The following is a 144,179-nucleotide window of genomic DNA, read 5'->3' as shown; positions in this document are numbered from 1 at the left end:
TCCTTTCTGCCTTCTTACAGGGTTCTCCACAGGCTGAACCTAACCTGAAGCCAGAGGGTGAGGGAGACTCCTAATGTATTCGTGAGAAGTCAAAAAAAAAAAAAAAAAAAAAAAAAAAAAAGGCCAATGAGAGTCAGGAAGAGTGGAAAGGGTTGCATTAGAAGATATTTTACACATTACTTTCCTTTTTTTATGTTACCATTATAAAGTGATATATCTAGAAGCAATCTTGCATGTCAATCTTTATCTACATCTCAGATTGTGTAAACTTTATAGCTTACTGTTTCCCTCATGAAAAGGAAAGTATCCCATTGTAAGAGTAAGACAATATACAACTATGTTATATAGTGTTAACTTCTGTTAATTGTTTGTAAGACAAATTATTGGGGTGATTACATGAAATAAGGAGGTCTAAATTAAACTTTCAATGACAGAAAACCAGCAATATATAAGAAACAGAACAAACATTCTTAATGTATTTAATGTATTTCAATCTGTGTATTTAGCATCTACTTATAATTTTTTAAACAATTTAACTCTAGTTTTTAATATAGAGACCATTACGACATTTCTTCTTATATTTTTTAAATTATATTTTATATCATCTTTATCATTAGGATAAGCAGGGGAGAAATGTTGAATATATTGATTTATGTATCTGATATATACACTCATGTGCCACATAATTATGTTTTGGTCAATGACAGACCATATATGTATGATGTTGGCCTCATAAGATTCTAATGGCCCCGAAAAATTTCTATCATCCAGTGATATTGTAAGCCACCCAACATTGTAGCAAAATGTATTCCTAGTACTTGTGGTGATGATGGTATAAACAAATTTGCTCTTCTTTCAGTGATACTAAAGTACACATGCAATTGTGTGCAGTACATAGTATTAGATAATGATAAACTCTGTTACTGGTTTATGTGTTTTATATACTACAATTTTTATCATTAGAATTACCCCTTCTACTTATGGAAAAAAAGTTAAATCTGTGCAATAGCCTCAAGCAAATCTTTCAGGAAGTATTACAGAAAGAACCATCATTACCATAGGAAATAACAACTCCATGAGTGTAACTACCTCTGAAGCCTTTTCAGTGGGACAAGATGTGGAGGTTCAGACAGTAACATTGATTATCCTGACCTCATGTTGACATAGTCTAATGTGTTTGTCTTTTTTTTTGTTTATTTTTACAAGAAAGGTTTACAACATAAACGAAAAAAAAAGAAATACCAAAGTGGTTCCCCAAGACACCAATTTAAAGTGTATATGTGCAGTGCAGGGTTACTGGACCAAGGCACAGTGTAAACAGCGAAATTTTATTTTTTGTTTTATTTTTCCTAAGATGTTCCTTACTCCCAGTTACATAAAAATGTGTATTACAAGCAAACAAAAATTAACAGGAATAGAAATAACTATAAAGTATATTCACATTAAAATCAGCTTTGCTTTATCTATTAAAGGATGTAACACAGTTGTGGCTTTCAGAACCTTGTAACTCCTGGTTCATTGGAAAGCACAGAAATTCTTCAGAGCCTCAAGAGTTGTGTTTAATGCATTATTTAAATAGTGTCCAACCACTAGTTAGATAGCTTAGCACTCAAATAGCCTTTGAAATCTCTGTAGACTCACCTCAATTGAAGAGTCCTGATAATTTACAGAAGTGTGTAGTGCACTAAGAGATCCCTGCTGTACGATGTCTGCCTGTGGAGTGTTTTATGTGTTGATCCACTGGAGTGTGTGTGTGTGTCTGTGTGTACGTGGGTGAGTATGGGTGGGTGTGATTGTGTGTGTGTGTATGTGTTTACATTGTGGTATGTGTCTGTTGGGGTGCCGCCATTAGGGATTTGGAAGAGTGAGGACCATAAACTTGTCAACATTCCTACATGCCTGCTTCATAACAAGTGTACTGAACATGGCCAAAATAACTAAACCAAGTAAACAAATTAGACATTAATTAAATTTAATGCTGGGCAGGAAAGAAGTATTCAAGGCCAGGTAAAATGAAGAAATATAACCAAATGAATGCAATTTTTAGATTGATTCGTAGAATGAGACATGAATATTTTTTAAAATTTGTAATTTCTAATGACTATCAGTATATAAAACTAAGAATTATATGGGTGTCAATTGATTAAAAACTGTACATAAGATTTGAGCTAGTGAAACATCCATATATGAACTTCTATTTCCACTTTTCTGTCTCAAGAATGACTTGTGAAAATGATGTTTTTTTTGAAATTTTACATTCTCATTTTGAAAGAGCTTCACAAAACTTACATGAGAATCTGGATGCTCATAAGAGGTCTGATTTTTTAATGGTATGTTTGTATTTTTGTTATGTACATCAATGTCAAGCATTCATTTCCTGAGCTGTTCTCTACAACACAATTTAACTTGTAATGGACACTCAATAAATGGTCGGTTGGATATTCAAATCAACACCTTAGTTCCATCAATTTTCATTTCATATAAAAATGCCTGATCTTCTATACTCACCAATGAAACAGAGAGCGATGAAGGAGGGAGAGCAGTTGAGACTGAGAGGATGACAAGCAGACCTCATTCTGCAGTGGATTTCCCACACTCTCCACTTCTGAATGCTTGGAAACACTTGCCATGCTTAGAAAATATTGGTATTTCCTAGGCAGCAAATGGGAGTTAAAGAAAGTCCATATTTCTATATTACAATAACTTACACTATAATACACAGACAACATACATTTCTAAGCTATTTCAATTCATAGAAAATGTAGATAAATTTAGGTGAGCAAGGTGTAGGAGAAGGGTTAGTAATCAAGCTGAGTGTGATTGTGAGATTAAATCTAATATTATGCAATTATTGTATAATTGTATCAGTTGATATATCTGTTGAAACAGAAGGTGGGAGAGTTTTGCATGCGCTTCCGAAATGTACTGGATGATGTTAGGAGAGAGGCGGGTCAACGTGGCTAGGCCAGAAGTGTTTACTAATTGAGGCTTAGGAAAGTTAAGTTCCTAACCAGAGACTGGGAGATAGAGGCGCTAAATTGTATAACATTTATATTTAATATATGTTTAATAATATATAGTAAAGTCTTAAAATGCCAGTTTTAAGTCTTTTCATTTTCTTCTTAAAAACAGAGGTTTTATTGCGTTTGGTCCACAGTTGGTATTTCACATTATCTCATAGCACAGGGCCCCTGCGGGGAGGGCTCTGTGCAGTACTTGGCGTGGCCTGGGGCCGGGGGAGATAGAGCAGTAGACCTGGTCAGGCCCAGAAGGGGAGAAGGAGGGCCGGGGCTCCTTAAGACCTACTGAGGGCCTGGGCGCGGTGGCTCACGCCTGTCATCCCAACACTTTGGGAGGACGAAACAGGCAGATAACATGAGGGCAAGAGTTCCAAACCAGCCTGGCCAACATGGTGAAATCCCGTCTCTACTAAAAATACAAAAAATTAGGCAGGCGTGGTGGCGGGCGCCTGTAGTCCCAGCTATTCTGGAGGCTGAAGCAGGAGAATCGCTTGAGCCCAGTAGGCCGAGGTGCAGTGAGGTGAGATTACTCCAGTGCGCTTCAGCCTGGGCGACAGAGTGAGACTACATCTCAAAAAAAACAAAAACAAACAAAAAACCCTACTGAGGGCCACGGAGGTGGGGGAGCTAGGATGGAGATGGGTCAGGCTTAACCCTGACAACTCAAAATTCCACTACCTTGTACGGGCCTCAGTTTCCTCACGGGGTCCCAGTGTAGGTCTGAGGTCTGTTGGTCTGAGGGTCCTAGGGAAATCCAGCCACTCAGGAGCCTGAGATATTTTAGCATCGTGGCTGGGCCCCCTCTCCCAGGGGACTCATTTCCTAGCACCCTCTCCACTGTCCCCGCCCCATTCCTCGGGAAAAAAAAATTTTTTTATTTTGTTAATACTTCCTGAAACTTTTGCGGGTACAGAAACCACTTACTGATAGGCTGAGAAAAGGGGAAGAGGAGAGGCAACCAGAAACCTTCAGGGACCAGTTCCCTCCATGTCCAGGTCTCTTCTCTCCAGCACAGCTCAGCCCACAGCCTGGAAGTGCCAGCGGGGACCTTCACCCTACACGCATCAGGATACGGCCTTGATCCCTTCCCCCACAGCCCGGTGGCTCAGTCCTGAGAAGGAACCAAAGCAAGGGGAGGTGGGGGAAAAATCCCTGCTGCCTGATCCCACGCTGCCACTCACAGACCCTCGGTTGACTGGCAGCACTGAACAGGTTAAAAAAAAAAAGATGAAAACACAGAAAAACCCAAACACCCAGAGGGGAGATCATGTGTGGAGAGAGCGTGCTGGGAGCCTCAGTAGCCGGTCTCCTCCTGGTAGTAAGGGAGATATTCAGGGGCCTCCCCTGGCCCCGGGCAGTCGCCGGAGCCCGAGGGAGCACCGTGGGCCACTGGGCCTCCCCAGTAGTACTTGGGGTCGTATATCTGCGGGCCCAGGCCAAAGGCCTGGCCGCTCTGATGAGCGCCCTGCGTGTATCCCATCTTCAGGGACGTGGAGGTGGAGGAGTTGTCACACTTGTCGATTCCCAGCTAGGTGTCATAGGTGTGCTCATTCCTCCTATCTAGCTGTAAGTTTGTATTTGTTAACCAACCTCTCCCTGTCCTCTCCTCCCTGTTGCTCTCCCCAGCCTGTAATAACCAGAATTCTACTCTCCACTTCCATGAGTTCAGTTCGTTTTTTTTTTAGCTCCCACATATGAGTGAGAACATGCAAGATTTATAATTCTGTGCCTAGGTTATTTCACTTAATATAGTGTTCCAGGCTGATCCATGTTGCAGCCAAGGACAGGATTTCATTATTTTTACGGCTAAATAGTACTCCACTGTGAATAGACACTACATTTTTAATCGATTATGTTTTTGGACATTTAGGTTGATTCTAATCTTGGCTACTGTGAATAGTGGCTGCTATAAACATGAGGGTGCAGGTATCTCCTAAATATGCTGATTTCCTTTCCTGTAGATAAATGCCCCACAGTGGGACTGCTGGAAAAAGAAAAAATTCTTTTTCGTTAAACCTGATCATGTCTGTCCTCATAAATGCATGTTACACCCATCTCTCGCCATCAATGCAACCCCACCCCGAGCAGTTGTTCACTCTTCTTTTCCCTCGTTCTCTGCACAGCGTGTGCCTCCATACCCCAGCCTCAGGCCTTTCTATACTACTTCCCATTTGAGGCACTGTGTTTTTATTCAACTTTGGTACTGTCCTTTGAGAATCTTCAACGTGATTTGGATATGACACTTTTTATCAGGATGTTACGTCAGAGTTGATAAATTCAAAGTAATATCGTTCTTTTTCCTGCCAAAGTCAGCTCCTCCTTTCCACTGCACTTTCCTGCTGATGCCACCACTCTTTCTCCTGTTGTGTAGGGAGAACACAGGTCACCTCCCTGGCATGAAATGTGCAGGTGCTCAATAAAGATTTTTTGAATACATGAATGAATGTTCTTAGAGGACACCCTTGTACCTGGACTGGTCATTACATAGGTGTAAGTTTTATTCTCTAAAAGGGGTGAGTGAGAGTTTATACTAAGGTTGTAAGCATCCCTCAGGGCAGACTCTGGATGTATATTACAGAACTGCTGAACTTGTGGAATGTGCATGTTTAATACTGAAAATATTTAATGCCACATGTGTAAGACTTTTGCCAACTGGAATCTGAACATCAACAACTTTGAAGGGCTTATTCTACCTTCTCAGCACAAAAATACTTTCTACGAATGCACATATTTATGTGCAAACGTATAGAAAATTGACTTTAAAGTGTACAACAAATTTATTTTAGCAATTGGGCCTGGGGGACCTAGAAGGAGAATGAGATTGGAGTGGTAGGGGTGGAACATTAGCTAATAATGCTTTATTTTATTAAAAGTAATTACTGAAAACCAATGCAATAAAATATTAACATGTTAATTGAAGGGGTTGGGAGTATAGTGCTTATATTCTTCTTTACATGTTTTAATATCTTTAAAATTCCTTTTTTTGCTTTTGGTAAGGAAGTCACAGTTTAATTGGCAGTATATCTCTAATGGTACATGAAATAATGTCTGATTTCTAAACATTGACATTCTACATTAGATGAAATATATTAACTATTAAGCTTTGATATTACACTATAAAATTAATTGAAGAAAGCCACCCCTCTTTGTTTCTTTTTTTTTTTTAGTTATTATGTGCCCCATATGATCTGCAGGAGTTTTTTTTCTAGGCTTTGATCATTTTAAATAAAATCAGAATTTGTTCAAGTTCAGTTAACACTCAACTGTGAACCCTATGGTACTGGGGTCTTTTTCAATGGGAGATCTCTAAGCATTATTCCAAACTATTCTATGCTAATTGATCTATTGATAACTTATAATTTATTATGAAATACATTAAATTTCTTAAAAAGAAAAAGGAAAGAAGTAAAGGGAAACATTTATTACAATTTAAATAAAGGAATTAGCAGTTGAAAACAAGAAAACCTATTCTGAGCATCCATACTTCTCAGCAACCAAAACAATCAATGAAATCAATGCATTGGGTTAAACAGTTCCCAATTGCCCACTATGTTACCAGGAGAAAAAAACCCTTTATCATAGGGTTAAACTTTGGGAAAGATTTTCCATAAGGATCTTAATATAAAGGTTCTTGAATGACATAATGTATAAGGTCTTTGATAGCAACACTACCCACAGTGCAAAGATGTTTTACTAGTCCTGTTTGTGTCTCAAATTGGCTCTCGGTAAGTAATCTGGACATATCGTGAAATTATAATTCTGTGTAGACAATTCGACTTACCAGGTTAGAGTGATGCAATCCAAATAGATGGCTTTCTTCTGATCTGGCTTAACAGAAATCTTGAAAAATCTGGAGGAGTAAATGTTTAATATACCCTCAATTCTCAACCATTCTTCTTCCCCTGAAAGACAACATCACAGGCAGGACATCCTCCCAAGGGTACACACAATATTATGTACAGTTCTCACGTGAGAAAGCACATCATAATCTTAGTGAGAATGATGTTCTCATAAGGTCAGTTATACTCAGTGTGCATAGTTGTCCAAGTGTGAGTATGAAACCAAGTCATTCGCAAGTACCACTAGTCTGATTATTAGTAATAATAATCCACTTGTGACATAGTTTTTCTTTGCTGAAATAAAATATTGTTTTGACACCATGGTTGAAATGTTGGTCTTAGGTCAATGCTCTCTATTATCTGTTGTTGTTGCCAAGCCTCTGAGAGGTGTTTTATGTGGGGCAAAAGGTCCCTTCCTGTGTCTTTGGTCAAAGCAAAGGAGGAGTACAGATGACTGAGATAGTGATCATGCTGCTGTGACCACCTATGCGGTAGACCTTGTTCCTGGGTTGGGAGATGTTTTATGATCAGGGTGCAGTAGAAAGAGCACACTAGTAGCAGTAAAGAGAGGTGACCCTGGCTGCAGTTCTGCCTCTAACTTCCTGAGTGACCTCAGGCTAGTCACACAGTGACTGCTCCCCACATTTCTTTTTGTAAGCTGCAAGGATTGAATCAGACAATAGCCTCTAAGTTTCTTCTGAACTCTCATACTCAGGGATGCCAACGATGTTGGTAATAAAATGGTATGAACGTGCCAAAAAAATAAAAATAAGGAAGAGAAATAGGTATGTAACTTTATTCTGGGAATCCTGTGGTATCTCACAACACCACGCTTCATGAACCCCAAAGAAAGCAAAAAATCCAGCTAGTGTTATAAATCCTGATCAGCTGAATTCTTTCACATGTTGCAGCCTGACTCAAGTTATTCATCGCAGAGGCTAGCAGCTCCCTGATACATCCTTCCTTGTCTCTGGACAGGGTAAAAATAAGAAATTGGCCATTGTGAGACACTCTGAGTTTTGTGGGATTGAGCAGAGCATATTTTATATTCTTCTCTTGGAACTGCCTCTTGTTGGTAGTAAATGGTTGCCAGCACTGTTGTTTCTCAATAGACAAGTCCTAGAAATAAAGATAATTCAATTTTCATTCACTCTTAGCTCTTCTGCTACCAGTGTTCTTCTTTGACACTGACAGGGCTGCACCTGTCTTCCTGGCCTGACATAGCACTTGTGTGGTTTGCCACTTGCCAGAAAATCCACGAGTCATTCTAAAGACCTTTTGCCCAGCAGATACCACTCCAGTGAGCACAAATTGTCTAGTGGTATTTTTTAGATGGTCTTCCTCCTTGGCTCATTTCTCTCCAAGAATGAAGATATCAAGGTGTTCATTTAACAGCAGCTCCTGAAAGACAATCCACCTTGGTTTAAATCTTTAACGGTTTTCATTATAATAGAAAATATAATAGCAAGAGTAGCATCCTCTGTTACATTGAAATTAAATTACAATTCTTTCACTGTTGGGGTGGCAAGTATAATTCCTATCACTTCTTTGGAAAGCAATACAACTTACTAAAGATCACCAAAATGTTTATACTTTTTGGAACCAAAAACCTCACTGAAAAAAATTTATTCCAAGAGTATGATTCAACAGAAAAAAAAAAACCAAGTAATATACATGTGCATGTTTCTCCCTGTGAAAACAACAGCACAGAATTCACTAGACAAGTTTTGAAACAGTTGGCTATGTGGTAACATGGAACAACATTCTCCTATAATGTTGAAGGATAAAAGCTTAGAGAATAGAATATATTCTATGACTGCAACTATGAAAGAAAACATAGATCTACATAGGGACAAAGGTGATAAACATGCGAAAACAGGTGTTAGATTCATGGATTATGTGTATTTTTCCTGCATTCAGATTTATCTTTATTATTGCTTTTTTATGTTCCCCTCTCCTCCCCCCAAAAAATCCTAAAGATCTTGAATGTGCCCCTATCAGTATTTAACATTTCTTCTGAAACTGAGTCTAGATACTCATTCTGCTCCAGTTTTTCAAACAAGATGAGTAGCAAAGTTATTCTTTCCATTTTTTTGTTTGTTTGTGTTTTTTGTTTGTTTGTTTTTTGTTTTTTTTACAGCCAGACACAGGTCTTGAATTATACAGCTGACTTCTTTGTTTGGGATACGTTACTTTCAATCATTTTCCTGATCCTCTGCATGATTTACAGAAGCCGAGTGGGAGGCTTTAGCATTTCCATGGTCCTCCTTCTCCACTATCATGAGATTCTTAGGTGAATTTTTTTTAGAGCCATTATTCTCCATTTATAAAGGCAGAATGCAGTGGCAGGAGCTGGGACTCTGGGAAACCAACAGCCAAGAATTCAAACTACAGCATACTATGAAACACTCAGATAAGATGTCCCCATCATATTCTATTATTGGGCAAAATAAAATGTAAACCATGTGCTCAAAACAGCAAATATTGTGGGTGACAGTGACACTGGTATTCGGAAAGATGAAGAAATGCAATTAAGAAACCTGGCAAAGAAGTAAACATGCCATGTAGCTTACAAAAGACCAGCCACATTGTGTGTATTTTAATATTGTTTAACAGTAACACCTAATAAAGGGAGCATCATGATTGTGTGAACTACATTTTCGGTCATAATGAATGCTACAAAATTAACCTCCCGAGTTTAAATAGGCTACAATGTCTTGGGAAATATGCAAGAAGAATTATTTGATAAAGGTGACAGTTTTTCACACCTGAAAATAATGTTTTTCTCCCAGCCTATCTTGATCAACAGCCAGCAGCAACACATTGCAGATATAATCTCAAGACCTTGTGGCATGTACTTCTCACTACATGCATAACTTACTATGGACAGAGGATCATGGAGATTTTGAATATAATTTCCCACATGACAGGAGATTAAATAGACCACATTGGAAGAAGCTAGGTCTCTGGAGAACCAAAAAGTAAACTTCAGCCAGTTCTGGAAGCAGACAAACAGCAAGAAATATACTTTCAGATGGGCTACTTTCTCAATAGTTCTTTCTTGCAAGAGCTCTAGGGAAAGTATGAGTTACTGGGTAAGAATGTAATAGAAAAGGGGCCAGCCTTGGAAAACTTTGCAATGGAAGAAAATCAGTGTCTCCTCATTTACATCTTTCTTTCTCCTCTTCCTTTGTAATGCCACCTTTCTTGGGATATTCCTTCCCCTAGAATACCCAGCCTGTCACCCCACGAGAACCTGCTCTTGAGACTGCATTTCTAATACCTATAATGAGATGTTATGTCAATGCCTTATCTCTCAGTGTGTGTATATACATATTAAGCTTTCTGTCTATGTTGTGCTTTCTCATGCAGGAATATCAGACATTAATGAACCAGTAAAGAAGATACTGAGGTGCAGAAGAGCTTTCCCAGTGTCCCAGGAGCCATTCTACACAGCATCCTACAGAATGACTGTGGATCTGCTGTGCTTAGTTTCTTTACTTGTGAAAACAGAGTAATAGTAGCACCTACCTCACAGGGTTGTTCTGAAGATTAGAGGGGTTCTTTCATGGGAAGCTCTAGAGCAGTGCTTGAGACATGGTAAGTGCTCAACATGTGTTCATTATTATTATCATTATCAATATTTGATGTAAAAGCCTTTCTGAAAGAAATCACACAAGAACATGATCAGTTAAAAGATACATATGAATGAAAGTATGTTTGACACTGTCACAACACAGAGTGGCATAATGGTTAGGAACATAGGCTTTGGAAGTCAACCATCTGTGCTCAAAGCCTAGTGTCACCACACAGCCATTGTGGGACACTGGGCCTCAGATTTCTAGCCTGAAAAATGGGGGAACAATGTCTGTCATATAAAGTTGCTGTAAAGATCAAACTAGATAAGAAATGTAAAATACTCAACAGTGCCTGACACAAAATAAACACCAATTAATGGTAGCAGGAAGAAAAGAGCACTCTTCACCAACATTTTACCTTCAGAAATTGGTTAAGAAGAAATGAGTGCTTAGGAACCTTCCTGTTAGAGCTGGGAACACAAATAACACCAAGATATGACCCAACTGAGAAATGAGACACGAGAGTCAGCAGGTCTCAGGACTTGAGAACATATCATAGATCTGGGGCCAAGGGGACCTCCCAATACCCCAGTCTTGAATTAGCCAGATGTGCCTTTCAGTCCTTGGCTGAGGTGGACTGAGGCCTCCTCCAAAGGGAGAAATAAATGCGCATCCTGAAGAGAGCTGACTCTGAAAGAGAGAGAAACCCACAGAGGCTGAGTTTCACCAGTACAGCTACTTTCAAGCACAGTCCTCAGTTAAGTCATTTCTCTTCCCAAGGGGAGGACTGAATGAGCTTATGGTGAGAGGCCGAAAGCTTTTCTCCTTTATTTTTCCCTCATGGGAGAGGATGGAAGTGCTATCCTTTCTGTGGGAACCTGCAGACTATGGACGTTTCCCCCAGCAGTTGGCATTGACTGATTTATCTGCATGTTTCTCTGTTCACATCCTCTATATGAAGAATCGAAGTGCGAATAGCCCCCCAAGTAATCTGATAGTACCAAAGCACTATTCTAGTTTTGTGTAATTTTTAAGTCTCTTCTTTAAATTTTTTTTTTTTTTTTTGCAGACTCCATCCCAGACACAGCATACCAGAGTCTCCAAAGGGCTAAGCTCAGCAATCTATTCTCAAGCTCCCAACAGGAGTCATATAGTCAGGCAGGCAATGATCATATATGGGGACCATTAGAAATAATCTAATGCATACCCTCTGAACTTCAAATTTTTAGTATTCTCATTTTCTGCTCAAGCTCAATTTCAACACAGTTCACAGTTTCTCATATCCACCATGGCATTCTGCCAAGGAACTACAACTCGTGTTCTCTAAACCCATCTGTTCTAAGAATGCTGGGCTGGTTATCAATTTCTAATGTACCTGCTTAAACTTTCCTCTCTCAATATGTCCCTGACTGAACTGCAGAAGACAGAACAACTGTACTAGCCATCTCTTTCTGCATATCCCATGTCCCCACAGAGGCCACTGTGTCTTCATAAAGCTAACTTCCACGATTTTCACAAGTGATATTTTTCCTTCATGATTTTCCATTTTCCACTTGAGCATTAAAATACCAGGGAGAAAAGGAAGATAATCGTTTAGCAGCTGGGAAAACAAGATATGTGCCCCAGCACAGTACATGCTAAGTATTCAGAATGTATAGTTATAGTAGATAACTATAAATTAGATAACTATTAAAATAGTTATATTAGATAAGTAATATTTTTCTCATCTTCAAGACTTAAAAAGTTAACTGTTTTAAGTGGTATTCAAAAAAGGAAGGTACTCACTCACATCAACGCAATTAAAACCACATTTCTATAGCTGGATGTAACAATCTTAATCCAAATCATTCACCAAAGTTGTTTAACTTTCTTAAAGTAAGGCTCTAGACATTTGCTTCTTTACAAGTATCTTGCAAAGCCATTATGAGGTAGAAGAAAAGTTTAAATGCGCCACATTTTCCTCCTCCATTTTAACTAAAATTACTACTCACAGGACGTGTATAGCTTCTGCATTTTGGTCCATCACATTTTCCGCCATCAAATGAGTGTACTCTTAAGGTTCTCACTTTATCATCAGCATAACATATTTTGCTTCCAGAATGCCCAGTAAAGCTGAAATTTTTCATTTAAAGTGATAAAAAAGTTCCCTAAATATCTACTTAACAATCTTAGATCTGAGTTTTAGCAACAGTTTAATGCATACACAATGAAAACACTATATTTCTCACTCTCTCTCACACGCACAGATTAAAACCCCAAAGTTTTCACTATATTTCCTCTTTCTTATACAGCTCAATTTTTAACATGCAGCTTCCTTATAATCTAAAAACAATTTTAAATATGATTATCATAAAAATATTTTAAAACAGAGATGCAATGTATAAAGGCAGATATAGATCATCCATGGTTACATTGGTTACATCACATTTCTTTAGAAACAGAACTGTTTCTACTCCTGTAGACAAACTTTTCTCTCACACATTTAAAGTGAGGTTAGTGCTGACATAAAATTATTGCTCTACTCACTGCCTGAGTGTTTGCACTGTGTTTGAGGTACATTTTCTTCATTTTCACAGCCCCACCACTCTTGAGAGTATGAGTCAACAGAAGTTTGCAGGCTAAAACCATTCAATAATATTTTCATCAATACTGGAATGATAGTAAGTAACATTACACAACATCAGAGGCCAAAAATTTTTCTTTGTTGAAGCCCAAGATTTTAACTTATTCTTCATTACCTGAAAATACTGCTCATTTAACCTCTTTAGGAAAAAAAATATTCTGTAGATGAATAATTCCTGCCTTAACGCTTCACCCAAGACAGTTCCTTCATATTTATCCTCCGATGCTTTGTTCTTTTAATCCATTTGATGTAGCAAGCAACAAGAATCACCTTTCCTTTGGTGATCTGACATAGCGATCTCTTATGTTTTTGCTAATTGTTTGATAAATATTTAGTAAATTTTTCCACGGTATGTATGCACTGTTTTTTGTAGTTCCAATTCTAAAGGTTTTATTAATGAATAAACATTGTCATCTTAAAAGAACAATTTCTCAGTGCTTCATAAACAGCTCTAAATGCTGGTTGCTTATCATCATGGTAAACACCTCTGTTCCCGTGAAAAATAAAGATTCCTTCTCCTGCTTCTTGGCAACTGCTTCCATATAGACAATGATCTGGACGACACTTCCATTGACACGGAAAGACAAAAAGGCTTTCTGGATTATGAAAAAACAGGATATCCAACAAATCTTGATCGCCCATGTAATGTTTAACTTGTATATTTTAAGCCATGTCATAAGTATATCTTCTCATTGTAGTCACACAGTTGTCATATTATTTTTGAAATACTTCCTTTTCATTCAAGTCATGTTGTCAACATAACTCCAGAGTTTGCTCCAGCTTTTCCACAGTATGGATGCCTAGCAAAGCGACTATATCATCCTATTTGACATTCCTTGTGTTCTGGGGCCATTGCAGAATTTGTGTGGAATTAAATTTCTTTAGTAAAGACCAAATATTATCAGCTGGTCTTTTAAAAAGGCTATCAGTGTGAGAGTCAACTTCTTTCAGGAATAACGGCAAGGACAATCTCTGCAAACCACATGGTTTAAAGAGTTTTTCCACTCTGCTGCATTCTCACTTGGAAAGGTTATGGAGTATATTGTATAATTAAATATTTGTAGAAATGACCCCTGTCAAGCCTTCCTTTAAAGCTATGATGAGTTGATCTTCAGCAAAAATCTGGAATTGAAGAGGTTTGATCCTGAAAATAATAGCTGACTTCAACATGGTCATAGTTTTTTCAAGTCTTTCACCTAGATGCATTTTCTCAACAGGCTGTATTTTCAGACTACACCTGTCCCACCTGCGGGGATGCGCAGCGGGACAAGCACTGCTCGCGCCTCTCACCGCACCGCATCCGCCTCCCGCCAGCCAGGAAGCCACTGCGGCCTGCAGCTTCCCGCCACCACCGCCCGCTCCTTCCTCCGGGGACATGGGGAGCTGGCTGAAGGCGTAAAGGAGCGAGCAGAAGCCTCAGGCCAGACACAGCGCCACCACGCGCGGTAGCGCCGCATGGCCCCAGCCGCGTTCCTCGGTCTCCGTCTCCGCCGCGCCCGCCTGGCGAACTGGAGCACAGGGACCATAGTTCTGGAAATTTATCCTTTTTCTCTCCATGGATTCAGCAGCAGTGTCTAAAAGAAAAAAAATTCATCAATCAATCATTTATATATGTTTTAATATAAAGATAAAACACTGCGAACCAGTGGAACTGGATAGAAAGTAATTCAGTTTTACAGAACACATCTGTTTTTCAGGCTCTTACTTTTCTTAAACATAAAAGAGCCATATATATTTCTATGGAATTCCCCTTTTACTTAAGAATTCATTATCAGCGAATTAGTGTAACGAGGGTGTTTTGTTAGAGGCTGTGGTTGCATTTAAAAATTAGAATAGGAACAACGACTTGTAAAAATTCAACACTTTATTTTATTTTTGAGACAGTCTCACTGTGTTGTCCAGGCTGGAGTGCAGTGGCTTGATCTCAGCTCACTGCAACCTCCCCCTCCAGGGTTCAAGCCATTCTCTTGCCTCAGCCTCCCGAGTAGCTGGGATTACAGATTTGTGCCACCATACCTGGCTAATTTTTGTATTTTTAGTAGACAAGGGGTTTCACCATGTTGGCCAGGCTGGTCTTGAACTGCCAACCTCAGGTGATCCTCCCCCCTCAGCCTCCCAAATTGCTGGGAGTACAGGCGTGATATAACATTTTAACATTTTAAACTACCACTTACTACATTCACTGTGTCTGTGATTTAATATATCTTTTTCAGTGGCCACAAAATTATAAAATGGATACAGAATAGTCTCTTCAAAAAATTAAGGAAGTTCTTTTTTTTTCTTTTTCTTTTCTTTACTTTTTTTTTTTTTTTTTTTTTTTTTTTTTTTTTTTTTGGTTTGAGACGGAGTCTTGCTCTGTCGCCCAGGCTAGAGTGCAGTGGCACAATCTTGGCTCACTGCAACCTCTGCCTCCCGGGTTTAAGGAATTCTCTGCTTCAGCCTCCCGAGTAGCTGGGATTACAGGCGCCCGCCACCACGCCCAGCTAATTTTTTTTGTATTTTTAGTAGAGACGAAGTTTCACCATCTTGGCCAGACTGGTCTTGAATTCCTGACCTCAGCCCGCCTCGGCCTCCCAAAGTGCTGGGATTACAGGCGTGAGCCACAGCGCCCGGCCGGAAGTTCTTTCTTCTTGAAGGGATTATAAATATAATTCATACTGGCATGACACTTTTACTAATATAGATTGACTTTTCGCTTCAAATAACCCATTCGTACATCGAAATTAATTTTGGTCAGTATGTGTGTGTGTGGATGTATGTGTATGTGGATGTGTGGATGTATGTGTGTGTGGATGTGTGGATGTAAATGGCAGTAAAGGGTAAAAGGGAAGGTGGAGAAAAGGGAGATGGTCTAACATTTTCCACACATTTTTAAATACACAAAATGTGTATTTAACACAATACACATACAATAAAATATGTAGTAAAACAATGGTGTGGTGAAAACAAAACATTGCGAACTAGAAAAAAGACTTAGCCGCTGGTCCTGTCGGATCCGCCCCGCGGCGGCGCCCTCCAGCCCTAAGCTCCACGCAGTTCAACAAGGGTCCCTCCTACAGGCTCTTGGCGGACGTCCAAAACAGGCTTCTGCCCAAATATGACTCCCAGAAGGAGGCAGAGCTCCGCAGCTGGATCAAGGGATTCACTGGCCTCTCCATCCGCCCCGACTTCCAGAAGGGCCTGAAGGACGGGATTATCTTATGCACACTCGTGAACAAACTGCAGCCGGGCTCAGTCCCCAAGATCAACGGCTTCCGTGTAGAACTGGCACTAGCTAGAAAACCTCTCCAACTTCCTCAAGGCCATGGTCAGCTACGGCATGATCCCGTGGACCTATTTGAGGCCAACGACCTGTTTGAGAGTGGGAACAATATGCAGGTGCGGGTGTCTCTTCTCGCCCTGGCAGGGAAGGCCAAGACTAAGGGGCTGCAGAGCGGGGTTGGACGTCCGTGACAAGTACTCAGAGAAGCAGAACTTCGACTGGCCCATGAAGGCCAGCCAGTGCGTCATCCAGCTGCAGATTACCAACAAATGTGCCAGCCAGTCAGGCATGACCGCATATGGCACGAGGAGGCATCTCTACGACCCCAAGAACCGCATCCTGCCCCCCATGGACAACTCGACCATCAGCCTCCAGATGGGTACAAACAAGTGCGCCAGCCAGGTGGGCATGACGGCTCCCGGGACCCAGCGGCACATCTATGACACCAAGTTGGGAATCGACAAGTGTGAGAACTCCTCCATGTCCCTGAAGATGGGCTACACGCAGGTTGCCAATCACAGCGGCCAGGTCTTTGGCCTAGGCCGGCAAATATACGAAACCAAGTACTAGCCGGGTGGCCCAGTGGCCCACGGGGCTCCCTCCGCCGGCAACAGCCCAGGGCCAGGGGAGGCCCCTTACTACCAGGAGGAGACCGGCTACTGAGGCTCCCAGCACGCTCTCTCCACGCATCGTCTCCCCGTCTGGGTGTTGGGTTTTTCTGTGTTCTCATCTTTTTTTTTTTTAACCTGTTCAGTGCTGCCAGTCAACCGAAGGTCTGTGAGTGGCAGCGTGGGATCAGGCAGCAGGGTTTTTTCCCCCACCTTCCCTTGCTTTGGTTCCTTCTCAGGACTGAGCCACCGGGCTGTGGGGGAAGGGATCAAGGCCGTATCCTGATGCGTGTAGGGTGAAGGTCCCCGCTGGCACTTCCAGGCTGTGGGCTGAGCTGTGTTGGGGAGAAGAGACCTGGGCATGGAGGGAACCAGTCCGCGAAGGTTTCTGGTTGCCTCTCCTCTTCCCCTTTTTGTCAGCCGATCAGTTTGTGGTTTCTGTACCTGCAAAAGTTTCAGGAAGTATTAACAAAAGAAAGAAAATTTTTTTCTTCTCCGAGGAATGAGGCGGAGACAGTGGAGAGGGTGCTGGGAAATGAGTCCCCTGGGAGAGGAGGCCCAGCCATGATGCTAAAATATCTCAGGCTCCTGAGTGGCTGGATTTCCCTAGGACCCTCAGACCAACAGACCTCAGACCCTCAAACCTATGCTGGGGCCCGGTGAGGAAACTGAGACCCGTACAAGTTAGTGGAATTCTGAGATGCCAGGATTAAGTCTGACCCCTCTCCATCCTAGCTCCCCCACCCCCGTGGCCCTCAGTAGGTTTTTTGTTTGTTTTTGTTTTTGTTTTTGTTTTTGAGATGCAGTCTCACTCTGTCGCCCATGCTGAAGCACAGTGGAGTAATCTCGCCGCACTGCACCTCGGCCTCCCAGCTTAAGCGATTCTCCTGCCTCAGCCTCCAGAGTAGCTGGGACTACAGGCGCCCACCACCACGCCTGCCTAATTTTTTGGATTTTTAGTAAAGACAGGATTTCACCATGTTGGCCAGGCTGGTCGGGAACTCTTTCCCTCATGTGATCCGCCTGTTTCGTCCTCCCAAAGTGTTGGGTTGACAGGCGTGAGCCACCGTGCCCAGGCCCTCAGTAGGTCTTAAGGAGCCCCGGCCCTCCTTCTCCCCTTCTGGGCCTGACCAGGTCTACTGCTCTATCTCCCCCGGCCCCAGGCCACGCCAAGTACTGCACAGAGCCCTCCACCCAGGGGCCCTGTGCTATGAGATAATGTGAAATACCGACTGTGGACCAAACGCAATAAAACCTCTGTTTTTAAGAAGAAAATGAAAAGACTTAAAATTGGCATTTTAAGACTTTATTATATATTATTAAATATATATTAAATATAAATGTTATACACTTTAGCGCCTCTATCTCCCAGTCTCTGATTAGGAGCTTAACTTTCCTAAGCCTCAATTAGTAAACACTTCTGGCCTAGCCACATTGACCCGCCTCTCTCCTAACATCATCCAGTACATTTCGGAAGCGCATGCAAAACTCTCCCACCTTCTGTTTCAACAGATATGTCAACTGATACAATTATACAATAATTGTATAAGATAATATTAGATTTAATCTCACAATCACACTCAGCTTGATTACTAACCCTTCTTTTACATCTTGCTCACCTAAATTTATCTACATTTTCTGTGAATTGAAATAGCTTAGAAATGTATGCCATCTGTGTATTATAGTGTAAGTTATTGTAATATAGAAATATGGACTTTCTTTAACTCCCATTTGCTGCCTAGGAAATACCAATATTTTTTGAGCATGGCAAGTGTTTCCAAGCATTCAGAAGTGGAGAGTGTAGGAAATCCACTGCAGAATGAGGTCTGCTTGTCATCCTCTCAGTCTCAACTGCTCTCCCTCCTTCATCTCTCTCTGTTTCATTGATGAGTATAGAAGATCAGGCATTTTTATATGAAGTGAAAATTGATGGAACTAAGGTGTTGATTTGAATATCCAACCGACCATTTACTGAGTGTCCATTACAAGTTAAATTGTGTTGTAGAGAACAGCTCAGGAAATGAATGCTTGACATTGATGTACATAACAAAAATACAAACATACCATTAAAAAATCAGACCTCTTATGAGCATCCAGATTCTCATGTAAGTTTTGTGAAGCTCTTTCAAAATGAGAATGTAAAATTTCAAAAAAAATCATTTTAACAAGTCATTCTTGAGACAGAAAAGTGGAATTAGAAGATCATATATGGTTGTTTCACTAGCTCAAATCTTAAGTACAGTTTTTAGTCCATTGACAGCCATATGATTCTTATTTTATATGCTGTTATTCATTAGAAACTACAAATTTTAAAAAATATTCATGTCTCATTCTATGAATCAATCTAAAAATTGCATTCATTTGGTTATATTTCTTCATTTTACCTGGCCTTGAATACTTCTTTCCTGCCCAGCATTAAATTTAATTAATGTCTAATTTGTTTACTTGGTTTAGTTACTTTTGGCCACGTTCAGTACACTTGTTATGAAGCAGGCATGTAGGAATGTTGACAAGTTTATGGTCCTCACTCTTCCAAATCCCAAATGGCGGCACCCCAACAGACACATACCACAATGTAAACACATACACACACACACAATCCACACCCACCCATACTCACCCACCTACACACAGACACACACACACTCCAGTGGATCAACACATAAAACACTCCAAAGGCAAAGACATTATCCATCAGGGACCTCTTAGTGCGCTACACACTTCTGTAAATTATCAGGACTCCTCAATTGAGGTGAGTCTACAGAGATTTCAAAGGCTATTTGAGTGCTAAGCTATCTAACTAGTGGTTGGACACTATTTAAATAATGCATTAAACACAACTCTTGAGGCTCTGAAGAATTTCTGTGCTTTCCAATGAACCAGGAGTTACAAGGTCCTGAAAAGCACAAGTGTGTTACATCCTTTAATAGATAAAGCAAAGCAGATTTTAATGTGAATATGCTTTATATTTACTTCTATTCGTGTTAATTTTTCTTTGCCTGTAATATACATTTTTATATAATGGGGAATAAGAAACATCTTAGGAAAAGGAAAACAAAAAAATAAAATTTCTCTGTTTACCCTGTGCCTTGGTCCAGTAACCCTGCACTGCACATATACACTTTAAATTGGTGTCTTGGGGAACCACTTCGGTATTTCATTTTAATAGCGCATCCTGGAGAATATATTTGAGTGGTTCACATATTACAAATGATTTAAATTTTGACCCATATAGAAATAAGTTTTCAAAAATACGTCTGAAGCCTGGATACTGTAAAAATGTTTATCATCATAGAATAATAAAAGGCTAGCCATTAGTTACTCAGAAATTGTTCAGTAAATCTAAGACAACTTAGACATAAATACTTATGAGTGAATATAGTTCATCATTAATGTTTGTAAAAATTAATGCTGTCTTTTATGGTTGAGAAAAACTAGTAATGTAAATTTGATAGAGATAAATGACATAAACTTTACATAAAGCAAGAGAATAATAGATGTGTAAAAATGTTTTATAGATAAGATTTTAAGATGAAATTGTGCTGAACAACATGAATCAAATATGTTTTGCATACTACATCTGCAGCTACAACATCACAGCCTTTTAAGTATTTCATTAACTTCAAAATGTAACTTATTGCTGAAACAATCTGATTTAATGAATTGGGATAACGGGTAATGATTGGTGTCAGCTGAAAGCAATGCTACACTTTTAAAGTTAGATTTCTTTGTGTATTAATACAAACACCAGAGAAGATGGTCAATAAAGTAATTACTGTACAATGCCTATCATAATACTTAAACCTGGAAGAAAATCAGTAAATGTTAAGTGAATAGAATTGGTGAATTGCTTCCATTTTATACAATTTTTTGTTCATTTTAGGGCTTACCAAAACTTGCAGCTCTGAATAAGGCCCAATTATTTACTCCTTCAAATAAAACAAGACTGCAAGAATAAGTGTGAATGCTTTGTTTTGTTTTGTTTTTCACTGAAATATTCCAGTCTGTAGCTGCTCCAAATCACACTGATCTTTCTAGAGTCTGATACAGGTCCTGGTCTCAAGGCCAGTGTTACCATAATCACCATCTTTTGTGCTTCAAGGTTGAGCCCTCCTAATTTACCTGCATGAAATTGGAAAAGTCCCGTTTCATACTTTAAGCAACCTAGATGACTCTTTCACTGAAAGTGGTATTCTTCTTGCTTTTTTTTTTTTTTTTGCAGCAAATGATGTCAACTTCTACCTACACCTGACATCTCAATTAATTTTTGACATTTTCTTCTTCACATTTCCATTTCAAATCACCAAGTATTGTCAGATTTTACCTTCTATTTCTTGAATGAATTTTTCTCTTTCTATCTTCATTGCCATCATGGATTCCAGCCCATCACTCTCTCACCTGGGCTATGGTGAGCACCTCTAAAGTGCTCTCCCTGATTCTCTCTCCAAAAATGGTTCTGTGCTATATCTGGAATGATTACTTGAAATGTAAATACAATTTGCATTGTAAATTGCTTTGCTTAAAAACTCCCAAAGACTTCACATTAGTACTAGGATAAATAGCAAGAGTCCAAAAATGGGTTCAAGCAGTACAAAATTTGTTTCCTTTCTCTTTCCCCCCTCTTGTGGCATGAACATTGTTGAACTAAATGATTCAGATGTATTTCTTCTTGTCTCCTGGACTTTGATCTTCTTACTCATATGCTTTTCCCACTACCATCCCAGATTTATATAATTAGCTCTTACTGGGTTTTTTTTGTTTGTTTTTTTTGAGATGGAGTCTTGCTCTGTTGCCCAGGCTGGAGTGCAGTGGTGCGATCTCGGCTCACTACAAGCTCCACCTCCCAGGTTCATGCCATTCTCCTGCCTTAGCCTCCAAAGTAGCTGGGACTACAGGCGCCTGCCACCTCACCTGGCTAATTTTTTTTTTTTTTGTATTTTTAGTAGAGACAGGGTTTCACGGTGTTAGCCAGGATGGTCTCGATCTCCTGACCTCGTGATTCACCTGCCTCAGCCTCCCAAAGTGCTGGGATTACAGGCGTGAGCCACCACACCCAGCCAGCTCTTACTCTTATTTTAGTTTGCTCTTCATCTTCCCCACCAAGGGAAACCTTACCTGATATCCCTAAATATGAAAGGCTTTCATAACAGTGCATAGCTTTTCTCTGTATTTATAATATTGTTTTTAGGTTTTTATATTTTTATTACTATTTATAATAGATACATCTGAGCATGCTCTTTGATAATAAGTCTAATAAAGTTTTGATGCATTTAGTAATTCAGTACAAAATTGTTTTCTATAAGCCATGATTCTAGAGATTGAGGGGAAAGTGCAGTGGTAATCTGTCCCAAATGGAAGGACAAATAGCCAAGCAATGTTGACCTACCCATTCACCTCTCAAAAACAGGGTTAAGATATTGATTCTCCTGTTTTCAGGATGAAGCAGGGACAGGGAGTTTCTTGTTATCCTCTCAACTCACTCTTTTTATGGAAAAAGTAATTAATCTGATAAATGACACAAAAGATTTTGATGTTCATTAACAAGGTGGTGATTCCAAGAAGTTGAAATAAAAAGACTTCAGAGCCCATCTCTCTTAATCACTATCTTTGGTCTCTTGAGGATGCTTGTGCACAAAATAGGGAGCACCCATGTAAGAGCTGCATAGGCAGGCTCAGTCCAGCGACTGGTTTCATAAATCCAACTTTTCCAAGCATGATGGAATGTCAGAATCCCATGAGCCAAAAGTTTTATGATGAGAGAGGAAGAATGATATTTTACTCCCCAATCTAATTTTAAAATTAAATTTTAATAAAGTTAACAAACCTGAATACACACACACACATGCATATACCCACGCATATGCACGCAGGCTTCTTGCATTCTTTTTTTTGTTTAATCATTCAGGAGAAATGGTTGGATTTTGTATTTTCTATCTACCAATACTTGCACAAACTCTGGCTGCAAAACTTTTGTTGGTCAAACATTAGCATTTGGGAAACCACATCCCTGCTGAGAGATAGAAGATCTTGATACAGCCTTAACTACATCATCAGTAGACATGGGACTGTTTTTAACCAGAAGGAGGCAAATGTCTTCCAGATGGTTGTGTAGCTGGTTTTAACAGTAGCCTGCAGTGGCTTTTTGACAGACATAAACCTTACTAGTTATTATTAGGTTTCAGAGCATTAGTATGAAATTTTAATTTGCTTATGTTAGGGATGAGAAGGTAGCACTATCCTAGATGCCCTAAATATTGCTCCTTGTCACTTTTTCCACACGGAATTCAGAGGTAATCTGGGGACTGTGTCTAAAATGCTCTTATATTCATGTGTTTGCCATGGGTTTCTGAAGCTTTCATTCTGAACATGGTCTCAAGTTGGCTCTTGAGGGCTAATTTCATTACACATGATCATAGGCATAAATTTAAATTTGTGGAGGATTGTTTTGTACACCCCACATGAAGGGGTGACCTTCCCCTCCACACCTGTGGGTGTTTCTCATTTGGTGGGATGAGAGACTGAGAAAAGAAAGAGACACAGAGACAAAGTATAGAGAAAGAAACATGGGCCCAGGGTACCGGCACTCAGCATATGGAGGATCCACGCTGGCACCAGTCTCTGAGTTCCCTCAGTATTTATTGATCATTATCTCTACCATCTCAGAGAGGGGGATGTGGCAGGGCAATAGGGTAATAGTGGGGAGAGGGTCAGCAGGAAAACATGTGAACAAATGTCTGTGTGCCATAAACAAGGTTAGAAGAGGTGCTGTGCTTTGAGGTGCATGTACATAAACATCTCGGTGCATTAAAGGGCAGTATTGCGGCCAGCATGTCTCACCTCCAGCCTTAAGGCAGTTTTCTCCTTATCTCAGTTGATGGAACATACAATCGGGTTTTACACTGAGACATTCCATTGCCCAGGGACAAGCAGGAGACAGATGCCTTCCTCTTATCTCAACTGCAAAGAGGCCTTCCTCTTTTACTAATCCTCCTCAGCACAGACCCTTTATGGGTGTCTGGCTGGGGGATGGTCAGGTCTTTCTCTTCCCACAAGGCCATATCTCAGACTATCACTTGGGGAGAAACCTTGAACAATACCTGGCTTTCCTAGGCAGAGGTCCCTGCAGCCTTCCGTAGTGTGTAGTGTATTTTGTCCCTGGGTACTTGAGATTAGAGAGTGGTGATGACTTTTAACAAGCAAACTGCCTTCAAGCACTTGTTTAACAAAGCACATCCTGCATAGCCCTAAATCCATTAAACCTTGAGTCAACACAGTGCATGTCTCTGCCAGCACAGGGTTGGGGGTAGGGTTACAGATTAACAGCATCTCAAGGCAGAAGAATTTTTCTTAGTACAGAACAATATGGAGTCTCTTATGTCTACTTCTTTCTACATAGACACAGTAACAGTCTGATCTCTCTTTCTTTTCCCCACACCACAGAATCTGGATTCACTACCAAGAGACTGTAGCATTTATCAAAAAGAAGATAAAGAGAAATAAGAGTTCTTGTTGTCTAGGGAATATATCATCTTCTTTAGGTAATGCTTATTAATGCTCCTCAAAATAGCTAGAGCATTCAAGCTTTGTAACGAGTTCACAATGAGAGAAGTAGCTTCTACTAGAAATTAAATGTTACTTCTTTCATTGAGTAACTATTGCTACAAGAATATGTTTGCTGAATAAATTAGCACATTTATTGACATAATTGATTTGCATACTGTGGCAGCACTTCATGGAGCAAACCTTAAGTCCCATGAAAAATTGAATAGAATTATTTGACGGCTAAGTATCATCGGAAAAGCCTGGCTCTAGTTCTCAGGAAGCAATCTGGTTGATTATGTGTTTTCAGTGTGTAGTCATAAAACAACTGTATATCACTAGTGTACATTAGACACTTTGTGCACTCTACATATATTTTCTCATTTGATCCTTCAATACATGCATAAGAGAAGAAATATACGTAGATTTAATTGCTCCACTAGGGTCAAAGACCAAAAACCTCATTACAATGCCAATGTTAGAAATTCTTCTTCCAATTAAAATAAAGCTACCAAAGACAATTGCTCCTGCCATAATGAGAAAATATTGGATGAACTTAAAAAAATTATTATTTTTTTGTTTAAAGCCATCAAAAAACTGTGTGCCTAAAGTTTCAATGAACTAAATTTCAGAGAAAAACAAGCCCTTCCTTGGTGATCACAGATTAACAACAGAGCCCATCTCTGGGACATTTGCTGGATCTGGGGCCTTGAGTAGGTAGAAGAACAAGCCTACAATGTGCAGAAACAGCTGGAACATTGGGAATAAGCAAAATAATCTACAGGGAATTGCAAGAGGGACTGAAAACTAGAAAGATCATGTGTTCTCCTCGCACTTACTTATTTTCACTTAAGAGACAGGTTCTCATTCTGTCACCCAGGCTATGGTGCAGTGGAATAACCATTGCTCACTGCAGCCTCAAACTCCTCCCTCAGGTGATCCTCCTGCTTCAACCTGTCCAGTACATGGAACTACAGGTGCACGACATCATGCTTGGCTAATTTTTAATTTTTTGTGTGTGGACACAAAAACCAACTAGGTTGCCCAGGCTGGTCTAGAACTCTTGGCCTCAAGTGTTCTTCCTGCCTTGACCCCCACCCACTCCAAACACTGGGATTACAGGTGTGAGTCACCACATCTGGCCTCCCCTGGCATTTAGATACTAAACTGTTGGAAAAATGAGTAAAAAATAAATATAAGTAGCATTTTGAGTATTTTCTTCCCGTACACCCATGGATTGTTTAGTGTATCTTACTACTTCACATAGGAGACCATTCCTGCATCAAACTATGTAAACTAAGTATTTAAATTTGATTTTTGCCCTACAATAGGCTCTATGCTAAAGCTCATTATATTTGATTTTGACAATCTGTTTTTATACCACAGTTGCAAAAAATTAATCACATTCTTTACTTCATGAGACTATCATTATTGTTTCCTACAAGTTTCTCTGGTTTTACTTGTTTCATTTTTAAATTCCTTATCCCTTGTCACAGACAGGCATGCTAATGTGTTTGATATAGGTTCTTTACTCTTAAAGAATTCTTACAAGATAAGAAGGTTGTTTTCTGAGTGTGTGTATGTGTATATACATGAGTGTATACATTTTGCTTAAAGAGTATTGTGCTATAAATCTAATTTTATTTCTAATTTTTTCACAGAGCATAACATCCTTCATACATTCCCACATTGCTGTAGGTTATTTTTGGTTGTTTATTCCCCTGTAGCTGCTGCATAGTTTTCAATAAAATGAATCAACCACATTTTCCCTATCCAGTCTTGTAGTAGAATTCACACTGATATCCTGCTACTGAAATATTCACTTCCTTATGGTATCCTTATGAAAACACTTTTTGGTCATGTGTCACAATTTGTCAGGGGCTGTGTTAGTCTCTTTGTATTGCTATGAAGACATACCCAATCCTGGGTTATTTATTTATTTATTTTTTAATAAAAGAGGTTTATCTTGGTTCAGGGTTCTGCAGACTGCACAGGAAGCAATGATATCTGCTCTGGGTGAGGCCTCAAGAAGCTTAAAATCATGGCAGAAGGTGAAGGGGAGCCAGTGTGTCACATGGTCAGACAGGGAGTAAGAGAGAGAAGGGGGCAGTCCCAGGCTATTTCTAACAATCAGTTCTCTCATGAACTCACTGAGAACAACTCACTCAAGTGGATTGTGCTAAACCAAGCTTGTCCAACCCACAGCTTGTGGGCTGAATGCAGGTCAGAACAGCTTTGAATGTGGCCCAAATTTGTCAACTTTGTTAAAACAAAAGAGAGTTTGTGTATGTGTGTGTGTGTGTGGGGGGGGTCTTTATTGATTTATTTATGTATTTATTTATTTTAGCTCATCAGCTATTTTTAGTGTATTTTATGTGTGGCTCAAGAAAATTCTTCTTCCAATGTGGTCCAGGGAAGCCAAAAGGTTGGACATTCCTGTGCTAAACTATTCATAAGGCATCCACCCCATGATCCAATACCTCTCACTGGGCCCCACCTCCAACATGGGGGATCACATTTCGGCATGAGATTTGGAGGGGACACACATCCAAACTATATCAGGTATATGTACCCATCATTGAGACAGGTTGTAGAGTATGCATACTTTCAAATGGGTCCTGTCATGTTATTTTCTGAAATGGTTAAAACCATTTAATTTCCCATCCATTGCCCATAAAGGTTGTTTTCCTCATATCCTCATCACTCAATGTTATCTAGGATTCTTATACTTTCTAAGCAAGTGGTGAAAATACAGATCTCATTTTATTTGTGTACATTTGCATTTGTCAGATTGTTAACAATGTATTGAATTTTTTGGCCCATTTTTCTATTGAGTTTACTATCTTCTTTGTTCATCTGAATATCAATCATATTCACTTTGCCCTAAGCAGTGTCAACATTTTCTATTACTCTGTCATATATCTGATAATTTCATATGCCAACATTTACTGAAATGAGTCTTTATGATTTTTATACTTCTTCTAGAGTTTATGTATTTAATTAAATTTGTTGGTTTAGTATATATTTTATTAAACTGTAACAACAGTCCCAAATCTATGTTTTGCTGGGTTCATTCAGATTTAGAACTCAGATAACTTTTTGGAGGATAAATTCTTTTTATCATAATGAAGAATGGCTATCATAATGCAATATGATTACTTCTGCCAATGTTTATTGTTTTATAGTCTACTTTGTTTCTGTGGTCAGGAGGACAAGACCTGAATGGCCTTGACCAACTCAGCTTTCTGTACCTCCTAGTTCTCAGAATAATTTTAGAATGCTCCAAGAAGACAATATCCTGAGATGAGTAGAAACTGTCTGGGACAGTCTGGGCTCTGTCCTTATTGTTCCTAGAACAGGATATTACTGCAGCCCTTAAACTCAAAGAGCCAAGGTGCATGTGGGGTGTGAAACCTAGGGTGGAGCACTCATGGGTTCCTCAGTGCAGTACACAGTGGGGCATGTGCAGAGGAGACTCCGTCAACCCTGGGCAACTTTTCTGACCTCAAGGGTCAGGCTTGCCATAGAACTTAATGGTTTTGCTGATTCTTCCTGCTCCTCTGTGAGTAATAAATTTGGTTTGCCTGACTTACTGTGTGAGCATTCTTCTGTTTCTGGCAGCTTGGTTTATATAAAAAACCTCCTACTAGACCTATGAATCTATGCAATGTGGAAGTGTCATAGAGGTAAATAAGAAGCAACTTAACTGAGCTAAAAACTAACATGCATAACAAGGGGCCACTGCACCAAGGAGCAAAATGATCCTGCCAAAAAGTCACATGTGACCATTCCAGACATACTGTGGAAGAAGAAGGATGCTGAAACTCACAGAGATCTGAAGATCTTACCCAAGCCAACAGGAGGCTAATAAAGCAAGAGAATTCCACTGTACTTTGATTCGAGAATACAAGCTTCATCTCAGAGAAGAGCAATGCAATGGCCCCAGCGATCAGACCAGAGAGACCCTCTGCCACAGAGAAAGCAGAGGTCTAGAGAACAGCATGAAGACAATAAGAGACTTCAGATTCACTTTCCCTTTGCCTTGAGGCCACAGAAAGCCCAAAGCATCTGAACATCTTCCTGGAGGCATTTAACTAAAAGAGAGCTATTGAAAGTTGAAGAAAAATGTGAATCAAGAAGCTAAATTTAAAGATATATTACTTTCTCCAACCCTCCCCCACCAATTAACCATAGGATGAGTCTAGTGAGATAAAGCATATCATTTATACAAAATACAAAAGTTATATGTTCTTTATGTGAGCAGAAATATGTTCAAGCTTTACTCAATAAAGGTATTTTGTTTCACTACTAGAAATGGTAATTTTCACTTGGTCATTACTTTATTTTATAATTATCTCTATTTAAATTAGTATCAGCTCACTCCTGGGTATCCCCCTAGAGGAAAAGAAGTCATATGAAAAAGACACATGTATGCACATTCATAGCAGCACAATTCACAGTTGCAAAAATGTGTAACAAGGTTAAATGTCTATCAGCCAATGAGTGGACAAAGCAAATGTGTTATAGATACACCATGGAATACTACTCAGCCCTAAAAAGGAATCAAATAATGACACTTGCAGCAACCTGGATGGAGTTAGAGATGATTATTCTAAGTGAAGTAACTCAGGAATAAAAAACAAATATTATATGTTCTCACTTATAAGTGGGAGCTAAGCTATGAGAGAGTGAAGGCATAAGAATGATTTAATAGACTTTGGGGACTCAGAGGGAAGGTTAGGGGGGTGAGGGATAAAAGACTACACATTGGCTACAATGTACACTACTCGAGTAATGCGTACACCAACATCTCAGAAATCACCACTAAGTAACTTTTCCATGTAACCAAAAACCACCTGTTTCCCAAAAACTATTGCAATAAAGTAATATATATGAAAACAATCAACATGATAGTCTTGAAGTGCAACATTCACTGGGTTTCATATGGGAGAAAAACAGCTAAAATCAAACACATGGACAGGCAGTCAGAACAATGTCCATCATATACATAGTAAAATTAATACAAGGACAAACATTCATGAGTGGAGTCCATTTGAATTAGACTGTAGTGAAGACATGTGCCTTAGGGCACACATAACTCATGTTAGGGAGAAAATGTATAATTTTACTCAATGTGAAAACATCTTCAGAAATAACTCAGGCCATGCTGTCCAGATGCAGTCCTGTTCTGTAGAGATGAAGAATAAGAATCATCAAAGTGGAAAAACCTCTGTCCCTTCTCCAAATTCTTGTCCACACAGGAGTAGTACTACTGGAGAGAAAAGCCATACATGTCCCAAATGAAGGAAAGCCTTTACGTTATCAGTCATTTCTTATGAGACATATGAAACTTCACACTGGAGAGAAACCTTATGAATGTAACAAAAGTGAGAAAGGCTTTAGATATTCCCTACACCTTAATAAACATTTAAGAAAGAACATTCTGGAGAAGCCCTATGGATGTAAGGAATGTGGGAAAGCCTTCAAGCAAGGCTCAAAACATGCACATATAAGGAGTCACACTGGGAGAAACCCTATAAATGTGATAAATGTGAAAAAGACTTTGCAAAGTCACCAGAATTAAAAGCCATCTTAAGATTCACAATAGTGAGAAGCCCTGTGAGTGAAAGGCAGGGAAATCATCATTAATTTTTCACCGTACTGAACATGTGAGGAGGACATACTGGAAGGGAGCTCAATGAGTTAACACGCTTGAGAACATCTTTCCTGAACTCTCCTATCTTACAGAAGTGTGAAAAGAAACCCTCTGAAGGTAAAGTCTATGGAAAGCCTTTCATCTTCATTCATCGTGAGTAGATATTTGTTCTCACACTGGAGAGAAGCTATGAAAGTAAGGAATATGAAAAAAGCCTCAGTGTTGTCTCAGACTCATAGTTCATACAAGAACTCACACAGCAGAGACTGCTTATGGAAGTAAAAAATGCAGAAAATACCTCTTTAAACACTATCCCTCCTTTATACATGATTCCACACCCTGGAGGGAGACTACAATTGAATAAATATAAGAAAGCTTTCAGTTCCAGCTCTTCACTTATTGGGCATGAATGAGCACAGGGTAGGACTGAAGCACAGTAAACGTTAACAATTATTGCCTTTAGCATTGTCTTATCCCCCAATTAGAACTCAAATTCATAATTTTGTAGTTTTTCCTTTCTTAAAAAATGTTATAAGATGACAGATATCTGTCTTAGCAACCTTTCCGCTCTGCCACCTTAATGTTGCTATGTAGTAGCTTTGTTACAATTCATTTACATACACATAGTTTCATTTTCAATGGGAAGCCCTTCTGAGCTCCATTCAATTTAGATTTAGAATTCGTATGCTCCATGACACCTTTTTTGTCAGTTTGTTTTTGTTGGTCACAATTTGACTGCATTATGGTCCCATTATGTGGTTTTAATGGTACTGATTTGGTGTACCTGTTATGACTTTCATTTTGGTCTAATGTGGCCAATGCTGTCCATTTCCCTGCTATATCCATTATTCTCATCTTCTTCACTAAGGGAACATAGATTCACTTTTTCCAAGGAGCACTGTTTAAATGTCTTTATTTATTTATTTATGCATATTTTATTATTTTACAATTTTTTTTTGAAAAATGGTCTCACTCTGTCTCCCAGGCTGGAGTGCAGTGGCATGATCAGAGCTCACTGCAGCCTTGAACTCCTGGGCTCATGTGATCTCCCAGCTCAGACTCCTGAGTAGGTAGGACTGCAGGCATAACAGGTGTGCACCACCACAACCAGCTTTTGTTTTGTTTTGTTTTTGTAGAGACTGGGTCTCTTTATGTTGCCTGGACTGGTTTCAAATTCCTGTGCTCAAGTGATTCTCCCACATTGGCCTCCCAAATTGCTGGAATTACAGGCATGAGCCACCATGCCTGGCCCTGGTTAATGTCTTTAAATGAGTTTCCCAGTTTTTCTCGTAACTGTAGTGAGCAAATTTTATAGTCCTGGCCAATGTGAAATGCAGAATTCACTGCTTTGGATTTCTGAAAATCTGTTTGGAAAGGGGAGAGTTATTGTTCCTCTTTTTTGTTGACCAAGTTCCCTTTGCTCTCTCTGCTTGCTGCTGTCTGGAAATAGGATGAAATGCCCTGAGTTGGATTTAGCAACTTGAAGACCATTGGAACGATTGTCCCTACAACAAAACCTTCAATCTACAAGATTTCTCCCTCCCCAATGGCATGTTGTGTATCCCTGGCTGCCCTGGACTATTTCTGGACTTGTTTCATGAAACTAACCCCTAGTAGAACTAAGAAACATTTTAGGAGAGAAGTTTATAACAGATTAAATGATAAACCTAAAAAATGAATAAAACATATTATAAAAATAAAGAGGATAGACAAAACGGGCTTGCAGATGCTGACTGGCCACACTCATCCTTGGCGCTTGCCCCCATGGATGCCTCACTCACTGTGACACTTGGAGAGCTGGCAGCCATCACTCGAAAATCAGAACACAGTGGCCTCTACTGCAGCATCAGGGAACAAAAACTAAGCCTGTCAGCTCTCAAGAAGCATACTTATGTGTATATATATATAAATATATATATATGTATATATATATGACATAAATTTATTCAGGGACTTTGAGTTATCTCATGCTAAACAGATAAAATGAATTAAAACTAGTGCAAAGTTATGGCAACAGTACTCCCCATTATTTATGCAGGGCGTTGAAAATTGGCACACATCACAGATCCTTAAGTCATTCTCTGAATCAGGAGGAGAAAAGAGAACAGAGAGAGCTCACTATATGTGCCAGTCACTGGACTGAGTGCTGCGCCTACAGGATCCCACTTGATGCTTGCAATAACCCTGCAAGATAAAGGTAAAAACTCACACAAACACACTCACACACACAAAAACTCACACACACACTCTCACGCATACATACACACACATAAACTCACACATACACACGCATGCTCAAGCACACACTAGAAACTACAGAACAAAAAAGCATTGACAACTAATAGAAGTATAGTGCTGGCCAAGCAAAGTGGCTCGTGCCTATAATCTCGGCACTTTAGGCCAGGAGTTCAAGACAAGCCTGGGCAACATAGCAAGACACCATCTGCACAAAACATTTTCTTAAATAAACATCATTTTTAAAAAGAGGTATAATGCCTACAGGCTCAGGGAAGCAATACCCCTATGGCTGTATGGTAAGCAGCAGGCAAGGCTATTTTTCAGACCAAAGTGGTAGTGACTCCAGGGTTCCTTTGCACACTTAGCCAGGAGACTAGCTAGCTCAGCACTGCCTGGGTTCACTTTACCCTTCTACAGTTCTAAAGCTCTGGCAGGTGGGACCTAAGCATCACAGAAAGTGCTATTATGAAGGACTCTCTTGACTGCAAGTGACTGAAACGTAACTGGATCCAGCGGAACATTGAATTATTTGGCTTTACTTACTAAAAATGTACATGAGTTAGATGGGCTTCTGTCTCAGTGGGATCAGGGGTCAACTAATATAAACCAAGGCTCATTCTGTCCCTTCATTTCCTGTGTCAGCTCTGCTTTTCAGGCAGGCTGTTTTGAGAGAGCAGCAAAAATGGCCCCATAAAGTTCACATCACTTACTTCCTTACAAATAGATATGCCAATAAAAAGAAAGCACCTCATTCCCAGCAGTTTCATCAAAAGTTCAGGGATGACTTCCATGAGCCCAGCTTGGATCACATGACCACTCCTGAATCAATTACCCTGCCGATCTGATTGCCCAGGGTGGGTCAGCCTTCCCAAATCACATGGACTAGTATTGAAAGAGAGGTCCTCCCATGAAAAAAAAAAAAAAAAAAAAAAAGGAAGAGTAGTGGCAGAGGAATATGAGTGGGGGGGGCCTCATCTCTATATAAAAAGTATGAGCGTACTTGTGCTCTTTTGTACATTCATTTGTATAGTCACTGGGGAAAAAATGAGAAAAACCCAAACACGGCTTTCTATATGCCTCTGTGCTTTGTTTTCAACACTGAGCTGTGAGAAATCTAGTTATTAAAACAAAACTTTGAAAAAATATAACAATTTGGGACAATGGGGACACTTAGCTGATGCAGCACAGGTGAGCAGTTCTTCTTTTGTGCCCAAGAGGACACAATTCCCAGGAGGCTGCATGTGGTCTCCTAGGACAAGCCTGTGGGCACCCACTGGCTGCAGTTCCACCTTTCCTTCCCTGGACTCTCAGGAAGACATGAGTTCTGGATTCAGCTGAATTGAGCTCAAGTTCAGGCTCTGTGACTCACTGGCTCTGTAATTCTGGGTAAGTCTCTTGCTCTCCTTGAGTCTCATATCCTCCTTGGTAAAATGGAGAGGTAGAGCTATTGTTAGATTTTGAAGGCAAGGCGAGGGTTAAAGAAAGACAGAGAAAGACAGTTGGCGGCTTCAACAGCAACACCTTTATTACTAGCAAAACCCTGCAGAGGAGGAAACCAGCTTACTGCCAGCACCAACTGCCTCTCACAGGCTGGGGTGATCATGGGACTGGGAAGGAGGGGTCTGGGCTGTAGAGCTTGCTGCCCGGCAGGATATGGCAAGGATGTTCCTGCAGTCAGGCTGTTGGGCCTTTGCCCGGGAGGGTGCGATAAGGATGTTTCTACAGTCAGGTGATCAGGAAGGATGCTTCTCACGGCCCGAGTTCCCAAGGAATGTTTCATTCTGACCAGGGTGTGCAAAATGGCTGCAGGTTTACAAAATGGTACAGGTTAGACTAACAGCAACATCTCCCAGGTAGACAGTTCTATAAAGTAAACTTCCCTTGAGCACCTACACTGTACCAGACATGGTGCTAGGACCCAGGCCACAGGAGGAATAGGACAGATGAGGCCCCTGCCATCCTGGTGCTCATGCCTGATGAAGGAAGCTAACAGGTCGCAAGACCAGGTCATGTGGTGGTGGTAATGAAAGACATTACCAGAGTGAGATGAGCTAGAAAGAAACTGAAGGAGCTGTTCCAAACACAGTGACAGGGAGAGACCCCTCCAAGAGGTGACTTTTGAGTAGAAACCTGAGATATGTGGAGAGGCCATGGAGAAGGACCAGCCCCTGAAGCCATCCCAGGATTAAAGACCCAGCAGCAGGAGGGCAATAGAATGGCCTGACCTGTGCATCCTTCATGCTTCCTTCCTCAGTGGTGCCCAAACAGAAACATGGGACAATTCTGTGCAGGTCCATGGAGGGAGCAGGAAGCAGCCGCAGTGAAGAGCCATGGTGGGGATGAAATCTGGCCCAACAGTAAAGCTAGAAGCAGGTGCTGCTTACCAATGACCGCAACACAGGTCATGAAGGATAACCAGTCCCTGAAGGCATGTCCAGGGCCAGACCAGCTGGTTGGGCTGCCAGCATCTTAGTAGAGATCCCAGGGGATCAGATGAGCTGGTTAGGGGGAGAAAAAAACAGGAAACCTTCAAAAAGTTCCAGAGGACCCATGACACTTAGAATGAACTTCCCCGGAGTGGGATCTGTTTGGCATTGCTGGTCCTAAAGAGTTGGTCTCACCATCCCCACCTGCCCATTGTCCCAACAGGGACCCCACTCAGGGTGGGGTCCACAGAAACAATCCCTGTGGAAGGGAAAAGGGTGTTTCCCATCCAAAACCAAGGGAGGACACCCACAAAACACCACTCATAAGGAGCAGAGGGCCCTGCAGAGAGAGACAGGTTTCTGCTGCTCTTTTGGGTATCTGCTTCCCAGAGGGGAAGGGGACCATGCAGGATAGAGGGGCTAAGTGGACCCTGGGCTGTGGGGCTAGGGGAGCTGTTGCTGGCTCACTGTTGGAGGTGAGCCACAATAGGAGGCTTAGAACCCTGCCCTGCAACCTCTCCAATCTAATAAGGAGATGGTAGTGTGGTTAGTGGGGGCATCCAGATGCAGTCAAAGGGCACAGGGAGTGATGTGTCCCCTGGCCACCTCTTTCAGCTGTAGATTCTCCCTCTGAGTTACTGGAACAGCTTCTCCATGGCCCCATCAGCCTGGAGTGTGGTGACAGCTCCCAGATGATGCTAACCCCAGGGCCTTGCACCTTCCTCATGGTTCCCCTTGGCCCAGCCCACACGTTTGTAAACAGCTTTTTCTTAATGATCTTTCAGCCACTTCGAGGTCCCTGCCAGCACCTGACTGCCACATTCCCCAAAGGGACCAGACTCCTCGGCACAGTAGCTGAGGTTTCTATAGGCACAGAGAAAACACTGTCCCAACTGTTGGAATGGAGCTGGGAGTGGAAAAAATAATGTTTTTTCTCAATGCTTAGACTTACCAATTGCTTCATTTTATCACATGAAGGCTGTGTGGCACTTTGAAGTAGAATTAGTAATTTACATAATTACAAATTATGTTTTGTTTTTTTTTTTTTAGATGGAGTCTTGCTCTCTCACCCAGGCTGGAGTGCAGTCGTGCCATCTCGGCTCACTGCCAGCTCCACCTCCCGGGTTCATGCCAGTCTCCTGCCTCAGCCTCCCAAGTAGCTGGGACTATAGGTGCCAACCATCATGCCCAGCTAATTTTTTGTGTTTTTACTAGAGACGGGGTTTCACCAAGTTAGCCAGGATGGTCTGGATCTCCTGACCTCGTGATCTTCCCGCCTCGGCCTCCCAAAGTGCTGGGATTACAGGCATAAGCCGCTGCGCCTGGCTACAAATTATGTTCTTAAAAGAAGCTGCTCAGTGCCATGCCTAACACAAGATGGAATTCCACGATGAGATATGTGTGAAGACAGGGTGCCATGGTTACAAACAAGGACTCCAGGTGCAGACTGTTTGGTTCAAACCTGGACCAGCGGTATGAATTTTTGCAACTCTCTGTATTGCTCTTTGCCTCAGTTTTTTCATATAACAACTAGAAGTAAAAACAAGGTTATTGTGAAAATTAAATGAATTAAAGTAAGCGGAGTGCCTACAACACCCCCAGGCACACGGTCAGCACTGAGCATGTTTTTCATTACTACTCTTAATGAGGTAAGAATGAGAAAACAGGCGCCAGCCATGAGCCTGGGGTTTATCTGGCAAAGGCATCAGAGACCCCACTTTTAACATCCTCCATTCATTCATTTGACCCTGATAAGGAAGGAGTCTCATGAGAGAGGAGCAAGCCTCCACCTTGGGGCCAGACATCTCATGATCAAAGTTGAACTCTACCACTGTTCAGCTGGGTGACTTTGGGCAAGTGACTTTCCCTCTCTGATCCTCATGTCCCTTTTTGATAAAAACAGCAAAATGTCAGGCCTATGGGGATTCAAGGAGCCAAAATAAAAATGTGTGTCTTAGTCTGAATTTCCTGGAAGTAGATCCTGAGGCAAAGATTCAAATACAAAAATTTTGTTTGGAGATAACTCTAGGATATTAATTCGACTGCCAGTTCTTCCTTAGGGTGCTAATCCCAGGAAACATCAGTGGAGGAGTGGGGAACTGAGACAGGAAAGGAATGCAGCAGTTAAAGGGACCTTCATCAAGAAAGTTTCCACTGTGGCAGCCAGGACTCAGCCCTGCCAGGTACCTCTGAGAGACAGCACAGAACATGTGCTTCAGAGTCGTCATACCCAGAGCAAGGGACCAGGGGTATTTATTCACCAATACCCACCAGTCACTCCTCAGGGATCCTCCCAAGGGCATGATTCCTCCAGAATGTCCTGCCTGCGCTGCAAGGGTCAGACCTGGGATTGAGGGCAGGACCCCTGACAGCGCTTCCAGCAATGAGCAGAACGACAGCTTGATGTGTACAGTTTCAGTCACCCAGTAACTCCAACACACACACACACACACACACACATTCACACACCACACTCCAACACCAACAAAGTATATACGTACATACACATACATGCATACATGACTGTTACCCACTTAGATCCTAGTGACTCCATGGGATAGACGATAAGGTGGGAATCAGAGGAAAGAGTAAAATTAAGGCGAGTGAAAGTCTTAAGAACAAAATGCAAATTTAGGCTGAAAATGAAGGGGGAGGAGGTGTGGTCTCGACACCAAATGCCTGCTGGGTGGCACATGCTCTACACACACTGTCACTAATTCTCCAAGCAGCCTCATGGAGTAAAAGAAATTCCTCTCAATGTACAGATGACAGAAACATAGTTCAGAAAAGAAAACTGATTTTACTAATGTCTCAGCAAGTTAGTGGGTGACATGGAGTCCCAGATCTTTCTGTCCACAAAGCCTACAAATTCTCCCTTGTTAGGCAGGCTGGGTACCAGGCCCTGCTTCTGGGCTCTGCTTCTTTTCCTGCTAGGCTAAACCGGCAGAACTGACAGAGACATCATCCCCCTTCTCCACCTGGAGCAGAGCCAATGAGAGGGGCTGGGGAACAGCCATGAGGCCTGGCACCCACCATTAAATGTCTTCAGAATTGCCATCCCTCAGAACTCTTGCACCACGAGGTGGCAGCACTCCCAGTGTCTGGGTGTCTTCTGAGGGGTACCAGGATCCAGTAGAGGCCACTGGCTGTGCTGTCATATCCTAAGTGGCAGCCAGGCAGGCTTGGGTCTCTTGGCTGCTTCAGCACCAGAGGTTGGACAGTGCCCATGCACTGAGTCCCTCAGGAGAATGGGAGGGAAAGGAAGGGCAGAATGGAGTGACGTAGGGTCCATCCACCATGTCCCTGGATGGAGAGACCCCTGTTCCCACAGTAGTCCACACCAGGACCACGATTGGCACTCACGAAGATGCCAGCCTCCATGTATATGTCCTTGTCTGACAACTCCTCCTTATTTTCATCCTGGAGACAAGAACCCTGAACACAGTAGCTCTGAGGGCACCTGAGTGTAACCCGAGACAGTCCCTGAAGTCCTTTCATCCAAGCAGGATCCCTCCCTTGCCATCTCCAGACCTGCCCCACAAACTCCCTCCCTGGTCTCCTGGCTCTTGTTCACTCCTTCCAGGCAGCCTTCCACAGTCATCTCTAAAACATATATGACTGTCCCTCCTTTATCCAGCACCTTCCATGGCTCCCCAGAGCCCTCCAGGTCAAGTTCAAGTTCTTCGATCAGACACTAGATCTCAAGCTGCATTCTACCTTTTGAATTAAGATCCCGGAGAAGCCCACCTTGCTCAGCACAAACGCATCACTGAAGTCGAAAATCTTGAACGTGGCCTTGGCATTGAGGAAGTCATCAACACCCTGGCTAGTGAGGGTGCAGTGCCGCTCCAGGATGATGGTGTCTAAAGTTGTGCCCCAGGTCGCAGGCCCTGCAGAAGCATCTCCCCTCAGGAGTGAGGTAGTACAGGAAGTCTGTGCACAGGCAGATCTGCTGGTGCTCTTACACTATGAGGGCACTGAGCTCCAAGATGGTGGCAATATATTCACTGGGATTCCTGCACGGTGAGGTTGGAGAGAGGAAGCATCTCCATAACACATATGAAACCCTGGAAGCACTTCCCAGCCAGAAACTCAGGACCACGTTATATGCAGATACGGGTGCCCTCTGAGCACACTTGTCTCTCTGTCTCCCACTCTGAGCTGCCTCCTGGCCCCACATGCCCCAGCCTGGCCAAGGGCTTAGCCCAGTGGGTGTTCAGTCCATGGTGTTGACTGCTCCCTGGGCCAAGAGAACCCTTGGTGCTCTGTGACTCCTCCTGTGGAACCCCTACCTCTGCCTTGGGACCTCCCAATTCCCATGGAAGCCCCCACAGCTCTGGATTGCCCCACCTGCCCTGGGATCCTCCAGTCCCATAGGCCTTACTCGATGCCTTAGTCCTCCCAGAACATGACACGTTTCTCCGAATGTGGCTGATATCCAGGGCCATCTGTAGATGTTTGCTGGGGACCTCTTGCTGTTTTCCTTTATGGTCTGTAGGGCAGGGCCAAGAGGAGAAACCAGCCCAATCTCAGAATGGACAAAAGGCTCACTGCCCTAACGGCAACCACCAAACAGTCAGCAGTGCTTCTGGATGGAAAAGAGGTTTCATTCTGCAGAAAGCTCCTTGTTTGGCTTCTTTCTGAAGCCAGGGAGGGGTACCAAGACCAGCTTACCTGCGGTGCCTACATTAGCATCTGTGCCTAGGATGTGTGATGGGCTCCCACTGCAGGGTTGACATTCCCTCCAGCTGGAGACCTAGGTTCCTGACACCACCTGGCGTGTTTGTCCTGCTCTGGATGATGGTGGAAAGGCTGTATCTGGTATTTTCCTAGGTCCTTGGTTTTCACCTTCTAGACATCCAGCAGGAGTGACCATACCCAGCCCCACACCTGAAATAGGACTCCCTTGTAGAGCAGCTGAGACATCTACAGACAGAAGAGTGCTCTGGTGAGACAGGCCACAGCAGTCCCCGGGGAGGATCGGGGGCTGGAGGATTCTGGAGGTTTCCAGCCTTGGGCTCTGTGGTTCCTCAAAGAGTTTAGGTTTACCTAGGACTAGGCCTCCCCTCCCATGATTCAAAGAGTGGGTGAGTGCTATGCATCAGGAACTCTGATCTGGACCTATTTTTTCATTTAGGTCACCAAGAGACAACCCCTAACCCCCAAGCTAGGGATGGTCCAAGCTCTGGCATGAAATTCTCTTCCAGCAATGTGATGCTTGCAGGGACAGGGAGAAAAGCTGGTGACCAGGCCTGCTGTCCCCCAGGTAAGGACAGTGTGCTACCCACCCTCTGAGAGGCAGGTGGTGCCAGGTCACTGCACTGGGTGCCTGTACCCCTGGCTCTACGGACACCGGTCATGGAGGTCCTCCCCTCTCCACATTACCTTCTTGCTGCTCCTAGATTTCTTCTGGTCATTAAGCACTTTGAGCCATTTTTTTCTGTGCAGCCGATCTGATATTTTTGCTATCAGATGAAACATGACAAAGTAAGCCAAGCCACCAGGATTCCTGGAGGGAACTTTGGATGCTGTGTCTTGGGATCCAGAGCCCTGATGGGACTGAACCAGAAGGAGCCAGGGAAGGACAAACACTGGGTCTCAGGCCCTATGACCCAACGGCCATTGGTGGCCTGTCCTCATGGCCCCAAGACACCCTGTCCTCAGGCCACAGACACCATGGGCTTTGGTCAGGTCCCAGCCTCCCAGTAGTGCCCTGGCGCCGGTGGGTGCTGACCCCCAAACCACAATAGCAGTTCTGGGTTATGGGTTTGGTAAAACCACCTCAGGGAGAATTCTGGGGTTGGGTTTGGCAGGAACCACGGGGCCTCCCAGGAATGATGTGTCACTCCTACTTGCCACAAAATGTGCACAGAGGCTGTCCCACTGACCAGCCCATCCTGCTGGACAGGATGGAGGAAGTCAGGGAAAAGGCAGGGTGGACATCTGGGGTGCAGGGAGAGGCAGGTGCATGCTGGGAGGTCAGACCCTGCGAGGGCTGTGGGGGCATCAGGTGGGGTGGGCTCCAGGTGCACCCTCAATGCACTGGGTGGGTGTCTCAGGCCAGGCTCCCTGGACCCTGGTTGGCTGATGTGGTCACTTCCTGGGGGACTGCTGTCAAGCCCTGGCCACCCACCCTGGGCAGCACCATCCCATCCCAGGACCAGACTTCCTGAGTCCTGAGACAGGACAGTGCTGTCCAGGCCTGACAGACTGGGAGGACCTGCCAAGTCCTCCATCCCTAGACCAGCCTCCCACACAGCAGGGACAGTCTCTTCCATTTACCTTCAGGGCACTGACTGATCCATGTCACTCTAAGGCAACCAAGGCAGAGCTGAGGACCTGTGCCAGGCTGGGAGCCAGTCTCCTCCCTAAATGGGCCTGAGGAAAGCACAATCCCTGTCCCAATGCGCCCCAAGTTTCAGCCCAGGAGACACATAGGGAAGGGAGGACGGAGCCTCTCTGCTGGCTGACACTTGAAAAGCGGGACCTGGGAGTAGATGGAGCACAGGGCTGGCAGGGATGCTCCAGGCCCATGGAGAGCTTGGGCTGCACCAAGGGGCTGCCCCTTCTGGGCTGGAGGCTGTGTCCTCTGCAGGATCTGAGAAAGTCCAGTCCAGAGATGGGACACTGCTGCCAAGGGTGGGTGGCTGGGCCTGACAGCAGTCCCCCAGGGAGTGACCACATCACCCTACCAGGGTCCAGAGAGCCTGGACTGAGACCTGCCCAGTGCACTGAGAATGCACCTGGAGCCCACCCCACCTGACGCCCCCACAGCCCTCACAGGGTCCGATCTCCCAGCATGCACCTGCCTCTCCCTGCACCCCTGCTGCCCACCCTGCCTGTTCCATGGCTTCCTCCATCCTGTGCAGCCCATAGACTGTGACCATCTCTCTAGCCACTCTGGCCCGTCCTTTACCTTTGTTCTTTCAGAATCTCTGAACAAGATCTCCCAGGTCCATCCAAACACCTGCTTTGTCCACTTTTGACTGGGCCATTGGACACCACTGGGCCATCCCAGCTGTCCATAGGGCCCCTGATAACATGCATTTCCCCTGACAACATGCATTTCCCCTGACACCTCCCAGCAGTGCTCAGCAGCCCCACTGACCAGGTCCCTGCTGACCAGATCCCGCACATCAGGTCCTCCCTGACCACACCCTCACTGATTAGGCCCCCATCACCAGGCCCCACTAACTAGATTCCCGCTGCCAGGCCCACAGTGTCCAGGACCCCACTGACAAGGATTTCACTGACAAGGCCTCACTGACCAGGGCCTCACTGACAAGACCTCCCTGACAAGGCCTCACTGACCAGGGCCTTACTGACAAGGCCTCCCTGACCACATTCCATCAATCATGACCCCATTGCCTGGCCCCACAGATGAAGCCCCACTGACCAGGTCTCCAGGGAACAGGCTGCCAGTGACCAGGCCCCTACTAACCAGGCCTGCGGTGACCAGATGCCCCTGACCAGAAACCTAGTGACTAGGCACCACTGAACAGGCATGTACCGCTCAGACCCCCGTTGCCCAGGTCACCCCATAGACCAGTGCTACAAAAGCCACCACTGATCAAGTCCTCTCTGACCAGGCCCCCACTGATTAGGTTCCACTGACCTGACCAGGCTGCCGTGACCAGGGTCCCACTGACAAGGGCCTCACTGATGAGGACATGCCCTGCTGACTAGGTCCCATGTGACCAGGCCTCCACTGAATAGCACCCCTTGACCGGGTCACCAGTGACCCAGCCCATTCTGACAAGGCTACCACCAAGCCACAGCTGACCAGGTCTCCACTCACCAAGCCCTGCAGCCCAGGTTTGCACTGACCAGACACCAAACATTTGTCTGCCACTAGGTCCCCACTCAACAAGACCTGCACTACTCGATCCCTCTAATGAGACCCTCTCTAAGCAGACCCTGGCTGACCATTCCCCCAGTAAATAGGCCTCATTGACCAAGTCCCAACTGACTAGTTCACTGACCAGGCCCACACTGACCAGGCCCTTCCTAATCATACCAGAAGGCCAAGTGGCAATGAGATGTTTCATATGGCAGGGGTAGGAGCAAGACACAGAGAGGAAAGAGGTACCACACCCTGTTAGACAACCAGATCACATGAGATCTCACTATCAGGAGATCAGCATCAAGAAGATCCTGCACCCACACCACCGCCCACTGTTTCCAGGCAGAAGCCTCCTGCAGAGGCCAAGCCTCTTGAGAAATTTCCACTATGGCAGTGCAGAAGGAAAATATGGGCTTGGAGCCCCCAAAAAGGAGGCCACCATCCTCCATATCCCAGATTCATAGGCCCACCAACAGCTCACACCCTCAGTATGGAAAAGCTACAGGCACTCAACACCAGCCCAGCCCATGAGAGCAGCCATGGGGCTAAAGCCTGCAAAGCCACAGGTGCACTGCCCTAGTAGAGGTTTTCCATGAGCCTCTGCCTCTGCAGAAGGCTACTCCCCCTTCCTAGTACCCCCCACCCTCCTACCACCCTACTGACAACCTACTCCTCCCCACCCTACCCCTCCTTTTCCTACCACCCCGAACCCCCTCCCATTCAAGATTAAATCACCTACCACCAGGCCCCAAAATTAAGGATTACAATTCCATGTGAGTTTTATACGGACACACAGCCAATCCATATTATTTGACCCAGATACCCCAGAACCTCATGTCCTTCTCACACAGCAAAACACAGTCATGCATTTTCAAAAGTTTCCAAAATTCTTAACTCATTCCAAATATAAAAAATTCAAAGTCTCATCTGAGACAAGGCTACAGTCCCTTCGGCCTATGAGTCCCTGAGTTCAAAAGGCATTTCTTTTCTTTCAAGATACAATGATAGTACCAGCATTAAGTAAGGTTTCTCAATCCAAAGGGAAAAAATTCCCCAGAAAAATACAAAAATGTCAGTCCAAACCCCAGCAGGACAATATTCACTCAATCTTTAAGCTCCATAATCATCAAGAGAACTCACTATCACGCAGACAGTATTAAGGAGATAGTGTTTCACCAGTTGTGAAGAATCCGTCCCCCCTCATTTTTCACCCCCACCCACAAAATAATCTCTCCTATTGTCCCCACTCCCCCACCTCCAACCCCCACTCTTCTCCATGATTAAATCATCTCCCACCAGGCCCCACCTTTAACATTCCCCATTATAATTCCACGAGAGTATTGGTAGGAACACAGGGCCAAATCATATTATTCTCACCCAGGTCCCCCCACATCTCATATCCTTGTCACACTGCAAAATACAATGATGCCTTCTCTACAGTCCCCCAAAGTCTTAACTCACTCCAGCATTTACTGAAATGTCCAAAGCCCAGTCTCATCTGAGACAAGGCTGCCATCCCTTCTGCTCGAGCCTCTGAAATACAAAGCAAGTTAACTACTTCCAAGGTACAATGATTGTAGAGACATTGGGTAAGCATTCCCAGCCAAAAGGAAGAAATTTGTCAGAAGGAAGCACAAAACACAGATGGGACTTACAGACCCCATGCAAGTCAAAAACCCAGCAGGAAAGTCATTCCATCCTACAGCTCCAAATCATCTTTTCTGAAAGGATCTACATCCCACATCTAGAGCACAAGAGTGGATGGCGAGGCTCCCAAGGCCTTGGGCAGCTCAGCTTCTGTGGCTGTGCAGGGTCTTTCCCCACAGCTGCCCTCATGGGCTGGGCTGGTGGTCAGTGCCTGTGGCTTTTCCACACTGAGGGTGCAAGCAGTTGGTGGGTCTATGAATCTGGGGTCTGGAAAATGGTTCCTCCCTGTATGGGGGCATCAACCCTGTATGTTCCTTCTGCACTGCCCTAGTAAAGATTTCCCATGAGGCTCTGCCTCTTGGAAAAGCTTCATTCCAGCTGGACACCCAGGTTTTTCCTTACATACTCTTGAGTCTAGATAAAGGCTCCCAAGCCTGTGCACCTGCTGGCTTAACACTATGTGGAAGCCACCAAGGCTTGCAGCTTGCACCCTCTGAAGCAGTGACCCAAGCTGTAACTGTGCATCTTTCAGCCATGGCTGGAGCTGGAGCTGGAGCTGCAGGGATGCAGGCGGCACTGTCCTGAGGATGGACACAGCAGCGCGACCATGGGACTGACCCAGGAAACCATTCTTCGGTCCTAGAACTCAGGGCCTGTGACAGCAAGCTCTGCTGCAAAGGTCTCTGAAATGCCTTCAAGGCCTTTTTAACATTGTCTTAGCTGTTAGCACTGGGCTCCATTTTATGCACATTTCTGAAGCCTTCTTGAATTTTCCCACTAAAAATCAGCTTTTCTTTTTGACCTCTTGGGCAGGCTGCAAATCAAACTTCAAAGCTCTGCTTCTCATTTAAATATAAGTTTCAACTTAAGGTCATTTATTCGGTCACACAGAACACCACAGGCTGTTCAATACAGACAAGATACCTCTTGAGCTTTGCTGCCTAGAAGTTCATTTCACCAGATATACCCTAAATCATCACCCTCAAGTTCAAAGTTTCACAGGTCACCAGGGCAGGGGCACCATCCAGCCAAGTTCTTTGCTAAGGCAAAAGAAAAGTAACCTTGGCTTCTGCTCCCAGTAAGTTGTTCATTTTCATCTGAGACCTTCTAAGCCTGGCCTTCACTATCCATCCTTCAGTCACCCTTTTAATTATAACTATTTAACACGTCTCTACAATAGTCAAAACTTTCATTCATCTTTCTGTCTTCTTCCAAGCCCTCCAAACTGTGCAGCCTGTGGTTGTTACCCAGCTTCTGAACCTGCTTCTGAACTTGCTTCTACATTTTCAGCTATCGTTGTGACAGCCTGGCAGTGTGGTAAAAGAAGAAAAGTCCATTTTCAGGGGGAAAATTCAAGAAGGCTTCAGATATTTGCATATAAAGGAAGCCAAATGCCAATAGTAAAAACATCAGGAAAAAAACCTTGAGGGCATTTCATAGCTCCACTCTACAGTACAAATTTTCTGTAGTATTATTTTAAAAAGAGGTTTAATTGGCTCACGGTTCTGCAGGCTGTAAAGGGAACATAGTGGCTTCTGCTTCTGGGAGGACTCAGGAAGTCTCCTACCATACCAGAAGGCCAAGCGACAATGAGATGTTCCATATGGCAGGTGTAGGAGGAAGACAGAGAGAGGAAAGAGGTGCCACACCTTGTTATACAACCAGATCTCATGAGAACTCAGTATCAGGAGATCAGCATCAAGAAGATTAACCATTGGTGAAGGATCCACCCACACCACCCCCCACTGTTTCCAGGTAGAAGCCTCCTGCAGAGGCAGAGCCTCTTGGAGAACCTCTACCAGGGCAGTGCAGAAGGAAAATGTAGGCTTGGAGCCCACATACAGGAGGCCACCATCCTCCAGACTGCAGATTCACAGACCCACCAACAGCTTGCACTCTCAGAGTGGAAAAGCTACAGGCACTCCACACAAGCCCAGCCCATGACAGCAGCCATGGGGGCTACACCCTGCAAAGCCACAGGTGCACTGCCCTAGTAGAGACTTTCCATGAGCCTCTGCTTCTGAAGCAGGTTACTCCCCCCTCCTAGTACCCACCACCCTACTAACAACCTACTCCTCACCCTACCCACCCCTTTCCTTCCATCCCCGGTCCCCCTCCCATCCATGATTAAATCACCTCCAGCCAGGTCCCACCTCCAACATTAAGGATTACAATTCACATGAGTTTTGGTAAAGAAACACAGCCAAATCATATTATTCTGACCTGATCCCCTGCAGTCTCTTGTCCTTCTCACAGAGCAAAATATATTCATGCCTTTTCAAAACTTTCCAAAAGTCTTAACTCATTCCAACAATAACTCAAATGTAAAAAATTCAACATCTCATCTGAGACAAGTCTACAGTACCTTTTGCCTATGAGTCCCTGAATTTAAAAGGATGTTCTTTCTTTCAAGGTACAATAATGGTACAGGCATTGGGTAAGCTTTTTCAATCCAAAGGGCAGAAATTTCCCAGGAAAATAACACAAATGGGACCACAGGCCCAATGCAAGTCCAAAACCCAGGAGGCCAGTATCCATTTAATCTTACAGTTCTAAAATCATGAAAAGAACTCACCATCACAAGGACAGCAATAAGGAGATAGTGTTTAATGATTTGTGAAGGATCTGACCCCCCACCCCAATTTTCACCCCTCACCCCCACCATAATTCCCCCATTTTCCCTACACCCCCATCTTCCAACCCCCACTCTGCACCGTGATTAAATCATCTTCCACCAGGACCCACCTTTAACATTCCAATTACAATTCCACATGAGTTTTGGTAGGGACACAGCTGAATTTTATTATTCTTTCCCTCACTCCCCAAATCTCATGTCCTTCTCACATTGCAAAATACAATGATGCCTTCCCTAAAGTCCCCTAAAATCTTATATCATTCCAGCATTTATACAAATGTCCAAAGCCTAAAGTCTCATCTGACACAAGGCTACAGTCCCTTAGGCCCATTAGCCTCTGAAATATAAAGCAAGTTAACTACTTCCAAGGTACAATGCTTGTACAGGCATTGGGTAAGCATTCCCAGCCAAAAGGAAGAATTTTGCCAGAAAAAAACAAAACACAGATAGGACTTACTGGCCACATGAAACTCCAAACCCAGAAGGCCAGTCATTCAATCCTACAGCTCCAAAATCACCCTTTTTGAAACCCTGTCCCACATTCAGGACACAGGGGTGTGAGGGCTGGGCTCCCAAGGCCTTGGGCAGCTTGGCACCTGTGGCTTTGCAGGGTATATGCCCCAAGGGTGCCCTCATGGGCTGGGCTGGTGATGAGTGCCTGTGACTTTTCCACACTGAGGAAACAAGTTGTTGCGGGCGGGGGTCTATGAATCTGGGGTCTGCATGATGGTGGTCTCCAGTGTGGGAGTTCCAACCCCATATTTTCCTTCTGCACTGCCCTAGTAGAAGTTTCATATAAGGCTCTGCCTTTTTGGGATGCTTTTGCCTGGACACCCAGGAATTTCCATACATCTTCCAAAATCTATAGAGAGGCTCCCAAGCCTCTAGTCTCACACTCCGTCCACCAGTGGCTTAACACTATGAGGATGTTACCAAGGCTTCTAGCCTGCATCCTCTGAAGCAGTGACCCGAGCTGTACCTGTGCATCTTTCAGTCATGGCTGGAGCTTGAGCTGCAGGGATGCAGGCAGCAGTGTTCTGAGGCTGCACATAAAGGAGGCTCATGGAACTGGCCCAGGAAACCATGCTTCTCTCCTAGGCCCCAGGGCCCACAATAGCAAGGGCTGCTGCAAAGGTCTCTGAAATGCCTTCAAGGCCTTTTCCCTATTATCTTGTCTATTAGCACCGGGCTCCTTTTCATGCAAGTTTCTGAAGCCTTCCTCAATTTTCCCCCTGAAAATCAGCTTTTCTTTTTGACCACTTGGCCAGGCTGCAAATTTTCCTAAATTTGAGTTCTGAGAGATGGGACTCATTTAATGTAAGTCCCATCCAGAGGTCATTTCCTCCATCACACATAAGAGCACAGGTTGTTCCATGGGGACAGGACGCCTCTTGAGATTTGCTGCCCAGTTCATTCCACCAGATACTCAGTAAGTCATCAACCTCAAGTTCAGTTTCACAGATCTCCAGGGCAGGGTCACCGTGCAGCCACATTATTTGTTAAGGCAAAACAAAAGTCACTTTGGCTTCTGTTCCCAGTAAGTTCCTCATTTTCATTTGAGACCTTCTAAGTCTGGCTTTCACTCACCATTTTCCTGTGAGCCTTCTGGTCACAAGTATGTAACAATTCTTCACAAAGATCCAAACTTTCCCTCAACTTCTTGTCTGCAAAGCCCTCCAAACTCTCTGAACTCTGTCTGCTACCCCCTTCTGAACCTGCTTCTACATTATCAGCTTTCTTTGCTGCAGCCTGGCAATGTAGTAAGGGAAGACAAGTCCATTTTCAGGGGGAAAATTCAAGAAGGGTTCAGAGACTTGAATGAAAAGAAGCTGAGTGCTGACTCCCAAGACAATAGGGAAAAGGCCTTGAAGACATTTAATAGATCCACTTTGCAGTACTAATTTTCTCTATGATCATAAAGAAGAGGTTTACTTGGCTCATGATTCTGCAGGCTATAAGGAAGTATAGTGGCTTCTGCATCTAAGAGGAATCAGGAAGCCTCCCAATCATACCAGAATGTCAAGGGGCAATGAGATGATTCATGTGGCAGGAGGAGGAGCAAGACAGGGAGAGGAGAGAGGTCCCACACCCTATTATACAACCAGATCTCATGAGAACTCACTATCACAAAGTCAGCATCACAAAGATGGTGCTTATCCACTGGTGAAGGATTCGCCCCCTACCCCCAACTCCCACTATTTCCAGGCCGAAGCCTGAGGCAGAGGCAGAGCCTCTTGGAAAACTCTACTAGGGAAGTACGGAAGGGAAATATGGGCTTGGAGCACCCACACAGATGGCCATCAACCTCCAGACCCCAGATTCATAGACCCACCAACAGCTCACACCTTGTGTGGAAAAGCTACAGGCACTCAACACCAGCCCAGCCCATGAGAGCTGTGGCAGGAGCTAAGCCCTGCAAAGCCACAGGTGCATTGCCCTAGTAGAGGGTTTCCCATGAGCCTCTGCCTCTGCAGCAGGCTGCTCCCCCTTCCTCCCACCCACCACCCTCACACCACCCTACTGCCAGCCTACTCCTCCCCACCCTAACCAACCCTTTTCCTTCCACCCCAACCGCTTCCAGTCCATGATTAAATCATCTCCTCCAGGCCCCAACTTCAACATTTGGAATTAAAATTCCACATGAATTTTTATAGGGACACACAGCCAAACCATATTATTCTGACCCTGCTATCCCAGAATCTCATGTTCTTATCACAGAGTAAAATACAATCATGCCTTTTCAAAAGTTCCAACAGCCTTAACTCATTCCAAATGTAAAAAGTTCAAAGTCTCACCTGAGACAAGGCTACTGTCCCTTCTGCATATGAGTCTCTGAATTTAAAAGGGATTTCGTTTCTTTCAAGGTACAATGATGGTACAGGCATTGTGTAAGCTTTCTCAATCCAAAGGGAAGAAATTTACCATAAAAATAGCACAAATGGGACCACAGGCCCAATGCAAGTCCAAAACCCAGCAGGACAGTATTCACTCAATCTTTAAGCTCCATAATCATCAAGAGAACTCACTATCATGTAGATAGCATTAAGGAGATAGTGATTAACCATTTGTGAAGAATCCACCCCCCTACCCTCATCTTTCACCCCCACCCACAAAATAATCTCCCCCATTCTCCCCAAACCCCTACCTCCAACCCCCACTCTTCTCCATGATTAAATCACCTTCCACCAGGCCCCAACTTTAACATTCCCCATTACGATTCCACATGAGTATTGGTAGGGACACAGAACCAAATCATATTATTCTGGCCTTTGGTCCCCAAATCTTGTATCCTTGTCACACTGCAAAATACAATGATGACTTCTCTACTGTCCCCCAATGACTTAACTCATTCCAGCATTTACTGAAAAGTCCAAGGACTTACAGACCCCATGAAGTCAAAAACCCAGCAGGCCAGTCATTGAATCCTGCAGCTCCAAATCATCTTTTCTGAATCTACATCTCACATCTAGAGCACAGGCGTGTGATGGCTGGGCTCCCAAGGCCTTGGGCAACTCTGCACCTGTGGATTTGCATGATATATCCCCCACAGCTGCCCTCATGGGCTGGGCTGTGTTGAGTGCCTGTGGCTTTTCCACACTAAGGGTGCCAGCTGTTGGTGCATCTATGAATCTGGGGTCTGGAGAATGGTGTCTCCATATTTAGGGACTCCAACCCCATATTCTCCTTCTGTACTGCCCTGGTAAAGGTGTGCCATGAGGCTCTGCCTCTTGGAAAAGCTTCTGCCTGAACACCCAGGTTTTTCCGTACATACTCTGGAGTCTAGACACAGGCCCCCAAGCCTCTAGTTTTGTGCTCTGTGCAGCTGCTGGCTTAACACTATGTGGAAGACACCAAGGCTTGGAACTTGCACCCCTGCAGCAGGGATGCAAACTCTACCTGTGCATCTTTCAGCCATGACTGGAGTTGGAAATGGAGCTGCAGGGATGCAGGCAGCAGTGTCCTGAGGCTGCACATAGAGGGGGCTCATGGAACTGGCCCAGGAAACCATGCTTCCCTCCTAGGCCCCAGGGCCTGTGACAGCAAGGGCTGCTGCAAAGGTCTCTGAAATGGCTTCAAGGTCTTTTCCTTATTGTCTTGCCTATTAGCACCGGGCTCCTTTTCGTGCAAATTCCTGAAGCCTTCTTGAATTTTCCCACTGAAAATCAGCTTTTCTTTCTGACCACTTGGCAAGGCCGCAAGTTTCCCAGACTTTTGAGTTCCGTTTCTCATTTAATATAAGAGTTGTGACTCATTTAATGTAAGACCCATCCAGAGGTCATTTCCTCAGTCACACATAAGGGCACAGGCTGTTTGATGCAGACAGGACACCTCTTGAGCTTTGCTGCCCAGAAGTTCATTCCACCAGATACTCACTAAGTCATCACCCTCAAGTTCAAAGTTTCACATATCTCCAGGGCAGGGTCAATGTTCAGCCACATTCTTTGCTACAGCAAAACAAAACTAACCTTGGCTCCTATTCCCAGTAAGTTCCTCATCTTCATCTGAGACCTTCTAAGTCTGATCTTTACTGTCTATTTTCCTGTGAGCCTTCTGATCACAAGTATTTAACCATTCTTTACAAAGATCCAAATTTCCCCTCAATTTCTTGTCTTGGAAGCCCTCCAAACTCTCCTGAACTCAGTCTGCTACCCTCTTCTGAACCTGCTCCTGCATTATCAGCTATCTTTGTCAGAGCCGGGCAATGTGGTATGGAAGACAAGTCCATTTTCAGGGGGAAAATTCAAGGAGGATTCAGAGACTTGAATGAAAAGAAGCTGAGTGCTGATCGCCAAGACATTGGGGAAAAGGCCTTGAAGACACTTAACAGATCTTCTTTGCATTAAAAATTCTCTCAATGATCAAAAAGAAAAGACGTTTAATTGTTAATGATTCTGCAGGCTGTAAGGAGGCATACTAGTTTCTGCATCTCAGAGGGCTCAGGAAGCCTCCCAATCACACCAGAATGTCAAGGGGCAATGAGATGTCTCATATGCCAGGAGAAGGAGCAAGCATGAGAGAGGGAAAAGGTGTCATGTCCTATTATACAACCAGATCTCATGAAAACTCACTATCACCAGGTCACCATCATGAAGATGGTTCCTAACCATTGGTGAAGGGTCTGCCTCCCACACCCACCTCCCACTGTTTCCAGGCAGCAGCCTGCTGCAGATGCAGAGTTCTTGGGAAACCTCTACTAGGGCAGTGCAGAAGGAAAATATGGACTTGGAGCCCCCACACAGGGGGCTACTACCCTCCAGACCCCAGATTCACAGACCCACCAACAGCTGGCACCCTCAGTGAGGAAAAGCTACAGGCCCTCAATACCAGTCCCGCGCATGAGAACAGCTGAGCTAAACCCTGCAAACCACAGGTGCACTGCCCTAGTAGAGGGTTTTCCATGAGTCCCTCACTCTGCAGCAGGCTGCTACTCCTTCCTACTACCACCCACCCTCCCACCACCCTACTACCGACCCACTCCTCCCAATCCTACCCATCCCTTTTACCTTCCACCACCACCAACCTCCTGTCCATAATTGAGTCACCCGCTTCAACATTAGGGATTACAATTCTGCATGAGATTCATAGGGACACACAGCCAAACCATATTATTCTGACCCTGATATCCCAGAATCTCATGTCCTTATCACAGAGCAAAATGCAATCATGACTTTTCAAAAATCTCCAAAAGTCTTAACTCATTCCAAATGTAAAAAAATTCAAAGTCTCTCCTGAGACGAGGCTACAGTCTCTTCTGCCTATGAGTCCCTGAATTTAAAATGGAGTTCTTTTCTTTCCAGGTACAATGATGGTACGGGCATTGGGTAAGCTTTCTCAGTCCAAAGGGAAGAAATTTCCCATAAAAGTAACACAAACGGGCCCACAGGCCCAACACAAGTCCAAAACTCAGCGGGACAGGATTCACTCAATCTCACAGCTGCAAATATCATCAAGAGAACTCACTATCACGCAGGCGGCATTAAGGAGATAGGGTTTAAACATTTGTGAAGGATCTGCCCCCCTACCCTTACCTTTTACCCCCACCACAAAATAATCTCCCCCATTCTCCCCACACCCCTACCTCCAACCCCCACTCTTCTCCATGAATAAATCACCTCCCACCAGGCCCCACGTTTAACATTCACCATTACAATTCCAAATGAGTTTGGTAGGGATGCAGAGCCAAATCGTATTATTCTGACCCTGACCCCCCGTATCTCATGTTGTTCTCACACTGCAAAATACAATGATGCCTACTCTACAGTTTCCCAATGTCTTAGCTCATTCCAGCATTTACTGAAATGTCCAAAGTCCAAAGTCTCTTCTGAGACAAGACTGCCATCCCTTCTGCCCCTGAGCCTCTGAAATACAAAGCAAGTTAATTACCTCCAAGGTACGATTGTCCAGGCATTGAGTAAGAACCTCCACCCGAAAGGAAGATTTTTTGCCAGAGGGAAGAACAAAACACAAACGGGACTTACAGGTTCCCATGACATTCCAAAACCCAGCAGGCCAGTTATTCAAACCTACAGCTCCAAAATCATCCTTTTTAAATCCTTGTCCCACATCCAGGGCACAAGGGCATGAGGGCTGGGCTCCCAAGGCCTTGGGCAGCTCTGCACCTGTGGCTTTGCAGTGTTCAGCCCCCGCAGCTGCCCTCATGGGCTGGGCTAGTTTTGAGCACCTGTAGCTTTTCCACAATGAGGATGCAAGATGTTAGTGAGTCTATGAATCTGACATTTCAGAATGGTGCTCCCTGTGTGGTGGTTCCAACCCTATATGTTCCTTCCATACTGCCCTAGTAAAGGATTCCCATGAGGCTCTGCCTCTTTGAATAGCTTCAACCTGGACACCCAGGTTTTTCTGTAAATCCTCTGTAGTCTACATGAAGGATTCTGAGCCTCTAGTCTTGGCCTTTGTGCACCTGCTGGCTCAACAGTATGTGGAAGCCACCAAGGCTTGCAGCTTGCACCCTCTGAAGCAGTGACCCATGATGTACCTTTGTATCTGTCAGCCATGGTTGGAGCTCGAGCTTCAGGTATGCAGCCAGCAGTGTCCCGAGGATGGACACAGCAGCAGGGCCATGGGACTGGATAAGGAAACCATTCTCTTCTCCCAGGCCTGGGGGCCTGTGACAGCAAGGGTTGCTGCAAAAGTCTCTGAAGTGCCTTCAAGGCCTTTTTATCATTGTCTTGGCTATTAGCACTCAATTCCATTTTATGCACATTTCTGAAATCTTCTTGAACTTTCTCACCAAAAATCAGCTTTTCTTTTTGACCACTTGGCCAGCCTGCAAGTTTTCCAAACTTTTAAGCTCTCCGTCTCATTTAAATATAAGTTTCACCTTGAGTTCATTTCTTTGGTCACATATAAGACCTCAGGGTGTTTGGCACAGACCAGACATCTCTTGAGCTTTGCTGCCTAAAAGTTCATTCCACCAGATACATTCTAAATCATCACTCTCAAGTTCAAAGTTTCACAGATCTCCAGGTTAAGGGCATCGTGCAGTAATGTTCTTTGCTAAGGCAAAACAAAAATGACCTTGGCTCCTCGTCCCAGCAAGCTCCTCATTTTCATGTGAGACCTTCTAAGCCTGGCCATCACTGTCCATCATTCTGTCATCTTTTTAATTATAACTATTTAACAAGTCTCTACACTGGTCCAAACTTTTCCACATCTTCCTGTCTTCTTCCAACACCTCCAAACTCTCCAACCTCTGGCCGTTACACACTTCTCAACCTGCTTCTACATTTTCAGCTATGTTTGTTGCAGCCTGGCAATGTGGTAAAAGAAGCAAAGTCTGTTTCAGGAGAAAAATTCAGGCAGGCTTCAGATATTTGCCTGAAAAGAAGCTGAGTGCTCATTGCCAAGAAAATAAGGAAAAGGCCGTGAAGGCATTTCATAGCTCCATTTCACAGCACTAATTTTCTGTATAATCAGAAAGAAAAGAGGTTGAACTGGCTCATGGTTCTGCGTGCTTTAAATAAATCATAGAGGCTTCTGCATCTGGGAGGACTCAGGAAGTCTCCCAATCATACCAGAAGACCAAGCACCAATGGTATGTTTTATATGGCAGAAGTAGAAACAAGACAGAGAGAGGAAAAAGGTGCCACACCCTGTTATACAACCAGATTTCCTGAGAACTCTCTAACACAAGGTCAGCATCAAGAATGCTTAACCATTGGTGGAGCCATTGGTGAAAGATCTGCCCCCTACCACCCACAACCCCCACTGTTTCCAAGCAGAAGCCTGAGGCAGAGGCAGAGCCACTAGGAAAACCTCTACTAGGACAGAGCAGGAAAAAAACAAAACACACAAAAAAAGGCTTGGTGGCCCCACACAAGAGGTTACCATCCTCCAGACTCTCTAACCTCTGGCCATTACCCAATTCAGAACTGGCTTCTACATTGTCAGCTATCTGTGTCACAGCCTGGCCATGTGGTAAAAGAAGAAGGGTCCATTATCAAGGGAAAAATCAAGAAGGCCTCCAATATTTGCATTAAAAAAACCAGTGCTAACAGCCAAGAGATTGCGGGAAAGGCCTAGAAGGCATTTCATATCTTCACTTTGCAGCATTAATTTTCTGTATATACATAAAGAAAAGAGGTTTAATTGACTCACAGTTCTTCGGGCTGTAAAGAAAGCATAGTTGTTTCTGCTTCTAGGAGGACTCAGGAAGACTCACAACCATACCAGAAGGCCAAGCGGCAATGAAATGTTTCATATAGCAGGAGCAGAAGCACAACAGCGAGAGGAAAGAGGTGCCATATCCTTTTTTTTTTATGTAATTACATATATTTGTAATTTCTACATTGGTTAAACATGAATATTATTTATATTTGAATAAAGAATTGAATGATTATTTACTGTGTTTACTGTCTTAGTAAGACACTTCATATGTTGTGATTTTCAATGTATTAAATGTCAAGATGCCAACTGTGATGCAGTTTGAGGTTTTTATTATTTTGGAATACCTTGAATATGTTTCTTCTGGATGGATGAGTCTGAAGTTAGCTAAAAAATGAAGTGAAATTCTGTTTTTTCTCTAACACCACGATTTGCTTTTCACCAAAGAACTCTTATGAAATTATATTGCTGTAAACAGAATACAAAAATTGCCTCAAGTTATACATTGATACTGGACTATCCTGATATTTTGAAGTGATATGAAAACTTATTGGAATGAATTGTATTGTGCTGCCCTGCCTTTCAATTGTTACCAAATGGGAGAGTTTGCTCTTTGCTGTAGTTGACTTTCCTGTAGTTTAGCAATCATGATTTAAAGTTGGGGAAACTTGACATGCTAATAACAGATGACTGAATAAGTTAGAGCTTTTCTGAATCCAGTAATATGAGAAAATGGTTAACTAATTTAAATTGGTTTCATAAACTTAATTGTGTGTACAATTCAACAGAATTATTAATTCTGTTTACATTGTGATTCAAAGTAGAAGTAGCCAAATATTCATGTTATCTAAAGCTATATCCTGTTATGCAACTTGATCTCATGAGAGCTCACTATGAGGAGATCAGCATCACAAAGATGGTGCTTAACTATTGGTGAAGGATCTGCCCCCCACCCCGTATCCACCCCTCACTGTCTCCATGCAGAAGCCTGAGACAGAGGCAGAGCCTCTTGGAAAACCTCTACTAGGGCAGTGCAGAAGGAAAATATGGGTTTGGAGCCCCTATGCAGGAGGCCACCATCCTCCAGACCCCAGATTCATAGATGCACCAACAGCCTGCACCCTCAGTATGGAAAAGCTACAGGCACTAAACACCAGCCTAGCCCATGAGAGCAGCCATGGGGGCTAAAGCCACAGGTGCACTGCCCTAGTAGAGGTTTCCCATGAGCCTCTGCCTCTGCAGCAGGCTACTCCCCTCCCACAACATGCCACCTTCACACCACCCTACAGCCAACCTACTCCTCCCCACCTAACCCACCTCTTTGTACTTCCAACCCCACCCCTCTCCCATCCATGAATAAATCACCTCCCACCAGGCCCCACATGCAACATTCAGGATTACAATTCCACATGAGTTTAGGTAGGGATACACAGCTAAACCATATTATTCTGACCCTGATCCCCTGAATATCATATCCTTCTCACAGAGTAAAATACAATCATGCCTTTTCAAAAGTTGCTGAAAGTCTGAAGTCATTTCAACATTAACTCAAATGTAAAAAGTTCAACGTCTCACCTGAGAAAAGGCTACAGTCCCTTTTGCCTATGAGTCCCTGAATTTAAAAGGGAGTTCTTTTCTTTCAAGGTACGATGATGGTAGAGGCATGGGGCAAGTTTTCTCAATCCAAAGGGTAGAGGTTTGCCAGGAAAATAACACAAATGAGATGACAGGGCCAATGCAAGTCCAAAACCCAGAAGGCCAGTATCCATTCAATCTCACAGCTCCAAAACCATCACGAGAACTCACCATCGTGAGGAAAACATTAAGGAGATAGTGTTTAACCATTTGTGAGGGATCCTGCCTCCACCCCTACCTTTCACCCCTCACCTCCACCAAAATCCACCCATGCTCCCCAATCCCCACCTTCCAACCCCCACTGCCCTCCATGATTAAATCACCTTCAACTTGGCCCCACTTTTAAGATTTCCAATTAAAATTCCAGATAAGTTTCTGTAGGGACACACAGCCATATCTTATCATTCTGTCCCTGCCTACCCAGATTTCACGTCCTTCTCACTTTGCAAAATGAAATGATGCATTACCTGCCATTTCCCCAAGCCACTATGCTTTTTTTACAGCCTGCAGAACTATAAGCCAATTAAACCCCTTTTTGTTATGAACACACAAAAAATTAGTACTGTGAAGTTAAGCTATGAAATGCCTTCAGTGACTTTTCCCTGTCGTCTTGGATAAGACCCCCAAGGTCTTAACTCATTCCAGCATTTACTCAAATGTCTGAAGCCCAAAGTCTCAACTGAGACAAAGCTGCAGTCTCTTCTGCCCGAGCCTCTGAAATACAAAGCAGGTTAACCACTTCCAAGGTACGATTGTCCAGGCATTGAGTAAGAATCTCCACCCAAAAGGAAGATTTTTGCCAGAGAGAAGAACAAAACACAAACTGGACTTACAGGTCCCACGAAATTCTGAAACTCAGCAGGCCGCTTATTCAAACCTACAGCTCCAAAGTCATCCCTTTTAAATCCTTGTCCCACATCCAGGGCACAAGGGCGTGAGGGTGGGCTCCCAAGGCCTTGGGCAGCTCTGCACCTATGGCTTTGTAGTGTTCAGCCCCCACAGCTGCCCTCATGGGCTGTGCTGGTGTTGAGTGCCTGAAGTTTTTAACCCATGGAGGGTACGAAGCTTTTGATGGGTCTATGAATCTGGGGTCTGCACGATGGTGGCCTCCAGTGTGGGGGCTCCAACCTCATATTTTCCTTCTGCACTGCCCAAGTAGAGGTTTCCCATGAGACTCTGCTTTTTTGGCAGCCTTCTGTCTGGACACCAGGCATTTTCATACATCTTCTGAAATATATATGGAGGCTCCCAAGTCTCTAGACTAGTGCTGTGTGGACTCACTGGCTTAACACTATGTAGAAGCAACCAAGGCCTATAGCTTGCACCCTCTGAGGCAGTGACCCAAGCTGTACCTGTGCATCTTTCAGCCAAGGTCGGAGCAGGAGCTGGGGCTGCTGGGATGCAGGCAGCAGTGTCCTGAGGCTACACACAGCAGCAGGGCCATGGGGCTGGCCCAGGAAACCATTCTTCTCTCCTAGGTCCCAAGGCCTGTGACAGGAAGGGCTGCTGCAAACATCTCTGAAATGCCTCCAAGCCTTTTCCCCACAATTGTCTTGGCTATTAGCACTGGCCTCCACTTTATGCAAATTTCTGGAGACTTCATGAATTTTCCCCCTGAAAATCAGCTTTTCTCTTTGACCACCTGGCCAGGCTGCAAATGTTCCAAACTTTTGAGCTCTGCTTATCATTTAAATATGAGTTCCAACTTGAGGTCATTTCCTTGGTCACACATAACAGCACAGACTGTTTGATGCAGACAGGATCCCTCTTGTGCTATGGTGCCTAGAAGTTCATTTCACCAGATATGCACTAAATCATCACCCTCAAGTTCAAAGTTTCACAGATCTCAAGGGCAAGGTCGCCCTGCAGCCACATTCTTTGCTACAGCAAAACAAAAGTAACCATGGCTCCTGTTCCCAGTAAGTTCCTCATTTTCATCTGAGACCTTGTAAGCCTGGCCTTCCCTGGCCTTCCCTGGCCTTCCTTCTGTCAGCATTTTAATCACAATTATTTAACAAGTCTCTACAATGGTCCAAACTTTCCCTCATCTTCCTGTCTTTTTTCAAGCTCTCCAAACTCTCCAACCTCTGGTGTTACCCACCTCTGAACCGCTTTACATTTTCAGCTATCTTTGTTGCAGCCTGGCACTCCTGTCTCTCACCTGTAACCCCAAACACAATCCCCCCCAACTCTCCCCACCCTCCCAATACCCTCCAACCCTCCCCTTCCCACACATCCAACCTCCACTCTCCACCAGGGGAAACTTCAAGAAGGCTTCAGATATTTGCATTAAAAAGAAGCCCAGTGCTAACAGCCAAGACAATGAGGAAAAGTCCTTGAAGATATTTCATAGCTCCACTTTGCAGTACTTATTTTCTGTGTGGTCATAATGAAAAGGGGATTCATTGGCTCATGGGTCTTCAGGCTATAAAGAAAGCATGGTGGCCTCTGCTTCTGGGAAGACTCAGGAAGCCTCCCAATCATACCAGAAGGAAAGCAGCAATGAAATGTTTCATACGGCAGGAGTAGGAGCAAGACTCACAGAGGAAAGAGGTGCCACCGCCTGTTATACAACCAGATCTCATGATAACTCACTATCACTAAGTCAGCATCAAGAAGATGGTGCTTAACCACTGGTGAAGGATCCACCCCACCAAAACACCTCCACCCCCTACTGTTTCCAGACAGAAGCCTGCTGCAGAGGCAGAGCCTCTTGGAAATCCTGTTCTGTGGCAGTGCAGAAGGAAAACAAGGGCTTTGAGTCACTCTGCAGGAGGCCACCATCCTCTAGACCCCAGATTCGTAGACCTACCAACAGTTCACACTCTCAGTTTGGAAAAGCGATAGACACTCAATACCAGCCCAGCCCATAAGGGCAGCCATGGAGGCTAAAGCCTGCAAAGCCACAGGTGCACTGCCCTGGTAGAGGTTTTCCATGAGCCTCTACCTCTGCAGCAGGCTACTCCCCCTTCCTACTACCCACCACCCTCCGACCACCCTACAGCCAGCATACTGTTCCCCACCCTACCCACCCCTTTTTTCTTCCACCCCCACACCTCCCATCCATGATTAAATAATCTCCCACCAGGCCCCACCTCCAACATTTGGGATTAAAATTCCATGTGAGTTTTTCTAGAGGCACACAGCCAAATCATATTATGCTGACCTTGACCCCCCCAAATCCCATGTCCTTCTCACACAGTAAAATACAATCACATCTTTTCAAAAGTTTCCAAAAGCCTTAACTCATTCCCACACTAACTCAAATGTGAAAAGTTAAAAGTCTCATCTGAGACCAGGCTACAGTCTCTTCTGCCTATGAGGCCCTGAAGTTAAAAGGGCATTCATTTCTTTCAAGGTACAATGATGGTACAGGTATTGGGTAAGTTTTCTCAATCCAAAGGGAAGAAATTTCCAAGAAAAATAACACAAGTGGGACCGCAGGCCCAATGCACATCCAAAACCCAGCAGGACACTGTTCATTCAATCTCACAGCTCCAAAATCATGAATAGAACTCACTCTCAGAAGGGCAGCATTAAGGAAATGGTGTTTACCCATTTGTGAAGGATCCACCCCCACACCTGCCTTTTACCCATAAACCCAAACACAATCCCCCCCAACTCTCCCCACCTCCACAATACCCTCCAACTCTCCCCATCCCTCCCATCCAACCTCCACTCTCCACCATGATTAAATCACCTTCCACCAGCCCCCACCTCTAACTTTCCCCATTAAAATTCCACATGAGTTTTGGGAGAGGTACAGAGCCAAATCATATTACTCTGTCCCGGGTCCCCCAAATCTCATGTCTTTCTCACATTGCAAAATACAATGATGCCTTCCCTGCAGTCCCCCAAATCTTAACTCATTACAGCATTTACTCAAATATCCAAAGCCCAAAGTCTTATCTGAGATAAATCTACAGTCTCTTCTGCCATGAGTCTGTGAATTATAAAGCAACTTAACTACTTCCAAGCTACAATGATTGTACAGGCAATGGGTAAGCATTCTCAACCAATAGAAAAAAAAATTGCTGGAAAGAAGCACAAAACACAGATGGGATTCATAGGATACATAAATGTCCAAAACCCAGCAGGCCAATCACTCAATCCTACAGCTCCAGAATCATCCTTTTTGAATCCCTGTCCCACATCCATGGCACAGGGGTGTGAGGGCTGGGCTTCCTAGGACTTGGGCAGATCTGCAGTGGCTTTGCAGTGTTCAGCCCCTGTAGCTGCCATCATGGACAGGGCTGGTGTTGAGTGCCTGTAGCTTTTCCATACTGAGGGTGCAAGCTGTTTGTGGGTCTATGAATCTGGGGTTTGGAGAATGATGCCTCCCTGTATGGGGGCTTCAACCCTATATGTCCCTTCTTTGCTCCCCTTGTAGAGGTTTCCCAGGAGGCCCTGCCTCTTGGAAAAGCTGCTTTCCTGGACATCCAGGCATTTCTGTGCATCTTCTGGAGTCTAGACAGAGGCTCCCAAGCCTCTAGTCTCTTACTCTGTATATCTGCTGGCTTAACACTATATGGAAACAATCAAGGCTTGGAGCCACCTCTGAAGCAGTAACCCAAGCTGTACCTGTGCATCTTTGAGCCATGGCTGGAGCTGGAACCGCAGGGATGCAGCCAGCAGTGTCCTGAGGATGCACACAGCAATGGGGCCATGGAGCTTCCCCAGGAAACCATTCTTCTCTGCCAGGCCCTAGGGCCTGTGACAGCAAGGGCTGCTGCAGAGGACTGTGAAATGCCTTCGAGGCCTCTTTCCCATTGTCTTGGCTATTTGCACTGGGCTTCTTTTTATGCAGATACTCTAAGCCTTCTTCAATTTTCCCCCGGAGAATCAGCTTTTCTTTTTGACCACTGGGCCAGGCTGCAGATTTTCCAAACTTTAGGTCTCCACTTCTCATTTCAATAGAAGTTCCAACTTGAAGTCATTTCTTAGGTCACACATAAGAACACAGGCTATTCAATGCAGACAGGACACCTCGCTAGGCTGCCTAGATGTTCATTCCACCAGATACATCCTAAATCATCACCCCCAAATTCATAGTTTCATAGATGTCCAGGGCAGGGTCACCGTGCAGCCACGTTCTTTGCTAAGGCCAATCAAATGTAACCATGGCTCCTGTTCACAGGAAATTCCTAATTTTCATCTGAGACCTTTTAAGTCTGAACTTCAGTGTTTATCCTTCTGTCAGCCTTCTGATCGCAAGTATTTAACAATTCTCTACAATGGTCAAATTTTCCTCATCTTGCTGTCTTCCAAGCTTTCCCAACTCTCCTGACCTCTGTCTTTTACCCACTTCTGAACCTGGTTCTACATTGTCAGCTATCTTTATCACAACCTGGCAGTGTGGTAAAAGAAGAAAAGTCCACTTTCAGGGGGAAAATTCATGAAGGCTCCAGATATTTGCATGAAAAGAAGCTGAGTGCTGGTTTCCAAGAAAAGGGGAAAGGGCCTTGAAGGCACTTCATAGCTCCACTTCATAGCACTAATTTTCTGTATGATCATAAAGAAAAGAGGTTTAATTGGCTCATGGTTCAGCAGGATGTAAAGGAGGCAGAGCGGCTTCTGCTTCTGGGACATCTCAGGGAGCCTCACAACCATACCAGAAGGCCAAGGGGCAAGGAGATGTTTCACATGGCAGGAGCAGAAGCAAGACTGAGAGAGGAAAGAGGTGCCACACCTTGTTATATAACCAGATCTCATAAGAACTCACTGTTACTAGGTCAGCATCAAGAAGATGGTGCTTAACCATTGGTGAAGGATCTGCCTCCCACCCCCACCTCCCACTGTTTCCAGGCAGCAGCCTGCTGCAGACACAGAGTTCTTGGGAAACCTCTACTAGGGCAGTGCAGAAGGAAAATACGGACTTGGAGCCCCCACACAGGGCTACCACCCTCCAGACCCCAGATTCAGAGACCCACCAACAGCTTGCACCCTCAGTGTGGATGAGCTACAGGCACTGAACACTAGTCCAGTCCATGAGAGCAGCCATGGGGGCTCAAACCTGCAAAGCCACAGGTGCACTGCCCTAGTAATGGTTTTACATGAGGCTCTGCCTCTGCAGCATGCTACTCCCCCTTCCTACTACCCACGACCCTCCCACCACCCTACAGCCAGCCTACTCATTCCCACCCTACCCACCCCTTTTTCCATCCACACCCACCCCTGCTTATCCATGATTAAATCACTTCCTCCCTCTCCCTCATCTTTCTGTCATGCTCTAATCCCTCCAAACCCTCCCAATCTTTGTTTGCTACCCACTACTGAGCCTGCTTCTACTTTTTCAGGTATCTCTATAGCAGGTTGGCTATGTAGCAATAACACAAACCCCATTTAAGGGGAAAAATTCAAGAAGACTTCAGAAATTTGCATATAAAGAAGCCCTGTGCTAATAGCCAAGACAAAGGGAAAAAGGCCTTGAAGACATTTCACAGCTCTCTCTGCAGTTCTAATTTTCTCTATTATTGTAAATGAAAGAGGTTTAATTGAATCATGGTTTTGCAAGCTGTGAAGGAAGCATAGTGTCTTCCGTTTCTGGGAGGAATCAAGAAGCCTCCTAATTATACCAAAAGCCAAGACAATGAGATATCTCCTAAGGCAGGAGTAGGAGGAAGACAGAGTGAGGAAAGAGGTTCCACAGCCTTTTAAACAACCAGATCTCATGAGAACTCACTCGCTATCAGGAGGACAGCATCAAGGTGATGGTCCTTTATCATTCATGGAGAACCTACCCGCACCCTTTTATAACTAAATCTTTTTCCACCTAGGCCCCACCTCTAACATTAGGGAGTATAATTCCACATGGGTTTTGATACGGACACAGAGACAAACCATATTATTCTGTCCCTGATCCCATGAATATCATGTCCTTCTCACATTGCAAAATACAATCATGCCTTGCCAGAATGAGTCTTAACTCATTTCAGCATTAACTCAAACTTAGAAAGTCCAAAATCTCATCTGAGTCAAGGCTACAGTCTCTTTTTCCTATGAGCCTCTGAAATAAAAAGCAAGTTCACAGCTTCTAACGTATAACGATGGTACAGGCATTGTGTAAGCTTTCCATATTCAAAAGGAAGACCTTTTCCAGAAAGCTTCTTATTTCTATCTGAGACCTCCTCAGCCTGGCCTTCACTATCCATGTTTGTGCCAGGATTTTTATCACAACCATTTAACCAGTCTCTAAGATAGTCCAAAAATTTTCTCATTGTCTTCTTTTCAGCCCTCCAAACTCTTCCAACCTCTGCCCATTACCTAGTTCCAAAGCTGCCTCCACATTTTCAGGTATCTTTATAGCAATGCTGCAATCGTCATTTGCCATTTTCTGTTTGATTCATTTTGAAAAAGAGGTTTAATTGGCTCATGGTTCTGCAGGGTGGACAGGAAGCACAGGGCTTCTTATTCTGGGAGGCCTCAGAAATCTTTCAATCTTTGCACAAGGCAAAGAAAGAGTGAGTTGTCTCACATGGCAAGAGGAAAACACGCAGAGTAGGGAGGTGACATAGAGTTTTCAGTAGCCAGATCTCACGAGAAGTCACTCATGATTGTGAGGATGGTACAAGGGGATGGTGCTGAACCATTCATGAGAAATTTGCCTTCATAAATCAATTGCCTTATACCAGGATCCACCTTCCACATTAGGAAATATAATTAAATATGAGATTTGGTGGGGACACATATTCGAATTGCATCATCAGTCTTTGAGTATAAAGACATGCACAGCAGGCTTTATCCAGCCAACTTATTTGGGACTCTTTATAGGGTTTGTGGTCTACGGCATATACACTAAAATATTCATACTTCAAAAAGCAGTAAAGTGGTATTATCATTCTTCCAAAAGTTACATTGGTAGTTTAGGCATTCATGGCATGATTTAGTTTGTGTTTGCTACTGTTTCTATTCTGTCAACATATTAACTGTTTCCTACACAATTCTGTATTCAGCTGGATTTCAGTTGAGCACAAAACCATCCTTGTGCTACCACGGATAGCTGGCACTAGCTCCTTGCTAGTGTTATTATTCTGTGTAGAAAGTATCCTTGAACTGTAAACAGTCCACAATCAAATATCTAGTAATTCAACACTATCAATTCCTGGATGATTTTTGAAAAAATAGTATCTCTTTTTGCAAGAAATGCTGCATCTGTGATTTCATGTCTCTCATTCAAATTGGATGGAAGTGGTGAATTTCCACTGAAGTGGTGAAAGAATTCCTGTTCCTGTGATTCTGATGTCATCAGCCTCTGCATCTCTATCTTCCCTTCTGCCACATGTTGCCTGCCTTCTGCGACTTTGGTAAGAACTTGCTTGTGTATGTGGATGATGTTCAGGATGTTGGTCTGGTGTCCCTGAGACAGTACTAACAGGTCCATGACTGGGTCCAGGTTCTGCCTGGGATGATTGGCAAAGAGCTCACTGACAGTGTTGAAGGCATCTGTGGTGAAGTGGATGGGCTGGTCCAGCTCCAAGGCCTGGCTGAGGCTGAAGAACTGGCAGCCTTCTGATGCTCTTTCTTAAAGCCTGTCACCATCACCTGCTTGCATGTCAACTCATTGGCTGTGAAGTTAAGCTGAGTGCCCTGTTGTCCATCTTCTTGGTGAAGCATTTGAAGCTGTCAATCTTGCTCTCCCACTCCTAAAGTTTGAGTGTCACCCTGGAGGTGGGCTCAGAGCCAGGGAGAATCTGGCACTCACCATCTCATCCTTCTCAGCCTTCCTCTTGCCCTGTCTCCAGGCTGTCTCTTCAGTGCTGGTGTGGCACATCAGGAAGTGATGGAAGATGTGGCACTGTGCCTGCACCCAGAAGCTGGCCGTGTGGTTCATCTACCAGACTGGGCCCTTTCTGCACTTGAACATAGAATCCTCCTCAAGAGGGCCTGTGGTCTGCCTCTTGGCACCCAAGAAGCCCACAGTGCTGTAGGAGCCCTGATGCATGGATTGGAGCCCCGATGCATGGATTGGAGCCCCAAAGGCAGCGCAAACCCTGCTCCTGAGCCTGCTGCTCATTTCCTCTATGTGGCTCCATTTGCAGCACAGTTGTTGAACTGAGGCTTGTGCATGCCAGGCAAGGCCAAGTTGGCTCAAAGAGCAACCAGCCACCTCTGCAAGGGTGTGCCAGGAGCAGGTGGACCAGCCACCAACCTCACTTGCAGTAAATCAGTTACTCTGCCCTGGAGGTAGGGCCCCAGTGCCATCTGCTTTTCCTCAGGCCTCCACTCCATCAGCTGTCAGGTGGTGGTCACTCGGGGTGTGGGAACCTGGCCATCCCTGTTTCCTTGAGTCGGTGAGGTTGGTGGCTGGTCCACCTGCTCCTGGCAAACCCTTGCAGAGGTGGCTGGTTGCTCTGAGCCAGCTTGGACTTACTTGGCATGCACAGGCCCCGGGTACTGACAAGCTGCTCCGAGTGAGCTTGTCTTGTCTTGGGCCAAATTCTAAGTCTGGCCAGGGCCACAGAAGGCTGAGTCCCCTGGGTGGTAACCCTGGCTGCTGCAGGGAGGCCCATGGTGCTCCTCCCCTCCCAGGGCTCAGGATGAGGTTCAACTGGGACAGGACCCTTTAGGTATGGGACTTGTGCCCCAGGAGGGGGCCTCTGTCACACAGGTTGGGTAAGATGTATGGCATGCTGCTGGCTTCCAGGGCTGTTGGGATGACACATTCACCCTTCCCTCCAGGGACCTCAAAATGACCAGCTTCCCCTTTGAGAATGACTTCCCAAGGCCTAGGAGCCATCTGGGGCTGCAGGGCAGCTGGCTGCATGCTGCCCTGACTTCTTCCATGTTGTGCTGGTCACTACCCACCAAGGGGGTCAGATGCAGGCACCATGCAGGGCGGTTGTCTCTGGACCTGCGTCTTGGTTATCATGGAGCTGGACTGGGCCTGGGTGAGAGGGCCTGATGGGGTTGTCCTGGGTAATCACGGGGGTGACTAGAAAAGATGCAGAATGGAATTGCTGCGAGGATGAACGAGATGACTGTCAGCACAGAATAGGCATCCGGTGAGTGTTCAGGGATTACCCTCAGTAGCTGCCCAGAGGCCAAAACCACCCACCTGATAGCGACTGTCCCCAAGCTAGGAGGAAGAGAAGAGAGCAGGTCCCACTCACCTGAGTCTGATCAGTCAGCTGTGTTGAGATGTGCCTCTCACCTAGAAAACGGTCCTTCATGCAGAGCCACTCAGACACCACAGTGTGTCTCTAACTGCTCCACAACACAGAGGCGATGGGGGCTCAGCAACAGTAACATTGTGGGGTGACACAACCCACCACAATGGGAGCCTGCATGGGTCAGCAGGGCCCAGAGTCAGTGTCCTCTATCCCCTGAACTGACATGTGTGGATGCAGTGTGTTTGTGCATGTGTGTGTGCCTGTGTGTGTGTGTGCACATATGTGTGTGTGTGTTTCTCTTGCTTCTCTGGCCAGGCCTAGCTTCTCCACTCACAGGTGCACCCAGGTCATCACTGAGGGCTCATGGCCAGCATTAGAGCTTCTACAGGTGCTCCCCAATCTCTGCCTTCCCCACCCATGGTGGTCCTGGGGATGCAGAGAGAGGAGGGGCACCAGGCACAGCAGAGAGGGCTGGCACCCCCTCTAGGTAGAACACAAGTCATGTGTAAAGTTGTAGGTCTGCCAAGTGGTGCTGGATTCAACACATCTTCTCACCTTCTCTTTCCAGCCACCCTCCAAGGTGCCCTGACTCACCTTCCCTGCAGATGGAGGCAAGGAGACTCCACAGACAAACCCCCTGCCTGAGGTCACACAGTGGCCAGCTGGCCAGGTTCCTACTGACCAGCCGCCCAGGACCAGTTTCCCACTGATGAGGCCTCTAATGACCACTCCTCCATTTACCAATTCCCACTGACCAAGTCCCCACTGACCATGTCTTCCTAACCAGGCTCACACTTAATAGGCCTCATAGGCCAGACCTCACTGACCAATTTCCCACTGACCTGGTCCCCACTGACCAGGTTCCCACTGACAAGACCACAATTGACCAGGTCGCTGCTCACCTGACCCCCACTGAACAATTTTCCATGGATCAGTCCCCAGCTGACTGAGCCCCCTCTGACCAGGCCCTCACTAACGAGGCTCCAAGCCACTAAGGCCCCACACTGACCAGGCCCCTAGTATACTGTATAGGCCCCACCAACCAGTTTTTCATTGTTTATGTTCCAACCCATCAGGCCTCACTAAGAAGACCATCACTGACCAGGTCCCCATGAACTGGGCTTCCAATGACTAGGTCACCAGGTCCCCACTGATGAGGCCTTTACTGAGGAGGCCACCACTAACCAGGTCCCAACTGACTAGGTCCTGATGACCAGGTCATCTCTGAGCATGGTCCACTGACCAGGCCCCTGAGCAGCATGCTCAAAGTCTCATTACAATGCCCCCCTCAGCCCACAGACCCTCCCTCCCTGTATGTGTGCCCAGAGGTCAGGCCCTGGGTTTTTTTTTTGGGACATGGCTTTTCCTCCAAGACAGAGGGAGAGACAGCTGGCCTCAGGCTCCAGGTGCCCAGCTCCACACTCACCCCAAAAGCCCTCTGGGCCAATCTCAAAGGAGATAGTGAGGTGGCCTGGCACTGCCTGGACATGCCATGTAGCCTATTCCTGAGTGTCAGAGTGGGAGGAAGGCAGGGACATTTGGCAGATGAGACATCTTGTGCTGTTGGGCATCCCAGGGCCCTACCCACAGAGTCCCGATCTACAGACACAGCACAGAGACTAATGCAGAACCCTTGAGGCTGAGCCAGGGACCACATGAGGATTGTGCCCAGACAGCCAGAAGGCCCTTTGCTAATTTCTTGGTACCTCATGGATGCGGCAGCGGTTGTTCTGTTGGGGACCAGTGATCACGTGCTGGGGAGGGCTCGCCTGTGCTTCCTCAGTGGCTCCACCTCTGCTTCTAAGAAAAATCACTCATTCCATGGCTGGAGCAGAGAAAATACAACATTAGCTTAGAACATCTTGTTCCAGAAACTAAAAAAGTGCTGACAGAGTAACGAAGACAAATAAAAAAGACAAGAAGTCAGCTTGAAATGTCTACCACTGGCCTAATCTTGGGGAATTGGAGCACGAGAATCATGAGCTTTCTCTTCTCAGTTATTTATTGGTTTTACTTCTCCATGTACAGCAAAGAAGAGAAGAAAATAATCATCTGGCAACCATCATAGTAATAATTGTTCAAACACAAGTCATCCATGAAATGCTAAATCTAGTGGGTTCTGAGGAGTAACTGGATATTTACAGAGCCTCAAAGTATCTCCCCACAAAACACGGTTCAACTACAAAAAGAAAATTGTCACATTAGCATAGACAAGCCTGGCAGGTACTCCTTAACTCCCCTAAGTAGTAAAAGCTGTAAAATGCAAAGAAGCCTTCGATGACATTTACTAAAGTATCAATGATGACTTGGTTGTTTGGCTGTTTAAACAGCTGACTTTTGGGCAATTTGAGTACATCAAACTCAATAATACTAGTGTTCATTTGCAAGATCCACTTAAAACTTAAGGAGGCTAATTTCATCCATGTCCCTACAAAGGACATGAACTCATCATTTTTTATGGCTGCATAGTATTCCATGGTATATATGTGCCACATTTTCTTAAACCAGTCTATCATTGTTGGACATTTGGGTTGGTTCCAAGTCTTTGCTATTGTGAATAATGTCGCAATAAACATACGTGTGCATGTGTCTTTATAGCAGCATGATTTATAGTCATTTGGGTATATACCCAGTAATGGGATGGCTGGGTCAAATGGTATTTCTAGTTCTAGATCCCTGAGGAATCGCCACACTGACTTCCACAATGGTTGAACTAGTTTACAGTCCCACCAACAGTGTAAAAGTGTTCCTATTTCTCCACATCCTCTCCAGCACCTGTTGTTTCCTGACTTTTTAATGATCGCCATTCTAACTGGTGTGAGATGGTATCTCATTGTGGTTTTGATTTGCATTTCTCTGATGGCCAGTGATGATGAGCATTTTTTCATGTGTTTTTTGGCTGCATAAATGTCTTCTTTTGAGAAGTGTCTTCATTCTCAGTAAACTATCGCAAGAACAAAAAACCAAACACCACATATTCTCACTCATAGGTGGGAATTGAACAATGAGATCACATGGACACAGGAAGGGGAATATCACACTCTGGGGACTGTTGTGGGGTGGGGGGAGGGGGGAGGGATAGCATTGGGAGATATACCTAATGCTAGATGACGAGTTAGTGGGTGCAGCGCACCAGCACGGCACATGTATACATATGTAACTAACCTGCACAATGTGCACATGTACCCTAAAACTTAAAGTATAATAAAAAAAAAAGAAAAGAAAAAACTTGAGGCTAAAAAACATCATTTAAATTACCCTATAAATTATCATCACACATGTGATACAAAAACATCCTACTTCAGTAAAGATTGTAATGTTATATATTTTATGAAAAACAATTAAAATGTTCTGTAAACAGCCCAGTAATAAAGTTTTATAATCTTTTAAATAATAAAATTTTTCCTTAAGACTTTATGGTTAAACATTCTCTTCATTAGATGTGGCTTACCAGTGGATTATAGAGAAGTAAGTAGACGGGAGCAAGTGTTCAACACAGCAACAACTGGAAAGAAAAAGAAAGAATTATGTTCTTTACCTAATACACTTCAGTTAACTAAATGTGAGTTTAAATACTAAAGAGTTGAGAACTTTATCAGAGTTAGTAAGAATGAGAAATATCTATGTACATTTACAACACAAAATTACTATTAAATAATTTACACATGGCATTAATTCTATTGTGTTTAAATATCAGAGGTTTTTCATTCTTCATTCATGTAATCAACAGCCACGTGCTAAGGTACTAGAACCAGCACTGGAATTCCAAGATGAAGATGGCATGGTCCACCTCCCAATAGTCATATGCTATAACCTAAAAAAACAGACAGGTAGGCAAGGTCCACATAGTGTCATAGATACCATGACAGGTATACAGCAGGGCACTACTGGAACACACAAAAGGGACATCTATCCCACTTTTATGTCAATGTCATGGGCTTTCTGGTGGAGGAGATAACATAGGTTGATACCTGAAGGACAAGGAAAAGCTTGCCAGATAGAGGGAAGAGGCGAAGGCCAAGAGCCTGAGGTGAGGAAGAGCCCTGCGGAGTTCTACTCTCCTCCACTTTGGTGCTAGAGCAAAGGGTAGAGTGCGGTAAGTGGCAAAAAACAAGGCTGAGTAACTTGACAAGAATCACATTGATGTGGGTGTTTTTATTTCATGGTGAAAAATTTGGAACTTTTCCTGAGAACAGATGTAAGCCAATGACACAGTAAATGATAGGAGATTTAAAATGTCACCTGTCAAGTGACTGCTTATGAAGGGTTATTGCCCAGCTAAGGATTTCAAAATGAGTCTGAGGTCTGTTGGCCTTCAATCTGTACCAAAACCCTGAGAACTTGGTGATGCCTTTGTTTTCTGAGAATCGTTTCAGTGTGCTGGCTGACAGTTCCATGATGATGGCAAAACTTAAGAAAGTGTAGAGCCAGTAAAAAACAGATGCATAGACTTCTTGGGAATTTTTTAAGCTATGGAACATGATGAATTTATGGTGCATAAGTACAGTCTTCTCTGTGAAAGTTTTTGTTTTCACATCTTGCATTAGATGTGTGTAAGAAAAAAAATACTTGACATAGTATCTACTAACCAAACAATGAAAAGGAATGCCATTTGTTATTTACACTTAATTTCTAAAATAAACCTAAATGTAATTAATAAATTTTGGCAACATACTTCTCTTTGTTTCTCTAGTTATTTGTTCTACACAGTCCAGCTCCATCTAAAATAAGTAAAAATAATAATAATGTTTAAGTTAAACAAGAAACATTATCATGCAAATAATGTATCACTTACAAAATGTGGCCTTTAGTATTTTTAGTGACTAGACATAACTTGAAGTTTGCTTAAATAGAAAAATAATCACATAAATGAAGTAAAATTTCTACTTATTTTAAGTTTAGATAAGAGGATGCACCTGTGTAATGCTGTTTAATCAGACAAAAATACAGTTAATATTGGTCTACTGCATATACATGATTTTAGAAAGGTAGTGTTTTATTAGTACAAAGGTTAAACAATGGCCAGGTGTGGTGACTCATGCCTGTAATCCCAGCACTTGGGGAGGCCAAAGCAGGCAGATCATGAGGTCAGGAGATCGAGACCATCCTGGCCAACATGGGGAAACCCTGTCTCTATTAAAAATACAAAAATTAGCTGGGCATGGTGGTGCACTCTTGTAGTCCCAGCTACTCAGGAGGCTAAGACAGGAGAATTGCTTGAAGCCAGGAGGTGGAGGTTGCAGTGAGCCAAGATTGCACCACTGCACTCCAGCCTGGTGATACAGTGAGACCTTGTCTCAAAAAAAAAAAAAAAATTAAATAATTAAAGTCATCTTTTGCAATGAATGCATTGCTTTGAAATTCTTAGCAAAACTCTGCCCTATATACAAGTTTAATCCAATGTTTTTACATCAATAAATTTTATCTTAAAAAGAAATTTCTATTCTCTACTTATAGTAAACTTTTTTAATAGTAAATTTTTGTGTTTTTTTGTTTGTTTCTTTTTTTCTAGTTTGTATTCTAAATTAAGGTGGTACCTGTGTAGGCTTCTTCCAAGAGTATATTGAGGGATGCCGAGGTTTGGAGTACAGTGGAACCCATCACACAGGTAGTAAGCATAGGACCCAATAAGTAGTTTTCCAACCCTGGCCCACTCTGTCCCTCACTGTTCTTATTTCCCAGTGTCTACTGTTCCCAGGTTTATGACAATGTGCACCCAATGTGCAGCTCCCACATAAGTGAAAACATGAGATATTTGGTTTCTGTGTTAGTTTGCTTAGGATAGTGGATTCCAGCTGTATCCATGTTGCTGCAAAGGACATGATTTTGTTCTTTTCTTGGCTGCATAGTATTCCATGGTATGTATGGAACATTCCAATCTACCTTGGATTTTCAATCTGCCTTGGATGCACCTGGATTGACTCCATGTCTTTGCTGCTTTGAATAGTGCTGCAATGAACACACATGTGCAAGCATCTTTTTATTACAATGATTTATTGTCCTTTAGGTATACGCCTAGTATAGTAATGGGATTGCTGCATCCAACGGTCATCCTTAGTTCTTAATTTCCAAACTGCTCTCCATAGTAGCTGAACTAATTTACATTGCCACAAACGGTGTGTGTTCCCTTTTCTCCACTGCTTCCCCAACATCTTTTTTTTTTTCTTTTTACTTTTCAACAAGTTATTCTGACTGGTGTGAAATGGTATCTCACTGATGTTTTGTTTGGCACTTTTCTGATGATTAACAATGGTAAGCATTTGTTAATATGTTTGTTGGCCACTTACATGTGTTATTTTGAGAAGTGTCTGTTCACGTCCTTTGCCCATTTTTAATGGTGTTATTTATTTTTTGCTTGTTGATTTGTTTAGATCTCTTATGGATTCTGGATAATAGGCGTTTGCTGTATCCATAGTTTGTGAATGTTTTCTTCCATTCTCTACGCTGTCTGTTTAATCCTGTGATAGTTTCTCATGCTGTGCAGAAGCTCTTTAGCTTAATTAGATCATACTTATCAATTTTTGTTATTCTTGCAATTGCTTTTGAGGACTTAGCCATAAATTAATTGAGAAGTATGAAGTCCAGAAGAGTATTTCCTAGGTTTTCTTCCAGGATTTTTATAGTCAGAGAATGTACTCTTACGTAAGAAAAGCATAAACCTTTTTTTTTTTTTTTTTTTTTGAGACAGAGTCTCCATCACATAGGCTATAGTGCAGTGGTATGATCTTGGTTCACTGCAACCTCTGTCTCCCGGGTTCAGGTGACTCTCCCGCCTCAGCCTCCCGAGTATCTGAGATTACACATGCCTGCCAACATGCCTTGCTAATTTTTGTATTTTTAGTAGAGATGGGTTTCATCATGTTGGCCAGGCTGGTCTCAAACTCCTGACCTCAGGTGATCCACATGCCTTGGCTTCCCAAAATGTTGGGATTGTAAGTGTGAGCCACGGCACCTGGCCAAGCACAAAGCTTTGAACATAAAAATGGAAATGAACATTTTAGTGTTTTGTTTAATTCATAAAATGCAATTATTTTGGATTCTACTAAATAATAAACATCTATATGTGGTAAACTGTTTGGATGCCAATCATTCAGTTGTGATTATGGGTGGAAAGAGTTGAGATGGTGCAACTAAACTTTTTTTTAAATTTTTTATATTCAAGATGAAGTCTCACCCTGTCACTCAGGCTGGAGTTCAGTGGCACGATCTCGGCTCACTGCAACCTCCGCCTCCTGGGTTCAAGCAATTCTCTGCCTCAGCCTCCCTAGTAGCTGGGATTACAGGTGCTCTCCACCACACCTGGCTAATTTTTTTTTTCTACTTTTTGTACTTTCACCATCTTGGCCAGGCTGGTCTTGAACTCCTGACATTCTGACACACCTGCCTCAGCCTCCCAAAGTGCTGGGATTACAGACATGAGCCACCACACCTGGCTGGTGCAAAGAAACTTTAAAAGTGACATGGGCTGGACGTGGTAGCTCATGCCTGTTATCCCAGCGCTTTGGGAGGCTGAGGCAGGCAGATCACAAGGTCAGGAGTTTGAGAAGAGCCTGGCCAATATGGTGAAACCCTGTCTCTACTAAAAATACAAACATTAGCTGGGTGTAATGGCAGGTGCCTGTAGTCTCAGCTACTTGGGAGGCTGAGGCAGGAAAATCGCTTGAACCTGGGAGGTGGAGGTTGCAGTGAGCCAAGATGGTGCCACAACACTCCAGCCTGGGCAATAGAGTGAAACACTGTTTCAATGAAAAAAAAAGGGGGGGCTGTATGAACCACAGCTAAACTATAATCAATTAGAGAGTAAGCCAAAGCATCTCAAACTATATCATCAGTTATCAGGCAATAATATGCAATTTCTAAAACCTAACTTAAATGCAGCTTTTAAAGACATTTTAAATGTGTCAGTTTAGTCACATTTATTGAATAAAGTTAGTAAACGGGTATCTCTTGAAAATGAGAGCTCCAGGGAATTAAAAAATGTAAAGTTTCCATTTCCTTTCTGTGTTAACACAGTTAATTATGATCTTTACTAAACATGCATAAGTCAACAGAACTCAGTATTTCACCAAATTAAAAACAAGAATTATATTAGAGAAATGAAACCCAAAAGAGAAATGGTCATGTAACTGACCACAGTCAAGGAGTTCTTGCAGTTATTTGAAGTCTGTGGGCTTGAAATAGGAATTCTTATGGGTGTTTGGGGAATATATTTTCTGTTGAGTCCTATACTAGTAAGATTTTCAACACAAGGTGACTCTGGGTCTCGCCTTGTAGGAAGAGTGCTGAGAAAATATTTCATCTGCTCTTTCTCCATAAGGAGCTTCATGCTGATCACTGCTATTTTCTTATTTGATCTGTAAAGATAGCAAAGACACACGCTTAGTATTTCATTTTTCCTCTGATTCTTAATGACTTGCAGTTTTTAAAAACTTGCCCTGAGAGCAAACTAAATTATCCACTAAACAGTGTTTTCACACTGAAGATGTGTGAGAGCATACCTGTTGTAAGCAAGTATAATTTTAAAATCATTCTAAAGAAGCACCTGTGTTTCTAAGGTGATTTATACTGAACAAGCAGTACAAACAAAGTAGACAGGGAAGAGAAATGGCTATCAGTGATATATGGCTCAACAGGTAACACTTGCTGCCTTCTAAAAGGGCTCTACTTGTGAGATTCTGAAGATTCCATTAGAAATACTCATATTTAAAGGGTAACAATGTGAGAAAAGAATATGTTGATTTGCTTGATTATAAGAACCACTTCACTAGAAATAATTGTATCAAAACATCATGTTGTACTCCTTAATGTAGGTTAAGAAAACTAAAATGAACAACAACAACAAAATCTAGGAATACTTGTGTTTAGCAAACAAATTTTAGGTTTCGCCCTTGTGCATTTCACCCATTATCTAGGAACAATTAAGCATTTGGCACTGAGGAATAATTCAGAACAACAACTCCTGGGGGAGAACTAGATTGGCTGGTTGGTGATCAAAAAGAACTAAAGCATGTCTGAAGGCAATTAGCCCCCAGCACTGTGACCAAGGCACTGGAGGTGGGGCTTTTTCCTTCTGCCTTCCACACACCCCTTCAGGCTGAACAAGGTTTTGTTTTTTTTTTATACTTTAAGTTTTAGGGTACATGTGCACAACGTGCAGGTTAGTTACATATGTATACCTGTGCCATGTTGGTGTGCTGCACCCAGTAACTCATCATTTAACATTAGGTATATCTCCAAATGTTATCCCTCCCCCATCCCCCCACCCCACGACAGGCCCCGGTATGTGATGTTCCCCACTTCCTTTGTCCATGTGTTCTCATTGTTCAATTCCCACCTATGAGTCCTATGAGTGAGAACATACAGTGTTTGGTTTTTTGTCCTTGCGATAGTTTGCTGAGAATGATGGTTTCCAGCTCCATCCATGTCCCTACAAAGGACATGAACTCATTATTTGTTATGGCTGCACAGTATTCCATGGTGTATGTGTGCCACATTTCCTTAATCCAGTCTATCATTGTTGGATATTTGTGTTGGTTCCAAGTCTTTGCTATTGTGAATAGTGCTGCAATAAACATACGTGTGCATGTGTCTTTATAGCAGCATGGTTTATAATCCTTTGGGTATATACCCAGTAATGGGATTGCTGGGTCAAATGGTATTTCTAGTTATGTTTTAACCACTTTGTGAATTACACTTCTTTAAATTCCTTGATAAGTATTCCCTATTTCACAAGGATGCCTTTCTGTAACATCTTGAAAATGTTACACAAATAGTCTTTCTTGAGGCACCCTCTAGTGATAATACTAAAGATCACAATAAAAAATGATTGTGCCCAGAGTAGCAGTACCACTTGAAACTTTGGGTTTAGGTTGTGATCTACCAAAAAATAAATTAAACTCATTAATATTTCTATTTAGGAAAATTCTGACAAGCAATTTTATAACAAGATCACATTATTAATTATAATGCTTCGAAAATACTTAGTGACAAAAACTAACAGATCAGGTTAACTACATGAGACTTTTCAGGGGAAAAAAGCCATACAAAAGCAAAAAAAAAAAAAAAGAGAGAGAGAGAAAGAAATGGGACAGAAACTATCCTTGACTAACATTTTAAAGGTAAGATTATTTACTAACATTATTTTCTGAAATTACATTATTAGATTAGCATTCACTTCCTACTAATCTCCTGAAGCCATCTCACTAAAAATTATGCTTTCAAAACAAATTAATGAGCTTAATTCATTTTCTATGAGTGTATGTTTTGACTTACTTTGTTAATTTTTTTGACATGGAATTGTTAGCTTTCAATGCTGCTGCAAAGGCTTCCTTATATTCTTCTAATTCGGTTGTAATCTCTTCATAAGCAGTTTTCATTTCTGAGAATTTACATTCCACATCTTTAAGTGTGAGTTCTTTCTTATTTAGTGAAGCCATATTATCCTTGTTTAACTGCTCTAATTGTTTTTCATATTGTGCTTGTTCCTAAAACAAAGGAAAAGAATACACTTTTAAAACAATTATAACCTAATTATTATATGTTTGTTGCCTTTCATTTTGAGTCAGTGATTCAAAGAGCGATTGTGAATATGTTAGTAAAAGAGGCTGAAGCTTAAAATATTTATCAGCAAGATCAAAACTAATAACTGAATTCAGAATTGTCTGATTTATAAAAATTTGAAATCATAATTATGTATTAATGTAATCTGCTCATATAAAAAGTAATAGAATCCATTCATAATTTTAAAAAGTGATTAATGAACAATGTAGCTTAAGACCAATTCAAAAGTATCACATAATTTTGAAATCACAATTTTCTTATGCCAACTGATCTTAATCATCAAATGACTCCACAGTGAGAATCATTACTCTGAAAGATTGATTTTGTTATAATAATAATGGAAATGTAAATATTTAAAAGAAAAAACAGATGCCATTTTTCTTCTAGAACTCTACAAAGCAAATTGCTACAAGAGAGGCAGAGGAAACATAATATATTCATAACCAAAATATAATTTGCGGTGAAATAAATGAAAGCACATTACAGATAAACTTACCTGATTTAAAAAACTAACCTGTAAATGGATTTCTTCTATTTTTTCTACTGCCTGCATTGCCTTTTCATCTAGCTCCAATTTATATTCTTGTAGTTTACTAAGTTCTACCCTATTGTTTTCCATATGTGTCTTAAGATTTAATATTTCTTCTTTCAACATCTTTTTATCCTCCTCAAGTTTCTCACATTGCTGTTGTACTTTTTTCATAGATAAAAACTCCTGTTGAAGAACTTGATTGTCTTTAGCCAAATTGACACATTTTGAAGATAAAGCTTCCTTCTCTGCCGTAAGATCATCAAACTGCATGAATAAAATAATATAGCTTGATGATGAAATAGGCTGAGAATAATCTAATACAAAACCAATAGCAAATTTTGAAATGCATTTACTTGCAATAAAATGTGATCTGTAATGCAGTGGATTCTTCAAATGTGAACCCTTAAATTACTCAGAATTTTAAGAAAAAAGTTAAAGCTACCATGAGTCACAAAAATATATTATTTGCTATCATCATCTTTGCCACAGAACTTTTGCACTTCATCTTACTTTTATTTTTCTGATAATTCATTTTTGTTCCTCCTTAGATGGCACTAAGTTATCTCTTAGTAAAAAGTGTCTAACCACCTTCCCTCATTATCATTCCCCATAATATGTCAAAAAAAAGTTTCAGAGATATCATATTGAGTTATTTAGGCCAAAGTCAATAAATGGCTCTCAGAATAAGACTTTGAAAATAATATAACACTCTATACTAGGCATGGTGGCTCATTCCTGTAATTGTAGCAATTTAAAAGCCTGTGCCAGAATGATCACTTGAGGCCAGGAATTTGAGATCAGCCAGAGCAACATAGTGAGACCCCCATGTCTACAAAAAATTTTTTTTAAATTAGCTGGGCATGGTGGCTCATGCCTGGAGACCCAGCTAGTTGGGAGACTGAGGCAAAAAGATGGCTTGTACCCAGAGTTCAGGGCTGCAGTGAATTATGACCACATCACCGCACTTCTGCCTGGATGACAGACAAAGACCATATCTCAAAAAAACACAAAATAATGAATCCTGTAAATAAGGATTCTGATGCCATAAGCCTTTCCTTAAACCGCAAATGTTTCATGCTAATTTGAATTGCATTTTAAGAAGTAATGATTCTTGGGGTAAAGGTCATAGAATACACACCCAGAAATAAATCCACATATTTACAGCCAACTGATTTTGGACAAAGGTGCCAAGAACATACACTGGGGAAAGGACAGTCTCTTCAAATGAATGGCACTGGGAAAACTAAATATCCATATGGAGAAGAATGATACTAGCTTCCTATGTAACAGCACATAATGAAATAAACTCAGAATTGATTGAAGACTGACATTTAAGGCCTAAAATTATGAAACCACTCTAAGTAAATGTAGGAAAAATGCTTGAGGACATTAGCCTGCACAAAGATTTTTATGGGTAGGACATCAGAAGCATAGGCAAAAACCAAATGATAGACAAATGGTATTACATTAAGATAAAGAGCTTCTGCCCAGCAAACTGAGTGAAGAGAAAACCAGTGGAATGGGAGAAAATATTGTCAACTATTCATCTAATAAGGGACTAGTATCCAAAATATACAAGAAACTCAAAAAACTTGACAGTAAAAAAAAATCTGAGTTCAAAATTGGGCAAAATATCTAACTATACTTTTCTTTAGAAAAAAGAAATACAAATAGCCAATAAATAAATTTAAAAATGCTCAGTATCACTAATCCTCAGGGAAATAAAAATCAAATCTTCAATGTGATACAATCTTGCTTCAATTTGAATAAAATGCTATCATTGAAAAGACAAAAAAATAACATATGCTGGTGAGGTTCCAGAGAACAGTAAACTCTAACATGCTGTTGGTGGGAAGGTAAATTAGTGCAGCCACTATAGAAAACAACATGAGGTTTTCTCAAAAAGCTAATAATGAGACTGCCAAGGGATCCGGCAAACCCACTATTGGGTATTCAGGCAATAGAAAAGAAAACAATAGATCAAAAAGATACCTGTACTCATATGTTTATTGTAGCACTATTCACAATAGCTGATGTATGGAATCAACCTGCATGTCCATAACCAAATGAATGGACAAAAAACTGTGGCACACAAACACAGTAGAATACTATTCACCATATAAAGGAATTCAATCCTGTTATTCGTGGCCATGTGGATCAGTCTGAGGGATGGTATGTTAAGTGCAGACACAGAAAGATAAACACTGCACGTTCTCACTCATATGTGGGAGCTAAAGAAAAACTGAGGGCTGGGCAACCTGGCTATTGCCTGTAATTTCCTAGCACTTTGAAAGACCAAGGCAGGAGAATCACTTGAGGCCAAAGTTCCAGAGCACCCTGGACAACATAGGTAGATAGCTCTACAAAGTCAAAAATCAGACAGGTGCAATGGTGCATGCCCATAATCCTAGCTGCTCAGGAGGCTGAGGTGGAAGGATCACATGAGCCCAAGAGTTTGAGGCTGCAGTGAGGTATGAACAAGCCACTGTCTCTAGTCTGGGTGACGACAGTTGCCCAGAGCCCAGACTAGACTAGCAAGGCCCTGTCTCTTAACAACAACAAAAAAGCTCACAGAGGTAGGGGAGGGGAGGATGGTTAATGGATACTGAATTACAGTTAGATAAGAGGAAGGAGTTCTGGTGTTCTGTGGCATTGTAGGGTGAATATGGTTAACTATGATTTATTGTATATTTTTAAAAAGGCAGAAGATTTTGAATGTTCACAATTCAAAAAATGAAAAATGGTTGAAGTAGTAAATGTGCTAGTTAGCTTGATCATTACACACTATATACATGTATCAAAATATCACTCTATTGGCCAAAATTATGTATATACATGTCAATTAAAACAAAAGAGAAGCTATATTTATCCCATTAAAAAAACAGAATATGGGCAATCCTTACTGACTTCCTTCTAATGAATAGAATGCAGTAAAAGGGATATCATGTGGCTTCCCTATCTCAGACTGCTTTCCCTTTGAACTCAGCCCCCAGATTGTGAGTGAGATCAGGCCAGAGAGACAGCCTGGGAGTGTCAGTGTCAATATTCATGCTGCCTGCTCCAACCAAGGTTCCAGCCAATGGCCAGCATCAACCATCAAACACATGGGTGAGCAAAGCTTCAGAGGATTCCATTTCCCCAACTGATCAGCTATTCCTAGGGAAGCTGAGGGGAGCAGAGATGACCTGTCCTGGCTAAGCTTTTTTCAAACCACAGGTTCATGAACAAAATAAATGTTTTTCTTTTAAAGCCACAAAACACTGGATAATTGTTAGAAAAATAAGTTTTAAAAAGAGACAACAGGAAACATAACTTATGCAGAGAAAAGAGTCTCCTTTAAAGTAGGATCTAATAAATGTTGAGATTAATTTATTGATGGCAAACATTATTGAGAAGCAGTAGATAACCAGGAGAGAGACATAAGCTGCTGAGGAGGAACATTTCCTAAAACCCCCTTCAATTATGAACTCTCATAACAAGGCAAGGGTGTCTCCTTACAATTTCCCCTCAAGTTAGGAAATAAGACTGCAAAGAAAGAAGATGTATGATTTGAAAAACAACTAGAAATACTTGGTTAGATAACCAAAATCAGACATTTGCCTGATTTCAGTTAATGAAAATTCTAAAAGAATAAGTTTTGAGTATTTATTAATCAATCTAGTATTCAATTTTCATTTTCCTTTTCTCAATGAGGAAATGAGAACATTATGGAATGATTTTTAGTCTTCACAGAAGTAAAATAAGCACAGTATGCTTTGAGTGTTAAGACATCAAATGCAATTTCTCCTTTATCTTACTTCAAGCTTGTTTGTATGGAGAAGTTAAGACCATCCCATCTCTGTATTATACCACAATGCTTCTCTACAGCACACAACTTGGCTCTGAAATTTCAAAAGTCAAAATACTAATCTACTATTTGTCTCCAATAAATTGCCTGAACATTACCTGATTTTGAAGTGCTGCACTCCTAAGACTTTTTCTTGGAATGAGTTAAACTTTATATCCCAAGAATCCTCTACTGAGCTAGAAAGCAGAGCTGTGCATCTCTGTTTCAGTAAAAGGAGGTCAATACAGGGAACTGTGGTTTCTGAGAATGCAAGATCTGCACCAAGTAAAGGATTAGATGCAGTGCTACCCAAGAGAACCAGCTACCAGGTGGAAAGAGGATCTGCGAACTACAACATGATGACTTCACATGATTTCCACTGAGGAAAGCTGGCAGCTCAGACTTCTCCTTCCTGGATGGTAAACATCTCTGGAAGATTCTATGAATTATAATGAGTTAGCAAAACATAATACACTAAATATTAGACTACATCAGCAGATCCTGTGATGAAAACTTACTGAAAATATAACTATAGAGGGAGGCAATGGAAAAGAGACTAAAGGTTTGAATAGAGAAAAAAAGAGTGTCTTGTAAGCCTGACTTGCCATGTCTTAGAGAAAGTAAGGTATAAGCTGGCCAGAGATTCCTTTGAGGCACAAAAGGTGAAGTTAAAGATATTCCACTAAATTTAATTTTTATTATGATATAAGACAACTGGTAATATGCAACATGCTTGAAAAAAACTTCTCATTAAATTCAATTTGGCCTTGGCATAAGAATAGATATAAACAAACTAAGAATTGATAATCTACAAATAAACCTGCACCTTGACAGTCAATTGATTTTATACAAGGTTAACAAAAGAACAGAATGGGAAAAGAATAGTCTTTTCAACAAATGGTGCTGCGACAACTGGATATCCACATGCAAAAAATAAATAAAGTAAGAAGAAAACCCTGGCATAAATCTTTGTGACTGCATTTGGCAGTGTTTTCTTAGCTATGACTCCAAAGGAAAAATGGATTCAATGAACTTCAAAATTGAAAACTGCTGTGCTTGAGAAGACAGTATCAAGAAGTGAAAAGGTAAGATACTGAGTAGAAGAAAGTATTTGAAAAGCATGTATCTGATAAGGGACTTACATACGTAGGATATATAAAGAACCTTTGCAATTCATAAATAACAAGATAACCCAATTTAAAAAATGGGCAAAGAATTTGAGTAGATATTTCTGCAAAGAAGATATAAAGATGGATAATAAGCACATTAATAGATGCTTAATGTAATTAGTCATTAGGAAAAAGTAAATCAAAACCACATGTGGTATCACTTCACACCACAGGATGAAACCTTTATTCAATAAAAAAGAGAAAATAAGTGTTAGGAAAAATGTAAAGAAATTAAAGCCCTTATCCAATGCTGCTGGGGATGTAAAGTGGTGCAGCCACTTTGGAAAACAAACTGGCAGCTCCTCAAAAGGTTAAGCATGAAGTTACCATACGACCCAGAAATTCCAGTCATGAGTATATACTCCAGAAAATCAAAAACACATGCAAGCACAAAAACTCATACATAAATGTTTACAGCAGCATTATTAATAAGAGTGAAAAAGTGGAAAGAACCAAAACGTCCATCACCTTTGGGTGGGAAAGAACCCAAAGGTCCATCACCTGGTGAATGGATAAATAAACTGTTTGATGTATCCATACAATGGAATATCACTCTGCAATAAGAAGAAACTAAGTACTGATACTGTATTAGGAGGAGACAGCAAAATGCCTAGGCAGATAAGGAAGGGTCCCTGGAGAATCCCCAACAAGCCTCACAAGTGTTTACACCAGACGTTATGTGCAGATAGGGGAACCTGGACTTGTCTTGCCTGGACGTGCCGGCAGCAGACCCGAGGCCCACAAGCACTGGGGGGATGGGGTGGAGTCACCAGGAATTCACGCCTTATGCAGAGCAGGAGCCTGGCCACTTCAGCTCCTGTGCTCCTGGTATTCAATTGTGAGGTGGAAACCTGTTTGCAGGACGCCCCTCTTTGCTGAGAGCTTTCCTTTCACTTAATAAATTCTGTCCTCCTCACCCTTCAATGTGTCTGTGTGCTTAATTTTTCCTGGTCATGAGAGAAGAACCCAGATTGAGCTGAACTAAGGAGCAAAAACCCTGCATCAATACCTGCTGCAGCACAGATGCAGCATGGAAAATTATGCTAAGTGAAATAAGCCAGTCACAGTAGACCACTGGCTTTTCATTTTAGAGGCTTATAGGCAAATCTATACAAAGAAGGTGGGTGGTTACCTAGGGCTGAGGGAGGAAGGGAAAACTAGTGAAGATAGCTAAATGATGTGGGGTTTGTTTTTAGGGTGATGAAAATGTTCTACAATTGATTGTAATGATGACTGCATAACTCTCTGAAAATACTAAAGTTAATAAATTATATATTTTAAATGAGTGAATTGCATGGTGTGTTCATTATTTCTCAATAAACCTGTTACCCCCCACCCCAAATTAATTTGGTACTAGTGATTTTGGTACTAGTGATCTGGAGACAGGTACTGCTTGGTTTCAGATCACTGGCCAGGGTTCAAGGCCTAAGAGAATCAACAGCATGTCCTTTTCATAGAAAAAGAGATTGATATTTTAAAAGCTATCCTTTTCATTAGTTTCAAGTCTGTAAAATTAAATGAAAAATCTTTCACTGCTTAGAGCACTGACAGATTTATATTGAGGAATAAGACCTTGTTTTCCTTGGCCTCAATTTCTATCTAAAGGGTCTGGGAATCACACCCTTCAAACTATCAAATCTCATCAGATGGGTTATATTAACTCTTATAATGTGGCTTCCTTTCCAACCTGATTCTGGTGCAGCATCACAGAGAGAAGAAGCTGAAGGAAATCAAAATATTTTACCCCCAAATATATTTTTTTGTCATATTTTGAAATGGCTGCTGCAGGGCCAAGAGATTGAAATGGCGCTCATTAACGTAGCCCAATCTCTCCCCTTCTAGGTCTTCCCAGATCTGGGGAAGATTAACTAAGAGCCTGAGGCATTTAAAGTCTGAAAAGATATATTTACCCTCTATTTTCTCAACATATTTTGGCAGAATTTGGGTTTTTCCATTATCAATATTTTCCAAAATTACATGATTTTTAATACCAAAACTGATTTAAAATTACCATATGTTGGAATATAAATTATTCTATTATAAAGATACATGCATTTGTATGTTCATTGCAGCACTATTCACAACAGTAAAGCCATGGAATCAACCCAGGTGTCCATCAGTGATAGATGGGATAAAGAAAATGTGGTACATATACACCATGGAATACTATGGAGCCATAAAAATGAATGAGATCATGCTTTTTGCAGGGATATGGATGAGCTCAAAGCTGATATCTTCAGCAAACTAATGCAGGAAGAAAAAAACAAACACTGCATCTTCTCATTTATAAGTGGGAGCTGAATGATGAGAACACATGGACTCGGGGAGGGGAACAACAAACACTGGGGCCTGTTAAGGTCAGGAGGGAGAGCATCAAGATCAATAGCTAATGCCTGCAGGGCTTAATATCTAGGTGATGGATTGATAGGTGCAGCAAACCAACATGACACACGTTTACCTATATAACAAACCTGCACGTCTCACACATGTAATCTAGACCTTAAGATAAAATAATTTTTTAAAATTACCTTCTGTTTTAGCTTCTTAATCAGAATATCCATTTTCAGTTGATCTGCTTTTAAGTCTCCATGGCAATCAAAATCTTCATTTCCAAATACATTTAACATATTTATTGTCATTTCCAGGAGTTTCTTATATCTGCAGAAATGTACAGAATTAGTAAGTCAAGTATTTTTAAGAGTAAATATTTAATAATTGTTTAAACATCTGTTATGGCATATTGAAGAAACAAATCTATAAACTATGTTCCTTTCAGTTTCAACTGAACATAGTTTGAAAGCATTCTATATGAAATTATAATCTTAGATAAATAATATGAAGAACAATTTTATGGCATATATGGCAGGTAAAGTGATATTATAGCCATACAGTGTTTTTGTTTTGTTTTTTGTTTTGTTTTGAGATGGAATTTCACTCTTGTTGCCCAGGACAAAGTGCAATGGTGTGATCTCAGCTCACTGCAACCTCTGCCTCCTGGACTCAAGTGATTCACCTGTCTCAGCCTCCCAAGTGGCTGGGATTACAGGTGTGTACCACAAAGCCTGGCTCATTTTGTATTTTTAGTAGAGACGGGGTTTCACTGGTCAGACTGGTCTTGAACTCTTGACCTCAAATGATCCACCCACATTGGCCTCCCAAAGTGCTGGGATTACGGGTGTGAGCCACCACACCTGGCCTAACCATACACTTTTTGTAAATAAACTACTCATATCCATGTTGGTATGCTAAGTAAAATCATCTATTACTAAATATAAGCCATAACCCAGAGATGAGTAACCAAGATAAAAAAAGTAAAACACATACGTTTAAAAAGACACAAAAGTACATTTTGATACCCACTGACCACAGTCTATCAGAAGAAAAAAAAAGTACACACAAAAAGCATCAAGGAGATCATTCAATGTCGAAAAAGAGAAGAAAACATCTTTAATATCTGAGTTGAGGAGAAAAAGGATACAGGCAGTTTTAGAAAAAAGGAAAGGGGCAGAGAGATGTGTGACGATTTAAAGACTTTGAAGAAGAGATCTAGACATCTTTGCTGACATAATGTCAACAAAATGAAAGAGATACAAAACCATGTAGAGAAAGGCAATGACAGAAAAATGTTGATTCTAATCAGAAAACCAAATTAAGTGCTCAGTAAATAAATAGAAAAGTAGCTGTGTTCAGGGCTTCAAAGACAGATTCCATTTTTTTAAAAAAAATCTGTGATCAAAACATGAATGTTCATTTTACTTTTTAAGTTATACATATATTTATATATATATGAAATTTATTTATGTAAAACAAGTTTAATAACATGTATACTTCATGTATACAACAGAGGTACTCATGTACAATGAGTAAATTTCCACATTTTATATCTAAAAGAAAAAGCAGAAACAAAATATAAGCTACATATCAAGATAAATTTGATGTTAAAGAATGACACAAACAGGTCTTTAAACCATTTGAATGCAGCAGAGGATACTACAAAAGGAAGAAAAAATGACCACAGACAGCAAAAAATATCTTCAGAAATAAAAATTCAAACTAGATAATGAAGAGTGCACTGGACATTATATGTCCAAGGTGTGGTCATTGTTTTCAAAATCATTAAAGAATAAGTGGCCGGGCATGGTGGCTCATGTCACTTTGGGAGGCCGAGGCGGGCAGATCACGAGGTCAGGAATTCGAGACCAGCCTGACCAACTTGGCAAAACCCCGTCTCTAATAAAAATACAAAAACTAGCCAGGTGTGGTGGCACATGCCTGTAATGCCAGCTACTCAGGAGGCTGAGGCAGGAAAATTGCTTGGAGGCATAGGTTGCAGTGAGCCAAGACCGCGCCATTGTACTCCAGCCTGGGAAACAAAGCCAGACTTTTTCTCAAAAAAAAAAAAAAAAAAAGAATATTTTGGCATTCAAAAAAAATTTCACCTTGCCCCAGCAGCTCAGCTGACTCCCGCCCCCATGACACACATGTCTAAAAAGTTGTGCTGTGAGTTTCTGAAATACATTTTAAAATAGAATTCATCTAATTATGAAAATGCAAACATAAAATGAATTTGTATCTAGGTTTTAGTCAAGTAAAATTAGAGTTAAATCAATTAATAAAGGGCTAACATGTTCTACAATATGAAAACCATACCCAGTTGCCTCTTCTTCTAATTCATCATTTTTCTTTCTTATTCGATTCACATTATACTTCAGTGATGGTATTAACTCAAAAAGTTTTCTTAATTCTTCATTTTCTTTTTTAGGCTTAAAAAAAGTGTTTAAAATTATTTTTGTAAAATCTGGAGACGCTCTTTTATCTCAAAAATATTATTTCTCATAAGTGGATGAGTAATATGTATTTAGGCAGGTGTATAAAGTGCATTTTATAAACCTGATGCCAATAAGGTCAGATTTCAATAATAGTCACTTTTCTTAAAACTGCTAAAAATGATTCAAATTTTCATCATTATCTTTTCCGAAATTTAAACTGCCAACAATGTTTGTTACAAATGAGGGTTTTTACACACAAAATACTAAGGGTTAGTTAAAAAAAAAAAAGAGTAGTTATATTTACATTTTAGTTTTTAAAGATGCTCTAGAAATATTGTTTTTAATAGTTTAAGATATTCCAAGTTTTCTTAAATTACATCTTACTAAGACAAATTTTAGAAAACTCTTATCTAGTTCCCATTACATTTTTCATCCTCATCTGTCTTCAGGCTGAGCTAAATACTGTCATTCTAAGTATTCACCCATAGGTTTCAGTTTTTCCCTTTCTCTTAACCATTTCTCTTTAAATAAAGTTTATTTTTTCTATAATAAACAAAAACAACTTTTGTCTACTTTTTGTGGCTTTTCTATTATCCTGTTTCTCCCCTTCCATTGGACTCTATGACACATGGTCTCATTCAGAAATCTTTTTTCATCAATTATTGTGTTTTTTATACTGAAATCTGATTTTTAATAATTCCAATAAAAAAGTCCAACGGTCATCAAGTACTTTATCCTGCTTTACTCAGCAGAGCAGTGACCAAATGCTCCCTCTGCTCCTCTGACCCCACTTCCTTTCTAAATGCAGTGACCTCTGTTCTTCAGCCCTATCCCTTTCTATTCCTCTGACCCCGCCTCCTTTCTAAATGCAGCGACCTCTGTTCTTCAGCCCTATCCTTTTCTGGTTGTTTTTTGTTTGTTTGTTTGTTTTGAGATGGAGTCTCCCACTGTCACCCAGGTTGGAGTGCAGTGGCATGATCTCGGCTCACTGCAACCTCCACCTCCTGGATTCAAGCGATTCTCCTGCCTCAGCCTCCCAAGTAGCTAGGAGTACAGGCATGTGCTACCACACCCAGCTAATTTTGTGTATTCTTAGTAGAGATGGGGTTTCACTATGTTGGTCAGACTGGTCTTGAACTCCTGACCTCATAATCTGCCTGCCTTGGCCTCCCAAAGTGCTGGGATTATGGGTGTGACCACCATGCCCGGCGGCTATTTCACTTTTTAAATTCTCTCAGGACTCCTAAAATCTCAAAACTTTGACCTAGATTCCCTAATCTACATTTCCAGCTCTGACCTTTTTCTTGAGGTCTCTTCCTTCTAGTACACATATTATAGACAATATTCTCCACCACATGCTCATACATTGCTACTTGGTGCAGATTACTTTTGTAGATAGTGAATCTTGTCTATTTTATGTTGGTTCTTATTGATGTTACCTTGAGTATACTGTTATTTTCTAATCTCAAAGGGGGACTATCTCACTGTTACGATACTAACCAGTATACTTTGTCCTTTTTTTCATTCTTTCTTCTTTTTTGGACCAATATACTTTGTCCCTTTTTTTTCTTTTTTTGAGATGGAGTCACACTGTGTCATCCAGGCTGGAGTGCAGTGGTGCCATCTCAGCTTACTGCAACTTCTACCTCCTGGGTTCAAGTGATTCTCCTGCCTCTGCCTCGCAAGTAGCTGGGACTACAGGTGCACACCACCACGCCTGGCTAATTTTTGTATTTTCAGTAGAGACAGGGTTTCACCATGTTGGCCAGGCTGTTTTTGAACTCCTGACCTCAGGTAATCCACCCCTCTCAGCCTCTCAAAGTGTTGGGATTACAGATGTGAGCCATGGAACCCAGCCCTCTTTTTCTTTGATAATGAAAACTTTCCCGTGAGAATCAGATTATCAATTGTTTGCCTTTGTTTTCTTTTAAAGAATTTCCTTTTCCATAGAGATATGGCATGATGAACATCTTGTTCTAAAGTTTCTTTTGGGGGACACTTAACTATGTCATTGGGAAGCTTCAGTAAGTAGAGATCTCCCTTCTTCCCATTCAAGATTCTTCATCTCAAAATGGTGTCCACCAAATGTCTTAATCCAGGTAGTCCCTTGCTTAGAAATTCATGAAATAAGAACCTTCTCGAGAAGTTAGAGGCTATTGATTGAGACGGTTTAAAGCTGCCCCTTATTATATGTTTTACTCCCAAGGTAGACATCAAAGTGGCTAATAATTCTATGTCTGATATCTAGCTCACTTCTATGGGAATCTATACAACATGTTTTATTTATGAGACAGAGTCTCCCTCTGCTACCTAGGCTGGAGTGCAGTGGCTTGATCACTGCTCACTGCAGCCTCAATATTCCAAGCTCAAACGACCCTCCTACCACAGCCTCCCAATGTAGCTGGGACTACAGGCATGCACCACCATGCCTCAGCTAAGTGTTTAAAAAATTTCTTTTTTTTTTTTAGAGACAGGGTCTCACTATATTGCTCTGGCTGGTCTCAAACTCCTGGGCTCAAGCAATCCTCCTGCCTCAGCCTTCCAAAACCAGGTGTTTAACTGGGGACTAACATGAAGCACTTAGAAGACTACATGGAACATAGTGAGCTACATAAAATATTTGCTATTAGCATAATAATTTTATTGTATATCTTAACAAAATTGTGTATTTTACGCAGGTGGCATGCCAATGGAAGTAGTCTCCTATAGCTGCACTGAATCATTCTTAACACTGAGAGTTGCAGCAAATGGGGGACATAATTTATAACTTACTTTTCTCTCTGTATGACTCATTAGGCAATGACTATCTCTGTACTACAATGTAAATAGCACCTCCTGGATGGAATAGTACGTAACTGACATGACCAGCAGAGACAGGCTAAAGACACTGAGCTGAAAACCCTGGACTCTACTGCTAAGTCAAGGCTCCTGAATCCGTTCCCTCTGAGCAACTGTTGCTGTGGTGCTGCCTTCACAAGCACTCTGCTGAGCACACAGATTGAGGGGCTGTGCTATCCTTCATCAGACAAGCTGCACCCAGAACTGTTCAGCTGACAGACTGGGAGCAGTCCAGAAACACAGTAATGGCTGCATAGTGAAAAAAGGCCAATTTATATTCTTTTTCATAGAGAGAAAAACATAAACACGTGATTGAATGCATCTCCTGTATTAGACTAATTGGGTTAGATTTGATATTTAATTGCTAAAAATATATTTAGAATATAACCTTACTATGTCAAGGTCTCAAAGCAGAAATAATTGGTATGGTATAAAGGATTGAATTGTATGCTACAAACTTCTAAGCTAAAATATTTTCAATGTATGCAAGGATAGGTGGCATACATATTATATATTATTCCCCCATTAAGCAAATTTATAATGAGAGAAAATTATCTTCCATAAAAAAATAAAAGCCATGTAAAATTAAGGACTAAGTTTTTCAGCACAGACTAGACAACGATTGCTAACACATAAGGTCAATGACAGAACAGTCAGAGAAAGCTTCATGAAAACAAAAAAATTGTCTGCCAGGTCTGAATGAATGAGGCTAGATGAACAGAAACTGAGAAGGCAGAAAGGATAGCATGAGCAAGACAAGTGCTGAAATCTGCCCAATTAACTCTGAGGATAAAGTCCAATGGCAGGGAAATAAAAACCCGTGTCCACATAATAACCTGTAAGTGAATGTTCACAGCAGCATTTTTCATAATAGCTAAAAAGTGGAAACTAACCTAAAGGTCCATCAACTGATGAATGAATGGAAAACCAGTATAGCCATGGAATAGAATATCATTTAACTATAAGAAGAAATAAACTACGAATGTGTGCTAAAACATGCATGAATTCTGAAAACATTATGCTAAGTGAAAAAGCCAGTCACAAAGGACTACATATTGTATAACTCTATGTATATGAAATATGCAGAACAGGCAAACATATGGAGACAAAAGTAGACGGTGGTTGCCTACTACAGGGGTAGGTGGAGGGACATGGAGGAAGGCTGCAGTCATGCCTAAGAGATGTGGGGTCACTTTTCAGGGTGATGAAAATGCTGTGAACATACTAATAGACACTGAGTTGTACATTTTAAATGGTTGAACTGTCTGATATGTGAATGACATCTCAGTGAATCTTTTTAAAATCCAAAGGCAGGATCAAGATAATTTTCTCAACTCTTAATTTTTGATGTACATGCTATATCAAATCTAAATATTTCTACAGTTTTACAGTATATTTTAAATAAAAGATAGATAAAGAAAATGCCTAACTTTTCAAATAGTTTGTAAATTAACCTAAAACATGCACATTTCAAAGAATAGTATAATGGCCTTTCTGTACAAGTTAACCTAGAATCTGTGAAACAAATAGACACAGATTCTGTGTCCATTCACAAAAGTGAAGAAATAAGACAATTTTCTGGAACATTCCATGAAACATTCTCCTCTGATTTAATCTGGCCTGCCTCATCAGAGCAATACAAAAATTACTTAAAAATACTGTTTAACAGGAAAAAAGTCAATTTTCTATGAGGAATGATGTATAATTCTCAACTTTTCCAAGGGTACATATTGTAAGAGAAAAGGTATGCAATGGTTTTTCAAAATGGTAGAATGAAAGTCACAATATAAAAAAATAAGTACATTATAAAGATAGTAAAATGGAAATCATTCATTATAATGAAAATAAAAAATCAAGCTTCTGCCAAAATTAGTATCCTAAAACACGTTATATAATTCAACTAGCTACAGAATAACTGTTGAGATGTTAAATTCCATACATACTTGACTTTCCACTTGAAATAATTTCTTCTTTGAGGCCTATGTCTCATCCAAATTAATGTGACAACGTGATATACCTTCCAGTGGAGACTCTAACGTCGTTAATTTTTTTACACTGTCAGCCACTTCTTGTTGAAGTTGTCTCACAACCACCTGATAAAATATTTGTTACTGATTTTATAAATTGCCTTATTATTAAATTATGTTAATAATGTTTAATTCTAACATATCTACTTTGAAAATTATCACCACACATATCAATTCATCTTCTTTTAATCACATGTACACATTTTTATTTATTACTGAATTCAGTGAGGGATGCAGAATATGTTCTCTTCCTGCCAAATTGGTATTCTCTTACTTACACAACAGATTCATTCCAACATTCAATCATCTCTGAAGCTCAACTCAGCCTCAAAGTTCCTAACATATTCAATCACCTGTTCAAATCCTTCCAACAGATTCCTATCTCAGAATAAAAGTAAAATTCCAATGGCCTTTGAGGCCCCAGGTAAAAAGGCCTCTACCTCCCTCTCTGACTTCAAAGCTCCTACAACTCCCTCCTGTAATTACTCCATTCCCACTGTATGTGAAGCCTGCCACCCCTCAGTCTGAAAATGGAGATTTAATGCCTAACTCGTAAATCACAGACAGCTACAAGTATCTTTGTACTGAACAAAATTATATTCCAATGATAGTCATTGAGCCTTGAAATAAAAATTATGAGCTAATTATTAATATAAATATTCAAAGTAAACTATAAATACCAGTGGGAAGACTAAACCAAATATAGTTTTGCTAAGTTTTACCACATTTATCCTAAATTACGATTTTATAACAAGTAGGTGCCTTTAAAACATTACGTGGTCATAAAAATACGTAATTTGACATATTTTCAGATTTGTTAAATTAATATGAATAATAACAAAGCTATACCAACTAAAATACATAAAAAGCTAGTTAAAGCAAGGTATTACAAGACACAGCAATACACTTCAATTCATCTGGGGAATCTAGAATTAAGTGTCGAAGAAAATCACTTAATTAAATTTTAATTTGAAAATACTTCAGGTGTAAACATTTCCATTTATAACTACATTATGGTCTTAACATGTGGCAACGTAAAGACATTAAAATTACTATTTCAGCAGTACAGAACTATCTACCTTAAAATATGACTCTGTGCCTAATAAAATTTCATAGGTGACACAATGTCTTTTCTCAAAGTAAATCATCTCTCACCTCTATCTTTTATTTCCTAGAAATGAGGCATGTTTCTAAGCCGATATAGTAAACACATTTTTCCTTTTTTTATTAAAACAGCTTTGTTGAAATATAATTTACATACTATAGAATGTATCTGTTTTAACTTAAAGTTAAAAGATTTTTAGTACATTTACTGAGTTGTGCAGCCATCTCTACAATCCAACTTTAGAGCATTTCCATCACTGTAAGATTCCTCATGCCCATTAGCAGTCACTACCAGCTTCCAACCCCAGCCCCTTGCAAACATTAATCTACTTTTTGTCCCTATACATTTATCTTTTCTGGATGCTTCATGTAAATGGAATTATACAGTATGGTAAACACACTTTTTATCTAGATTTTTATATTCAACTAAGTTCAACATGTATCCAGAACCAAATGTTTAAATTTTCTTTCTAGAAGTTTGAAAATATTTATCTTCCTTGATACTTACTACTCCTTCTGCTTTCTCTCTCTCATACTGAAAGAGACTTTCTTTTAAATGATCACATTCATTCATTAGCTTCTTACTTTTCTCTTCTAGCACGAGATCTTTCTTTCCACTCTCAATAAAGCCTCTTTGAATATTAGTTACTATCTCTTTATGATCCTCTTTCTGATGAACGTCATCTAGTTGCTGTACAAGCCATGCATTTTCACGTTGGAGGTGACATATCCTCTCTTCTACACAGTTCCACTTTCCAGTGGAATTATTCACTTTGGCTTCTGCATTTTGATACATCTCTTTCATTTCCTGTGTTTGCTGCTGTGTATGGCTTAGGTCGTTTTGTACAGTTTCTAAAGACAATGACTTTTTTCTGAGACTATCTCATCTTACGGAACTTATCTTTTAAGGCATTGAATTTAATTTGTGTTTCAGAAAGTTGTTCAGTAAGAAACTCATTCTCATCTTTTACTTTGGAAATAGCAGAACTCCTTTCTACGTGTACAGAAACATCTCGTGTTCTCTCTAAAGCAAGTTTTAGGTTTCTTTCTGTTTTCACACTTTCACTGTGTTTACTTATAGCAGCAGCCAGTCTAGACTGATAAGATTCAATGTCAGCTTCCAGTCTTTTCTTGCTTTCTTTTTCCTTCAACAGTTCGGCATTGAGCCTTGTATTCTCAGCCTTGAGATCATTAAGCTCTTGTTGATACCGGAATGCTGTTTCTGTTATCATTTCCTCATTGAGTTTTATGTACTTTTCAAGGGCAACATTTGTTTCTTTAACAATTTTAATGTCCTTAAGATATTTATTTTCTTTTTCCAAGTTGTCATTTTTCATTGTACATATTTCCTGTCTGAGTATAGCAATATCTGCCTTCAAAATGCAATTTTCATCCATCAGACCTTTCATTTCTTCATGATTATGAAAATCCTAAATAAAACAAAAGAAAGTTTTAGCTAGTACTCAATAAAATAACATATCATGATTACCTCTGAAGTTAAAGAATAACCTGCACATCCGTACACTAAAAAGTTTACCATAAGTGGATATCCACCTGGAGAAAAAGTTGAAGCAAAACTTTGAACCTTATAGAGCATAAATTCCAGAAAGTTCAGAAATGTATTTAGAGTCAATGAATTTATAAAAGTAAACACACACACGCACACCAGAGAATTTTTAAGAATATCAGAATTGGAAAAGCCTTTCCCTGAATTACAACAAACTCAAAAGCATAAATTAAAGCATTAACAAATTTGACTAAATTAAGATATATCAAAAAATTGCATTTACACTTTGATATCTAACCCATACACCACCCTATAGTAAGAACTTTTGTTCACACGTATTTGGACAGATAAAATTTCCCAGAGTTATTACAGCTCTGTTTCACTGATAACATTCTATTTCAGTTTGACTCTTTTAACACTTTTATAGTCAGTTATAAGAATTACATTCACTAAATCATAAACTAGACATTATACTAGTCATTCCTATATACATTCATTGATGAACTCATCTAGTTACCACAATTTTGAAAAAGAAATGTTAAAAATATAAGCAAGCTACAGGATTTTCCCCAGGACTTCTGACTCTACTTCTAGTTCTCCAACAGATCACAGTTACTTCTGTGGTGTAAATACGTCAATACGAAAGAAAACTTTTATTTCAAAACACCAATAGTAAATAAGATAAAATTTATAGAGCTCTTCTTAGAATATCATGAGATTATTTGTGATTGCAATAATTTCTGTTTCCTCTTTATAATATTAGGTGCAGTAATCAATATGAAATAGGGGAAAGTACAAGGAAAAATTTTACCTGGAACAAAATTTTTATCAATAGGTTATCACTAAGTATATATTATGGCATATTATTGTTTTCAAAAGCTCTTTGTAATAAAATAATATCCTATGTGGATGCCAAGATTTATAATAAATATTAATAATTGTACCTGTAAGTGTCATCATTCATTTTTAAAAATGAGATAACATTTCTGGTTTTAGACCTAAACAATATATATTAAATCAAGTGGATATTATAAGTAACAGTGATAAGATAAAGTTTAAAATATAGAATTTTTACCAAAGATTGATTTACCCGATTTGGAGTATTTCTTGCAGTCTTTGATTTCATCTCTAGTGACTGAACAGTTGGTTCAAGTTGTTTTGCGTCAACTTCTTTCTTATATTGTTTCTCTTTCCTTTCTAATTCTTCTCTATTTTTTTTGTACAGCATATTAACATTTGTTTTTTCTTCATTTTCTTGTTTTAAGGTGCATCTACAGATAAAGACATTTATCTTAAAATTCATTTTGTTAAAAAATAAAGAGTTCATCCTGTGATATACCTCTGCAGATGTTGTTTATTATCCTAATAAAATTTCTATATTCTGGATTATTTTTCCTTTGCAGTTCTCAGATATTTAATTTCTCACTTCAACATCTTCAAAAGAATGCATATACTTGAAAAGTAGTAAGGAAAGAATATTCTGCTAAAGTTTTTGTTACTAGTCACACTAATATATATTATAAAAAAGGATACCGGAGATAATTCAGTGAAGTTACAGGTTCAAAATTACCTTTTTAAATCACACAGTCATAATTACTCCCTAATTAGGAAAGATCATTTACAATCAACTAAATTTTTAAAGTTACTATTTATTGACAAGCGTATAAGTTCACTAGAAATAAATTTTCATCTTTATGAAATATTGCAGGTGTTTCTCCAAATGATTTACAGAGTGAGATGACACCTTCAGATGTCTCTCACACAAACTATATCTGCAGATGACTGTCATCCAAAACTAGGCTAAAGAGTCTAACATCTGTTTCCCCACACTTTTTATAATTCTTTCTTAATACTTTCAATTCACCTTCTTATTACATATATTTTATATATTCATTAACCTATTGTTCATTATGTGTAATATATAATTAACGCCCTTAATAAGCGTGTGTATGTTTACACCAGTTATGTTTTCCTGTGAAATCTAGTCCCAGAAGTGGAGTTGTTGAGTTAAAGGGATGTCAGGCTATTTGAAATTTTGATACACAGCACTAAGTTACCCTTCAGAAATAATTTACCAATTTCCTATACCAACAGTGTATGAGAATGCCTTTTTCCTCACATTTGCCAACACTAATAATTACTTTTTAAATATCAGCATGACTTTACAAAATATATCTTATTTTATGTTAATTTGCATTTTTCTGATTACCAGGCAGGGCTAATTACCCCTGGTAAAAATATAAAACTTGTTAATCATAAGGAATATTAGTCCAACTTTGAATTAGTTTATAGCACAATGACAATTATCTCCTGTGAAATACTGCTATAGGCGGCCAGGCATGGTGGCTCACTCCTGTAAACCCAGCACTTTGGGAGGCTGAGGTGGGCAGAACACCTGAAGTCAGGAGTTCGAGACCAGCTTGGCTAACATGGTGAAATCCTATTTTTACTAAAAATACAAAAAATTAGCTGGGCATGGTGGCACATGCCTGTAATCCCAGCTACTAGGGAGACTGAGTCAGGAGAATCGCTTGAACCCAGGAGGCAGAGGTTGCAGTGAGCTGAGATCACACCATTGCACTCCAGCTTGGGCAACAAGAGAGAAACTCCATCTCAAAAAAACAAAAACAAACAAAAAAAACCCAAAACCAAACAACAAAAAAAAAAACAACTGCTATAGGCTTACCTATCATGCTCTTCCTTCAGCTTCTTGGGAAATTGCTGAGGATACGTTTTCCCAATCTTTCTTTGTTGGGTTAATCTGCCAGCAGCAGCAGAAGATGTACTATCACATATATTTTCTGAAAGTTGTATTTTTTCACTTTTGTTTGTATTATTTCCTTCTTTGACCTTTAATAAAAGTAATATGAATAATAATTGTTATTATTTTATTCAATAAAAAGAACTTTTTCCCTGATTTTTTTTACTTGATTCAGGTTAACTATCACCACTTTAATGATAAAAGTATTTTGTGCTTACTTTAATTTTATCATTATACATAATTATTATAATTGTAAGATACTCTTATCTTATCATCGAAATTTTTGTCAAATCTGCTCATTTCTGTTTGAGGGAATAGAAGAATTTTCTAAAATTTCAAAAAGGGCTCTTCTCCATTTTGTGCTTTTATTCCCATCCACTCTTTGCTATCTGGTATAAATTTTTATGCTATCTGGCTGGCAGAAACAGAGAAATAAAAAGACACAGGCATAACATATGTCTTCTGTCTTTACTACCTGGATTTTACATGAAATAGCCAGATTAAGAGGATGTGACCTTGTAGGCCTTCAGGAACAGTAAAGAAGTTTTCCCTTTTCTGTACTGAGCTACTCTTTTCCCCACTGCCTTTTATCTCTCTTTTTTTTTTTTGAATCCTGTGATATCAAAAAAGTAAAGGTTCTCTTTGAATTATGGGAACCAACGTTTGCCACAACAAAAGAAGCAGAGTGAAACTGCTGAGTTTCTAGTGCAGAATTCTGGAAAATGAGATGCTTCCCAGATTTCACTTTCAATTACCACAAAAGTTTATAGGTGGAAAACATATGGTACAGTTACCTACTTTAACCCCATTATCTACTGATAATGGGAGTCAAACCAACCAAGACATATTAAATGTTTCATCCAGAGCTCTTGAGGTGGCATTCACTAGCATTTCATGGCACCATATAACATGATACAATTCCATATTGCTGAATTACATAAATTACCAGATAGATTTATCAAATTAGTCAGATATATTAAAAGTCTAACTTGAGCAAAGCAATTTAATGCCTCAGAGGGTGGAAAAAGGCCTCATCTGCTTTTACTTTGAAAGAAGAAAATCTCTAGATTTTTGTCTATCTTTAGAACAAAATGTACAGAACTCAACTTTCTACCAAAGAGTCAAAGGCTAAATTTTTGGCTAAGAAATTATGCTTCTTATATGATAAAATTCATACATGCCAAAACTTACCATACTTTATTAAACAACATAATGTAAGGTCTGATTCAACAGAAATATTGCAGAGTGGTGATTTTTTAAAATATGTGTAAGTATATGTTTGTTTTCAAAAATATTGGAAATAACCATGATGGGACTGTAAGTTCAAACAGTTTGAGCTAAGCAGATAAACTTGCATGCATGAAAATACATTAAACAGACTCATTTGGCTGGGAATATTCGTTGCAACTCTCAAGGCTAGACGTGTTTTTGTGGCTTGTCTCAGTCATTGCTTCCCTCCCATTGTATTCCCATTCTATCATTAAATAAATGTAAATCATCTCTAAATGAATACAGAAAAAAGAATCTAGAATCTAGAGCTTGTTTCTTTAGCAATTTCTTTATGTTGATCTGGTTCAGAAGGTCACATGGTGTATGGCTGAATTAGTTTCCCAGCTCATACGCCACTTGGAAGACTGATAGTGAGACATAGGTTGATTAATGAACAAACATTATGAGAACATTCTCCAGAACCATTATTTAGATAGCAGAACTAATCTACTTTGACACATAATTACACATTTAGATAACCCCACTGTAACTGTACACATGAGATTTTCTTGAATAGAAAATTTGACTAAATCAAATAGTTGATAAAGAGGAAAAAGAAGCAGCAAGTGAAGCTCTGTCTTTTTGAAGTTGGACTTGCTTTTCTCCAAAGCCAGGAACTCAACTTGTAACATGCCTACCTCATTCTTTTTTTTAATTATTATTATACTTTAAGTTCTGGTACATGTGCACAACATGCAGGTTTGTTACATATCTATTCATGTGCCATGTTGGTGACCTTGGAATATCTTCCCATAAGTCTTCTAGCTATATTTTTGATGTTCTCTCACTATGTGGCAAAGAATAACTCACATTTTATAATTCAAGATTCATGCTTCTGTAGTTGTTAGCACTGGGATTGCCATATAGTGGCTGCTGGAATAAACGCTGTATTGGTTTTCTGTTTTTGTAAGTATCTGTAGCAGCAGAAATACTGTGGCTTTCTATCTGAATCATATGCTTCATTTCTTTGGGGTGGGTAAACAACAAATCAAAAAGACTTTCTGGATCTCTAGACTGAGGCCAATGCCTAATGTCCAATTTCCAATTAGTGGTATCTGGGTTTACATTTTTTGCCATTTGCATGTCAAACTCTTAATCATCTTTCATTTCAATCATAATTACTGGGTTCCTTAATTTTTTGGTTTCTGTATCATTACAAAAATTTTCATCATCTGTGTTAGAAACAAGCTATGTGTCTGGTTTGCTATCATTTTTATAGTCTGATTTATTTTCATTTAAATGAAGCTTAGAAGATGACTGGTAACTGTATTTCAGGGACCTGGAGTATGAATGGAATAAAAAGACATTTGACATGGGCTTCTTCTGTTCAGGCGCTGCCTGGAATGCCACAGAGTTAGACCCTCCAGATGCATCTTCCTCCTCACAATCAGGGACCTGATTCATCAGATTAGAGGGCACTCCTTTTTTGTTCGTCCCTCTTTAGAGTTACTATGTAGGAGCTCTTCCTCAGGGCAAGCAGTAATTCTGGAGTTTTCAAAACTTTCACCAATATTCAGCTTGAACTTGTTTGTAATGAATTTTAAAGAAAGTCGTGAATATACAGATTATTCCCTTTATCACAATTCTTACCCAGTTCTGGTTCTTGAGACTTTTTTTTTTCGGCAGGTGCAAAATGGAAAACAAGTTTGCTTGTTTTATTTCTCAGATGTCTTTTCTGTCAGAGTGCATGTTTTAAAATTAGCTTTAATCAAGTATAAACAAAAATACTAGAAAATAATTAAAATTTAACTGTGAAACTTAATCTATGTGTTGCCACTCTTAAATTATGGGATTGTAACTAAAAAGTGAAAAATAATTTGCCTTGGCTTAACATAGGACAGAAATATGAACTGGCAAGCTGAACTCTTAGCATTTGTTTGGATTAAACTTAATGCATTATGTGTAAAATCTACCAGAAATGAATTCAAAGCTGATAGGTAGTATTATAAAATCTTCCTCTCTTACAAAGATTTTACCTCAGCATACCAGAAAAAGTGAGCCCCTACAGTACGTGTATATTTCTGAAGATTAACTAGAGACTAGGCAAACACTGAATTATTAAGAGCCAAACTGAACACCAATAAGAAAGGGAAGCAAAATTTTAAATTCTAATTCTAATAATATACTATGATAGTGTTATGTATCTAGATGGATTATCTGCTTATATCCACTTCTAATATATTTTAAGTTCCACTAGTGATAGTGGATGGATTTTTTAAATTTTAGTAACATTTACTATGTATTTATGTCAAAATAAAGTTATTGTTTGTACCCTGACACCAAAGGTCCCATTCCACAAGGTAGGATTCTCTTAATAGGCAACTGGGTTGACTTTTATGACCCCATTCACTCCCTGAACACAGACACAGAAGTCAAATGGTGACCACAAAACAGAATAAATCTTTAACCTCGGCACTGGTGACCAGCAATATAAAACTGCAACATTTGAACCACTGGCAATGATGACTCCTTTAACACTAGTTTAACTCAGTGGCCATTGTGGTTAAACTGTTCATAATTTCTATTCCTTAATAATATGACCCAATATTTCATGTTACCTTCTGTATTATGAGTAAGGTTATAAAAATAAAAGAGCAAGATAATTCTGAAAATGTCTTGCCTCAATTCCAAGGGTAAAGATAGCTATGAGTTACTAGAGATAGTAAGAATTACCAGAATAACGAATAGTTACTAGAGATAGTAAGAATATCTTAAGTTTCATAACTGGTTAAAATGTTTTAAAAATTAAATATAAAATTATGATCTATCGGATTCTAAAGGTATAGTCTAAAAGGTCATGTCATTTGGACTATGCTTTGTTACTAAAGCAAAAAAGCAAAACCCAATATTAAACAAGAAACTTAAATTTTCATATACCTGTGGTTGCTTCTTTTCACTTCTTTCATGCCTTTCTTGCTCTTCCTCTGAAGCCACTGGTAAGGCTTGTTCTGTTGACAAATTCATTGGTTTAGTTCAAATGAACTAAGAACAGTTAGATAAAGACTATATATAAAAATAAATAGAGAATAACATTTCTTTGTATTTTATATTTTGAGAGTTTCAATGAAGCTTAATGTTTACTGAAATATTTAGTTCTTTAAGAAATACTTCTAATCATCCAAAACTTCAACAAACCACTTGGGGAGACACTAGATATCACCAGGTTCAAGCCATATGAAATCTCAGGGTCACTCACAAATTGTTCCACCCAACATAAATCAACATAACTGTTAGAAACAAAACAAAATTTTGAAATACAGTCAAAATATACAATGTAACACTTTACTATACTTCATAACTATCTTTTTAACAAGACACTAATTGAGTTGGCAGTTACTAATAATTTGCAAAATTATTGTTGTTTATACCTTAATTAGTGTGCACCCCATTTTTTACATCGCAAATGTTTTCCCCTACTATTCTGAAAAATTTATTTTCATCTTTTAAGACTCAGAAAGTAGGCTGGGCATAATAGCTCACATCTGTAATCCCAGCACTTTGGAAGGCCAAAATGGGAGAATTGCTCAAGGCCAGGAGTTTTAAGACCAGCCTGGGAACCATAGATAACCTTGACTCTATAAAAAATTGGACAGGTATGGTGATATGTGCCTGTAGTCCCAGCTACTCAAGAAGCTTAGGTGAGAAGATCCCTCGAGCCCAGGAGTTTGAGGTTGCAGTGAGTCTCGATCACACCATCGCACTCCACCCTGGGTGATAGAGTAAGAACTTGTCTCCAACAACAAAAAAAGAAAAAAAAAAGGCTCAGAATGCTGTGTGAAGTCTTCCTTGATTCTAGCTATCTTTCTCCACACACACAGGTGTCTGCTTCATTGGAGTCCCTTAGTACTTTGTCAATTTTTCCAGTGTCACTTTACCACCTGAACTGCACATCATGTCTTTACATGTTGATCCCCTTTGCTGCTAGACTGTAGAGGACAATCTTTTGAATCATCTTTGTATAAACAGTCTTAATTTTGCTAAATAATTACTTATTGAGTTCCTGCTAAGTGTTAGGCACTGGGGTATAAGGAAGGAAAATAAAAGCTGTCAGGGATGGCTTTCCTAAAGATCATGCATGAGCTGAGACTTAGAGAGTAAGGTTAGCCAGATTAAGTGAGGCAGAGGGCAGGAAAGGGTGAGCACATGCCAGGCAGCAACAAGAGAGGGAGAGAAGCCTCCAAGAGAGTATGTATTTCTCTGCAAAAGAGGAATGGTGAGGGGGCCATTACCAGCAGCTCAGTAATTCCAGAGAAAAAGGCAGATGGGGAAAGGGCTACAGATGGAGATTTGGGCAGAAATCAGTTTCCTTTTCTTTTCTTTTTTTGGGACAACGTCTTACTCTGTCTCCCAGACTGGAGTGCAGTGGCATGATCTCGGCTCACTGCAACCCGGCCTCCCAGGTTCAAGCAATTCTCCTGCCTCAGCCTCCCAAGTAGCTGAGATTACAGGTATGTGCCATTACCACCTGCTAATTTTTGTATTCTATTAGAGATGGGGCTTCGCCTTGTTGGCCAGGCTGGTCTTGAACTCCTGACCTCAAATGATCCACCTGCCTCAGTGTCCCAAAGTGCTGGGATTATAGACACGAGCCACCATGCCCAACCCAGAAATCAGTTTCTGAAATCCTTATACAAAACTTTAAGATGCTTGGACATAGGTATTCAGGAGTGGTTCACAGATCTATTTGCATTAGAGATAATTAACTCTAATTATTGTGAGGAGCATAAAATCCTGAGGCATATAAATCAATGAAGGAAGATAAAATATAAGGCAGTGTTGCAAAGATGATGCAGGCCTGAGGAGATGTTTTCAGAAATATTTAGGATATAAGTATCAGTGGCCATTGTAAGAATGAATTTTTATTGAATGAATAAATGTATATATCTGGGTCCCTGGAGAAATACACTCTGCTCATTACTTTACAAATTTTATCAAATGAGAAGTAAAATAATATACATAAACTGTTTCAGTTACTTGTATTTACTTTACACTTTTTCTGTTTCAGTTTTACTGTGCCAAGGAAATGCATTTGGGTTTTGTGGTGGTTGTTGCTGTTGCTGTTGTTGTTGTTGTTGTTGTTGTTTGAGATGGAGTTTCACTCTTTCTGCCCAGGCTGAAGTGCAGTGGTGCAATCTCAGCTCACCACAACTGCTGCCTCCCAGGTTCAAGTGATTCTCCTGCCTCAGCCTCCCGAGTAGCTGGAATTACAGGTATGTGCCACCATGCCCAGCTAATTTTGTGTTTTTAGTAGAGATGTGTTTCTCCATGTTGGTCAGGCTGGTCTCAAACTCCCAACCTCAGGTTATCTGCCCACCTCAGCCTCCCAAAGTGCTGGGATTACAGGCACAAGCCACCGCGCCCAGCCACATATGGGGATTTTGTTTTAAAAGTTCTGTTTCCTGGATCTACCAAGCTCATGAGAAAATAGAAGCAAACAAGTCATTTGCATAGGTAAGAAACTTTGGATTTATACTTTGTCATCACTACTCTAGAAGATTATCATCATGTTTTGTAAAATAAAATGTTAATTCTAGACATAAGGGGAAAGAGAAATTAAAACTATAGGGGTGAAAAAATATTGCATAATTTATTACTGTTGACCTGACCATATGACTGATTAAGGGCACTGAATTTAACTTGTATGTGAAGTAGACCCCATATTAGCTGCAGTTAATCAATAGACCAGGTATTCTAGCAGAATTAAATTTGATGCTCCTGTGTTATCTTTAAATGATACAGCTCTTCTGAAAACCCATACTTATAGTGCACGATTATCCATTAAGACAAGGTGATGGAATGTGTGAATACAGCTGAGGAGACACCACAAGGCAAACGCTCAATGTTTCCCATTAATATTGGGGAAATCAACATTATAATACAGAAAGCCATAGGCATTATTTAATATTTGGTTTTGGAAGGTATTTTTAGTGACACTGCATACAGTTGTACCTAATAATTGCAAAATTACAGATGTAAAAATAAAACAAAGGCACATTGTGTTTGAGTAGGAAATCTGTAGACGTCTAGCTGGTTTTCTATTCCAGGCCCAAAATTCTAAATACAATCATGGTACCCGCACACAAATTTATGTTATATACCAACTTCAGTGAAATTACTCTTTCTCCTCATTCTCTTTGTTATTTATATGTTGCTTTCCTTAAGGGAAGAATACAAATGCCTTGCTAAGAAGCATTCTGTTTGGTTGTAGGCTGCATAAAGGGAGTAAACACAAAGTACATTTGACCACAAAATGACTTTTTAAAAGCCAGAACTATGGTAGCATGAAGCCAACTGAGGTAATCTAGAATAAAATTTTCTATGTTTGTTTCCCTTCTTTGCTCTCTTTCTACCCTAATAACTGTGATTCACAGAGGCAATGAAGAGTATAATTCCCTGATAAAAACACAGCTCCAAGATTAATCCTTTCTTTAACTATGAAGTTCGCGTGTCCAAAGTCTTGTAGTTGCTGTCTGATTTTTGATCATGAATGGTGATACAGATATTTATCAACTCACAACTTCCCAAATCTTTGAAAAGTCTTACTATTGATGGTTCAACTAGTAGAAACATAATCTAAAATATCTGAAAATAAAGTTTTTATTAGAACGTAAATAGTAATACAAATTGTAATAAGGTTTAAAAGTTCTTTCTTCACTGAAGCAGAACCATGATGTCCTCTACCCCACAAACACACTACTCCCTCATGGTCTAATGTATTTTAAAAGTCCTGTAATTGCTATTAACTCAGACAAGTTTACTTAACTTGTTCTAAGCTTCTGTTATTTACTACAGTTTACTTTATCACTCAACAATCTCTATTATATATGTGTTTTCCATGAGAAATTTTTTTATTAATAATTAGGATTCTTCAGGGATAAGAAAATATTTGAATAACTAAGTTTGTGCATAAACACATTAAGGTCAAATACCCATGACAATATTGTGTGTTTCTGTGTACTAGAGACAAAAACTTCAAAAAAATTTTTAATGAATATACATTAAAAACTGCTTTCATTAAACTGAGATGATCTTCCCTCAATGCATGAATACCTTCAGAATTCACATAGACCAAAGAATTGTATAAAATATAATAGCCTTAAAAATCTTATTTGTACCTGGCACAGTGGCTCCTGCCTGTAATCCCAGCATACTGGCAAGCTGAGGCAGGCAGATCACCTGAGATCAGGAGTTTGAGAGCAGCCTGGCCAACATGGTGAAACCCCATCTCTACTAAAAATAGAGAATTTAGCAGGGTATGGTAGCACATGCAGGTAGTATCAGCTACTCGAGGGGCTGAGGCAGGAGAATTGCTTGAACCCGAGAGGCAGAGGTGGTAATGAGTCAAGACCGAGCCACTGCACTGCAGCCTTGGTGACAGAGCAAGACTCTGTCTCAAAAACACAAACAAACAAAACACCTAATTGTTCCCACATCTTAAGTCTATGTTCACACAAGATCTGAAGAGTACACAACACCGTGAGACAGGACAGACATAAATTTTAAAAATTATATTCCTGGTTTCTGTAAAAATAAAACGGTTGAATTTAAGCTTTTAAGACAAGTCAAGGAAAAGAGCAAAAAATGCAAAAGTGAAACTTGAAAGGTCATTTTCCCATCAAGGGCTCATGATCCACTGGACATTCACAAACTATATTGTTCAAAACATTAGTTCTGAATTTTGATCTGAGTATCCCTGGAGTTGCAGTTTCATTCAAAGATGTCCAAGAGGTCAAATAAGACAATATCATTTGCTATTTTCAGTTTTCTTTTCTGAGAACAGCACAACAAACTTCTTCAGAGAAATGAATTGTCCTAACTTCATAGGCTAAAGGCTCATGAGTCACAGTTCTAAGAGCATTTATAAAATATGGTGGTGCATGCTTGTATTCTGAACTTTTCAACTTTAAACTCTCATATAGTAAATATTAATAGATACAAACTGATTAAAGAAAAGCCCACTTAATCTGACATTTTTATTTTTCTTTCTTTCTTCATTTGTCAGCAACAGGAGTGTCTAACTAAATGTGGTAAAGTGGTATAAGGGAATACAATGAAAAGTGTAAAATGAATTAAACCAGAGATAATCATATCAATGTGGATACATCTGGAAAATATAATACAAAATACACCAAAGAAAGTGGCAGAAAGGTATGTAAAGTGTACAACCACTCACATACCATTTTGGGACACAAATAAAAAATTCTGCATATTATTTCTGAGCATCACAATGTAGTTAAAGATTTCAAAAGGGCATTGAAATGAAAAACAACCAACTTATGATGTCAGTAGCCTCTATGCAATCATGTTTTAAAAACCTTAACACCAAAAAGTCTCAAAATCACCGTTTTAAAAGACTGTGTCTACCAGTTATAAATGAATCACTTTCCTCATTTTTAATAGTCAAAGATGCCACAAACACACACATACACACAGCTATATATACACCTACACACACAGTCTTGCTCATTAGAACATCTGATTGGCTTCAGATCATCAGTGTAGTAATACTAGCAGCAAGCCTCTAAAGTTAAAACAGAACCTGACATGTTAATAAGTAAAGCTTTCCTCTAGGTAAAGATCAGAACTCCAAGTAGCACTTAACTCACTGGAAATATCTTAGAGTCTCAAAATTCACTGCTTTGAATCCCTGACAGGTATAAAAATTTTATACTGAAAACTTCATGCTATTCAAAACATTAAAAGAGAAACATCTGAGTTAAAGCTTACATTTTTAAAATCTTTTTTATGCTTCTAAATTTATTTTTATTCAAATATGGATACCAACAATAACATTTATGTCAATGCCTTCCATTCAATTTTGAACAAATAGAATTAGGAATAAGAATAATGTGAGTACTTCCAATCATTGAATGTACTTATTTCCAGTATTCCATTAAATGTACCTGCTCTCAATGTCTGTACATCCTTTCTTTGTACTGCTCCTTTCACAGCAGGATCTTCCACTTCAGTGCTAGGCTGAATGGGTTTTAAAAGAAAATGATTCATAAATCATATATATTTTATACAACATGGAGTTAGTGATTCAAAAATATACATAATTAATTACCTTCAAGGAAGGATGTTTTGCAGGAGGCCCTACAAAGCAAAGGGGATATGTCATCAATTATATGTAAGTATGACAGGGCCAACCAAACATTCATGCAGTGGTACTATCGAGCTGAATTCTCATGCCTGGCTATAAAAATAATTACTTAAGGTTTTGAGGTTTCTTCTTGGCTTCTTTTCATTGCCTAGGATGGCAACATGACAGAAACATAATGAGGAAAATAGGAATATAGGATTCCTAAAATGCACAGTTTACATTTCAGCAGTGAGATTATGTTTCAAATGCCTATACCTAAAATAGAAAAGCATGGATATCACCGTGAACACGTGGACTGATGAGGAGAAAAGGGACCATTAAACAGAGGAGCAAATCAAACCTGAGGGAATCGACGTCAAAGCTGATGGTGAATGTACAGAGTATTTTAACTCAACACATCAGAGGCATTGCTGCCAGCATGCCACAAACAAATTCCCCTTGTCTTGTCACTGAGGAAATACACAGTTGGGATGACAGTTCAGGTGAATGTGTGATTCACCTCTCATCAAAGAAAGTGTTCTACATTGATCAGCTAGTATACACACTTATGAAATGACAGCTAATCAAACTACTCATTTTTCCCATGATCACATGGGCTACTGCAGCACCTACATTTCTCCTGTCCCCTCATTTGGCCTTGAGTTAGAGCTCCTTGATCCACTCATGCAAGGTGGTCCATAAAACACAAAAAATAAACCATGTCGAATAAGCTTCCAATATCAAAATATTTATCAAAAAAGAAAACACTGAATTACCACAGACTTGCTGGATACGAATACATATTTATATTTCAAAATCAGTGCAGTATTTATTGAAAAAGAGAATTTTGGTATTCACAGAATGAATTTTATAATATGATTGCTTCTAAAATTAACTAACTTTGGTGTATTATCTTACACTGTAAAGGACTTTTATAAAACAGCTATCATATCAAAGAACTGGCTGTCTCAAAAAAAATTAGCCAAAGCATCTATATGCAACTTAATCACATCTTATTCACTCATGTCAGTGAAACTTCTCTCTCTGAGGCCTGACAGTTATCAAGTGAAATGAGCTGCTGTGGTTTACCCCAACTCTAGCACTCCCTCCTGCCTCCAGTACTCTCCACAGCAATAACCTCTTTTGTGAGACTGGGCATATGCTGAAGCAACTGGAAGTGAGTTGTCTCAAGTTTACTTGGTTTCAACTCCCAAGACCCCAGCAAATGTCTTTCTTTCCTCCCTCCGTGTCCTTTCACAATCCCTCTTCCTTTGAAAAAGTGATTTTTAGAACTGTCATCCTGATGCTTCCCTTCCTAACTGCTTTTTATGGATAATTGTGACCACTTTTTTCATCTGTATTCAGCAGTAGTATACACCTGTAATCTCTCTGTTTTCATCTCATTCTCCTTCCCCTGTGGCTAGAATCATGCTCAGAAATAAAAGGAAATTAATGCTTTCCCTGGATTCTGTTATTTTTTAAATTGCTCTCCAATGGTTCTTTTTCCAGAGTTCTCTAAAGGAAGGCTATTCCTTTGCTATTCAGAGCTGTGTCCAAGGACCAGCACCAAAATCACCTGAGTACTCATGAGAAATGCAGACTCCCATACCTGCTGAATCAGAATGTGCACCTTCCAGAAGCTTCTCAACTCATTCATGACAATTTGAATGCCCTGTTCTACACTGATGTGCTTCCATATTGGTTTACCCTAATTGCCCTTTTGGCCTCGCCTCAATTTCTTCCCTATTATGTACCTCAATTTAATACTACATTATAAGCCATAATGTTTCTAATGAACTTTTAATCAGGCAATAACTTCTCAAATTAATTTCTTCTCCATAAATCACCCAACACTATTCAATTACGTTTATTTGGCCTATATGATACTATCCTATGAGGTTACAACATTTTCTATAAAAAAAAATTATAGCCATACATGGCTGACCATTTTTGGTGATGTTCATCTATGGTAGATAAAACACAGGTCTGTGTGGTGAGGTGCCTCAATCCTTAATGCCTCCCCAGTAGTGAGGATGACAGCAAGAGAAGGAAAATGTTACTCTAATTCTCTGGCACATTTTGGTACTGGAAGCTCACTTTATCTTCTTTCCTGTTTCTAACACCATGTTCTTCCTTCTTCTACAGATCAATTTGCCTTTACTATCCTCTATTACTTACCTCTGCATATGCTTTTTTATTTATTCCATGTACACTCCGCTCTCCTCATTCTTTCTTTCTCTTTATTCATTTCCTCTTCCCTCTCTCCTGACTTGCCTCAGGTCTTAGAGTATCTTAAAATGGAACTCACAACTCAGCTCCTTTAGTGGTACTCCCAATAGAATCAACTGCTGACCCTTGGTTACAGACACAACTTATCACCATTTCACTTCTCCTTTACTTATTATACAGTTAATAGGACACTTTCTTTAGCTATTACACTCTATTAGTGCTCATATTTTCAAAGAAACATTCCATCAGATGACTTTTTTTTTTGTTTGTTTTTTTCTGAGATGGAGTCTCGCTCTGTCGCCCAGGGTGGAACGCAGTGGTGGTATCTCTGCTCACTGTAAGCTCCGCCTCCCGGGTTCAAGCCATTCTCCTGCCTCAGCCTCCTGAGTAGCTGCGACTACAGGTGCCCACAACAACACCTGGCTAGTTTTTTGTATTTTTAGTAGAGATGGGGTTTCACCATGTTATCCAGGATGGTCTGGATCTCCTGACCTCGTGAGCCGCCTGCCTCGGCCTCCCAAAGTGCTGGGATTACAGGCGTGAGCCACCGCACCCAGCCTCCATCAAATGACTTTTTAAATAAAATATGGTTCTCACCTTCTCCTTGTCCATCGACTATTCTGTTTCCTTTTTCATGCGAAGGTCCAGGTAAAGGCTCTGACACTTTCTCGGGGACACACTGCTAAGGTAATATCAAGAATTAGTTTCCATTTTAAAATTATAATGAGTTGCATCAAGAGTTTCTTATCAATCTCTTTTTATGAAACTGGGTCTCACTCTGTCAACCCAGGGCTAGAATGCAGGAGCCTGATTATGGCTCACTGTGGTCTCAAACTCCTGACCTCAAGCAATCTTCCCACCTCAACTTCCTGAATAGCTGGAACTACAGGTGCGTACCATCATGCCATGCTAATGTTTTTATTGTTATCTTTGTAGAGACAAGCCCTCATTAAACTGCCCAGGCTGGTCTCAAACTCCTGGGCTCAAGTAAATCTTCCACTTCTGCCTCCCAAAGTGTTGAGATAAGCAGTGTGCACCACCACACCCAGCCCTAATCAATTTCTTTAAATCAATCTCAATGTTGCCCAGGCATGGTGGCTCACACCTGTAATCTCAGCCCTTTGCAAGGCCAAGGTGGGCGGATTGCTTGAGTTCAGGAGTTTGAGACCAGCCTGGGCAACATAATGAGAACACATCTCTACTCAAAAAATACCAAAAGGAGTCAGGCATGATGGTGTGTGCCTGTAGTCCCAGCTGCTTGGGAAGCTGATGTGGGAGGATCACTTGAGCCTGAGAGGTGGATACTGCAGTGAGCCAAGATCATGCCACTACACTGCAGCCTGGGCAACAGAGCAAGACCCTGACTCCCCAAAAATTTCAATTTAAAATGTGAGAACGAAGAGAGATACAAACAAAAAACAAGCCTAATTGGTCAATGAAATATGAGCTTAAACCAAGAAAGAAAAGAAACAACATGAAGTACAATAAAGTACATGGGGAAATAGATCTATAACAGAGCCTTTTGCTTTTTCATATCCCTGATAATACTAATTAATATTTATGCTACAATTAGTTTTTTGTAAGTACTTCTGTGATAGAGTTTATTACTATAAGACATTCAATTAGCTAAATATGGTCATCGACCACTACCTGAAAGAACATTATTATAACAGAGAGAAAAAACTAGAACTTTCAATCAACTTTCCACCCAGAAAAAAATTGGTCACCAGAATTCTAAAGAGTAATGTATGGCAGACACATGAAAAAATGATCATCATCACTGGCCATCAGAGAAATGCAAATCAAAACCACAATGAGATACCATCTCACACCAGTTACAATGATGATCATTAAAAAGTCAGAAACCCACAGGTGCTGGAGAGGATGTGGAGAAATAGGAGTACTTTTACACTGTTGGTGGGACTGTAAACTAGTTCATCCTTTGAGGAAGATAGTATGGTGATTCCTCAAGGATCTAGAACTAGAAATACCATTTGACCCAGCCATCCCATTACTGGGTATATACCCAAAGGATTATAAATCATGCTGCTTAAAGACACATGCACACGTATGTTTATTGCGGCACTATTTACAATAGCAAAGACTTGGAACCAACCCAAATGTCCATCAATGATAGACTGGATTAAGAAAATGTGGCACATATACACCATGGAATACTATGCAGCCATAAAAAAGGATGAGCTCATGTCCTTTGTAGGGACATGGATGAAGCTGGAAACCATCATTCTGAGCAAACTGTCACAAGGACAGAAAACCAAACACCACATATTCTCACTCATAGGTGGAAATTGAATAATGAGAACACTTGGACACAGGATGGGGAACATCACACACTGGGGCCTGTCGTGGGGTGGAGGAAGGGGGAAGGGATAGCATTAGGAGATATACCTAATGTAAATGATGAGTTAATGGGTGCAGCACACCAACATGGCACGTGTATACACATGTAACAAACCCACACATTGTGCACATGTACCCTAGAACTTACAGTATAATAATAATAAAGAGTAATGTATGGCTTGAAAAGGTATATTTAATAGAACATGAGTTGGAGCTAATAAAAAGCTTAAGAAATGTTAATCTAAAATCTCAATGTTAAGATTCCAGTTGAATGATACTAGAAAATATATTGTAACCCTCTTTGCTACTGATGACCTATTTCTATTTTATTTCCTTTTTAATTATGGCATAATTTCTCAACATAACATATCAAAACTTATACACCCTTAAATATTAAAAAAATACAATGTAAGCAATATTTTAAATACAATATTTAATTATTAGATACATTAGGTTTATTATATTACTTATAACATTCCATTATATAAAAATTCATTTGTCTATTTATTCAGATTAAACAACTGTTAAGGCTGAATGTCTTATGCCTGTAACCCAGCACTTTGAGAGGCTGAGGCAGGCAGAACACTTGAGCCCAACAGTTAAAGACCAGCCTGGGCAACAAGGCAAAACCCTGTCTCTACAAAACTCAGCTGAGCATGGTGACACAGGTCTATGGTGACATAGCTCTATTGTTTCAACTACTGGGATGGCTGAGGTGTGAGGATCACCTGAGCCCAGGAAATGGAGATCAGAGTGAGCCAAGGTCTCACCAGTGCCCTCCAGCCTGGGGGACAGAGTGAAACCCCATCTCAAAAAACAACAAGTAAAATGCTTCTTACATGGAAGACTGTATTCTAGGTACTCCAGGATACACACAAATATGTTTACTGACCTCCAGTAGCTTATGGTATGCAGGAGCTTCCAATGATTATTTAAACAACTAAATAGAAAACCTTCTGAAATTCAAAATTTCAGAATATGATATGAGGACTTTGAGTGGTTATTTTATTTTTTAAGATGTAGCCTTGCTCTGTCACCCAGGCTGGAGTGCAATGGTGCGATCTTGGCTCACTGCAACCTCTGCCTCCCGGGTTCAAGCGATTCTCCCACCTTGGCCTCCTGAGCAGCTGGGATTACAGGCATGCACCATCACGCCTGGTTAATGTTTCTGCTTTTGTTTTGTTTTGTTTTGTTTTTGGTTTTTTTTAGAAACAGGGTTTCACCACATTGGCCAGGCTGATCTTGAACTCCTGACCTCAGGTGATCTACCGACCTCGGCCTCCAAAACTGCTGGGATTACAGGTGAGTCTCCATGCCTGGTGAAGTAAATATTTTAAATAAACTACAATGACAAAATTATGATGATAAAGTCTTACCATCCATTGGTATTAAGAGTCTCTGCTTCTAGAACTGGTTATTTGCAGCAAAATACATGTTATTCAATTAGATGAAGTGCCTTATATAAACTCTTCATGGACAACTCATAAACCACACAAAAATTCCTTTGCAATACACATTTTGAGAACATAAATTTAAATTTCTATATTTCCAAAATTTATATTTTTAAATCAGATACGTTGTTGCCCAGGCTGTTCTCAAACTCCTGGGTTCAAGCAATCTTCCTGCCTCAAATTCCCAAGTAGCAGGGACTACAGGTGTATACCACCACACTCAGTTATTTTTCTACAATTTTTAATTTTTTTTGTCTTTCTACAGAACCAATAATATAAGTAGAAAAACAATCTCTCATAAAAACAATATGATACCAAAATTATAAGTTTCCAAGAACAAAAGCTATATGCTATGTGCTTAATATTTTTGCCACTAAAAATCACCAGGAGGATCCCATGATTACTGCAAATAATTTGATCCACTGAAGATTTATACAGGCATAAATATTAAGAAAGTCACACTCGTATGATTTAAAAGTCAAAGTATTAGTATTTATCCAAATAAACCTTAACCAAATTTCATATTTCCTCTATTGGAGAAAGCATTTCCTAATGTGATTTTCCTGTCACTACTAATTTTCCAGTTCATTTTTTTCAGCTCCCACCCTGTCACAGTACTTATCAATCTTTGTTAGTTACCAAAGTTAAACACATTTTTTGAATCAACTAGCCATATGTATGTTTTTCTCTGACCAACTTTCCATTACCACCATAAAACAATGATAGGTAAACCACTGCTAAATTTGAAAAGTAAATACTATGGAAAAGTACATTCAGAGTGAGAAAATTAATTTTACAAGAGACCACTTTACCTTAGTAGCAATATTCAAGTCTTTGTCATCCGATGCAGGCAATGAATCCACATGCAGTTCATGGAAAATGCTTGAGAGCGAAAATACACAACAAAAATGAGCAAGTTGATTTCTTTACAATTTTTTTAACTGCCAGTTTATATCCAGCTTCCCCTCAAAAAAGGAAACCATAATCTGGGGAAAGGTCAGCAATCTATATATTAAATAGTGATTCTTGATATAATTAAAATATGTCCTCTGTTCTAAAAATAGATTTTAGTTACCTATTTCTGCCTCCACCTGTCTAAATCTATAAAATATTCAATGAAAACTAACCTTGAGCTTTATAACAAATAGTGACAGTCAATAAATTGGCAGAGCATGACAATGATTTGCCCTCACAAATTATCTGTCCTGAAGCTGAACTTAAAATTCAATTAATGGACGACATAAATTTTGTTACCTAAACTGGAAGAAAACTGATAACCTAAAACAAGGTAGAAAGATCCACTGTCTCTTTTCCATGATCTGTCTCTGGATAAAAGACTAATCTGCATCACTTCAAAATGGCAGTCTTGATTCCTCAGCATGGAACCCACTTAGGAAGGTCCTATTGCTTTCCTTTGCCCTAAATCAGTACAGGAAAGCCCCTACAATATTTGAAATGTATGAAACCTAAATGTACAGAAGTCAAATAACAAAGGTGTATGTTCTTATTGAGAATACTTTTCCCAGAAAGATTGAAATATTAACAATTATAAAATCCCATTATTTTCACCCTATAGGTCCTACCTCATTCAGGTCCACATAAACTAGCAAGCCCTTAAAACTTTTCATAGGCATGCAGACACCCAAGGAGAGAGACTGCCAGAAAAAAACAGAGTCCTGGTAGTTGTACCTCTATTTCCCTAAGCACTCTCTAAGTATCTGTCTTCCTATGGGCTCCCACTTCCAGATTCCACTTCTGCAGGGCTCCACAGAAGTCTCCAATCTTTAAATCTTCAGTCTATGAAAGCACAGATTCCTGAAAGGATGGCCTCAAATGACCAGGAGTAGGAGCTCTCTATATCCCTGCTCCTGAAAAACAAGCTAACTGGAGTCTCCATCACCTGCCCCCAACTAGACACACTACCAACTACCCAACTGAACTCCATGACTGATTTGCCAGCCAATCATGCCCCTGAACCAGCCCACATGGACATGGGAAGGACATCAGTGAATCGGGAAAAGAGGCAGAGGTGAGGAGACACCTGTACTGGGCCACAGATCTATGTAGTTCAGCAATCTCCAGCCCCTTAGTACTCCAGGGGCTCTAAGCCACCACTTTGTAAGTCAGAATGGAAGTAGATGACACCACATTTCTATCTGCTGCAGACGCTCCTCCCAGTGTCTCAAAATGTTTTAGCATCTTTCAGTAAAAATCTTCAAGTTTGTCAGTCCTTGATTTAAAAAAAAGCAGCAAACTTTTTAGAGCTCCCTTGAACCTTCTATTTTAACATGCCTTCATAGATAATTCCCAACATCTTGTGTCCTTCATTTTTATAATTTATCTTTATCAAACTTGTCATAAACCCCAATATTTTGATCTCTTATGGAAGAGTCTGTACTCCTATCCAATCCAGTGTTGTTTATCTTCAAACTTGGACTTCCCCTGCTCATTCCATTCTTATCTACTTCCATTGGGTTCCCCAGCTAATTCCATTCTCATTCTACCCACAGACTCACTCCCGTTTGTATTATTAAAACACACGCCAATAGGATATAAAAAGAAGCAAGAGTACTGGGCTTTAACATGAGTCAAATCTCATTTCTGCCAATTCCTATGTCTAAAAAAAAGCATCCTAATCTCTTTGAGCCTCACATTCTCTATCTAGAGAATCATTTGACCAGAATGTTCAACACAGGTAAAAATACTAGAAGGTATTTTAATTCATTCCAAGATTCCTTAAAATTCTGTAATTCTATGTCCTCTTGATTCTTTCTATAGAAAAACTTAGAATACATAGCCAGCAGAGTTTGAAAAAATAATAGAACAAAAGAAATACCAAGAAAAGTAGAGAAGAAAGTTTTAAAAAATGAAGGCAAGATTATAGAAAAGTCACGGAAAAAGCAACAAGACTAAAAAATGTATTATGGAAGTAAGCAGAAATACTTGCCTAAATGGAAAACCAAACTGGGAAGTCAAATAATTTGTCTCTAAGACTTGCCTAAACTTGCTTTTGTAAAACTTACACCCCTATGGCCAAAGCTAAGTAAGATCTGCCCTAGAGCCTTTGATGGTAAAAATAAGATACTGGTTACCACTGAAATTGTCAAATTTATTAGGACAAACTCTTGGACTAACCACATTCTAATGATAAACTTAAATGAGAGTTCAAGGTATTTAAACTCTCATTAATTTAGACATTAATCAAATTAATCAATCTGACTAATCTGATTCAGACCTATACCTTGATCCAAGGGCTGCACAGATATCTGTCAATCTATGCTGAGGAGCAAGAGACAGGATTTGGAAAGCAGGCAGGCTGATGGTCAAACTGTAGGCCAGCTACTTTGTTAACTATGGGATCATGAGGCAATTAATCAGCTCTAATCCATAGTTGTTTATTTAATAAACAGTAGGTTATAGGAACACAGATGTTGTGATGGCTTTATGAGATGATAAATGCATAGAACATATTAGGATGTCTAGCCCAGAATACAACACTCAACAGATATTCGTTTCTTCCATCTATATTTTCTTAGTTAACATAATTTTTTAAATCTATAAAATCCTACCTGACTGCAGATTCATCAGAACTTCCAACATCTATTAAAGAAAAAGGTAAAATGCATTTTAAATCAATAACAAATGTACAGAATATTAAAAGCATAAGTATGCACAGTGATGCATCCCTCTAATCCAAACTACTTGGGAGGCTGAGGCAGGAGGATCACTTGAGGAACCCAGAAGTTTGAGACCAGCTTGGGAAACATAGTAAGACTCTACCTTCATAAAAAAATTGCGCACACTTGTGTGTATGCTTTAGATCCTGTTTTTTGTTGTTGTTGTTTTTGTTTTTGTTTGGTTTGGTTTTTTAAAGCATAAGACTGATGCTTTGTTACAAAGCATTCCTTTGGGAGCATGCCTGGGACCTTATTAGAATTAACATTCGTTATACATATTGGTAGGTAATTAATGCTGTAAGAACTCTTCCCTTTGTATTTATTAGATGCAAAGAAGAATAAATTTATTAAAATTTGGTATCTACAAGTGAACTGCAGTATGCAAGTCAACCTAGCCAAACCCTATGAGGTTGAGTAAAAATGGTATTGTTAGCAGAACAGGTGTGATGAGTCAACAGTGTCAAAGAGCATGATTTCTGGACCAAAATATGAGGCGCCATTAAAACAGAGTATACAGTAGTACCCCTTATCCACTATATGTGCAGAAAGACAAGCTTGACACATTTTTCTCTGCTGTCACACCACAGCAACAATCATCAACAAAGAAGGCTTCTGTGACCAAATGTGTGGAGGGTTTTTCCCCACCAACAAGCAAGCAATCATTCCGGCTGATGACACAATTCAATTCTCACACCCTATCTGCTGGTAACATCAGATTCAATTTAATTTATAAATTAAACTTTAGCATAGATATGTATGTATAGGGAAAAACAGTTTGTGATTCAGTACTATTTATGGTTTCATACATCCACTGGGGGTCTTGGAATGTATCTCCCACAGTTAAGGGGGAGCTACTGCACTTATTTTGTTATAACACAACACAGCCTCTCTAGCTCTTCAGTTCAAACTGCTCAGTTTAGAATAAAACACCCTAACACCAGATGTCAGCAAAACATAGGAATCAGACCAGAAACAGGAATCCTTGCAAAGACTTTCCAGCCGCTAGTGGAAAAGAGCTCAAAAGAGATCAATGTATTACTCTGGCTACTACTCTTTGGGGAAGGTGCTGGGTGGTTTACTTAGTTGTAGCTATTTGCTCTGCCCTACATATAGCAAGGCCCAAATTCACCTGCTATTTTACCTCCCACAGAAAACCCGCTGGAAAGATCACTCCTTTAAGAGCTTATCCGCTAGGAACCACACCTCACATTCAGAGAGAAGCTGAAGAAACACCAGGGAGGTGTGGCAGGCTGCTGGGCAGTACTATATGATGTGAAAAATATATAGAAAGAAAACCATCAATGCCCTTTTACTACCAGAATGTTCCAGTGCTTGCCCTTCTCCCTAGTAGGGGAAAAAAATTCTTTTTCACCTCACAGAAAGCAAAACTCTCTTGCTATCCCTCATGACAGAATCTAGTTGTAGGTGAGTCACATCATCATAATACAGGCTGTTGTCAACCTCATCCCTCAAAGGAAGAGGATCAGTGAGGAACCTATGTATTTACCTATAGCATTCACTGTCCGGTCTTATTTCCAACCGAAGGTAAGTATGAAAGACTTTGTGATTCCAGTTTTATAAAGTACAACCCCTTGCACTTGTCCCCTTCCATTGCTAGAGAGTCTATCTGGACCCACCTCACAGAGCAAGATGCTCCAGTTTGTGCTGTGTGGTACAGCATGGTGTCCTTTTCCACAACCCTTTCTATTATGTGCCACATATCTATACAAATCATGTTTTCTAAGTATGTAAAGCATATGTCATCAGAATATATCATTCTTTACAATGATAAAGAAGCAAAAGAAAAACAAAAGGACAAAGAAGATCTTAAATGACTACATTCAACTGCCATGGAGCTTTAATTTTTTAACTATTCAAAAAGATATCCACTGTATTATTCCAACTATGTGACTCTTCTGAAAAAATGAAACTATGAAGACAGAGTAAACATCAATGGTTGCCAAGAGTTGCTAGGGAGAAAGGGAGAGATGAACAGGCATAGCATAGAGAATTCTTAGGGCTGTGAAACTGTTCTGTTGATAATATTACAGTAATAGATACATGTCATGTCATTATACACTTGTCCAAATTCACAGAATGTACAGCATCAAGAGTGAAGCCTGATGTAAACTATGAACTTTGAATGATTATAATGTGTCAATGTAAGTTCATCAGTTGTAACAAATGTACCACTCTCTGGTGGAAAATAGTAATAATGGGGGAGGCTATGCAGGTGTGGGAGGCATGGGATATATGAAAAATCTCTGTACCTTCCTCTCAATTTTGCTGTGAACCTAAAACTGCTCTAAGAAATAAGGTTATTGATTTAAAAAAGATATTCAGCTGGGCTCAGTGGCTTATGCCTGTAATCTCAGCACTTTGGGAGGCAAAGGTGGGTGGATCACCTGAGGTCAGGAGTTCAAGACCGGCCTGGCCAACATGGCAAAACCTCGTCTCTAATAAAAATACAAAAATTAGCTGGGCATGGTGGCTGGCACCTGTAATTTCAGCTACTCAGGAGGCTGAGGCAGGAGAATCGCTTGAGCCTAGAAGGCGGAGGTTGCAGTTAACTGAGATTGCACCACTGCACTGCAGCCTGTGAGACAGAGTGAGACTCCATCTCAAAAAACAAAAAGATATTCACTGTCTATGCATCCCAGGATCTCCAGAACAACAATTAAATAAATAAATAAATAAATAAATAAATAAATGGCTGGGGGCAGTGGCTCATGCCTGTAATCCCAGCACTTTGAGAGGCCAAGGTAGGTGGATAACCTGAGGTCAGGAGTTCGAGACCAGCCTGACTAACATGGTGAAACCCCATCTCTACTAAATACAAAAAATTAGCCAGACATGATTGTGCATGCCTGTAGTTCCAGGTACCTAGGAGGCTGAGGCAGGAGAATCATTTGAAACTGGGAGGTGGAGGTTGCAATGAGCCAAGATTGTGTCATTGCCCTGCAGCCTGGGTAACAAGAGCAAAACTCCGTCTCAAAAAAATAAGTAAATAAAATAAAAAATAAAGATATTCACTGAACCTGTTACTATGATATATTTAAGCAAGACACGGTGACCCTAAAAATTAGAGATCATTGAAGACCAAAGTAACAACATGCGGTCATTACTTCTCAAATTGAACTATATAAAATATATAAAATAAATAAATTTAATTGCATGCTTAGGTAAGAAAATATTGATAAAAATAATTGAATATTTTATCTTATTTCATAATTCTAAACAGGGATTTAGCACAATATGAAAACTAGACTATTCATGTAATCAAAATAAAAGACAATTTTTATTCTAATTTTAACTCAAATTATTTTGCTTATTTAATTTAACAATTTTACTGAAAGGTTAATGAGATAAATAGGACAGATTATAATTACCTAACATTGCTATGGTAACTTATATACAAATAGCTGTTCATCACCAAAAGTCAAAAAGGTAACAAGCACTGCAACTTAAGATGGATCACACAACAGAAATTAGTACCAAGTTACCTTATCTTATAATATTATGTTATTAAAATGAAATTTTAAAACAACACCAAAAATTAAGTTGGGGTTACAAGTGTTGTGCAGAAAAGATTTCATATAGCAGGCAAGAGGCTGCCATCCTTAGAAAGGCCTGCATGCAAGGCTGGCCCTTAGCTGGTGTTTAGGAAATTGGAAATGGGAGGGTTTCCACCATTCCCTGAGAAGAGTGGCTCACTGTGTCTAAAGTGCTTATAGAAAGTGTATTACTCTAAACAGCTGCTTTCCTTGCAAGAGTCTGGAATTTGGGTACATGTGAGGGAGAGTAACCTCCATAGAAAAACTTGGGCACTTAGTCTCTAATGAGACTCTGGTACTGGTAGACATCACTGCACATATGTTGTCAAAATGTGAGCCTGGGAGAATTAAGCAGATCCCGGGAACTCCACAGGACAGAACTCCTGGAGGCTTGTGCCTTGTTTCCTCCAGAATTGACCACATGCACCTTTTTCCTCTACTAATTTTGCTTGTCCCCTTCCTTGTTATCAATTAAAGATCTGAGTATGACTATTTCCTGAGTCCTGTGAGTCCTTCTAATGAACCACCAAACCTGGGGTGGTCTTGGGAAACCTTGACACAAATTCATTGTGTAAGATTTGTATTAAGTTGATATGATACGTGTAACTGTAATCAGATGGTTATTTCACAGAATAACTTTACCTCATCTGTTTTTCTTTTCTTTTTTTGCCTTGATATTTGACTTGGAGATTCTTGTATTTCTATATCTATCCAATTGAATAAAGCCATAGAAGGAATAAATGAAAAAATAATGTCAGAAAATAATGTGAAATAAGCAGCAATCCTCTTTTATCTGAATAAAAAATAGAGAATCTGGGTGATTGGCAATATGTTCTACAATATGAAAGTTTCTAGAAACAAAAATGAAAAAGTGGTCAATTTTCTGCAACTCAACTGGGCTTCATTCCTTTTCATAATAATTTTGAAGGCCAGGTGCAGTGGCTCACACTTGTAAATCCGAGCATTTTGGGAGGTTGAGGCAGGAGGATCACTTGAGCCCAGAAGTTCCAGACCGGCCTCGGCAATATAGTGAGACCTCATCTATTAAACAAACAAACAAAAAAAACCCTTAAAAAGAAAATTAGCCAAGTGTGGTAGTACATGCCTATAGTCCCAGCTACTTGGGAGGCTAAGGTGAAAGGATCATTTAAGGCCAGCAAGCAGAAGTTGCAGTGAGCCAAGATGGCACCACTGCACACCAGTACTGACAACAGAGGGAGACCCTGTATTAAAAATAAATAAACAAATAAATAATTGTGTATCAGGCCAGATGTAACCACACAAAACTGTAGTCCCAGCTACTCAGGAGGATGAGGTAGGAGGACTGCTTGAGCCCAGGAGTTCAAGGCTACGGTGAGCTATGATTTCACCAATGAATAGACACTGTATTCTAGCCTAGGCAACATAGAGAGACACCATCTCCTATGATAATAATAATTGATTAATTGTGCATCATTCAAGTAAATTGTATAACTGGAGAAAAACATATGACTATTGAATATACTATTATAGTCTACTACTGACCATAGAGTTCCTGTTTACTTGCTTCTAATCTTTTTCTTCATTTCTCATAAAACTAAAAACATGATTTAAACCCATTAAAGGCAGTTCATCACAAAACAAGTCAAAAAGTCAAAAGAATTGAATCCAAACAGTAGGATGCATTATCCACCGCTCTCTGTGAACAGTTGGATTTGGTCATTAAGAATCAGCAGGACTTTTAACTTTGTGTCTGTGGGCACACGTGTGTGCACATGTGCACGTGTGTATGTGTATGTATGTAAACTATGACAGATAAAATCATTTTGCTTGTGTATGAATATGTAATATAACTTGTGCTCCTCACAAAGGAATTGCTTTTCCATCTTCTGTGCTCAGTAGCTGTCTTCAAAAAATAATCTCCTATTTGTATGGGTGCACACTGGTTCAGTTCTACAGTTCTTATTGCCATTTATTTATGGTACCAGAAAGGGATTGCTGAGTTCCTGGTTCTAAAGATAGTTACTTTCTTAGTGACACAAATCAATATGTAATACAGTTCACCCTTGAACAGCAAGGGTTTCAACTGCAGGGATTCACTTATATGCAGATTTTCCTCTGCCTCTGCAACAGAGAGACAGCAAGATCCACCTCTCCTCTTCCTCCTCAGCCTAATCAACCTGAAGATCATGAAGACCTTTGTCAGGACTACTTATGCTTTATGAAAAGTCAATATGTTTTTCCTGATGATTTCCTTTCTAACAGCTTCATTTCTCTAGCTTATTTTATTGTACGAACACAGTATATAATAATGCAGCACAAACAAAATAGGTGTTCATCAACTGTTTATGTTATCAGGAAGGCTTCCAGTCAATTGTGGGCTATTAGTAGCTAAGGTGAAGGAATCAAAAGTTATACTCAGATTTTCAACTGCACAGGGATCAGAGTCCCTCACCCCCACATTATTCATGGGTCAACTGTAGTTATTTGTTTACTAAATATAAACAATTTATTATAAAAATGAAATCAAAGATCCATTTGTATAACAAGTCCAATTTGTTATAATGTGACTATAGAGGAAACATACAACATACTAACTTAAAAATCTTTTTTCTTATTTATGCAAAAATATTATATAGGATTTTAGGGATCATAATTAAATAAATGAATGTTTTCAGACAATAATGTTTGAGATTATAAATTAGCTACAACTACCTTCTTAAATAAATCTGAATTTCAAACTAAAGAAGTTAAATTTTAAAAATTAATTTACATATGTATATACATATATACACATTCAATTTACACATATTTTTAAACTGGTCTTTTTTGACTGAAACTACCTTAATCTTACATCTTACTTTGTATTTTCTTATCAAGAGTAGGACCACCAAGAGAAGTAAGAAATTCGCAATCAGAAGTCTTACCTGATTTCTCCGTTTTAAGTGTCTTCTTTTTATGTTCCAAAATTTGTTGTTGAATTCTATGTATACAAAAGTAATAAATAAAATTGCTATTTTTATAATGAAATAAAAAATATTCACCAAACATATTAAATTCCAAAACACTTTCAAGCAATATCAGACCTAATATCAGAATTTTAATGTCCCATACACTTCAAATTTGTAAACCTTACAAGCTTATTAAGCTTATAATTAAAGAAGAAAAGAAAGTGAAGTACTCATAAATGGAGGAAGCACAGCTCAGTAAATGAACTCTAGTGAGCTGGATATCATGCAAAGTGTCCTGCACTCAGAGTAAGTCCTTGCTCTGTAACCAAAATACCTCGCTCTGTAGGTATTTTGTCTTCAGACAAGTTGCTTCTCTTAGGCTCCATGGTTTATTCCAAAAAATAAGGATTCTGCTACCTTACTTCACTAGGTTGTTTGGAAGATGTAATGAGATTACACGTTTAAATGTTCAGAGAAATAGTAAAGCAATGGAATAATTTATTCTTGAACTTTATTGCTGAAACCATTTTGGAATCCCAAATAATGCTCGGTGTGTGTTTTTCTGTAAGTTCTAATACTCAAATGTTGCAGTTTTCAGAAAATGTTATTAAGTGCTAATTTTGGTTATTACTTGTATTCATTGTGGCTTGTAATTCAGGGCATTTTACCTAATTCATAACTTATTACTAAATTTCTATATATATAAATTTAGTGAGCTCATCACTGAGCTCATCAATCACACCAAGGGCAGAAAACCAATAGGTGTCAAAACCTGGCTTGGACAACTACCACTCCTTCTCTACCTCCTCAAACTCTGAGCCAGCAGATCTGTGCTTGGCTGCTGGATCTCCATGGTCCTCTCCAACTAACAGACAAGACAAAACCCTGCTTTGATTGTTTTTCAGTTCCATGAAGGAAATGCAAGTTGACATTTTCTCATTTCCAAGACATGTACTAACAACATGTAACATCCCCTTATTACTCAGCTCTGTTCCCATTTCAGAGATCACCATACATCAATAGTTTCATAGCGATAATCACAATTTCAATATTGCGTGTCACCTGTTTTGGTTTTGCTCACACTGCTTCCTCGGAGCTACTCAACAAATAGTCAAATGGCCTTCCTGGGACTAGGCAAAATACGGAATGTTTTCTGAATTTGTGTGCCATCCCTAGGCAGTAGCCATGCTTATCTGCTCTGTATTGATCCAATTTTAAAATATGTGCTGTTGAAATAAGTACAAAGCCCTGTTTGATACATGGATATTCATGAGTCATGGATGAGGCTTAGCTCTATTAAATCCAACTCACTTACTTCAGATTCAGAGAATTTTATTGAATGGCTTCTTGTGAGGTAGAATTTTAAAATATATTGAAAACTTGAGGAAGAGCTGCAAGTAGCCCAGGAGATTTTCATGATTATAGAGACACATTACTTGAGGGGCCAACTGCAAGCTGGTTCCCACTACTCAGTGGAAAGATAACATGGAACATTCCGCTATCTAACCAAAGCTGCTGCACAGGATATAAAAAAGCCTCAAGGTACAGATCTGATAGCAAAAGAGACAGGGAACTCTGATCTCTTCCTGCAACATTATTTGAACATCCCTGACTATTGAGAACAATCCCAACACTGGGTAAAGGAAAGACAAACATGGCTCTCAAAGGATAACATACCATGAAGGCCTAGGCAAAGTCTAGCTAAGATGTGGGCTCCAAATAAGGTTTTTAGTGTAGGGTGAGCATCAACTTGCTCAATATTTGTGTGGATAAAGCTAAGAGGCCTAGCTGCCAGAGCAGGGTGCTGGGAACAATGACTGAGCACAAGTACATAAACTAATAAACACCATAGCTTTGACCTCTATATATGAATCACCATGAAAACTGAGGGGTCTGAATCAGTGAAGGCATCCTGGTGGCAAAGGTCAATCATTATCAGATTGCAGGACCGGTTATAATGGCAATAGTACAGCAAGTGAGTCCATGGAAACAACAGAATGATTAGAATGGCCTTTTTTCCCCTTCTTCTGACTTGTAAAGAAAGATTGCCTTCCTTGGACTTAGGAAACCCCTTAGCTTCTTGGAAAATTCAAAGAAGGAAGACACAGGAGAGAGCCCCAGGGGACAATACAAGATTTTCTGTTAAACTGGACATTACAAGACTCAATAACTAATTAGAAAAGTCAGGCCAGGCATGGTGGCTAGCACTTTCAGAGGCCGAGGCAGGGGGATTACTTGACCTCAAAAGTTCAAGACCAGCCAGGGCAACAGAGTGAGACCTTGTCTCTACAAAAAAAAAAAAAAAAAAAAAAGGAAAGGAAAGGAAAAGAAATCAAAGACATGGCTCTTTTTATCCCATGCATGGGGATTATACTTAGAATAAAATGAATAACATTGAGATCCCTAGGGATAAAGGTCTCAAAAATCCAGAAAAAATCTCGCACTCTACTTCTAACTAATCTAGACTTCTGCTTGATTTCTGGCTAAAAGGTAGACTAACTCTTCGCTATTTCAAACTATCTGAACCAAACTATGAACTCTCACCTAATGTATAAGATGGAGTAGTTGCAATTATTTTAAACTTCAATTTAGCATTAACTGGCCTTTTAACATAAACACTTACTTTGTCAAATGATGAGAAATAGCGTAATCTTCTGCATCTCGTCCACACATGTCTTGAGCGAAGATAATATTTTGCTTAAGAAGGATATTGACAATACCTGGTGAGTCATAGTATACAGCAAGTATGAGAGCTGACCTAAAATAACAAAGAAATAACTCCACTCAAGAACTTTAATAAAGACTTTTTTAAAAAGCTAGTTTGATACACTTTACCAATTTAATATCCGCCTGTCAGTGTAGATGTAATAACCATTTGCATGTACTAGCTTGGGTCTATAAGCATCTAGGATGCTCAAGTGTTCATCTTTGTAAATTGTCACCAAGGCTAAAAGAAAGGGACAACAGGGAAGCCTCTTGTCCCACTGGTGTAAGACATAATACAAGTTGCTAACTTATAGTCCTTTGATGGCCAAGAAACTGTGCTGAGGTCACTTATCTAAAGTAGGCAAAGATTTAGATGAAGATGTCCCCATTGCTTTCCTAGTCAAATCAGCTAGGGGTCAGATAAGAGTTATCTGCAGGCTGAAAACAACAACAATAATAATAATGACAATGCTAGTAGTCATAAACTAGAAGTTCACACTTTAAAAATGAATAAAACTTGTCAGGTGCAGAGTCTCATGCCTGTAATCCCAGCACTTTGGGAAGCCGGGGAGAGCAGATCACGAGGTCAAGAGATCGAGACCATCCTGGCCAACATGGTGAAATCCCATCTCTACTAAAAATACAAAAATTAGCTGGGCATGGTGGCGTGCACCTGTAGTCCCAGCTACTTGGGAGGCCGAGGCAGGAGAATCGCTTGAACCTGGGAGGTGGAGAATGCAGTGAGCTGAGATCACACCACTGCACTCCAGCCTGGCAACAGAGCAAGACTCTATCTCAAAAAAAAAAAAAATTAATAAAACTAATACAAAACCCTTTAGCTAATAAAAGATTATGGTACCAAAAACATCTCATTATAAATATCAAACACTGTATATTATAAGAGAAGATGAATCCTACTATATACTATTCTTTATGTTACTCAGTCCAAATATTTGCTGGTCTACCTGATTATTCATGGTGATATTTTTCATTATATGCCAATAATTATGTTAATCTTCTTATTAATATTTCTGACTTGAGTGACCACTCTAGAATACTCAGGTTTTATTTTTAAAAAAAGAACTACTGTACCGTCTCAGCCTATCAACGGCATTGTGCACTTGCTTTCTTTTTCAATAAAAATTCCACCATTTTCTCTTTCTTGCAAATTATAGCGAATAAAAGTGGGGTATTATTGTCCTATAAAACAGCAGAAATAAATTAATAATTCACAAAATTACATATTTCTCAACTGAACTGAAAATCTTCTCTAGGATGCTTTGAACTTCAATATACAATATAGAAAGGAAGTAAATGAAAAGCAGTCCCTTCATTCTCACTCCTCTGTGCTTTCTGATGTGCTGCACTTTGCCTTGCAAACAACCCTCCTCTGTCTTCCCGGATTAACTGTGGTCATTGCCAAAACTCACTTTAAACATTTACTAGTCCCAAGAATCCTTGCTTTGATCACAGCACTTAGCATGGTACATTGTAGTCATTTCACTGTTTCCCACTGAAACCAAGAGCTTCTTGAGGCAAGGGCCTAAAACCCTAAGACACAGTAGCAAATATTTTAAGTTTTTTACATTAATTAATGATCTAAATTACTATCTCTAAAGCAGTGTTTCTTAAACTATATTCCAAAGAATATTTGCTTTATCAGAAGTATTATACCCCAAGAGAAAGACTCCATGACCATCTGTATTTGAGAAGTATTACAAAACTGTATTTTATGTCCAATAATCAAGAAATCTCTTTAATTTTACCTAATCCCCCTTTCACAATACTATTTGTGGCAAACATTAACATTTGAGGAATTTAGAGTTTCAGAGATACAGTTGCCAGAGCTTCCCAATACAGGTGGCAGTTTCCTCTGGGTGGTACAAACTTGCTTGATTCACTTCTATCAATGGTGTCAGGATCCCAGATGCCAATGTCAGGCACTCCTGCTCCAAATGGGTCACCATGGAAATGAGCTTTGAATTAAGAGAGATTGGCTTCAAATGCATTTATTTTCCTTATTATTAAATAGTCCATGGGTTTTTCCCCTAATACAAGAGAAGAGATTTTTATCTTTACTGTTAGAAAGCTCAGTATATTCTGTGTAAGAGAGATAGATTTAAAAAACTTAAGAACAAATATTTTAAAAGCCAAAACTCAGTAAGAAATACTATTCTCAATTATAATGGTAATCCCGGGACCCTAGTGCAGCTCTACTTTTTAAATCCATTTTTACTGGCTTCCACTTAAATGGCTACTTAAAATTATTTTTTATTTTAGACAAAATATAAATTGGAAATAAAAACATAATGGCTTATCAATAAAAGTTCTCATACTGATCCATATGGATTATTTCTGGCATAATACAAGCCAATAAGTCACTTGCATCTTTAAGGAAGAGAACTGAGGAGAAAGATGTACTGTCTGCAATATTCATAAATTATCCAACTATAACCAGGAATAACCTAAAAAGGCTTCTAGGCATTCTTATGGGCAGAGAATTATTTGTGGTATATATAAAGAAAAGAGTTAAAAACTTCTAAACTCTAAAATTCAACTCCATAACTGAGGGATTTATATACTCTATAGACTATATATTATAAACAAATACATGCTGACTTAAAAACCTTGAAATTTTTATCAAAATATACTATAATATAGGAGTTGTAAACTCAGATACTTACAAAGACAAAGGAAGGTTGCCTGAGTAAGGGAAGTACCAAGGTGGGCACAGTAGCAAACTGGAGAATACCTGCCTTCTATAAAGGGGCAACTTCTGCACAGCAGACCAAAGAATGATAGAAACTCAGGGGACACCAGTTTTGATTTTTTAGGATACGGCTGAAGTCCACATTTCTTCACGAGTCTTCTAAATTTTACATGTTGATTCAACTTATAGAGGCGAACAAACAAATCTATGTACCACATTAGAATATAGCCCTTGTTTTTTTATATTTGCTATTAATATGTTACTAAATGGTTGTGTAAAATCCAAGTATTTGCATGTAAAATATTTTCTTTCTCTGGTATCATATGTTCTACCAAAAAATCAGGCTCTCATATATAATAAAAATTGCTAAAAAGACTCACAATACCTGCTTCAAGAATTTTTCCAACATGTATTCATTTAAAATGTTTGTATATAATTTTCCCAGATTGTTAACCAAATAGATAATTGGTTCACAAGACTGCTAAAACTAAATTATTAAAAGAATTCCTATCTATATTCTTATTAACTTCATGGATTTCAGTGTTTAAAACTGACATTTTGGGTATGCTAAAGTTCTATAAACTTAACAAACATACTGAGATAGTTCATAATAAAACTTCAACTAAAAAAAATAGTTTAGGATTTGCTACTATTCTAATTGAGAAAGCCCAAATTGTAATGAACATTTGTTGACACATAATCACCTGCGTTGTGACAAAGGGACATGAAATCATGAAATGGTCAGCCTCTACGTATTGAAAGATTACTCATAAGCAAATTTCTGAAGACTCTCTGAATGGTAGTGAATGATTCATGGTGGGAAGCAAAACATGTTATTCTGTAAGCTGAGAGATATTGCCAATGATATTTCCTTTCACTTCCCAGTCACGGATGTAGAGAAAGACAGATAAGTCAGGCTAATATTATTGAAAAGGAGAACTTTGAAGGAGTGGCAACTATCAAATGCCAACTCTTCTAGAGATTTCTTACATTTTTGAGATACAGAAATTTATATATTGCACTTATCTATTCTGGGGTTTTTAATCACGAGTGTATCCCAACCTTGAGGGTTTTTTTTTTTTTTGTGGTTTTTTCTTTTTGGCTATTATTGTTGTTAGAGACAAGAGTCTCACTATGTTGCTCAAGCTGGATTCAAACTCTTAGGCTCAAGCTGGGACTACAGGAATACACCACTGTGCCCAGCTTCAAGAAAACATTTTTAAACACGTTCAGGCCTTATTAGGTCTATTACATCAAAATCTTCAGGGGAAAGCCTACAATTGTAGATTTTTAACAAAATGTCCTCAGGTCACTGTAATGCACAATTCTGAGAATTAGTGCAGCAGACAATCACTTCAGTCTCACCTCTCACCCACATGGCTAATTCCTTTATCAGTTGGAGATGTGGCCAAAAAGAGAAAAGAGTAAGAGATAGTGTCATTTATTAAAACTCCAGTTAAGTTTCCTGGCTATGGGTAGAACAGGGACAAGTAAACTCAAAATCCCACTTGATTTTGCTATTTACAAGCTCCTTATCTCCCACCTTCCCACTAAGACATTCTAGATTTGAGAGGAGGCTTTAGGTTCTTATCTAAGTGGCTGTTTCTGCCAGGATGAGCAATAAGTCAGTTAATAATTTGTTCCACCTTCTGCTGAAGTGTTTCTCACTTCGTCACCACATATTCACTGCCAATCTGGTTTCCTCAGAGTCCTCCTAAAATTCATCTCTAGGCAAGTTGCAACTCATTCTTTTTCAAACCAAAAATTATTAGACCCAAAGCTAAACAGCACCTTGTCTCAACACATAAAACAAACTTAAAAACAAAAAAAAACCTCTTCCTGGCATTTTCCCTCATTATCTAATATCCAAGTGACCTGCATATTTCTGATTGCTCTCTTTCTCCCCTCCCATTTTTACCTCTTAAGCCTTGCCACTGAGAGATGATACATCAGTTTTTCAGAAAATTAGCAGCAACAGCAACATGTCCCTTTATTGTAAGTTGCTTTAGTTTTGTTTGAGTTTTAAGATAAAGCCTATTTCCAGGGAATATTTTCTTTCATGTGTTGTTTTACACTAGTTAAGAGAAAAAAAAAAAAAAAAAAAGAATAAGCCTGTGTAGAAAAAAAGTTGAAAAGGTTTTACCTTTAACAAATTCACAAATATTTTCCAAAGTGCATTTTATAAAGCTGTGCCCTTTAATGCTTCTTTAAAAGTATCAATATTTAAAATAAAATCTTAGACAATTAAGTTATTTCAAAATAACTTAATTTGTATTTGCATTCAGGGAATGGTTGAGCTTCCAAATATAAAAAATTGACCCTTACCTATGTCAATGTTAAAACAAATATTTTGGAAAGAAAGTTGATTGACCTATACCTTGTCCAGTGCTTCAATATGTGCACCATGGGAAAGCAGTTTTTCTGCCAGTGAGGTGCTGTCACTATACACAGCATAATGGAGAGCAGTGTTGCCATAGATATCCTTAAGGTTTGGATTGGCACCATGTTCCAGCAGAATAACGGCACAAGCCTCTTCCTGGCAATGGACAGCCTGTCCGTGTTAGATCAAGAAACAGATTGTAAATTCCAAGAATTCAAAATACACATTCCACAGGTTTCACCAACTAGTTATATGTAAATGAGATCAATTTATTTTAATTCTATATATGTAAATCAAATCCATGTCATGCTGAAAGAGTTGGCTCTAATATACCTGTATCAAAGGCATCCTGTTTTCTTTGTCACAGATATCAATCTGGCATTTTCTGCTAACCAGGAGATTGACCACTTGCACATGGCCACTGGCACAGGCCAAGTATAGAGCAGTTCTATGAGAGTAAGAGGATTTTTTAAGAAACTGTAGTACAATATCTCAAAACATACAATCATTCATGTAATTGTAAAAATTGAATAGCATGTTTTTCCTCTGTCTTCAAAACAAATAATTTTTTGAAGAAAGTACAATACTTAATAGCTCTTATTGCTCACTGCCTTAATGAAAACAGCAGCCTATTTGAGTAGAAAGAGCTCAGTCTTTGGATTCGGTTCAACTAGGGCTTGAGTCCTACTTTAAGCCTTGACACTTACCAACTATTGCTTAGCCTTTCTGTGCCTCAACTTCCTCATTAATAAAGATGACAATAGTAGCTATCTCATAGGACACCATCGTGATGCTTAAATGAGAAGCTATGTAAAGTATGTAGAACAGTTCCTACAACAACTCAATAATTGTAAGATTTTTGTTTTTTGAGACAAAGTCTCACTCTTTTGCCCAGGCTGGAGTGCAATGGTGTAACTATACCTGGAACTCCTGGGTCAAATGATCCTCCATCCCCAGCCTCCTGAGTAGCTGGGACTACAGATGAGCACCAGCATGCCCAGCTATTTATTTAAAAATTTTTGTAGAGTAAGAATCTCACTTTGTTGCCCAGGCTGGTCTCAAACTCCTGGCATCAAGCAATCCTCTCACCTCAGCCTCCCAAAGTTCTGGGATTACAGGTGTGAGCCACTGCACCCAGCCAGATATAATAATTATTACTATTACTACTACTTAACAAAACCATTTTAATTAGGTAGAATGATACAGTTATACCTACTTTGCAGGATGACTTAATGAGTAGGTCACATTTTAACACCTCTGACATTGGAATGCCACTTATAATTCATGATTTGTTATAACTATAATTGGTAGCATTTTAAAAATTATCTTATTGATATATAAAATAGCGGGGCATCACACAATCCATGAGACCTTACATTAAGTAGAATATGGTATACTCAGCAGGTCTAGGGCAGTTCTAGGCATGCAACTGAAACTTAAATACATTTTAGTTCTTAAAGGTACTATGGGGAAAGAGCACTGAAATAACAATAATGCATTTTTTAAACAAATTAATTCTTTGATTTTCAAACAACTTGAAGCCAAAGGAAACTCATGATTCAAATGAATACATATGGCTCACTGTATTCAATATTTATACTTAGAGAATATATGCAAATAAGACTTTCCAATGATTAATATTAGTATTTAAGACTGATAAACTTTCGAAAGAGCAGTTAAAGGTTATCTTCTACTATTTTCTAACTTCAGAAATGCTTTTGTTTGAAAGGTGGGAGATAAAGTTTCAAGGAGATTAAGTCCCAATATTCCTATTTTAAATCTCTCAGCTTGTGCAGGCGGGGCAGGTAAACATGAAGTGTTTAAGGATGGACGGGTCCTGAGAGATGGTAGAATATGTCTGCTACATAGCAGGTACTCAGGTTATGCTTGATCCATAAATGGAATGAAAGAATGGATAAATACAGTTGGGGAGTTCAATATTTTTAAATAAACTCCTATAAAGCAATATTTTTGCAATAATAATAATTTATATGTGTTATTTTATTTTTAAAGAATACAATTAAATTGAAATGATTAATCTATCTTTGCATAAATGAATGAGTATATAAGAAAAACATATGTACATAATATATAGATAATAAAATCTGGAAACAGATAAAAACATTCCCTTTTTACTTCTGAAGAGGCTAAAAGCTCAAAGAAGATAACAACACACACAATAATGATAAAAAATAGAAAGTGAGAAATTATTTTCATCAGCGCAAGATTCATATTCCTCTCTTCCCAAGGATTATTCCATTAATAATAAACTTTTACTAGAAGTTTTGTACTCACTGCAGCAATCACAGATAAGAAAAAGGAAAAAAACTTTACTTAAAATACAAATGCTCAGAAATTACAAATTTTATATTTTGTACATATTTTTGCTAAAACAAGACCATAGTATGTTTGTGTATGTATAATTTAACTAATTTTTTCTCCTTGCTAGCTATAACAAAATACATCTTTGCACATCAACGTACTTCTGTATCTATTGCTACCTTCAGTGGTCACATATTATTCCATCCTATGGATGTAACTGAAATTTATTTATAGGATCCATTCTATGGGTTCTTTTTAAAGTAAGTACTGTGAAAAATAAAGTGCATGTATCTTTATTTCCTAAGGGTATTTTAGTATAATGGAATTCGTGGGTAAAGGGCATACACATTTTTTAAATGTAGTACTTACCATTTTCAAATGAGTACTTTGAAAAGTAATCAGCAACTTAAACTTTAAGCAGCAGTATAAAACATCCTCACAAATATTGTGGATAGAAAACTGTTTCATTCCTCTTTTAGTTTAAATTCTTATACCAGAAATGCGAAGGATTTTTTCCTATGTATATAAGTAACTTGTAGATCTGGAAAAAGGTACTTTGCCCACTTTTAGAGTGTTTGAAGATTTGATTTGAAAGAATTCCCTGTAAAATGAAGATGTACTTTTCATCTCATGTGTATATATAACTGATATATATAACATATTATATGTTATATATGTATACATATCAGTAATATATATATATATCTTATGATATATAATAAACAACATAGGCCAGGCGCGGTGGCTCAAACCTGTAATCCCAGCGCTTTGGGAGGCGGAGGCGGGCAGATGACTTGAGGTCAGGAGTTCGAGACCAGCCTGGCCAACGTGGTGAAACTAAATATACAAAAATTAGCCAGGCATGCTGGCACCTGCCTGCAATCCCAGCTACTTGGGAGGCTGAGGTAGGAAAATTGCTTGAACCCGGCAGGCAGAGGTTGCAGTGAGCCAAGATTGTGCCATTGGACACCAGCCTGGGCAAAGAAGCGAGACTCCGACTCAAAAAAAAAAAAAAAGAATATAATGAATTCCCTATGAAATGAAAACATACTTTTCATCTGAAAAAAAAAAATATATATATAATATAGTAAATATTTTTCAAGTAAGCTCTCTTATCTGAGAACTTCTCGCCCACTGAAATAACTCACGGTATTTTTGATAGGGGAACGAGTTCTCTCATTAGGCACCCCCTATAATGTATATAAACCATGTTTTAAACGTGTACGTTAAAAATAACAACGCTGTATATGCTTAACTTTGTGAGTTAAATCACTCAAATTCTCCAACTGCTCCAGCCAGGGAATTATGAGGGATGGAAAACAGCTGAGAGTCCATTTGGCTCCGCCCCTCCGAGGGTGCCCAGCGCCCTGCAAGGCCCCGTCCCAGGGTCTGCGGGGAAGCCGGGCCTGGGGGCCCCCTCCCACCCCAGGCTGAGCCCCCCGCTACCTGTGCTGCTTGTCCAGGGCGTGCAGGTCTCCGCTCCTGTGCGCCAGGCAGCGCTCCACCTCCGCGGCGTCGCCTTTGACAGCTGCCCTGTGGATCTTCTGCAGTTCGGAGTCGCGGATTCGGTATCCGGAACCCGTGTAGACGTGGTCTATGGAGCCCTGGGCCGTCTGGCCCCTGCGGCTCCCGAAGCCGAATAACTTCATAGTGGTGACTTCTTCTCAGACCCCCAACCACCGGCTCTTGAGCGAGGGCAGCTGCCTGTCACCTTTTCACCACCCGCCTCCCCGACCCCGGCCGACCCAGCCCCAAATCCCCTATCCAACCCCAAAGCCCCGATACAACCCCAAATCCGCTATTTCAAATCTATGATCTACTCCACAATCCTCGATCCAGCCCAGTCCACCACAGCCTTCAGCAGCAACACTCGCAGCCTCCGACCTCTCAGACCGAGTGAGCCTCGCAAAGCCGTTGGGCGCGCGCCTGCACGGCGGTTGCTGCCAGGCTCCCGGAAGACGCTCCCTGGTGGCGCGCGCCTGCACCGCGGTTGCTGCCCGGCTCCCGGAAACCGCTCCCTGGCGGCGCGCGCCGGCAGGTGGGGCTGCAGCTCTGGGCAGGCGCCGATGGGCTCGCCAGTTCTCCTGGGATCGCCCGGGCGGCCCCAGGATCGCAGGCGCGCAGCCAGCCAGGCCTGAGAAGGAGGGCCTGTCTGGCCTTGCAGCCCACCCCGCTCCTCCTCGGAAGGGAGATAGGGTGCTGGCAAGGGCACTCCGCGGCCACCTGAGTGGCTTCGCGGATTGTCTGGCTGAACGCTGAGGCTCTGGCCCTGGAGTCTGTGTGGCTAGTGTCAGGTAGCTGGAGAGGGATGGAGGCAGAGTCAGGGGCTGCTCCTTCCCCCACCCGCCCTCACTGCTGCCAGTGCCACACGCGCGGTTTGCAGCTGCAGATCTGGCACTGGCGCAGGATGGCGGAGCTTCCCTTGGATGGCCTCAGGGCCGCCGAGCGCACAGCCCACCTGGCCTCAACGTCCGCTCCTCTTGGACATCTTTCTGGATCCTGGGCCCTGGCGTTGGGCACTCTGTATCCACACGGATGAAACAGCGGCTGCTGGCGGGGCCGGTTGCCTGATTTTGCCGCCTGGGGGTCTGGCCTCAGGATCCACGCTACTGCGGGGCGGGCCTGGTCTGGAGTGTCCAGTCACTTGCTGCCAGTGCACCACGTCTAGACTGCAGCTGCGGCTCCGATGCCGGCGTGAGCTGGCGGGCCTGGTACCTGATGTCCTCAGGGTCAAGTGCATCGCCCGCCCACTTGAGGGGTTGCTCTGACTTGGCCTCCTCCAAGAACGCAAGGGCCGCCGGGGCTGGCTCTTCGTGGTAACCGGGATGGTACTGAGCAGCAGGTTTTCACCCTGGTGCCGCTGCTGTGCGGACTGCCTGACTTGGGCGCCCAGGCACCCGCCCCAGGGTCCGCGTGGCAGGTGTGCAGGTAGGGTGAGTGGCGCGGAGGGTCGGGGGTTGCTCCGTCATCTCTGCCCGTGTGCAACTTGCAGTTTTGCAGTTTTCTGCAGCAGCTGAGGCGCTGGTGCGGGAAGGCGGAGCTCCCCTGGATGGCGTCAGGTTTGCGGGCACAGAGCACAGCCCACCAGGCCTGAAGGTCCGCTCAGGGGCCATAGTGGTTGAGTTCTCTGTGGAACTGGGATGGGGTGAACGGCCAGTTCCCGTCCTTTGGCCGCCTGGCCAACTGCCAGACTTAACCGCTGCCGCCCGGGCATCTGTCTTTAGCATTGCCGCTACTTGGGTAGAAGTGGGGGTCGGGGTGGGGCGTGGAGCGTCACCGGTTGCCAGGCCAGCACTGTCTTTGCAACATATTCAGATGGCGGCGGGCAGCTTGGGCGCCAGCATGGGCTGGCGGGGCTCCCCTGGACGGCCCTCAGGTCGCTTACAGCATTGTCCCAGGACTTCCTCGGCCTGTGCCAGGTGGGCAAGGTACGGGGGGAGCTTCCAAGGCTTCTATCCCAACTCTACCTATTTCTACCTATTTTCTCTTGAGTTATTTTGTCTTTATCTGTTTTATTTGCAAAAATAGTATACGCAAAATACATCAAGTGAATGCACATCAGGCATATAGAAGATCTGGCAGAAACACGTTTTCTCATGCCCATTTCCACTCAGTATTTGAACACAGAGGCTTCCACGGTTTTGATTCTTTCCACCAAAGGTTAGTTTTGACTGTTTTCACCATTTATGTAAGTGAAACTATAAATTATATAATTTTTATGTTCACTCACTAAACATGCTTGTGACACATCATTTTGCTCCTATTGATTATTCATTAATTTTATTTTGTAATACTCAATTTTATGACTATACCACAGGTTTGAGGCCTTTGCTTGTTTTGTTTTTAATCCATTCCACTATTGATAGACACAAAAGCAGTTTCTGATTTGAGGCTATCATGAATAAACCTGCTACGAACAAATCAGATATACACATTTTTTTCTGTAATAATATTTTCACTTTTCTTGAGTTTAAGTACATAAGAGTGGATTTTCTGGGTTACAAAATAAGTATATATTTGGCATTGTATGAAATGGGGAGACATTTTCCTAAGTGGTTATGCCATCTTAAACTACAATGAAAATGTTTGAGAGAATCAGTTCCACTTTCTAACCAATACTTGATGCTGTCAGTTGTTTTAGTGTTATCCATCCTTATGGGATATAACTGCTGAGTAGCTGTCTGCCTTCTCCCATAACACAGAAAATTGAGGGCCCAGAGGACAGTTTTATTTTCGTATTTGACATCTTCTATTATTTTTTATAGAAGGATGATTTGAGTAGTAAAATTTTCTTTCAATTTTCTAGGTTGTGTCTGAATCTTACTGGGGTTCCTTGTCCTAAACCACATTCAGAAATTTTCACGACCGACTTCTTATCTTTGTCATACCAGGCCAATGAGGGACAGCATTCCTGAGACTTTTTAAGTACTTTGTATGTGTGTGATGGTCTAATAATCATAGCCTTAAAACTTTCTGGCTGGGCATGGTGGCTCACACCTGTAATCCCAGCACTTCGAGAGGCCGAGGCGGGTGGATCACCTGAGGTCGGGAGTTCGAGACCAGCCTGACCAACGTGGAGAAACCCCAACTCTACTAAAAATAAAAAATTAGCTGAGCATGGTGGCACATGCCTGTAATCCCAGCTACTTGGGAGGCAGGAGCTACTTGGGCTGATGCAGGAGAATTGCTTGAACCCATGAAGTGGACGTTGCAGTTAGCCAAGATCACACCATTGCACTCCAGCCTGGGTAACAAGAGTGAAATTCTGTCTCAAAAAAAAAAAAAAAAAAAAAAAGAATCTCAGACTTCTGGGAGACACTGAATTTGTGAATGTGTACAGCATATCACAATAACTTTTCTTTGAGACCAAGTCTCACTCTGCTGCCCAAGCTGGAGTGCAGTGGCCCATCTCAGCTCACTGCAACCTCTGCCTCCCGGATTCAAGCAATTCTCCTGTCTTCCCGAGTAGCTGGGATTACAGGTGCTGCAACCATGCCTGGCTAATTTTTGTATTTTTAGTAGAGACAGAGTTTCACATATTGGCCAGGCTGGTCTCGAACTCCTCACCTCAGATGATCCACCTGCCTCGGCCTCTCGAAGTGCTGGGATTACAGGTGTGAGCCACCATACCCAGCCAGAAAGTTTTAAGGCTATGATTATTAGACCATCACACACACACAAAGTACTTAAAAAGTCTCAGGAATGCTGTCCCTCATTGGGACCACAACACCCAGATAATTTTTTTTTTTTTTTTGTAGAAAGAGGAGCCTTGCTATGTTGCCCAAGCTGGCCTCAAACTCCCACCCTCAAGAGATCTGCCCACCTCGACAACCAGAGTAACTGGTTCTACAGGAAAATACCACTATCCCATGATAATTATATTTTATTAATTTTTATTTGCATAGACAGGAGGTCTTGCTATGTTGCCCAGGGTGGTCTCAGGCTCCTGGACTCGAACAATTCTCCCATCTGTGCCATCTGTGCCTCCCAAAGTGCTCCCAAAGTGCTGACGCCACAGGCATAAGCCACTGCACCTGGCCCGACTTAAGATGTCTTTAATCTAGCATCCCATACTTCATATAATCAGGAAAAGCAGTAGTGTTTTTTTTTTTAATTACTTAGTATCTCAACAAGAATCAACCATCTCTCACCATTGCCAGGACCCTGGTCAGAACCACTATCATCTCATACCTGGATGTTGCCACAGCTTGGCCTCCGTGCTTCTACCCAAATCTTCCCACAATCTTTCTCAACTCAGCCACCATGGGATGCTTTTAAATCAATAGACAGTTCATGTCACCTCTCTGCTCAGAACCCTTCCGCATCTCCCATCTCAGCATAAAAGCCAAAGCCCCAGCAATAGCCTCCCAGGGCTTGCACAATCTGTACTGATCTGAGTCCCACAACTCCCTGGCCTCCTCCCCTACCTTCTCTCCCTCTCTCTACTCGACAGACCTCTTTCCTGAGCTTCAGACACACCACGGAGTTCCCTCTTAGCACCTTTATTCTGTTGTTTCTGCCTACAATGCTCTTCCCTCAGTACCTTGGCCAGCTCCTTCCCCTCCTTCAAGTCTTTGCTCAATTTTCACTTAGGAGGCCAACCCTGACCACTCTATTTAATATTGGTATGTGTCCCCATTCCTGCCATGCTCACTCATTTCTTTTTACTTTTTTTTTAAGATATAATCTCGCTGTGTCACTCAGGCTGGGGCACCATGGCACGATCACAACACACTGAGACCTGGAACTCCTAGGTCAAAAAATCGTCCTGCCTCAGCGCCTCTAGTAGCTAAGACTACAAGTGCATGCCACTACACCCGCTAATTTTTTTTTCCCACGTAGACAGGGTATCACTTTGTTGCCCAGGCTTATCTTGAACTCCTGGGCCAAAGCAACCATCCTGCCTCAGCCTCCTAAATAGCTGGAATTATAGGTGTGGGCCACTACCCCTGGCTTCATGTTCATTTCTTCTTGCTGCTGTTACAAACTACCCTACATTGAGTGGCTTAATACACCACAAATCTACTACCTAACAGGTCTGGGGGCCAGAAGTCCAAAATAGGTCTATTAAGGCTAAAGTCAAGGTGTCAGCAGGACTGCATCCCTTCTGGAGGTTCCAGAGAGAACGTGTTCCCTTGCCTTTCCCAGTTCCGAAAGCCACCCCTATTCTTTGGCTCATGGCCCCTAACTGCATCTCCAAAGCCAGAAGCAAAGCATATTCAAATCTCCCTCTGTTACCTGTGCTTACATCATCAAATCTTCAATTCTGACTCTCTTACCTCCCTCTTTCACTTATAAAGACCTCTTGTGATTGCTGGACACAGAGGCCGGGGCTCACAACCATAATCCCAACAGTTTAGGAGGTCAAAGCAGGAGAAATGCTTGAGGCCAGAAGTTCAGGACCAGCCTGGGAAACACAGTGAGACCCCCCCCCTCAATTAAACAACAAAAAGAAATAAGAGAAAATTAGCTGGGCATGGTGGTATGCATCTGTAGTTTCAGCTACTTGAGAGGCTATGGTGAAAGGATTCCTTTAGCCCCAGAGTTCAAGACCAGCCTCGGCAATATAACAAGATCCCATCTCTACAAAAAAAATACAAAAATCAGCTGGGCATGGATGGTGTGCACCTGTAGTCCCAGATGCTTGGAAGGCTGAGGCGGGAGAATTGCTTGAGCCCAGGTGGTTGAGGCTGCAGTTAGCTACGACTGCATCATTGCACTCCAGATTGGGTGAAACAGAGACTCTGTGTTCAAAAGAAAAAGAAAAGAAATACACATTTGGTTTCTGCCCCTCGTCCTGGCACAGAGCTTCTCAAGTTCTTATAAAGGCCTTGGTGATAAATGTGATAGGAGCATCTTTTGTTTGAATATTTGGTCGTAGTCCCAGGTTTCTAACACAAGAGCCTCTAAGACCTTTGGGATCACCATAGTAAGAATGCATTTGGTGATGTTACTGAGATGACTGGGTGACTGAAAGCTCCTAGACAGCTTCAGAAAAAGGGCTGGTTGCCAGAAGGACAAACCATGTGATTAGAGGCTTGGAACTGTCAGCCTCACCCACTGGGCTCCAGGAAGAAATAGTGGCCGAAGACTGACTTAATCACCAATGGTCAATGATTTCATCTATCATGCCTGCTTAAAGAAGCCTTCATAAACGACCTCAACAACCAGATTTGGAGAATGCCTGGGTTGCTGAACACAAGGGAGATAGCAGGAAGGTAACATGCGCAATAGAGAGCATGGAAGTTCTGTACCCCTCCCGACACAGCTTGCCCTGTGTTTTTTTTTTTTTTTTTTTGAGACAGGGTCTGGCTCTGTCCCCCAGCCTAGAGTGCCGTGGCACAATCGTGGCTCACTGCAACCTATGCCTCCCTAGCTCAAGCCCCATCTCTCATCCTCTCACCTCAGCCTCCTAACTAGAATTATAGGCACTGAGTAGCTAGAACTATAGATCACTGCACCTGGCTAATTTTTAGAAAATCCTTTTTGTAGAGATGCGTTTTCACCGTGTTACCCACGCTGGTCTTAATCTCCTGAGCACTTAAGCGATGCTCCCACCTCAGTCTCCCAAAGAGCTGAAATTACAGGCATGAGCCACTGTGCCCAGCATGTACATCTCTTTCACCGGCTGTTTCTGAGATACAGCCTTTAAAATGAACCAGTAAAAGAAAGTAAATTGGTGAGATGCAGTGGCTCACACCCATAATCCCAGCATTTTGTGAAGTTGAGGTGGGAGGATCATGTGAGCCCAGAAATTTGAGACCAGCCTGGGCAACATAACAAGACCCCTTCTCTACAAAAAATAAAAAAACTTAGCCAGATATGCTGGTGCGGGCCTGTAGTCTCAGCTATTTGGGAGGCTGAGGTGGGAGGATCACTTGAGCCCAGGAGTCCCATGCTACAGTGAGCTTTGATCACACCACTGCATTCCAGCCTGGCAACAGACTGAGACCCTGTATCTCAGAAAAAAAAGAAAACAATCTGTTTTTCTGAGTTCTGCAAGCTGTCCGAGCAAATGATTCCACCCAGCAACGGGGTCATGAAACCCTGTTTTCTAACTGGTCGGTCAAAACTACATGCAACAACCCAAGACTTGCAATTGGCATGTGGAGTGAGGGTAGACTCCTGGGACTGAGCCCCCATCCTGCGGGGTCTGCACTAACTCCAGGGAGTGTCAGGATGGAATTGTGGGATACCCAGTTGGGATCCAGATTGTCTGAAAATCAGTGTAGAAACTCCACATGCACATTTGGTTAGAGGTGTTTAACCATAACTACTATTCACGAAAAAGGTCTACTCATTAGAACTGAAAATCATAAAATTGTAAGTTCTACAAAAATAAATCAACCTTATCTATTGCCCAGTCCTACCAAACTACAGAATGTGAGAACAGAAGGTCTGACCGTGGACTCAAGAGCTGACATTAGGAATGTCACCACCATCCTGCTCTCCAATGTCTCCTCATCTTCAGCAGACTCCTCATCTTCAATGGGCAGAGTGGAAACTGCAACTTGTGCCATGATCCTTGCACAAGAAAAGTAGTAAGAAAGTGAGTGGTAGAAATCCAGTGTCCTAAACTCACATCCAGAGCTGTGCGAGTTTTTCACCGGCTGGGTAATTCACAGTTTTCTT

At 40.8% G+C, this 144,179-nt stretch overlaps 1 protein-coding gene and 7 pseudogenes across 7 annotated transcripts, besides 1 other annotated feature; 2 read left to right on the top strand and 6 right to left on the bottom strand.

Annotated features, from left to right (window-relative positions):
• Nucleotides 3,859-4,065: a silencer, noted in NCBI's record as "fragment chr9:66333053-66333259 (GRCh37/hg19 assembly coordinates)". NCBI's record gives its function as "represses an EF-1alpha promoter that drives an FKBP-Casp9 reporter gene in an ReSE screen in K562 erythroleukemia cells {active_cell/tissue: K562}" and the evidence as "EXISTENCE:reporter gene assay evidence [ECO:0000049][PMID:32094911]".
• GXYLT1P5 (GXYLT1 pseudogene 5) lies at nucleotides 13,130-14,582 on the bottom strand (annotated as a pseudogene).
• On the top strand, nucleotides 16,044-18,202 carry CNN2P4 (calponin 2 pseudogene 4; annotated as a pseudogene).
• On the top strand, nucleotides 29,383-30,093 carry LOC100419693 (zinc finger protein 114 pseudogene; annotated as a pseudogene).
• Nucleotides 33,863-94,704, bottom strand: LOC112268044 (ankyrin repeat domain-containing protein 18B-like). Of its 7 annotated transcripts, none has more exons than XM_047424292.1 (13): nucleotides 94,617-94,704; nucleotides 92,921-93,070; nucleotides 85,899-86,028; nucleotides 78,358-78,639; nucleotides 77,556-77,767; nucleotides 75,415-75,637; nucleotides 71,959-72,004; nucleotides 70,735-70,788; nucleotides 68,990-69,108; nucleotides 39,174-39,281; nucleotides 37,823-38,805; nucleotides 34,748-34,861; nucleotides 33,863-34,166 (listed from the first exon to the last, which is right to left on the bottom strand). In XM_047424292.1, exons 2-8 carry the CDS (start codon nucleotides 92,965-92,967, stop codon nucleotides 70,742-70,744), a joined length of 987 nt encoding a protein of 328 aa, XP_047280248.1. In that variant the 5' UTR covers nucleotides 92,968-93,070; nucleotides 94,617-94,704; the 3' UTR covers nucleotides 33,863-34,166; nucleotides 34,748-34,861; nucleotides 37,823-38,805; nucleotides 39,174-39,281; nucleotides 68,990-69,108; nucleotides 70,735-70,741. The 7 variants fall into 7 exon arrangements, with proteins under 7 accessions (XP_047280248.1, XP_047280249.1, XP_047280250.1 ...); XM_047424293.1 differs by lacking the exon at nucleotides 34,748-34,861 and having other exon boundaries at nucleotides 37,823-37,984; nucleotides 38,537-38,805; XM_047424294.1 differs by lacking the exon at nucleotides 34,748-34,861 and having other exon boundaries at nucleotides 37,823-37,950; nucleotides 38,537-38,805.
• CYP4F60P (cytochrome P450 family 4 subfamily F member 60, pseudogene) lies at nucleotides 37,741-38,805 on the bottom strand (annotated as a pseudogene).
• SNX18P5 (sorting nexin 18 pseudogene 5) lies at nucleotides 65,275-66,670 on the bottom strand (annotated as a pseudogene).
• Nucleotides 93,632-136,808, bottom strand: ANKRD20A7P (ankyrin repeat domain 20 family member A7, pseudogene; annotated as a pseudogene).
• On the bottom strand, nucleotides 126,065-126,171 carry RNU6-599P (RNA, U6 small nuclear 599, pseudogene; annotated as a pseudogene).

The sequence above is a fragment of the Homo sapiens genome, chromosome 9 (assembly GCF_000001405.40).
Source record: "Homo sapiens chromosome 9, GRCh38.p14 Primary Assembly".
Classification (NCBI taxonomy): domain Eukaryota; kingdom Metazoa; phylum Chordata; class Mammalia; order Primates; family Hominidae; genus Homo; species Homo sapiens.
Note: the sequence above shows the minus strand (reverse complement) of the source record. Positions and strands in the feature narration are given on the sequence as shown.

Bases quoted from the DNA above. Each gene is read 5' to 3' on its own strand.
- LOC112268044 (XM_047424292.1), bottom strand. From the start codon at position 92,967: ATGAGACATAGGCCTCAAAGAAGAAATTATTTCAAGTGGAAAGTCAA. The intron at 75,638-77,555 runs GTAAGTCAAAAC...CTATCTTTACAG, and splicing joins ATGTCAAAAAAATTAACAAA to ATCAAATAAGAAAATAGCAG. The intron at 72,005-75,414 runs GTCAGTTACATG...TACTTATTTTAG, and splicing joins GCAAGAACTCCTTGACTGTG to ATGGAGCTGGACTGTGTAGA.